The sequence below is a fragment of the Pipistrellus kuhlii genome, unplaced genomic scaffold (assembly GCF_014108245.1).
Source record: "Pipistrellus kuhlii isolate mPipKuh1 unplaced genomic scaffold, mPipKuh1.p scaffold_m20_p_25, whole genome shotgun sequence".
Taxonomy (NCBI): domain Eukaryota; kingdom Metazoa; phylum Chordata; class Mammalia; order Chiroptera; family Vespertilionidae; genus Pipistrellus; species Pipistrellus kuhlii.
The window spans coordinates 9,315,615-9,459,793 of record NW_023425524.1 but is presented as its reverse complement, the minus strand read 5'-3'; the positions used below and the strand labels follow the sequence as shown (position 1 = coordinate 9,459,793).

General features: G+C 43.5%; 1 protein-coding gene and 1 non-coding gene across 9 annotated transcripts; both read left to right on the top strand.

The window, feature by feature from the left end:
• The first annotated feature begins 69,425 nt into the window (after window positions 1-69,425).
• AHCTF1 (AT-hook containing transcription factor 1) lies at window positions 69,426-140,524 on the top strand. 8 transcript variants are annotated; one of them, XM_045587144.1, is made up of 37 exons: window positions 69,472-69,512; window positions 69,556-69,690; window positions 80,114-80,241; window positions 83,168-83,421; window positions 87,142-87,322; window positions 89,383-89,590; window positions 90,893-91,009; window positions 93,032-93,116; window positions 94,609-94,762; window positions 95,291-95,423; window positions 95,508-95,689; window positions 96,093-96,154; window positions 96,913-97,041; window positions 98,037-98,127; window positions 99,316-99,405; window positions 103,502-103,642; window positions 104,248-104,352; window positions 105,387-105,480; window positions 106,042-106,165; window positions 106,476-106,532; window positions 107,333-107,479; window positions 111,447-111,634; window positions 115,231-115,375; window positions 115,453-115,584; window positions 116,272-116,422; window positions 116,863-117,013; window positions 118,338-118,445; window positions 120,193-120,385; window positions 122,091-122,294; window positions 122,913-123,309; window positions 127,738-127,861; window positions 130,970-131,049; window positions 132,682-132,890; window positions 134,354-136,151; window positions 137,385-137,518; window positions 138,675-138,742; window positions 139,599-140,524. In XM_045587144.1, the coding sequence occupies exons 3-37, from the start codon at window positions 80,121-80,123 to the stop codon at window positions 139,789-139,791; spliced, it is 6,750 nt and encodes a 2,249-aa protein (XP_045443100.1). In that variant the 5' UTR covers window positions 69,472-69,512; window positions 69,556-69,690; window positions 80,114-80,120; the 3' UTR covers window positions 139,792-140,524. The 8 variants fall into 8 exon arrangements, with proteins under 8 accessions (XP_036309280.2, XP_045443099.1, XP_045443096.1 ...); XM_036453389.2 differs by having other exon boundaries at window positions 69,428-69,690; XM_036453387.2 differs by lacking the exons at window positions 138,675-138,742; window positions 139,599-140,524 and adding an exon at window positions 136,934-136,965 and having other exon boundaries at window positions 69,426-69,690; window positions 137,385-137,416.
• LOC118727748 lies at window positions 113,146-113,254 on the top strand. The gene has a single exon (XR_004990656.1). It is a non-coding gene; the product is annotated as a U6 spliceosomal RNA (small nuclear RNA).
• Window positions 140,525-144,179: the final 3,655 nt, after the last annotated feature.

Genomic DNA, 144,179 nt, shown 5'->3' with positions numbered 1-144,179 from the left:
AATTGAACTTGGGACCTTTCAGTCTGCAGGCTGACACTCTATCCGCTGAGCCAAACCGGTTTTGGCTATTTTAATTTTTTAAAATTGATTTCAGAGAGGAAGGGAGAGGGAAAAGTAGAAACGTCATTGATGAGAGAGAATCATTGATCAGCTGCTTCCTGCATGCCCCGCTCTGGGGACCGAGCCCACAAGTGCGCTTGACCAGAATCCAACCTGGGACCCTTCAGTCCGCAGGCTGACACTCTATCCAGTGATGGAAACCAGCTAGGGCAACGACTCAATTTTTCATTTCCAAGATTTCTATTTATTCTTTTCAATATCCATACCTTCTGATTTTGTTTATGCTATGCTGACATTTTTTCCTCATAATGTCATGCTCTTTTTTTTTAATTTTTTTATTTTTTATGAAGCTATTCCTTCCTTTATCTTTTTAAGCATTCTAAACATAGTAGAGCTTTTCTTGTCCTGTTTTATTGTTTACACTATTACAAATGTCCCCCATTTCCCCATCCCCATCCGCACCCTCCCCGACCACCACCATCCCCACCCCCCACCTCCGCCATCTCCCCTCCCCTCACCCCCATCACCACACTGCTTGTAGCCTGTATCCATGGGGTCTGCATATACTAGCATGTTCTCTGACTAACCTCTTCCATCTAGTGCCCTGCCCTCCCTCCCCTCTGCCCTCTGCCAATCTGTTCCATAAGCTAGTAGACCTTCTTTCCAAGATGGTGCCATAAAATTAATTTCAAGTCGACAGGAATAATGTATGTTCTTGTGTTTGTGTTTTGTTGGCTGTCTTTCCAGCGGTGGATTGGGTTGACGGGCTCATTTTGAGAGTAGGCTTTCCTTCCCTCACTCTGTCTCTCTCTTCCCGCCCCGCCCAGCATGCTCTCCCTCCCAGTTCAGTGGTTTTGTGATGGCTTTCATCCTGCACTCGGCTGCCTGGGGCCCAGACAGCATCAGAGATCCAGCACAGCGATAACGAGGACAACACAGACCCAGACACCCACCGGGCCTCCGGCTGCTCTCTCCCAGGCCCAGGGTCATCCCCTCCACCTCCCTGAGTCCCGTTTGCTGAAGGCTGTGGCCCTGGGCAGGAATCGCGGGGATTTCAGCCTCCTTTCAAGGGTAGGAGGAGCCTGCCCCTGCCTCTGGCTGCAAGCTGGGAGCCTGGCTCCAGCCTCCCCTCTCGGCATGGAACGCTTTTATTTTCATTTTCCCTGGAAGAGCCAAGCTCTAGTCTAGAGAATATCGCCTGGTTCCAGACCCAGAGCCCAGCAAGCCTGTGGCTTCCGCTGAGCTCATAGCTTTGTGTTTCTGTCCCAATTTCTGGGCCACAAAGTGTTTTCTTCGTTCTGAAGCTTGATCAACTCCACTTGCTATTGCTGTGTAGAGTGGAGATGTGTCAGAGGACCAGCTCTCAGAGCTGTCCGAACCAGGTTTGTATGCTGATTTCTTTAGTAAACTGAAGACTGGGATGCATTCAGTTAAATCTTTAGTTCACTTTTAGACAAGAGCAGGAATTAGTCTGTGAATATTTGTCTCAACTAAAATAACATCAAAAGCATAGTTCTTTATTTAAAAAAAAAAAAAAAATATATATATATATATATATATATATATATATATATATATATATATATATATATATATTATTGATTTTTTTAAAGAGGAAGGGAGAGAGATAGAGAGCTAGAAACGTCGATGAGAGAGAAACATCAACCAGCTGCCTCTTGCACACCCCATACTGGGGATGTGCCCGCAACCAACGTACATGCCCCTGACCAGAATCGAACCCGGGACCTTTCAGTCCGCAGACCGACGCTCTACCACTGAGCCAAACCAGTTTCGGCAAAAGCATAGTTCTTTAAATTGTTTTATACTAGGGGCCCGGTGCACAAAATTCGTGCACAGGGGAGGGGTCCCTCAGCCCAGCCCGCCCCCTCTCACATACTGGGAGCCCTGGGGGGATGTCCTACTGATGCCTTAGGCCTGCTCCCTGTTGGGAATGGACCTAAACCACAGTCTGGCCTCCCTTTGCGGAGGCCACCAGGCTGATCAGGGGAAGGCACCAGCCCCATCCCCCGCTGCTGCAGCCACTGCCAGTCACTGCAGCCGCCAAGGTATTTTCATCAACACGGACTCCAGTCCCTTCACCATGAAAAAATGACAACTTTCTTTAAGCATTTTCAAGATGTGTCTTTCATAGGATATGACATTTCTTTATTTTTCTTTTTATCCTCACCTAAGGATGTGTTTCCATTGATTTTTTTCCCCTTCCCTCCAATCCCAGGCTGGCCCTGCCCAAACCTAAATCCTCCGCCCACCCCCTCCCACTTCCACCTCTCTGATGGCTGACTGGGAGTGACCTGGGTGCCGTGGAGGTTTCTGGGACCAGGGTATGTATGCAAATGAACCACCACCTTTGTTGGGTTAATTTGCATATTCATTCTGATTAGCTGTGGGCGTAATGGAGGTACAGTCAATTTACATGTTTCCCTATTATTAGGTAAAATTAATACCTGATTATCTAATTATTAGCTTGATTACCAAATAATCTCATTCAGTTATCATGAGGTTGAAAATTTCAATCATGGCTACTTTCCAGTTAATTTTGTAGTCTACATTTTCATTAAAATAGCCAGCATTTGTTTTTTAAATAAAAAGTCAAAATGAGCCAAAACCGGTTTGGCTCAGTGGATAGAGCGTCAGCCTGCAGACTGAAAGGTCCCAGGTTTGATTCCGGTCAAGGGCATGTACCTTGATGGCAGGCACATCCCCAGTGGGGAGTGTGCAGGAGTCAGCTGATCGATGATTCTCTCTCATCGATGTTTCTAACTCTCTATTCCTCTCTCTTCCTCTCTGAAAAAATCAATAAAATATATTATTTTTTTTTTAAAGTCAAAATGAGGAAATGTCATTTCTTATTCCCTGAATTCTGGAATCTTCTAGTGATTTTTTCCCCCACGTAAATAAACCCAGAAGTAAATGAAATGTGGTTTACTGCTTATGCTTCCTGGAATTTCTTGCCGCCAACTCAGAATTATAGCATCTCAGAGTTGGAAGGAATTATTCATGTGACCACACTGAATATTTTTCCTGTTGGTCTGCATTAAACTGGAGAAGGTTAGTGACTAAAAGGCTAAGACTGCAGAGAGTCCGGTGGCAAAGGTAGAAGCCCACTTCAGAGGAAAGTCAGATGCTCAGTTAGTTTCTCTGAAGAGAATTCATTTTCATGAAAAATGTTCTGGAGACTTTCTGATGGAACCAGAGAGAGTGAAGGATTCCATTTCCCCCTTCCTTTTATTACAAATGGAGTCGCGTTGCCAATGGCATGCGTGTTTAACAGCCAGCGCTCCAAGAAAAAAGAAAAACCAATTTGTAGTGTTTGCCAACTTCCATGGTGTAAATACTCCCGCTGTGGCTGATTCCAGACTATTAATGTGTCAATCACTAAACATAGAATTGGGAGGAGATGCCCATAATAGGTTTTCTGGGTGGATAAGAACAAGCTTCAGCACACTGTTAGGATCATGCCAAATCCAATAGATAGTTTCCAGACTCAGCTTGGACTCTCAGCAGCGTTCAGCACAGTTGCTCGCACCATTATTGACATTTTCTCTCTCTCTCCCTCCCTCCCCCCCCCTCTCTCTCTCCTCCCCCCCTCTCTCTCCCTCCCCCTCCCTCCCTCTCTCTCTCTCTCTCTCTCTCTCTCTCTTCCTCTCTCTCTCTCTCTCCCTCCCTCCCTCCTTTCCTCTTTCTCTCTCTCTGCTTTCCTATCAGCCATGCCGTCCTCGCTCCCTCCTCTGCTCAGGCTCATGTAAGCCTCCCCACCAGCTCCCCTCCTCTCTGCTTCTGTGACAAGACAGTTTCCGCTCTCCTGGAGCCGTTGCTCCTTCTCTCTACATCCCCCCTGGGTGACCTCACCCAGGCCCTTAGCTTTCAATATCACAAACCACTGTCAACTCCCATATTTTATCTCCAGCACAGACCGTCATGCTGGGCTGCAGGCTTGTATACACAATTGCCTACTCAGATATCTCAAAGGCAACTCAGCGTAACTTGTCTAACTCCATCCTCCTCCTCCATCTTCCTTATCTGAATAAAGGAGCTGCCATCTGTTCATTTGCTAAAGCCACAGACCCAGGAGTCATCTTGCAAACCCTCGTCCCTTGGCCCATGAGAGGCAACCCATTACCAAGTACCATCCTGTTGATGCCACTTTCAAAACATTCCTCAGATCTGTCTTTCTCTCTGCATCTCCAAGACCCCATCATCTCCCGAACGGACCCCGAACTTGAACCCTAAGCACATCCCATCCTCTTCTCTGGCCCATTCCGCCTGTGCTCCCCACAGTGGCCCCTAGAGTCTTTCAAACACACTTGAAACCCTCCACTGGTTTCCCGTTACATTTCAGAGAAAACAAAACATCCTGACACGGCCTGTACGATCAGATTTCGGTTTAATTCTCCAATCTCATTTGTAACCACTTTCCTCCTCGTTTACCATACTCTGGCCACACACGTTGTTTTAGGTTCTTCACCACACTCATTCTTTTTCATTTCAGATCCTTGTAATCTTATGTATTGATCTGCTTGTTTCATGTCCATCTTCCCCTGCGTGCCAGGAGTGCTATCACCAAAAGAAAGATGAACATTTCCATTCAGACACAGCATTCTAAAAGCTTTAATGTCAACAGCCACTTCTGTTTTCCCTTTATACACATCCAAAATGTATAACCTACAAAGGTTTATCTGAAAAATCCGATGCTTCATTCATTCATTCATTCATTCATTTATTTATTACTTCTTCCAACAAACATTCACTGAGCACTTAGTTGGGGCTTGGCCTTGGTTATTCAGTGAGCATGCACATAGTCATGGCCCTGGCACGCAGGGGAAGATGGACATGAAACATGCAGATCGATACATAAGATAAAAAAGTAATATATAAACTGACCATTCCTCCACTACACCACAAGCCATGACCATCAACCAATCAGAGTGAGTATGCAAATAAACCCAACCAAGATGGCTATAGCCACAGAGAGCAGGAGGGAGGCTCGGTTTTCCCAAGCAATGGAGGAAGACAAGCTTTCCACCTACTCTTGCCAGCCTAGGCCTCCACTCAAGGATACAACGTTTCAATGATAGAAGGTAAACAAATCCAAACAGAAAAGGCAGCAGCCACAGAGCTGGGAAGAGCGGTAGGCTAGGGTGACCCCTGGCACACTGCCTTGCAGGGTGGCTGTACCACTTCGCATTCCCAGCAGCTGTGAAGGGGAGCTGTCAGTGTTCCGGACTTGGCAGTTTTCATAGGTGTGCAGCGGTGCGGCGCTGTGCTTAATTTGCATTTCCCTGAGGAATCACGAGGCAAAGCACCTACTCCTGTGCTTGTCTCCCACCAGCATCACTTCTTGGGCGAGGTGTCTGCTAAAACAACTGGCCCGTTTTTTAATCTGGTTGTTGTGCCCCAGGTTCTTTGTCATCTACTGATCCCTTCCTGTGTCCCACTCTGTCCCACATCCCATGTCCTCCTCTATCGATAAGCCTTCCTGGTATCAGGAAGCATTTTGCACTAACTTCAGGGAACCCTCGGCCTCTCGACTCCATTGCTCCTGCAAGTCAAGTGACTTGCAGGAGCAATGGAGCAATATGCTCTGGGTCTAGCAGTGCACATTCCTGATTCCTCCTGAGCGGTTCTGTGTGTCACTGACACATAGGAGACCTGCTTACCTCCAGAGTGCAGTGAGAGCGACCTCTGCACAAGCCCTTTTTAGGGGGTCAGCCTTCTCATTTGCAGCAGCTACTGTGTAATATTTGGTTACACTACCTATGTCTCTACTATGAGACCACTACCATGTGTCATTTATATATCACTAGAGACCCAGTGCATGACATTGGTGGGGGGGGGAGGTCCCTCACAGTCCAGGACTGTGTCTGACTGTGTCCTCTCACAGTCCAGAACTCCTTGGGGGATGTCTGACTGCCAGCTTAGGCCCCCTGCCCTAAGCCGACAGGCAGACATTCATAGCACTGCTATAGAGGTGGGAGAGGCTCCTGCTACTCCCACTGTGCTTGTCAGCCATATGCCCAGCTTCTGGCTGAGTGGCGCACCCCCATGGGAATGCCCTAACCACCAGGGGGCAGAGCCTGCATTGAGCATCTGCCCCCTGGTGGTCAGTGCATGTCATAGTGACCAGTCATTCCACCATTTGGTCGATTTGCATATTAGCCTTTTATTATATAAGGTATGTCACATACTTAAGAACAAGGCCCAGGAAATAACAGAGACCATGATTTCTGTATAGTAGTGTTCCCATGATACAAAAATTATGGACCCTGTTTTCCCCTGGGCCTTGTTCTTAAGTATGTGACATATGACATATGACATGAAACAGAGTTCCTTTAAAATATTTTCTATTTGTTGCTTGTGTAGCAAAACTTTTCATAGGTGGGACTAGGTTGACAATTACCCTTGTTCTACCTGAATTACATGTTATACATTAGAATAGGCGAAACAGATTTGGCTCAGTGGATAGAGCATCGGCTTGTAGACTGAAAGGTCCCAGGTTCGATTCCAGTCAAGGGCATGTATCTTGGTTGCGGGCACATCCCCAGTACGGGGTGGGTGTGCAAGAGGCAGCTGATCAATGTTTCTCTCTCATTGATGTTTCTAACTCTCTATCCCTCTCTCTTCCTCTCTGTAAAAAAATCAACAAAATATTAAAAAAAAAAAAAATAGGCGCTGGTAAAACTATTTCACATAGTAACTGCCCAGCAGGGGGTCAATATTCCAGCTCTGGTCACTGCACACTGCGGCCTCCCAGGCTGAAGTCTGGCCTTGCAGTCAGCATCACCGTGGGCATCGGTGTCTTAGAAAAACTTAGCCTCGTGGGCCAGGTTTACAGAGAGGGAGGACATGGACATTCCAAGCTCCAACCCAGGATCCAACTTGCTGTGTGGCCTTCACACGTCATTTCACACTCACTCAGCCATTTCCTCGCTTCAACAGGAAGCAGTGCCTATGGGCTTCTCCAGGGCCTGGTGAGAGAGGGGAGTGTGAACTGATAACATCAAGGTCCACTCAATAGCAAGAAAAGAAACAAGGCCTGGGCTGGCAGGTGTGGCTCAGTGGTTGAGCGTCAACCTATGAACCGGGAGGTCACGGTTTGATTCCCAGTCAGGGCGCATGCCCAGTTGTGGGTTCCATCCTGAGTGTAGAACGTGCAGGAGGCAGCCAATCAATGATTCGCTCTTATCATCGATGTTTCTATCTCCTTCTCCCCTTCCTTTTCCTCTGAAACCAATAAAAATATATTTTTTTTAAAAAGAGAGAGGGAAGGCAGGACTGGCACATCCCTAGTACGGGGTGGGTGTGCAAGAGGCAGCTGATCAATGTTTCTCTCTCATTGATGTTTCTAACTCTCTATCCCTCTCTCTTCCTCTCTGTAAAAAAATCAACAAAATATTTAAAAAAAAAAAATAGGAGCTGGTAAAACTATTTCATATAGTAACTCTGGTGTCTAGCCGAAACCAAAGCCTTGTTGTTGTTGTAAAGAAAAGGGAACAATGTCTGATTTTAACATTCACACATTCCAACCACAGGCCTCCAAGCCTTTCTCCTCCAGCCAGCCCTGCTGGTGGGAGCCAGGGCTGGGAGAAGTTTCCAGAAAGCAGACTTTGGCCAAGTGTGCCTTTAAACCTGCAGAGAATAAAGTTCAGGGTGTTGGGTTGTGTGTGTGTGTTTTTTTTTTTTTTAAAGAACATTTTCATTCCTTTTTGCCACAGAATTTCAAGAATTATGTTTATTTTTCCTTTTCAGGTTATAGTGTGTGGGTTTTTCATATAGTCAGATATGAGGAGCGGACACATTTCTTTCCTTTTTTGCTTTCTTTCATTACAAAATTCTTTCAACTTGTCGGTAGGGCCAAAGTCTAAGATTATATTTTAGGAAATTGATTTCCATACATGATCACTAAATTATTTCTGAGAAAGAATGGAGTGCTAACGTCCATTTTCCGACTGCTTTGAGAAGAGGCTAATGGGTGCCGAGGAAAAAGAATGATGAGTGCCCAGCTGGTGTGGCTCAGTGGTTGGCCATCGACTTATAAACCAGGAAGTCACGGTTTGATTCCCAGTCAAGGGTACAAGCCTGAGTTGGGGGCTCAATACCCAGTAGAGGCGTGCAGGAGGCAGCCGATCAATGAGTCTCTCACATCATTGATGTTTCTATCTCTCCCTTCCTCTCTGAAATCAATTAAATATATATATATTTATTTATTTATTTATTTTTAAGAATGATTGCCCTAAACCAGTGGTCGGCAAACTCATTAGTCAACAGAGCCAAACATCAACAGTACAATGATTGAAATTTCTTTGGAAAGCCACATTTTTTACACTTAAACTTCTTCTAACACCGCTTCTTCAAAATAGACTCGCCCAGGCCATGGTATTTTGTGGAAGAGCCACACTCAAGGGGCCAAAGAGCCCCAGGTGGCTCGAGAGCCGCAGTTTGCCAACCACGTCCCTAACTGGTGTGGCTCAGTGGATAGAGCATTGGCCTGCGGACTGAAGGGTCCCAGGTTCGATTCCAGTCAAGGGCATGTATTTTGGGTTGGGCATATCCCTGGTAGGGGGTGTGCAGGAGGCAGCTGATTGGTGTTCCCTCTCCCTTCCTCTCTGTAAAAAAAAATTCAATAAAATATATTTTTAAAAAATAAATAAATGAAAAGAATGATTATTGATTTTAATTCTAGTCCTTGGATAAATGACTTATGTGGCCCCGCGTCCTGGCACACAAAGAGGGCAGTGGGCCTGGGTCTGTCTCGGATGACTTTGTAAACCAAAACCAACCACGGCCAGCACACTGGTGTTTGAGGGATGGCCAAGGCGCTGCCCTCCCTCCCGGCGAGCCGTTACAGAGACATCGAAGCCCGTACATTCCGATCTGATTCCCATCGACCTCTGGAGCCCGCAAACTTTGCATGAGGCAAGGGGCTGCTTCAGAGCCCTGGAATGCCCTCGGGACCGCAGACGCTATTTTAAATGGGTATTCCTTTGGGGTTCTCGGTGTTATTTTTCTGGGGGCGTGGAGTAAACGGGGCTCTGCCTCAGGAACAGGAACTGGGGACCCGGGGGCCAAAGAGCTGGCTGTGTTTTGAAGGCTAAGAGTTCAGATCCTGTGGGTTTGCGCTCGGGTACAGTACGCACGCATCTCGGTTGGAGAAGCAGTAACGTTGCCAGATGGAATCTGGCCTCCCCGCAGCTACGTTCTGACCACAATTGATTTTTAAAAAATACTTCCGACGGAATTCTTTACCTCGTGGCCCTGCACAAAGGGCCCACATTCCAGAAGGGGCCAGGAGGCTTTGTTTTCCAAGCTTCCTGCCGGCCCCCCCTCCCTGCAGTGTGTGCGCACTTGACCTCCACCACGTAGACCAGCGTTTGTACTGGACACATTCTTCACATGTTGATGTACCTGTAGCCCCGGGCCTTCTTTCCTCTCTCCATTTTCTTTTCTCTCGATTTTTCAGGGAGATTATATTTTACAGATTTAGAGCATGCTCTCACACAGATGACCCACTGCAAGTAGATCCCATTGGGAGAAAACATAACCTGTATTAGGGCCTGTGACTTTAGTGGTTTGACCTTTTTTTTAAATTGATTTTTTACAGAGAGGAAGAGAGAAGAATAGAGAGAAACATCGATGAGAGAGAATCATCGATCAGCTGCCTCTTGCACACCCCCTACTGGAGATGTGCCCGCAACCAAGGCACATGCCCTTGACCGGAATCGAACCCGGGACCTTTCAGTCCGAAGGCCAAAGCTCTATCCACTGAGCCAAACTGGTTTTGGCAGTTGTTTGACCTTTATAATAGCTTGTTTTTCTATAGCGTTTTACTGGGCATAAAGCATTTCACATGTATTGTATGATCTCCTTTTAGCCATGTAGCTATAGGTCAACATAAATATTGTGCCAAATTTTCAGAGAAAAAGAGAGAATGAGAGAGAGAGAGAGAGAGAGAGAGAGAGAGAGAGAGAGAGAGAGAGAGAGAGAGAGGAAGAAAGAGAGACAGAGAGAGAGAGAGAAACCCAGAGGTGTTAAGAGACTTGCTCAAAAAGCACTCGGCAGCCAGTCCTCCAGCTCAGACCTTTACAGCTCTAACTACCTTCATCTCTATAACATAATTCTCTCACACAGCAACAACAACAACAAAAAAAGTGCTACAGAGTCACATTTGTGCTCCAGATTTTGTTTCTGGCCCTACTTCACGGAGTTGTGTGTGGTGAAGCCACTGCCATTATGGGAAGAACATACACATGAAGCTCCGTGTAGATGCTGAACACGTAAAAGCACCAGCCGTTGAAGTGTTTTTACTTGAAGTATCTGCGACCCTCCTCCCTCCTCTATACCCGGGACAAAGGGAACTAACCCCGCGTGCCCCGTGCTCCCAGCACGTCTGAGATCAGAAATATCCCTGCACTGTGGCCTGACGTTGCCTCCGCAGGAAGTTCTGTTTTTTAAATTATGGCTCCGGTCACTTTCTTTCCAGTGACTCTGATTGCCAACGGGGCTTTGGGGGAATAACTCCCAGGGAAGCTGTCCACGTACTCGCTGGGTGGAAGGAGCCCTGTACCTGACACAGCGCTGGGGAAAACAGCCAAACGCTGCCTGTCACGTGCTTTGAAGGCCTAGAAAGGAAAGAGAAGATGTGCACGGAGGGTGTAATTATAGCGAGGCAGCAGTGATAGCATCGTCTATGTTTTGCGTGTGGCTGTTGCCTAAGACACGGCCGGTTATAGTCTGGCTCTCACGTCCGATGCTTTAAGGACATGATGATGTCACCGCAAGTGAGCAGACGCATCTACGTTGGGAAGGTGAGGGGTTCTCCTCTTTTAAAAATTCCCGTGTGCCCGAAATTCATCTTAAACTCTCTGCTCCAGCTGGTCCTGCAACTCAGGTGCCCGCGGGGTTCACAGAGCACCCCGATTTCTGTGTCAGGCCAGAGAGTCCTTCTCTGGAATGGGACTGGTTACAGACATCATCTGTTTTTATTTTTAAATATATCTTACTGATTTTTTTACAGAGAGGAAGGGAGAGGGATAGAGAGCTAGAAACATCGACGAGAGAGAAACATCGATCAGCTGCCTCCTGCACACTCCCTACTGGGGAAGAGCCGGCAACCAAGGTACATGCCCTTGACCGGAATCGAACCTGGGACCCTTTAGTCCACAGGCCGATGCTCTATCCACTGAGCCAAATCAGTTAGGGCTCTTCCTTGAGATCTTATGCTCACTGTTCATTGCCAAGTCACCCAAGGACATATCCAAAGGTGAAATAACACCCCCCTCTACATTGGATCCTAGAAATTCCAATCTACTGTACCTACCATCTCTTCCCTCCGCCTCTGCAGTGAAAAGCAGAACCTCCCCTCCACTCTGATCCCTCAGTCTACCCTTGGTGACCTTTTTCCTTCAAAGATTCCCCTGGGAAAATCAGGGGTGACAGAATGGACAGCATGAGGCTTATCTCAACATTCCCAAAAATTCCAAGGATGGACTCCCAATGTCAGTTCTTATTCGTGTCTCCAGTTTTCATGACCATTAGACGTTCATGCATGCTGATGAGTGAATCTTACATGTATCAGTGAAACTCAGTTCTAGGTGGGGATTCAGTCCAGGTGACTGACACGCTGTCTGAGGTGTAGCACGCCCTCACATTCCTAGAGATCTGCTCTCCCAGGATGCATTCCTAGGAATATTAAAATAGTTAAATGTGCTGAAACCGGTTTGGTTCAGTGGATAGAGCGTCAGCCTGCAGACTGAAAGGTCCCAGTTTCGATTCTGGTCAAGGGCACGTACCCCCTATTAGGGATGTGCAAGAGGCAGCTGATTGATGATTCTCTCTCACTGATGTTTCTAACTCTCTATCCTTCTCTTCCTCTCTGTAAAAAAATCAATAAAATATATTTTTAAAAATAGTTAAATGTGCAAGAATACATTCTACCCAAAGAAATGAATGGGCTTGTGCCCAGCTGGTGTTGCTCAGTGGTTGAGCATCAACCCATGAACCAAGAGGCCACCGGTATGATCACATGCCCTGGTTATGGGCTCAATCCCCAGTAGGCGGCGTGCAGAAGGCAGATGTTCCTATTTCTCTATCCCTCTCTCTAAAATCGATAAAAACATATATTTTTTAAGTACATGAACTTGTTTGTTTTCTTGTTTGCACTTCTGAGGTGTATTCCTGGTTCCTGTCAGAATGACGGGTCTGAGTATCTGAGCTTGGAACTCGTTCCCTATGGGAATATTGACAAATTCCCCCAAAGAATCCAGTTAACAATGGAAGCTGTTCAAGTGTCCTGACAATTTAGAAGCAAAAGAGAAGCAACTCACTCTAAAAATTATAATACTATATTATAGATATTACATAAAGTCAACTTCTTGAGGTTCTCAAATTATACCCCACTTACTTTGAGGTCAGCATATCCATATTAGTTCCAAAACAGAGGGGCTTTCCTCATTTAAAAAAATATATATATTTTATTGATTTTTTTTTTACAGAGAGGAAGAGAGAGGGATAGAGAGTTAGAGACATCGATGAGGGAGAAACATCGATAAGCTGCCTCTTGCACACCCCCTACTGGGGATGTGCCCGCAACCAAGGTACAGGCCCTTGACCGAGATTGAACCTGGGACCTTTCAGTCCGCAGGCCGACGCTCAATCCACTGAGCCAACCGGTTTTGGCTTTCCTCATTTTTAATCACTGATTGCTAGTGTCACTCCTAAGACTCCCCGTTCTGACGGCCCACCCCACCGGGTTCTCCCGCCCAGGCCAGCTGTGGGCCTGTGTCTGGCGTCGAAGAACCTGCCAGCAGCCACGGCAGCCCTGCCTCTCCTCGGACCTCGTCTTTTGGTCTCTGCACTCATCCCCTGACACCTGGACACTGGCGAGCAGAAAGCTCTGCTCCCGAATCAGGAAGTCAGTAAAAGATCCGAGTTTAGCCGAAACCAGTTTGGCTCAGTGGATAGAGCGTCGGCCTGCGGACTGAAGGGTCCCGGGTTCAATTTTGGTCAAGGGCATGTACCTTGGTTGCGGGCACATCCCCAGTAGCGGGTGTGCAAGGGGCAGCTGATCGATGATTCTCTCTCATCGATGTTTCTAACTCTCTATTTCTCTCCCTTCCTCTCTGTAAAAAAATCAATTATATATATATATATATATATATATATATATATATATATATATATATATATATTTAAATTAAAAAAAAAAAGACCCGAGCTTATACTCCCCACTCCTGCCCATTCCCTGCACTCACAGGGCCTTCCTCTGAGGTGATACCAATCTGTTCAATAGGTTTCCCCCAACTGTAAGTTCTTGAGGGGAAAAAAAAAAATCTTTCTAACGCTTTGTTATGCCTTCATTTTCTGGGCCAGTGCCGTACAGACAAGCCATGGGGCTGGCAGACACAGGAAGCCACAAGCTAGCTGGGCGGTCAAATAGTATGATCATCCTAGTCTACTGCGCATTACAATTCTACGATTGCCTCCTCATTCCTCTGGAAAATGGCAATCCTTGTTTTATCATGAGGGTGGCTCCGTGAGGAGAGGTCAGTTGTTCTGCAGAGCAGATATTCTGGACCAGCCGGTCCAGGAGCCTGGGGGCAGCTCTCATCTCAGGACACAGGTGGAGAGAACACACTCCACGCAGCCCCCGAGGGCCAGCTCACGTCGCACAGGGCTGGCCCTCCCCCTCCCAACCACCCCCGTTAGCCCCTGCCTCTCTGAGACCCTCGCACCCGCTAACAGAACACTGAAATGTTGTGCATCTTCCTTCTCGCTTCTTTTTATTTTATTTTATGTATTTTATTGATTTTTTACAGAGAAGAAGGGAGAGGGATAGAGAGCTAGAAACATCGATGATGAGAGAAGCATCTATCAGCTGCCTCCTGCACACCCCCTACTGGGATGTGCCCACAACCAATGTATATGCCCTTGACTGGAATCGAACCCAAGACCTTTCAGTCTGCAGGCCGACACTCTATCCACTGAGCCAAACCGGTTTCGGCCTTCTTCTCGCTTCTTACGCAGCCTTTGAACATCCTCTCCATTTGGGTGGAACCCCAGAGCAGAGGGAAGGCAGGACTCTGCATCCTACTTAGAAGCCAAAGAGGCCAGAGGGTCCCTACCGTTGCCCCGGCAACTAGGAAACTAGCACATCCCCTTGGCCAGCCTCTCAGAGGTCCCCTCTGGGACACGGGGTCTGGGATGAGGCAGGGGTCGTCGGCAGCGGTGGTGGTGGATCTAATTGGCCAGCAGTGTGGGGGTCAGGGGTGGCAGAGCCAGCAGCCCATGACCAGTGTCCAGCGGCAATAGCACCGGTGGCCGCATCCTCAGAAGACCATCCCTGTGGCAAGACATTTGCTGTGCCTTCCTCCCTTGATTTGTATTCATTCCCAACACCGGGTTCTCTAGTCTTCCCCCGGGAGCTTCCAATACGTTCCTCTCCACTCGAGCCGACTAGAAGAGGTATTTGTTGCTCACAACCAAGAATTCCGACTGGTACGCCAGCCTCCCCTGTGTGGACACGTGGTCCGGGAACAGCCAGGCAGGCTTGGTGGGGCCATTTAACTCCCAGCACGTGTGAACTGCTTTCCTTCCTCTCGAACCTGAGGGAGCTGGGCACACTCCAAGGACAGAATGGAGGACCGAAGAAGGCAAGTGCCATCGGAGCCCCGGCCAACAGGAGACATGCCTGAAGTGGGAGGAGCATCGGCCGTTTCTGCGGGGAGTCGGATATGTTCGCTAAAGAACATATGAAAAGAATCTTGCCGATTGACTCCCTTTTAAAATAAAGCTTGTGTTTGCTTTTCCCCCCACCCCAAATGTGGAACTAATTCCTGTTCATTGTGGAAGATATGAGGGGAAACAAAAACAAAAAAAAATAAGAAAAAATACCTCGCATTCTACCAGCCACCGATAGCCACAACTGAAATTTTGGTGTGCCGAATAGTTTTCCATGAAAATGTTTTCATAGTAAGGATCATCCTAGTCTAATGCTCATTAAAATTCTGAAAAGAGCAGAAACATTTCTGTTACACTAGATCAAAATAGATAGATACAGAAATATATAAGATAGATAGAACTATGTTCCTAGATGCTAAACATAGGAATGTGAATTCTTTTTTTTTTCCCTCTGAAAGGAGTATTTTCTAAAATGCTTTTCACTTTTCTTTTTATTATTATTACTAGAGGCCCAGTGCATGAAAATGCATGCACTCTGAGGGGTCCCTCAGCCTGGCCTGTGTCCTCTCACAGTCTGGGACTCCTCGAGGGAAGTCCTCCTGCTGGCTTAGGCCTGCTCCCCAGGGGACAGGGCCTAAGCTGGCAGTCAGACATCCCTCTGGCAGCCAGGGAACCCTCAGGGAATGTCCGGCTGACGGCTTAGGCCCAGTCCCCACAGTTGGACATCCTTAGCGCTGAGTAGGAGGAGGCAGGAGAGGCTTCCGCCACTGCTGCTGTGCTCCCAGCCATCAGCCCAGCTTGTGCTGAGGGGAGCTCCCCCGAGGGAGCACACTGACCACTAGGGGGCAGCTCCTGCATCGAACGTTTGCCCCAGGGTAGTCAGTGCGCATCATAGTGACTTATCTTTCCTGGCCATTTTGCTGGAAGGGTCAATTTGCATATTACCCTTTTATTATATAGGATTTTGTAGTTAATCCTCACCTGAGGATATTTTTCCTTGTTTTTTTTTTTTTTTTTTGTGTGTGTGTGTGTGTGTGTTTTGTTTTGTTTTGTTTAGCAAAAGAATGGAAGGGAGAGACAGAGAGAGAAACATCAGTTTAGGAGAAACACATTAACTGGTTGCCTCCTGCAAGCACCCTGACTGGGGCTGGACATCAAGCCTGCAACTGAGATACATGCCCTTGACCGGAATCGAATCCAGGACCCGTCAGTCTGCAGGCCGACACTTGAACCATTGAGCCAAACCTGTTAGGGCATCCCTTCATTTATTTTTTAAAATATATTTAATTGATTTTTTTACAGAGAGGAAGGGAGAGGGGTAGAGAGTTAGAAACATTGATGAGAGAGAAACATCCATCAGCTGCCTCTTGCACATCCCCCACTGGGGATGTGCCCACAACCAAAGTACATGCCCTTGACTGGAATCAAACCTGGGACCTCTCAGTCCGCAGGCCAACGCTCTATCCACTGAGCCAAACCCGTCAGGGCAACCCCTTCATTTATTAGGTCTAGTAATAATTAATGTTGTTTTCTAATACTTTTTTTAAATCGAATTTATTTAAACAATACAACAAAATTTAATGAACAATATAGTTGCCGTTGTTTTCTACTACTTGTGCCCAACGCTCAGGAAGCATTTTCATCCCTCTGTTGTAAAATTCTTGTGATTTTGATGCAAAAAATTCGGTCAATGCATTTTTGAGGCATTCTTCATTATTAAATTTTTTTCCAAGAAGAAAGTTTTGCAAAGAACGAAACAAATGGTAATCGGAAGGGGCAATATCAGGAGAATATGCAGGTTGAGGGAGAACTTCCCATTCCAACTGGCGCAGTTTTTCAGCAGTGATTCTTGCAGTATGCGGTCGTGCGTTATCGTGGTGAAGAATTACGCCCTTCCGATTAATCAGCGCGGGTTCGTTTTCTCTTAAAGCTTGGGCTAACCTTTCCAATTGGGCACTATACACTGCACTTGTAATGGTTTGGTTAGATGGTAAAAGTTCATAATGAAGAATTCCTTTAAAATTCCACCAAACACACAACATCACTTTTTTCGCATGCAAGTCAGGTTTTGGCGTGGGCTGCGGAGCCTCATTTTTGTCCAACCATTGAGGCCGCCTTTTCAAATTAACATACAGCACCCATTCTTCATCTCCGGTAACAATTTGCTCTAAAAACGGCAAACGGTTTTGACGAGAGAGGAGCGAACTGCAAATTGTGACTCTTTGATTACGGTTGTTGTCGGTCAACTCATGAGGAACCCATTTTCCAAACTTTTGGACTTTGCCAAGTGCACGCAATTGATTGGAAATTGTTTTTTGTGAACAATTTAAAGTTGTCGCAAGTTCTTGTTGGGTAATTTGAGGATTTTGCACCAAAAGAGCTTGAAGAGCTTCTTGATCAAAATTGGACACACGGCCTCGACCACTCTTGTCATCTAACGAAAAATTTCCCTCGCGAAATTTCTCAAACCAACGCTGGCATTTTCTGGCGCTAACTGCATCTTGACCAAGAGCACTACAGATGTTTTTTGCAGCCTCACTTGCTTTTCTTCCTAATTGGAACTCGTAAAGCATGCAGTGCCGAATATGCTCTTCATCCGCCATCTTCTTAGCCCTAGTTTTGCAACAAAAACCAAACCGAACACAAACTTTTTCAAGCAAAACTTGTTAATTGCACTTCACACGTTCTGTAGATACCACGTGTTTGAAGGTTATGTCAATACAAGTCAACGCCAAGCAAGATTTTAAACGAATGTTAAAAACGACATTAATTATTACTAGACCCGATATTAACAGCTGCTAGAGATAGAATATAAAAAGAGATTTTTCTTGATCATTTTGGCTGGGAAATGCTGAGTTAAAGTTGAACGCGTTTGGGGATTTTTTTTAAAAATATATTTTTATTGATTTTGTACAGAGAGAAAGGGAGAGAGATAATTAGAAACATCGATGAGAGAGAGTCATCGATCAGCTGCCTCTTGCATACCCCCCACTTGGGGATATGCCCGCAACCAAGGTACATGCCCTTGACCAGAATCGAACCCGGGACCCTTCAGTCCCCAAGCCGATGCTCTATCCACTGAGCCAAACTGGTCTCAGCGGAATTTTTTTTTTTTTTCATATCATTTTCAGAGCTCTTAACAGATTAGAGTGCAATGTGACTTTCAGAGAACAGCCTTTTTCACACGCATCTGCCCGCAGAGCTCCCTGTGTGTGCTCTCCCAGGACTGCGCTCTGAGAGCACTGAGCCGAGGGCTTAGAACATCATGGCTTCCCGGTCACACTTCGTTCTTTGTTTTTTTCTTTTTTAAATATATTTTATTGATTTTTTTTATAAAGAGAAAGAGAGAAGGATAGAAACATTGATGAGAGAGAATCATCGATCAGCTGCCTCCTGCACATCCCCCACTGGAATCGAACCCGGGACCTTTCAGTCCGCAGGCCGACGCTCTATCCACTGAGCCAAACCGGTTTCGGCTACACTTTGTTCTTGATGAATCCACCCAGGGTCAGTGGAGGAAAGAGGAGCGTGCATTTCAGATCCACAAAAGCAAGATTCGGAGAAGAATGGGACCCTGAGAGCAAGCTTTCCCTTGCTGGCTCATGTGTGGGCAAGAGCGTGTCCGAGGGAGTGAAATGCAGGCACACGCGTTGCCATGCGCACCCGGGAGACCTGAGAATGGAGCAGAGCTGGCCTCGAAGGGAGCAGTCCGGTTGGGAAACGCTGCTGGGTGATCGGCCCTCCCACATCCACGTGGAAAATCCCGGTCACTGACCAGGATCCTGGTCAGACGAGCGAGATTACCCTCCTGTCACTCAGCATCGCTGCAGCACTTCCCCTACAAAGGGTAGTCCCCGATGACAGCAACCACAGAAAAGTCCTGGCTGGTGTGGCTCACAGCATAGCGCATCCGCCTGCAGACCCAAGGGTCCTGGGTCCGATTCCACTCACGGGCACATACCCAGAATGTGGGCTCGGTCCCCAGTAAATGATCCTGGTCATTCTGTTGTTAGGGTCAATTTGTAAAAATAGAAATAAAAGTAAAACATTCACAGAATATTTCTCTGTTACAGATAGAGGGGTGTGCAGGAGGCAGCCGACCAATGATTCTCTCTCATCATGGATGTCTCTATCTGCCTCTCCCTCTCCCTTCCTCTCCGAAATCTATTAAAAAATATATATTTAAAAAAAAAAGAAAGAAAGAAAAGCAGCCGAAACCGGTTTGGCTCAGTGGATAGAGTGTCGGCCTGCGGACTGAAAGGTCCCAGGTTCGATTCCGGTCAAGGGCATGTACATTGGTTGTGGGCACATCCCCGGTAGGGGGTGTGCAAGAGGCAGCTGATCGATGATTCTCTCTCATCGACATTTCTAGCTCTCTGTCCCTCTCTGTGAAAAATCAATAAAATACATTAAGAAAAGAAAAAAGAAAAGCAAACATAAAGACCCTGTGGCTCTTAATAAAAATTAATAAAGCCATCAAGGAGGACAGAGGAGAAAACAGAAGAGCACAGGAAGTGCAGTTTCAGACAATGGGCATGTTCTCCGTGGAACAAAGCTTGTCTGACACAAGAAATCCTGTCTGTCCTTCCTCCTCCGTGTCCCCAGCTAACCTGACGTCCGCTCCACTCCCAGCGGGACCAGCCACCGAAGAAGCATGAGAACATGGCTCCTTACATTCGGCCACCACGTCTGAATGTCCATCGGACACCCCAGAAAGGGAGAGGGACAGGAAGTGGGAAAGGACCCTGACGTGGGGGACCTCGCCTGGCACACCCCTGACCCCCCACCCCGGGGCTGGCGCTGCGAGCCTGCTCTGTGCCAGGGGCTCCCGCACCCTCCCGAGCCCGGGTCTGTCCTTCCTGGGATAAACCAAATATTTAGGAAAGTCTGGGAATTACCAGATTTGAAAAGGGCCCTCTTTCTGTGAAGGAGCCTGAAAGATTTTCTAGGGCAGCTTCCTGTTTTTGCCTGAGACAGTCTGCCGGGCTTCGGGCTGAGCCCTTTGCTGAGCTGACAGCTCAGGCCGGGGCTCGGAGGGGAGCGGACTCCGGGGAAAGTCAGAGCCGAGGGCTGGGTGCTGGTCTCCTCTCACCCAGCCCCCTCTGTTTACAGACCCAGAACCTGCCGCCCACACCCACCCGGAGTCCGGAGAGGGAATGCGCCCTCCTCCCACTTCTATTTCTGGTCGTTTTCCCAGGGCACCCAGCCAGCGCATCCCCATCGGCACCGGAGGATTTACGAGGCCGGAGAACAGACCCAAACAGGAAACCCACACGCGGAAATGCCCTTTCTGGGTGCAGGCCGGATTCCCAGGATGCCTGCAGCAGAGGCCCCGGCTGGAGCAAAACCAAGGCCTGGCACGGCCGGTGCCCTCCAACCGGAGGCAGAGGTAATCTCCCGCCCCTCACCACCCACTCCCCGGGCCTGCGCCCATTTACTAAGACTGCTTTTCGCTGAAACCCGTGTGGCTCAGTGGGTAGAGCGTCGGCCTGCGGACTGAAAGGTCCCGGGTTCGATTCCGGTCCAAGGCATGTACCTTGGTTGCGGGCACATCCCCAGTGGGGGGTGTGCAGGAGGCAGCTGATCGATGTTTCTAGCTCTCTATCCCTCTCCCTTCTTCTCTGTAAAAAATCAATAAAATATATATTTTTTAAAAAAGGACTGCTTCTCCCAGGCCGAGTCCACTTCGCCCCATGGGTCCAGAGGCTGACTGGGGGTTGGCCCAGAGACACGGCTTCTCGAACATCAGGTTGAGTTCAAGACTTTGCTTCTTCCCACTCGTGTGACATCAATTATCCTGGGAAAGCTAGACACCCCCCCACCCCGACCCCCATCCCCATCCCTTCCTGTCCTTTCTGTATTTTGCTTCCTTAGGGCTGAGGGGGAAAAAGTAAAAATCCATGCATCTCCCGGCCCAGGAGCAGCCGGATGCCCCCGCCCCCGGGAGCCAGCCGTGCCCGCGGCCCGGGGTGCAAGCCGCTGAGCTGACAGCTCTCCTCGCCTCTGCGCCTCATCAACACCCCAGCTCTGCCAAGTCCCTCTCCCGGCACCAGCCCATCTGCCCCGCGTCTGCCCCGCGGCCACGTGGGCATTTCAGTCCCCCCCGGCGCCCGTGGGAGGTCTGACCCTCAGACAGAGCCTGTGCTGGGGGCCGGCAGGCAGGAAGCCCGTTCTCGGCTCCGAACAGAACAGCTTGCGGGTGACCCTGCTCCCCTCCGCGGGGCGTCCCCCGGGGCCCACACCAGAAATAGACTCTGTCCTCCTCCGTCCGCCCCTCCCCCGGGAAAGAAGGAAGCTTCTGGAAGCCACCGGCAGCACCAGGCCCGGCTCCCGGGAGCTGCCAGATGCTGGGAGGAGGATAATGTGTCATTTCCTCCAGCAAGGAGCTGGGCTTCTCTGGAGCCAGCCCCCGGGGGAAGGGGACCGGTGACAGCGGAGGACAATGGCTGTGGCTGCCTCGCTCAGGAGGCCCGGGCCTCGGCCAGCTCGGGGATCCAGCCCTCCAGCAGGAAAGCATGCATGTCCTCCGAGGCCACGCCACACGGTGAGCGCCCTGAGGGACAGCACACGGAGCCACGGCTGTGGGAGAGCGTGGGGGTCACACGTTGCTCACCCACCCCTCAGGCCAGGGGTCTCCCAGTGACTCCGCCCAGGGCACCTGCCCCCGACCCGCTCACCCCACTGAGTCTGAACCCCTGGGTGGGGATGGAGCCCAGCACCCTCTTTTTTTTTTTTTTTTTTTTTTTTTAATTTTAAAATTTATTTCAGCCAAAACCGGTGTGGCTCAGTGGATAGAGCATGGTCAGCCTGCGGACTGAAAGGTCCCGGGTTCGATTCCGGTCAAGGGCAGGTACTTTGGTTGCGGGCACATTCCCAGTAGGGGGTGTGCAGGAGGCAGCTGATTGATGATTCTCTCTCATCGATGTTTCTAACTCTATCCCTCTCTCTTTCTCTCTGTAAGAAATCAATAATATATATATATTTTTTAAAAAGAGTAAGGCAAAGTAACCTTCTTTTAATAAATTTATTTATTTCAGAGGGAGAGGGAGAGAGAGACAGAAACATCAATGGTGAGAGAGAATCATTGATCAGCTGTTTCCTGTAAGCTCCCACGCGGGACTGAGCCCGCCACCTGACTTGAGTCAAACCTGAGACCCTTCAGTCTACAGGCCAACGCTCTATCCACTGAGCCAAACCAGCCAGGGCCCCAGCACCCTCTCCTGAGCCTTGCAGGTGGTTCCGATGGGCCTGCAAGTTTAAGAACCTCTGACCCAGATGAAGGCTGCTGATCGATGTTTGCCAGCTACGGCTGTGGTTGGCAAACTGCGGCTCTCGAGCCACATGGGGCTCTTTGGCCCCTTGAGTGTGGCTCTTCCACAAAATACCACGGCTTGGGCGAGTCTGTTTTGAAGAAGTGGCGTTAGAAGAAGTTTAAGCGTAAACAATGTGACTCTCCAAAGAAATGTCAATCGTTGTGTGGCTGGTGTTTGGCTCTGTGGGCTGATGAGTTTGCTGACCACGGACCTAGCAGAACTGCAAAGCAGAGCCTGAACTGCTGGCTCTAGTATCATGTGTTATAAAAATGCTTGTACTAAGCTACATTGTTAAAAGATATTATGCATCTTTATTTATTCATTATGATTATTATTTTTGTTAATCCTCACTGGATGATATTTTTTTAAATATATTTATGATTTTACACAGAGAGGAATTGAGAGGGACAGAGTTAGAAACGTCGATGAGAGAGAAACATCGACCAGATGCCTCTTGCACACCCCCCATTGGGGATGTGCCCGCAACCAAGGTACATGCCCTTGACCGGAATCGAACCCGGGACCCTTCAGTCCGCAGGCCGACGCTCTATCCACTGAGCCAAACCAGTCCTGGCCACTGGATAATATTCCCATTGATTTTAGAGAGAGTGGAACAGAGGGTGGAGAAGGGGTAAGGGAAAAGGAAAGGAGAGAGAGAGAGAGAGAGAGAGAGAGAGAGAGAGAGAGAGAGAGAGAGAGAAACATCGATGGGAGAGCACTACATCAATCACCCCCTAACGATGGGAAGCTGCAATCTGGGTACGTGCCTTTGACTGGAATCGAACCCTTTGGTTCTCAGGCTAATGCTCTAACCACTGAGCTAGGGACTCTCAGAGACAGAAGGAAGAAGAGGATGCTCACCAGGAAACGCTGTAAGGACCTGGCAGAAGGGGCAGAGGGGCGGGGCCTGTGCATGACGCCACCTTGGCGAGAGAAATGTCCCAGAAATAGAAATGAAGTGACAGCCACTAAAGTACAGATTTAGTTAGCCTTAGCTCTTCACTCATACCACATGAATGGCAGCAAAGTCTGGAACATGACTTAGTGACATCAGAGCACACATTCACAGAATATTCACAGAATATTTCTCTGTGAAGTAGAATGTACAACGTGGGTTCAATTATGTAAAATGTACGTGCCTGCCAGCTGATATGTAAGAACATGTTGGAAAATCATGCATCACAATGGTAATAGTGCTCATTCCTGGATGATGGATCATTCTTATTTTTTCCTTTATGTTTTTCTGCCCCCCCTTCCGCCCCCATTCTTCCATGATCAATACAGATATATTTATAACCAAGACAACATTTTCCCAATAAAGGGATAAGCTTTGTGAGTCAGAATAGTCATTGAAACACATTTGTGTCAAAACTGGTTTGGCTCAGTGGATAGAGCGTCTGCCTGCCTGAAAGGTCCCAGGTTCGATTCCGGTCAAGGGCATGTACCTTGGTTGCGGGCACATCCCCAGTGGGGGGTGTGCAGGAGGCAGCTGATCGATGTTTCTCTCTCATTGGTGTTTCTGACTCTCTGTCTCTCTCCCTTCCTCTCTGTAAAAAAATCAATAAAAATATATTAAAAAAAAAAAAAAAAAAAACCACATCTGTAAGGCACGCCAAGAACTGATGTCACGCAGTGATGACCACCACCTGCTATGCTGGCTCCCAGGGGCTTATGGACTCAGAGGGTTATAAAGAGATTGTCACACTCGTCAGCTCCAGCTCAAACCAGCCCCGCAGGGAGAGCTGCGGGAGAGGGAGCCGAGCCGCCCTGCCCCGAGGCACCCGCCTCCTCCTCCTCAGGAGTGTGGGTGCCCGTGCTCTCAGCGGCCAGCGGGTGGACGCTGTCCCTCTGGAGGGCTCTGTCCGAAGCCCCAGCACCTCCTGGCTTTTACACGCCCCCACCCCGGCTTCCTTCAGGGAGAGGCCCGCGTGCAAAACAACAACACAGCAAACACAATGGACGGCCCCTCCAGCCCCCGAAGGAAGAGAGGACAATGGAGGGTGATGTAAGGGGCCACTGCACAGCCATGACTCAGCGCTTCTGCGCCGTCAACACCAGCTGCAGCCGGTGGCAGCGGTGGCAGCACACAGACAGCCATACACGCACACGCACACACACGCACGCACACATGCATGCACATGTGCTGTGCAAACATCCCCCCGCCTGGAGCGTGGCCAGAATTCTGGCTCCTGGACTAACTGTGCTGCAGACCTGACCTTGAAGCAAAGCTCTCAGCTGCTGTGAGCCTGCAGGATGGGTAAGGCTGCTGCTTCCGGTCACAGGTTCCATGCTGACGCTCCCCCCGAAGGTGCCGGGCCCGGGTGTCTGGGGTCCAATTCCCCAGACGGAACCAGAGCCCGCGGCAAGCACAGCTCTGCCTCCTCCGGACTCTCTGGGAGATCACACCATGCGATCTGGCCGGTGGCACGTTTCAGTGCCGGCTCCTCGGGAGGCTGGGCTGGGAGGACGGGGAGCCATGGGAAGGTTCTGCACAGACTACACGTGGGATGGAATCTGCCCCCTGGAACTGCGATCAGGCAATCACTCCGTCCGAAAATGCCCCCCCCCCCCCGTCTTGTGACATTCCGTCTCCGCCACAATCTGAGTCCTTGAAGCAGCCCTGCCCCTGAGAGCCTGCGGGTCAGGCTGTTCCCACAGGCCCACCGTCAGCCGCCGAATCCACACCTCTCACCAGCGCCAGCCTGAGAGATTACCCAAACGCCACTTAATTTAAAAAAATATATTTTTCTTATTGATTTCAGAGAGGAAGGGACAAGGAGAGAGATATCAGGGATGAGAGAGAATCATGGATCGGCTGCCTCCTGCACGCCCCCTACTGCGGATGGAGCCTGCAATCCCCCACATGTGTCCTGACCAAGAATCGAACCGTGACCTCCTGGTTCATAGGTCGGTGCTCAGCCCCTGAGCCACGGGGCCTGGGCGGAGTCTGATATTTCTGTCTCAGTCTCATTAGGCACCGGAGGCCGCCTCCCTGGCTGCTCCCCAGCAGATTCTCCCTCTGTGATCCCTTCACCCCCGCACCTGCTCAGGGCGACCTCGGGCGGGGGTTAGAGGGCCTCCTGGCCCGCTCGCTGTCCCAGGCCCTCCCCGGTGGGTCCCTGCTCCCCGTAGGAGGGCGATTCTTTCCTAAAAGGAGGCCCACTTCCTCTTGCTCCTCCTATTCCCACCGCCAAGGCCGCTGCGGCTCTTTCAGGGGGTCCCCCAATGAGACTTCTTCTCTTGGAAGGCTTGATGCAAGAGGACCGCCCTCCCCGACAGCTCTCTTCCCTCGCCAACTCCCCTCCATCTGTTCTCCTGATCCTTCCCTGCCCCTGCCCCTGCCCCTGCCCCGGGGAGAGCTTTTCAGGGCTGTGAAAAACAACGTTCAGATCTTTCCTTTGTGTTTTTTTGTTTGTTTTTTTCACTTTTTTAAAAAAATATTTTATTGATTTTTTACAGAGAGGAAGGGAGAGAGATAGAGAGCTAGAAACTTCGATGAGAGAGAAACATCGACCAGCTGCTTCTTGCACACTCCCTACTGGGGATGTGCCCGCAACCAAGGTACATGTCCTTGACCAGAATCGAACCTGGGACCCTTGAGTCTGCAGGCCGATGCTCTATTCACTGAGCCAAACCGGTTTTGGCTTCACTTTTTTTAAAAAAAATAAATCTTTATTGTTCAGATTATTACAATTGTTTCTCCTTTTGTTACATGGCCCGTGTAACAACACATGTGCCTCAAGTAAATACACAGTGAGCCCTCACGTAAAGCTTGTAGGTTCTGTGACTGTAAGCTAAACAACATACTGTACAAGGAAAACCATTTTTGTTTGTAAGGCATCGCATCAACGTTATAGTGAAAGGAATTGGACCCAACCAACAGCTGAGACAAAGACCACAATTCCGGGGCCCTGACTGTGCCGTCCTGTCAAACCCAGCACCCGTGGGGGCACATGGCGTGGTCACCCACAAATGAGAACCACAACGTCTGCCCCTCTCACCGCGGAAGCAGTGGTGGGATTGGGACAAGACCGGCTGGTGTCTGCGTGGAAAGCTGGGCTTGTCCAGACCGGTGTGGCTCAGCGGATAGAGCCTTGGCCTGCGGACTGAAAGGTCCCGGGTTCGATTCCAGTCAAGGGTATGTACCTTGGTTGCGGGCACATCCCCAGTAGGAGGTGTGCAGGAGGCAGCTGATTCATGTTTCTCTCTCATCGATGTCTCTAACTCTCTGTCCCTCTCCCTTCCTCTCTGTAAAAAATTAATAAAATATATATATATTTTTTTAAATCTGGGCTCACCTTTTCCAACGCCTATGTCCTGTGACCTCACAATAGGAGCCTGAAGCCAGCCCCGGTGAGAGTGTTCACGCCACAGGAATGAGCAGCTGCCACGTGCTGGAGCCTTCTCCCCCTTCCCCGCCCGAGCTCGTTACCACACACCCACCAGCACCCAGTGGCCCAGGCAGGTGCGAATGCCATAAACCTGGCCGCTGTGTGTGCTCCATCTGGAGCTCTCGGGTCACAAAGGAATATTCCAGGGAGCGGCCGGCCACGCTGTGTCGAGGGCAGGACAATGGAGCTGGTTCTCAGGCCGGAGGAAGCACCTGTTCTCTGGAGAAAGTGCTTCACCAAAACCGGGGGGAGGGGCGTGGCCTGGATCCTCCGAGCGGGACACGGAGGGAGGGCTGGAGGGGTCCCCATGGGCGGGCGGCTTCCCGTCTGCAGGCCCAGGCGGGTCTCAGCTCTCGCTGGTGCCAGAAGCAAGGAGCATGCGCTCCAGCCCCACAAGCAGGTGGCCTCCGTGGTCCCAGGTGGCCTCCTGGTCCCATGGCTGTGCTCAGCCCTCTGGCCCTGACGGCAGCAGAACCTAGGGCAGGGAAGGCCACAAGGAGGCGGGGGAGGGAGGGGGTACAGTAGCCTTTGGGGATGAGGGACACCCTCCCAGGAGCTGGCCAGACCGGAAGGACCTTAGTCGCCTGTCCCCCGTAGGCATGCAGTCTGGGTTATGGCTCATCTGGCTTAAGATCTCAATGCAGCCGAAACCAGTTTGGCTCAGTGGATAGAGCATTGGCCTGCAGACTGAAGGGTCCCAGGTTCGATTCCAGTCAAGGGCATGTACCTTGGTTGCGGGCACATCCCCTCTCTCATCAATGTTTCTCTCTATCCCTCTCTCTTCCTCTCTGTAAAAAAGCAATAAAATATATTTTTTTAAAAAGATCTCAATGCAAGGATGGATCCGACTCGGAGGACCAGGCTCAGGGGGTGAGGGGCTCCTGGAGGAGCATTGAGGAGCTGGGGGTGGGGGGACCAGAGCCCGGCCCTCCCCGCACAGGTGACCTGGCCAGCACATCTCCTGCCCCTGGGCCCTCCTTAGGGACACATCCCCTGACTCCTGAGGTGGGACAGCTCCTACCAGTCCCCTCCACGCCGTTCTCCGTGTCTCCACGTGTGTTTCCCGTGGACTCATTTCCTTCCCCGGAATGAGGTCTAATTGGATTTGTTCTTTTCCTGCCGGCCTGTACGGCCCCATTAACTTTCTGACACTGCTACGGAGGCGTTCAATCACGTTAGAAATGAAGTCAGATTCGCAATTCTTAAAAAAATGTTTATTTCAATTCCCAGGCAAGTCCCCTTGACCTGGTTTCCCTCTGTCCTCGTGGGGCGCAGAATCCCCGAGGGCACCCCGGCCTCGCTGCAGGACGGAGGGACACCCGTGTCCAAGGGCGGGGGGCTCTGGGACCGCGGAGGGACAGAACCCCAGAAGAGCCGGCTCTTCTCTCCCGGCTCGCAAGTGACGTGGGGGAGAAGCTGCTGAGCACGAGCCTTGCTGATGGTTTAAATGCCAACGTAGGAGAGTGGAGGCGTGAGGAAGGGGGATTAAATCCTCATGTGAAGAAATGCATTTGATTTGAATGTTGGGTAGACAGCCGCTCTGTTAAAGAGTAGTGATAACTTCATGGCTGACATGTACACATAAGGAACTATTTGACATAGAAATTGAGACTCAAAAGAACTGTTGGCCCAGAAAGGAACTCACTACAGACTGATTCATTTGCCTCTCAGCATAACCATTATTGCTTGTCTCAGTTCCGGTTCTCTCAAGGGTATTTCTTGGATCACATGATCTCACACATCTAGAGGAAATAATGAACAACATAAACGGATGAACAAAAACAGACCCAGAGAAAGAGAAGCAGCAATCAGACTCTCAAACCTCAGAAGGAAAGTGGGGGAGGGTGGGAGTAAGGGGAAGAGATCAACCAAAGGACTTGTGTACATGCATATGGGCCTGGCCAGTGGCCATGGACAACGGAGGAGGATGGGGGGGGGGGGGCATATGTGGGGAGGGGTTTGAGATGGGAATGGGGGGATGAGGACAATTATGTGATACACATAATCAATAAAAAAAAATTTAAAAAGAGTGGTGATAACATATATTTCAACATCCAAATTTAGAAAAGTGAAACTTAGGCGAAGCCAAAAGCTTATAGGAAGGAAGCTCAGAACAACACCTCCGCTCCCCCACCCCCACCCAATCCCCAAGCATTCTTAGGCCTAAATTAGGGGTGTCGAACTCAATCAGAGAAGGGGCCAAAATCTAAAATCCAGCCTAAATCGCGGGCCGAATGGTTTACTGAACAGTCATAAACTGTCATTGTGATGGAAACGCAGCGGAGTGCAGTGATGACAGCGCGGTGCGGGCCACATTGCAAGGCCTGGCGGGACGGATTTGGCCCGCAGGCCTTGTGTTTGACACATGTGGCTTAAATGGTAACTTTCCTGGTAAGGAATATGCCTGTCAAGAAAGACTCCTGGTGGTTAACGGGGCCCCGCTTCATAACCAGAGTCTAGGAGCTGCCGTCTACACGGAACTTCGCCTGCACATTCAATTTCAGGAAAAGGCCACACACTGCACTGCCCAGCTTCCTGCACTGAGCTCCTGGGATGGAAATCCGAGAAACAGGACTGACACTCTCCCCATCCAATCAGGGCTGCACAGCTGTAGCCTCACTTACATTGGACTGACCAATCACAGGGCTCCTTTCCGACTAATCAGGACAGTGCTCTTTGGACCAATCCGTGAGGACTTGGAGTTCTCATTTGCATAGAAATGGACCAATCAGGAACGGGGGGGGTGGGGGCAGGTATTCTCCATAAGCCAGCTTCACCCCTGCCTCAAAGGTGCATACTTTTGGGTTTTCTCCACAGGCTGTGTCTCCTGGACTTGCAAACTGTTGCCCTGAATAAAGTCCCTCCTTTTACTGCACCCCAGATTGGCGTAGGAACGGCGGCAGCAGCCTTTTGTGGGCAATAATGGTTCCAGGTCTGGTGGTAACAGGGCTTCCTACAAACAGAAGCATTTGGTTGACAGCCTTGGCCCCCAGGCTGACTCACCGTGACCTCTCCCAGCAGAGACCCCAGGCTGACAAGGACCTGATGGCTCTTCTAGATCACGTTCGGCCTTCCTGGGCTTCGTGGGTAAAAAAAGGCTGTGCCTCTGCCCCCAAGGTGTTATGTGTGTTACTACACCACCACCTAATGGCAAGGGGCATTACAACGTAAATGTAAGCTGCTCAGGGACCTCTGACTACCCTTAACTTCTTTCCATAGCCAGTAGTTGTAATGTCTCTCTCTATCCCTCCAGACAAGTCACCACGTGGTTCAAAACAATAGCCCCAGTCCTGACCGGTTTGGCTCAGTGGATAGAGCGTCAGCCTGTGGACTCAAAGGTCCCGGGTTTGATTCCAGTCAAGGGCATGTACCTTGGCTGAGAGCACATCCCCTCCTGGATGCAGGAGGCAGATGATTGATGTTTCTCTCTCATTGATGTTTCTAACTCTCATGCTCTCCCTTCCTCTCAATAAAAAAATCAATAAAATATTAAATAAATAGTAAATAAAACAATAGCCCCAGCTCTGCGTTCCTGGTAGAGAGAAATTCAAGAAGTCTAATTGGATGATCTGAAGAAAGAGAGTATCGGCATCAGGAAGGACAGAAAGATTTCTGAAACACTTCAGATGTGTGAAAGCTAAGAGAAGCCATTATGGAAGGTAGATGTTGAAACGTTCCTGCAGATGAGAATTGAGTAACAACAGCAGGATTTGTAGAATACAGAGAAGAGACTAAAACATTTAAACCATAGTCCTACGCAGAGACTATCCACTGTTCTAAAAGTAAAGCCTCATAGAGAAAATGAAGGTTTTTGCTATGTAAGAAAACGATAGCATATTACCCACCCTGTGACCTCTGTTCCTGCTAGTCAAGATTTTAGATTATTAAAATGTACTTGGGGATTTTCTTCCTCGGGTTAAATGTCGGAAGTGAAGGTTGTTTAAGGAAATTTACTGAGCAGGGAAAATAGGTTGCCCTCCCTAATTCCCCCCTCCCTCCCCCCACACACGCTCCCCTTTGTCCAAACACACAGGACACACATATCAGGGATTTTTCCACTGCCTGAGCAGGTCCGCGTCACCAATAACTCAGCTCTAATCACCTCAGAAGGCAGCCAGAACCCCAGGAATTCTGGGGGCACTGCTAGAAGGTCCACAGTGCATCGAGGTTTGCTGCAGAAGCCCCAGGGAGGGGTCCTCCGTGGGGCTGGGTGGGTGGCACCGACAGATGACAACCAGACATCCAACCAGCGTGTGTGGGCCGAAATGCCGCAGCACCACACGCAGGATGGACCCTTAGAATCAGGATCCCCTGAAGCATGGCCTCCAAGACCGGGCACCTTGTGGAAGTTTGAGAAACACCATTCGCAGACTTACAACCTAGAAACGCTCGTTTGCAGTTGATCCCGATGGGGGAAGAGGCAGGAGTCCCCATGAGACCAGAGGAGACGCTTTCTGGGTGAGACCCATGTGGATGCGCCCCCTGCCAATTAGCGCCCCTTCCCAGTGTGTGGAGCCCGGAGGAGCCCAGAGGGTGTGCTGCTCAGTCAGAGCCACACCTCCACGCACAGAACGAGCCCCGCTCCTCTCCTGGCCTTCCTGTCGCCCAGCGCACAGAGGAGGAAGCCACGGCCACACCTTCCACCTCAGTCCTTCTCCAAGTGCTCTGCGGGGAAAGAACTTTATTATTATTTTTTTTACACTTTCTTCTCTCTCTCTCTCCTCTCTCTCTCTCTCTCTCTCTCTTTTAAATATATTTTATTGATTTTTTACAGAGAGAAAGAGAGAGATATGGAGAGATAGAAACGTTGATCAGAGAGAAACATCAACCAGCTGCCTCTTGCACACCCCCTACTGGGGATGTGCCCGCAACTCAGGTACATGCCCTTGACTGGAATCGAACCAGGAACCCCCCAGTCTGCAGACTGACGCTCTACTGCTGAGCCAAACCGGTTTCGGCTCCTCTCTCTTTTTAATATTATTATTATTATTATTATTATTATTATTATACATATGTGTTCTTATCCTCCCCATATCCACAACCCTCCGCTCATGCTCCACCCCCCTGTTATCTGTGGCCATTGGTGAGGCTCCTATGCATGCACACAAGTCCCTTGATTGATTTCTCCCCCTTATCCCAGCGAGCCCCTCCTTTCCTGGGGTTTGAGGTTCTGATCTACTTTTCTCAGTCTCGAGGCCTGTGCTTGTTCGTCAGTCTATGCCGTTCATTATATTCCACAAATGAGTGAGATCATGTGATGTTTATCTTTCTCTGCCCGGCTTATTTCACTCAGCACAATGCTCTCCATCTCCATCCATGTTGCTGCAAATGGTAGGAACTCCTTTTTTACAGCAGCTTAGTATTCCATTGAGTAGTTGTACCACTTTTTTTTAAATCCATTCATCTGCTGATGAGCACGTAGGCTGTCTCCAAATCTTAGCTCTGGTCAGTTGTGCTGCTATGAACCTAGGGGTGCATATGTCCTTCCTGATGGGTGTTTCTGGCTTCTTGGGATATATTCCTAGGAGTGGGATCACTGGGTCAAACGGGAGCTCTGTTTTTAGTTTTTTTAAGGAAACTCCATCCATACTGTTCCCCACAGAGGCTGCACCAGTCTGCATTCCCAAGGGAAAAGAACTCTAAAGAACGCAGTCGCACCAGCATCCCCGAAGGACCTGTGAGAAATGCTCATTCCTGGGTCCCATCCCAATCCCACTGAATGGGACACTCCGGGCGGGGACAGAAGTCTGTGCTTCCACAGCGTCCCGGTGACACAGACCACACGTGAGCCCGAGGACCACGGCTGGAAGGGACACACCCGGGAACCACGAGGGACGCGGCTGGATGGCTAACGGACAGCACAGGGGGTGACCACGTCCAGCTAAAACCAGAGGCTCCATCCGGGGCCATCGCTTTGTGGACCTCCCGACACTCAAGCTCCCTCCAGGCTCCAGCGATGTCATCCTGGGCCGGGCCCGGGGCAGTGCCAGCCGCTCTGCCTGCCTCCTCGCCGGGCGGCCCTCCCCGGGAACGAACAGATGGGAGCTCCGCTGCTGAGCCACACAGAGCCGCCCCTGGGGACTCCGCAGCTCCTGTTTTGTGTTTTAATCTCGAGGATCAGCAGTTCCCTTCCGGTCTGGCATGAATGTCTGGCAGCCCTAACCGGCCTGGCTCAGTGAATAGAGTGTCGACCTGCGGACTGAAGGGTCCCAGGTTCGATTCCGGTCAAGGGCATGTACCTTGATTGAGGGCACATCCCCGGTAGGAGGTGTGCAGGAGGCAGCTGATGGATGTTTCTCTCTCATCGATGTTTCTAACTCTCTATCCCTCTCCCTTCCTCTCTGAAAAAAAATCAATAAAAAAAATATTTAAAAAAAGAATGGCTGGCACAGCGCGGTTAGGCGGGCACTGAGGGCTGGGACATGGAGATTGGGCTCAGAGGAAGCGGCTGGGCTTGCTGGCAGGCTGCGGGCTGAGAGAGTGGCAGAGCCACGGCAGAGCCGCAGGAACGAGCTCACAAAGCATGTATTTCAGGGGCTTTCTTTTTCCTGACCAATGGAAAAGTGGCAGAAAAGTCTAAGTAACACTTGAACGAAAACCCATATTCCCACGACCTGGGATTAGTGACTAGCACTAATGTGTCAAAATCAAAAGGCAGGTGTTTTCAATGCTGTGAAAGAATTGCATTAGCAATGAGCTGGGAGGGGGGAGAACAGAGGGAGCAGTTAGAACGGTGAGGGACAAGCCGAGTATTCCTGAAAGTGTTTGTTTTTTTTTGTTTTTTAACAAAAAATATCCTCACTCTGATGGGAAAACAGTGTGACTCTGAGGCTTCCACGTAGCTTCGTTGGCCTCGCCAGAGGCTGCCAAGTTGGAACTGACAAACACTGAGAGGCAGAAAGCTAACTGAGGAGCAAGACAGGTGGGGCCCAGCTTCAGCTGCCGTCTACACGTATTGTCTGAAGTTGCCCACATCGAGGGAAGGTAGGGGAGGGTGGGGGTAAGGGAGAGAGATCAACCAAAGGACTTGTGTGCATCCATGAGCCTAGCCAGTGGTTACGGACAACAGGGGGTGGGGGCGTCCATGGGGAGGGGTTTGGGATGGAAATGGGGGGATGAGAACAAATATGTGATACTATAATCAATAAAGTAATTAAAAAAAAATAAAGATGCCCACGTCACATTCTGTGGCTCAAATGGCTTATTTATTTATTTATTAAATAGATTTTATTGATTTTGTACAGAGAGGAAGGGAGAGAGTTAGAAACACTGATGAGAGAGAGTCATCGATCAGCTGCCTCTTGCACACCCCCCTACTGGGGATATGCCCGCAACCAAGGTACATGCCCTTGACCGGAATCGAACCCGGGACCCTTCAGTCCCCAAGCCGACGCTCTATCCATTGAGCCAAACTGGTCTCGGCTCAAATGGCTTTTTAAAAAAATTGTGATGAAATACTCAAAATGTAAGTGTACTATCATAACCACTCTTGGGTTCTCTCTCTCTCTCTCTCTCTCTCTCTCTCCCCCCCCCCAACAATGTCTTTTAAAAGAGACTTTTATTTTCTCTTCTTTTTCATTTACAGTTTACATTCAATATTATTTTGTATTCGTGTCAGATGTACAGCATAATGGTTAGACAATCAGGTACATTACAAAGTATCACAACCATTTTCACTTTATTTTAAATACTATATATTTTATTGATTTTTAGAAAGAGAGGAAGGGAGAGGGAGAGAGAGGTAGAAACATCAATGAGGAAAGGATATCACAGATCGGCTGCCTCCTGCACGGGGATTGAGCCTGCAACCCGGGCATGTGCCCTGACTGGGAATTGAACCAGTGACCCTTTGGTTCCTAGGTCGATATTCAACTGCTGAGCCACGCCGGACGGGTTCACAGCCATTATTAGTATACAGTTTAGTGACACTAAACACATTCACATTGTTATGTAACCAGCACCCCCGCCATCTCCAGAACTCTCCACCTTTAACACTGACACGCCTACTAGGCAGTAACTGTCCTGCCCCAGCCCCCGGCCGCCACCATCCTCCTTCCTGTCTATGAGTCTAGGTATCATCTATAAGTGGATCCATATAGTAATTGTCTTTTTAAAAAAAATTTAATATATTTTATTGATTTTTTACAGAGAGGAAGGGAGAGAGATAGAGAGCTAGAAACGTCGATGAGAGAGAATCATCGATCAGCTGCCTCCTGCACACCCCCCACCGGGGATGCACCCGCAACCAATGTACATGCCCCTGACCGGAATCGAACCTGGGACCCCTCAGTCCGCAGACCGATGCTCTATCCACTGAGCCAAACCGGATTCGGCGTAATTGTCTTTTTGTTACTGACTTATCGCTTAGCATCATGTCCTCAAGGTTCATCCATGATGTAGCATGAGCCAGAACTTCCTGCCTTCTGAAGGCTGAATTATTTTCCACTGCAGACACACAGCTCCTTCTGTCTATCCACTCCCCCAGCAGTGGGTGTGGTGTTGCTTCCACCGTTGGCTGTGTGAATAATGCTGCTATGAACATGGGTCGGCAACATGAGCCCGCTTCCAGTTCTTTGGACCCAGAAGTGGGATTGCTGGGTTGCATTTCAGTTCCATTTTTAAAATTTATTTTTGTTGTTATTGCTCCTGACCTGAGGCTATTTTTCCATTGATTTTTAGAGAGGGGAAGGGAAGGGGAGAAACTGAGAGAAACATCGATGTGAGAGAGACACATCCATTGGTTGCCTTCCACATGCGCCCAACAGGGGTCAGGGGTCAAGCCTGCAACCGAGGTACATGCCCTGGACCAGAATCAAACCCAAGACCCTTGGTCTGCAGGGCGAGGCTCCATCCATTGAGCTGAACCACGTAGGACAACTGTTCTATTTTTAATATTTGGAAGAACGGTCATAGTGTTTGCCACAGTAGCTACATAATTTTATATTCCCTCTAGCAGTACATAAGGGTCCCAATTTCCCCACATCTTCACCAACACTTCTTGTTTTCCATTTTGTTTTGTTTTAATTCACAGTCTTAATGGGTGTTAGATTCAGGTGGCTTTTATTTGTTTTTTTAAAATATATTTTATTGATTTTTTTTACAGAGAGGAAGAGAGAGGGATAGAGAGCTAGAAACATCGATGAGAGAGAAACATCAACTAGCTGCCTCCTGCACATCCCCCACTGGGGATGTGCCTGCAACCAAGGTACATGCCCCTGACCAGAATCGAACCTGGGACCCTTCAGTCCGCAGGCCGACGCTCTATCCACTGAGCCAAACAGTTTAGGGCTCAGGTGGCTTTTATAAACTCTGGTCTTGCACAGCCAATTGCCTACATGTCTTCTTCATCTGAATGTCCGGGGGAACCTTGAATTCAACTTGCCCAAAAGGAATATTTCCCCCCAAACCCGATGCCCCTGAGGTTCCCGATCTTGGCAAACACCGCCGCCCTCCCCCAGGGACCAAAGCCGGAGACCTGGCTGTTCTCCTCAGTTCCAGTTCAATGATTCCCGCTCCTTCCCCCTTTTACACCCTTCAGGGCCTCCCCAGTGTTCTCAGAACAAAGCCCAAAGTCCTGAGAGGGCGAGTCCTCTGGCCTGGCCCTTTAAGACCTGGTTATACCAGTAAAGTCTTCTGGTTCTGCCTTACGACTTATACTTCCTGGCTTTGTCATTCACACTCACACGGAATGACTCATTATGCTTCATTGTGCTCAACTGAGTTATAAGGACAACTCCTCTCACCGGGAATTCTAGATCTGGTGCCCCCTCCCCCTCTCCCGTGTCCTCTCCTGCCCAGCCCTGCCCAAGGGCCACCTTCTCTGGGTCCCTTCCCTCCCTGAACGGGGCGGGTGCTCCTCCCATTGCTCCCAGCTCCAATAGCTCCTGGGGCTGACTCCGCTGTCACACTCACCACACTGCCCTCTCCCCAGGCTATGGGCACCATGAGGCTCTGGGTTGTAACCTGTGCAGGGTCCCTTGGGAATGCACATGGATGACCTTTAAATTAATGTCAGCTGAGTCCGAGGTGACTGGCATGGCCGTCCCCCAGAAACAGCCTCCCAAAATGTGGGAGACTGCGATCAGAACTGATTTCTTATCTTCATCCACAGGCTGGGAATGAGGAACGAATAGGACCTTGACTTACCCAGGTCTCCCCATGCTAAATCCCAGGAATGAGGGAATGAATAGGACCTGGGCACACCCAAAATGTCTTTGATCTGCCGAAACCGGTTTGGCTCAGTGGATAGAGCGCCGGCCTGTGGACTGAAGGGTCCCAGGTTCGATTCCGGTCAAGAGCATGTACCTTGGTTGTGGGCACATCCCCAGTGGAGGGTGTGCAGGAGGCAGCTGATTGATGTTTCTCTCTCATCGATGTTTCTGACTTTCTATCCTTTTCCTTTCCTCTCTGTAAAAAAATCAATAAAATATATATTTTTTTAAAAAGTCTTTGACCTTAAACCCCCCTCTGGAAATCAATAAACACACTGTTTTGGCCGAAACCGGTTTGGCTCAGTGGTAGAGCGTTGGTCTGCGGACTGAAGGGTCCCAGGTTCGATTCCGGTCAGGGGGGCATGTACCTGGGTTGCGGGCACATCCCCAGTGGGGGGTGTGCAAGAGGCAGCTGGTCGATGTTTCTCTCTCATCAAAGTTTCTAGCTCTCTATATCTCTCCCTTCCTCTCTGTGAAAAATCAATAAAATATATATTTAAAAATAAATAAATAAAAATAAACGCACCGTGTTGTCTGTGGTGGGTGCTGACTGTCCCTCCATCAGAGTGACAGCCTCCACCTGGCACACAGCTTTTGGATCTCTGTCTGCCTCTTGTCTCTTTCTTTCTTTTATCTCTTAATCCCCAGCTCCTCCACTCAGGATCCTGTCTTTCTCCCTTTCCGTGTGGGGCGCGGAAAAAGGAGAAGCACCCACCGCAGTAACCTATTTATCTTTGGATCCCCAGGGTCTAGCACCGAGTTTGGCACATAGTCAGTGCCTGTCTGGGTGGTCAAGGGAGGCCCCGTGGAGGAGGTGACCACCCGAGCCTACTTCGTGGCCGACAATTGACCGGATGGAAACAAGAGAAATGCCTTAAGCGAGGGAGGCAGCTCACAGCGCCGCGGAGTGTGGTTCAGAGCGATGGTGCACCGGAGAAGCTGCTCACGGTTATTGAAGGTGGCCAGCGCACACGGCACCCGGTGAGCAGAGGCAAGCCTGGCACATCTGCCAACAGACTCAGAGGAGAGGCTGTCCGGCAGCCTCGTCCGAGGCACCAAAGTCTAGAACTGTTCTCTGAGACCAGCGATGGGGGGCCGTGAGCACCAGCACTCAGAGTTAAAGACAGGGAGCCAATGATCGATGATCGATAAATGTGTTATCCCATCAGAGTGTATCTGTTTGAATCAAGTGACGGATTGGCCATTCGCGTGGAAATCCTCATCACATATTGTTGAATGGAACTGATGAGAGCATTAAGATAAAATAATACTAATAATAATCAGATACATAACACACATTAACCCATAATAAAATGATATCCATAAAGCTCTGAAATCAATCTGTGGCCCTGCAGGGAATGGGTCAGAGGTTGAGGAGACGTGATGAGCTCAGGAGAGACTGAGTCCTGAGAAGGGGAACCACCAGTTCTGACCACGCTCTGAGGGTCAGAGGTGGGGGGGGGGGGAGGGGGGAGCAGGAACAGGAGGGTGGGGGACAAGAGAGAAGAGCTCAGAGCAGGCAGAGGAGAGCACTAATGGGGTTCATCCCACAGAGGAAAGCCTCTTACGGTGGTCTGTCAGTGACCAAAACTCTGAACAGTGGGAGGGGAAGCTTGGAAGCTGTCACCTGTGGCCACAGGGCTTACACCAGGCCACAGAACCAGACTCCAGCCTTGGGCCTCACACTGGACACAGGCCTCACACTGGCCACAAGCCTCACACCAGCCGAGGGCCTCACACCAGCCACAGGGCTTACACCGGGCCACGAAACCAGACCCCAGCCTTGGGCCTCACACTGGCCACGGGACTCACACTGGCCATGAGGCTTACACCGGCCATAGGACTTACACCGGCCATAGGACTTACACCGGCCACTGGACTCACACCGGCCACGGGACTCACACTGGCCACGGGACTCACACTGGCCACGGGACTCACACTGGCCACGGGCCTCACACTGGCCATGAGGCTTACACCGGCCATAGGACTTACACCAGCCATAGGACTTACACCGGCCATAGGACTTACACCAGCCATAGGACTTACACCAGCCACAGGGCTTACACCGGGCCACGAAACCAGACCCCAGCCTTGGGCCTCACACTGGCCACAAGCCTCACACCAGGCCATGGGCCTCACACCGGCCACGGGCCTTACACTGGGCCACAAAACCAGACCCTAGCCATGGGCCTTATACTGGCATGGGCCTCACACTGGGCCGTGGGCCTCACACTGGCTGTGAGGCTTACACCAGCTGGCCACGGCCCTTACACCGATCATGGGCCTCACACCAGCCATGAGGCTTATACCGGCCATAGGACTTACACCAGCCATAGGACTTACACCGGCCACTGGACTCACACCAGGCCACGGGACTCACACTGGCCACGGGCCTCACACTGGCCACGGGCCTCACACCGGCCACGGGACTCACACTGGCCATGGGCCTCACACTGGCCATGAGGCTTACACCAGCCATAGGACTTACACCGGCCATGGGCCTCACACCGGCCTTACAGCAGCCACGGAGCCAGACCCCAGCATGGGGTGAGAGGCTCCCGGATTCCAGCTTGCGTTCCTCCTGGCCATGTCTCCCCTACACCGACCTTGAGCGCACTATGTCCCTCGCAGGGTCTTTGTTCTCGTCATCGGCCTCCGTCCCCCTTTCACTCTGCCACTCCGCCTCCATCTTTCCCTTCTCTCACCCAGGGAGTTATAAAGGGGTTCCCCCCAAAATGTACACACACCTTAACAGCGGAGCACTCCATTCTGAAAGTGAACGTATTTTAGTAAACACGCCTCTATAATTATTCAGAGCATGGGCAGACATGTTGGGGGGATGGCCTGTACTGAGGTGATAACTCCGTCCTTTTACTTACACCATCGGGGCGTTGTGACCTGTTCCCACCGGCTTCTGGAACCGTCTGCCCCTCTGGTTCCGCTCATTCCACCCCGCCTCCCTGGACCCACACCCGCCCTCTGACTCTGGGGGAGACGGTCCCTGGGCTTCCCTCGTCTCCCCAACATAGCGGAGAAGCCTCTGCTGACCTGAGTCTTTGCTGCCCCGACTGGAGCAAGAGGAAGGGAAGAGCCGAGACCGGTTTGGCTCAGTGGATAGAGCGTCGGCTTGGGGACTGAAGGGTCCCGGGTTCGATTCCGGTCAAGGGCATGTACCTTGGTTGCGGGCATATCCCCAGTAGGGTGTGTGCAAGAGGCAGCTGGTCGATGACTCTCTCTCATCGATGTTTCTAACTCTCTATCTCTCTCCCTTCCTCTCTGTACAAAATCAATAAAATATATTTTAAAAAAAAAAAAAGAGGAAGAGTGGAGACGTGTCCTGCTTGGCCCTGTCCGCAGGAGCTGTCAGTGTCACCGCCACAGCTGGAAAGACAGGCCCAGCATGACCGCGAGTCCAGGCGCTGGCCCCTCAGGAAGAGCTCCCTGGCGAAGCCACACCCTCCACGGAGCAGCTCAGAAAGGCTGGGCATGGACTTTTCTGGGAATTTGGAAGAAAAGCCACAGGGAGGCAAAACCCCAGGCTGCAGGGGAAATCAAGCTCAGCTGCCAGACACAGCGAGCCGCTGGCTTTCCCACGCCGCCACCTGCTGGGGGCTTCGGGAACTGCAGGCCTTCCCCTCGTGGAGAGTTCATCCATGGGAAGCCGGAGACAACATCCGTCCTGGATGAGGTTATGGTTTAGGATGGAAGACCTAATGGGTGATTTCCTGTGAATGCAGGAGAGAGAGAGGGAGAGGGAGAGGGAGAGGGAGAGGGAGAGGGAGAGAGGTGTGCCAGCCGGAATCCGGAAGTACTCTCACCTCCCATGCACCACCAAGCTCTCCCATTTCCAACCCCAAACACGCCTTAATCTACCTGCTTCTCTTTGTTTCTTTTCTTTTCTTTAATATATATTTTATTGATTTTTTTACAGAAAGGAAGAGAGAGGGATAGAGAGCTAGAAACATCAATGAGAGAGAAACATCGACCAGGGATGTGCCCACAACCAAGGTACATGCCCTTGACCAGAATCGAACCTGGGACCCTTCAGTCAGCAGGCCGACGCTCTATCCACTGAGCCACACCGGTTTCGGCCTCTCTTTGTTTCCACATCCCTGTCGCCTGTTCCAAACCGCCCTCTCGCCTGGCCCCTCCGTACATATGTGTTTTTCCCCCCTTAACTCAAAGTAGCTGCTTGGAATCAGGTGGGGCTCAGGCCAAGCTCCCCCGCCCTACCTGTGCCTCTCCCCCCTCACTCTCACACCCGCTCACCAATCTTCTTTTTTTTTCTTTGTTAATCCTCTCCCGAGGATATATTTTTTTGTTGCTGTTGAAAGTATTACATATGTCTCCCCTTTCCCCCCTCCCCCCCCCCGCATTGACCCTCTCCAGCCTGCCCCGTCCTCCCCCCTTCCCACCCCCCCCAGGCCTCACCACCCTATTGTCTGTGCCCATGGGTTATACATTCAAGGTCTTTGATTGATCACCTGCCACCCACCCACCCTCCCTCCCCCGCCTTCCCTCTGAGATTCCGCACTCTGCTCCCTGTTTCTATGTCTCTGGGTCCGCTCCGTTCATCAGTGTATTGTGTTTGTTAGATTCCACATACGAGTGAGATCGTGGGATACTTGTCTTTCTCTGACTGGCTTATGTCCCGTAGCAGGATGCCCTCCAGGACCCTCCATGCTGTCCCAAAGGGCGAGAGATTCTTCTTTGTTACAGCTGCATAGAATTCCATGGTATACATTAGGGGTGTCGAACTCAATCAGAGAAGGGGCCAAAATCTAAAATCCAGCCTAAATCGCGGGCCGAATGGTTTACTGAACAGTCATAAACTGTCATTGTGATGGAAACGCAGCGGAGTGCAGTGATGACGGCGCGGTGCGGGCCACATTGCAAGGCCTGGCGGGACGGATTTGGCCCGCGGGCCTTGTGTTTGACACATGTGGTATACATGGACCGCAGCTTTTTCATCCACTCCTCTGCTGATGGGCTTGTGGGCTGTTCCCAGATCTTAGCTATTTGTCAATGGTGCTGCTGTGAGCACTCTTTCCGATTGGCGCTTCAGGTTTTGTTGTGGGCGACCCGCGGATGACGACCACCAGTCGGCCAAACTGGAATCAGGAAGCCTTTATTACGAACTCGAGTCCGGGCTCCCGTCTCAACTGACACAGCAGCGAGCAACGAGAGCCCTGACTCACTCTAAGCACTCCACTTTTATCCCCGTCTCAGGGATGCCCGGCAGATTATGATTGGCTAAAAGTTTTAACAAAGAAAGGACAGTTATAAGCTATAGAAAAGTTCCACTAGTACAGTAACATTTAAAGTTCATACAACACCTGGGGTGGGGGGTTTATTTTCAGCGTAAGCAGTCTCTGTTTGACCTGGTTTGGTCTGTTTGTCCTGCCTTGCGGCTACTGGAAACAGGACCTGCCTGCCTGGGGCTTGAGCCTTGCAACAGAACTATTTTATGACTAACAGTTATGCTAAAGTGTATCATGCTACATTCTCTGTTGTGGGTCTGGTTACTCGTTCCTTCCCTGGCCTGGAGCCCTGCCTCGACAGGGTCTTGCTGGCCATCTGGAGCCCTGCCTTGTCCGGGTCTTGCCGGCCACAACAGTTTCTTAGGATATAATCTTAGAAGTGGGGTCACTGGGTTAAATGGCAGACCCATATTTAATTTTTAAAAAAATATATTTTATTTTTAAAAATATATTTTATTGATTTTGTACCGAGAGGAAGGGAGAGAGATAATTAGAAACATCGATGAGAGAGAGTCATCAATCAGCTGCCTCTTGCACACACCCCCTACTGAGGATGTGCCCGCAACCAAGGTACATGCCCTTGCCCGGAATCGAACCCGGGACCCTTCAGTCCCCAAGCCGATGCTCTATCCATTGAGCCAAACCGGTTTCGGCCCATATTTAATTTTTTTGAGGCAACTCCATACTGTTCTCCACAGTGGCTGCACCACACAAATCTTGTTTCACCCCTCACAGTGGACAAGCTCTTCCTTGGCTTCAGAACTTTGCTTCTCTGCCCTGCTGTGGGGCACGGACTCCCTGATCAGTGCCCTCCATCTAGCGAACCCCAGGCCCCTGTGGACGGCCACTCAGACGCCACCTCTTCAGGGAAGCCTGCCCGGACTGCAGGTCACAGGTCCTTCTGCTCTATCAAGAAAATGGCTCATGCTTTTCTCTCAGGGCAACCGTCACGGTGTAACTGCATGTGTGTGCCTCAGCTCATGAGTGCCTCCTGCCCCTGAGCCATAAACTCAGCACGGCATCACCCGTGCCTGGCAGGGTGATCGCAGAGTGAAGGCTGAATAAATGAACGTCTGTGGGCTGAATTTGTTGTTGTTGTTGAAAGTATTACATATGTTCCCCCTTTTTCTCCACATTGACCCTCTCCAGCCCGCCCCTGGAGACATGAGGGGGAAGGAATCTCAGAGGAAAGGCGGGGGAGGGAGGGTAGGTGGGTGACAGGTGATCAACCAAAGACCTTGAATGTATAACCCGTGGACACAGACCACACGGTGGCGAAGGCCTGGGTTGGGGGAGGGGGGGAGATGGGGCAGGCTGGGGACCCCCCCCCCCTGCGTAAGAAGGGGACATGCTGGTTGGCAGTAAAACAGGGCCAGGGTGCCAAAACCGGTTTGGCTCCGTGGATAGAACATTGGCCTGTGGACTCAAGGGTTCCAGGTTCGATTCCGGTCAAGGGCACGGACCTTGGTTGTGGCCACATATCCAGTGGGAGGTGTGCAAGAGGCAGCTGATCGATGTTTCTCTCTCAACGGTGTTTCTAGCTCTCTATTTCTCTCTCTTCCTCTCTGTAAAAAAATCAATAAAATATATATTTTTTTAAAAAAACAAAACAAACAAACAGGGCCAGGGTCCCTGCCACTTGGTGAGATGCTTTGACCCCAGTGGCATCTCCGCCTCAGTGGCCTTGTTCCCTCCTGGTGCTCAGTCCCCAAGAGGCTCACTGGGACCGGAGAGGAGGCTAATGGCCTGGTGAGGGTGGGGGGCGAATGGAGCAGAGAGCAGGGAAAGGGGGTAGAGAGACACCAGGAAAGTTAAGCCCCTGGCCCGATGGCCTCTAAAACCCTGAGGTACTTGCTCCAGGACGGAGAGTGAATGATGGGGTGCATGCTCTGCAGGGAGAGGGGGATGACAGTCAGCCACTTCCACTGCCTGGGCTCTGGCTGGAGGTCATACCTGTCCTTGACCTCCAGAGGGCGCTCAGGGTCAGTGGAACCCAATGGGAAAGTGGCGGAGGTCGAAGCCAGGGCTTCTGGAGGGGACTGGCCCCAGTGCCCGGTGTTGCTGGGCCACGTGGTTGGTAGAATACACAGCCACATGGGTGCGAGTAGGAGCCAATTGCTTTTTTAATTGCCCAGCAATGGGGGTCGGGGGGGTGGGGGGTGGGGAGATGGTGGCCATAATGGGGGTAGGAATTTAAAGGGATTCAAGATAGGAAGGTAGAATATTACTCACTCGTTTAAAGAGCTTTTCTTGGGCGCCTCCGTGCACATAAAACAGCCGGCAGCAGGGCCAGCTTGCCATGTGAATAGGACAGATTACAGGCTGCGCAGCCTGCGGTGGCTTCTAGCACATAAAGCTGCTAATGAGGTGTTACGCCTCATTAGCAGAATGACACGGGTGTAATTTCCTCTTTAAGGACGATGTCAACGAGGGCAGTTTTACGTTAAGTATATGCTCTGACAAGTTTATCCTCCGGTTGCGAAGTAGATCTGTTCTTTTTTTCTTTTTCTTTCTTTCTTTTTTTTTTTAAAAAAAATATATTTTATTGATTTTGTACAGAGAAGAAGGGAGAGAGATAGTTAGAAACATCGATGAGAGAGAGTCATCGATCAGCTGCCTCTTGCACACCCCCTACTGGGGATATGCCCGCAACCAAGGTACATGCCCTTGCCCTGAATCAAACCCGGGACCTTTCAGTCCCCAAGCCGATGCTCTATCCATTGAGTCAAACCGGTTTCGGCTAGATCCTGTTCTTGACCACTGTGTTTTTGGCCACTACCTGACTCGGCGATGAGATCCAATCAGGGAGCCAGGTCAGCGCCCCCGCCTTCGAGATGAGCTTATAGGAAATGGTCAATGGAATAAAGACGTTTGAGCTCAAAAGATCTTCGTGGATCTCCTTTCTTTTGCAATTACGTGCACTGTTCTTGGGAAGCCAGAGCGCCTTCCTGAGCTGTGAGAGAACGGGCCTGGATTGGTGGACAGGCATGCAGGGAAGAGCTGGTTTCGCATGATCTTGTAGAGCCTTGTCACGCTGAGTGGAAGGCATTGTTCTCTGGGCCTGAATCTGTGCATATGAAACATGGGGCATGTTCTATGCTACTGGGCAGTACAAGCCCACCTTTTCATACATGCAAAGCATTGGAGAAAGCAGCAGGCCACTGCAAAAAACTCTAGATAGATAACAGATAGATAGACAGATAGACAGATAGATAGATGATAGATAGATAGATAGATAGATAGACAGCTAGCTACCCTGTTTCCCCTAAAATAAGACAGTGTCTTATATTAATTTTTACTCCCTAAGATGCGCTAGGTCTTATTTTCAGGGGATGTCTTATTTTTCCATGAAGAAGAATACGTTACACATTTATTGTTAAATAAAAATAAAGGAAATGTATTACCTGTATACGGTACGGTAGTACGGTTGTTGTCAACACAAACCAGACAAACTGTGAATCCTACAGTATCAAGAATTTACTCATTTATTCAGTGACAATCATGTCATCATCTTCTGGAACATCATCATAACAATCCAATTCCTGAATTTCCTGGTGAATTTCTTGTGACTCCATTTCTTTCAGAATCAGTGGACCAAATCTCTCATGTTTAGCCTGGGGGGGGGGCTTATTTTCGGGGGATGCCTTATATTTCACTCAGAAGGAAACCTGCAAGTAGGTCTTATTTTCGGAGGATGTCTTATTTTCGGGGAAACAGGGTAGATAGAGAGATAGATAGATGTTAGATAGACAGCTAGCTAGCTAGCTAGCTAGATAATAGATAGATAGATAAATAGATCATCTTTTACAAATCAGCAATAGATAATAGATAGATAGATAGATAATAGATAGATAGATAGGTGATAGGTAGATAGATAGATAGGTAGATAGATAGGTAGATAGACAGATAGACCATCTTTTACAAATCGGCGATCAGAGCACCCTCCATGGATATAGCAAAATGTGGCTGGATCATTGAAAAATGTTAGGTGTCAACGCTGTTCATTCTCTAATTATGTTAGTGTTTCAGATAAAACTGTGGTTCCCCTTTTACTGATATGTTTACAATATTTTTGTCTGAAGAGAGAAGAGGAAGTACTACCTATGACTACGCTTCCTTCCATGATGACTCGGCGAGATGGGAAAGAAAACAATGACACGCTTTTCACGCAGCTTCTTGTAGAAAGACGGAAGGGAGGCGACGGCTTCCAGAGCTGGGCTCCGGGTGCGACCTGGTCGGATTCACAGAGCACGGTTGTGAGCTACATGAACGGCTGTGTCAACAGGGACCGACCTGAGCTGAAACTGTTTATTTTTGGAGGACAACAACGCCCCACGCTATCTGAGCATTGCTGGGGAAACTAATATTTGTTAGAGATAATGAATCAGAGACGCAGGTCCTTGGAGGGAGAACGCCACTGTACCTCCACCTGCCTTGGTTGTTGGCACAGAAACGTGTCCCTTTGCAGGCACGAAGGGCAACCTCGTATTCCAAGTTCTAGAAGCCTTTCCCGGCTTCTCTGCAGTGGCCGGGCATTCCTGTGAATATGTAAATGCTCTTTCTGGAGAGGGGTTGTCTGATTAGCTGGTGACCCGGGAGACTGACGATCCTGTTCAAGGCATTTCCGTTCTTCTCCCCGTGATTGACACCCAGTCTTCTGATCAATAACAAACAGGCCTGCCGAAACCAGTTTGGCTCAGTGGATAGAGCATCGGCCTGCGGACTGAAAGGTCCCAGGTTCGATTCCGGTCAAGGGCATGTACCTTGGTTGCGGGCACGTCCCCAGAGGGGGGCGTGCAGGAGGCAGCTGATCGGTATTTCTCTCTCATCAATGTTTCTGATTCTCTATCCCTCTCCCTTCCTCTCTGTAAAATATCAATAAAATATATATATTTTTAAAAATAACAAACAGGCCTCCCACTTCGGAGGGCTTCACCGCCCCGTCTGTTAATTGCATAACAAATTACCCTTCAAACGCGTTGGCTCCAAGCACCACAGTCCTACCTGACATCATGTGCCTGCGGTTTAAGAACAGGCCCCCAACGCCCAGGGCATCAGCTGCGAGGCTCAGGCTGGGGACAGGGCCTCCAGGCACCACCTCCTCGCTCGCTGCCATCATCCTTGGGCTCGCGCCCGGCTGCGGCCAGAGCCACCCAGGTGGGCTGGGTTTCCTAACCAGGTGGCAGCCACAGGCCAAGGCCAAGTGTCCCGAGAGAGGGGGAGAAGGAGAGGCAGCTTGGATCCTTTCGGTGACTTCGCCTCCAAAGTCACACGTGTTTGTGGCTCACCCCCGAACTTCAGTGCCCAGGGCAGGCATGCGCCTCTCCCTGCCTGCCTGTGGGAGAAGGGTCCCTCTCATTGTCAGAAAAGCAGGAGCACGGGGTGAACATGTGGGTGCTGTCATCTTGGGGAAACACCACCCGCTCCACCAGAGTCACCTCGTGGTGTAGATTTTAATATATTTTACTGGAAACCTCACCTCTGCTCATGGGGAAGATGTACGAAAATATGAAAATAGTGCAACATGGCCCTACCACCCACACTGACCGCGGTTAAAGAGGACTAACATTTTCACGTCATGTATATCACTAGTATATATATATCCCCCTGGGGTTTCTTCCGTTGCCTTTTCTCTCCAACTTTTCATGAAAAATCTGAAAGAGTAGTTCAGAGAACACCCAGTCACTCTCCATGTAGATTCGGTTAATTGAGAGCTTCACATTCATTCATTTCTTTCATATCTATCTATATCTATATCTATATCTATATCTATATCTATATCTATATCTATATATATATTATTGATTTCAGAGAGGAAGGGAGAGGGAGGGAGAGAGAGAGAAACATCAATGATGAGAGAGAATCATGGGTCAGCTGCCTCCTGCACAGCCCACACTGGGGATTCAGCCTGAAACCCAGCCATGTGCCCTGATCAGGAATCAAACCGTGACTTCCTGGTTCATAGGTGGACCCTCAACCACTGAGCCACACCGGCTGAGTACTTTCATTCATTTCAACTGATATTTATATTGGATACCTACTGCGGGCTGGAGCCTGTTCAGGAGACACAGTCATGTTCTAGACAGGTGATGGAGAAGAGCAGGCTTTGGAGTGGACAGTGCTGTGTAAATACAGGGAATTTTCATGTCGGGAGCAAGGACTGAAGCAAGTCTTGAAAAAATACGCCTCTATACAACACAAAGTGGGTTTGGGTTAAAATGAAACGACTTCTGCTCTGCAGAAGTGGCAAACTCGAAGGAAGGAGTTAGCAGTGCTGAGCGGAACGACAGTTTGGGAGTGTAGCGTATATGAAAACTGCACAAAGAGGACCTTCTCCCTCCAATTAAATAAAGTTATGTGTGTGCATTCTGTCACTTAATACGGGTTCAGGTCCAGACCACCACAAGAGAGCAAGTTACCATCATTTTGAGGGGCTTGCCTTCAATTTGTACAAAATGCAAGGTCTGTGAAGCTCCGTAAGAACAAGGTCTGCTGCCCTAGCCAGCTTGGCTCAGTGGAAAGAGCGTCGGCCTGTGGACTGAAGGGTCCCAGGTTCGATTCCGGTCAAGGGCACATGCCCAGGTTGCAGGCTCCATCCCCAATGTGGGGGTGTGTGGAAAGCAGTCAATCAATGATTCTCTCTCATTGGTGTTTCTATTTTTCTCTCTTGCTCCCTTCCTCTCTGAAATCAACAAAAATATATTTTAAACAAACAGAAAACAAGGTCTGCTTGTATTTTCTCGGTGTGACTCTCGGTTATTATTTTTTTACCCACCCAACTAAGCAAGAAGCCCCTGGTGGAATACGGAGGCGGTGAGACTCACAGAGCCTTGCACCAGAAGGGACCTTAGGCCACCCCATCCAATTCGTGTCAGATGATCATCTCATCAGTGATCATCTCAGAGGCATGCTCATGAAACCTGAGGCTCTGGACACACATGGCTCCACACGTAGAAGCCTGACTCTGAAACCCTGCACTTTAGCTAAGAGGCTGGAACCGCTGAAACTGGTGTGAGTCAGTGGATAGAGCATCGGCCTGTGGACTGAAGGGTCCCAGGTTCGATTCCGGTCAAGGGCATGTACCTTGGTTGCGGGCACATCTCCAGTAGCAGTGTGCAGGAGGCAGCTGATCGATGATGACTCTCTCTCATCGATGTTTCTAACTCTCTATCTCTCTCCCTTCCTCTCTGCAAAAAATCAATAAAATATGTATTTTTTTTTTTTTTTTTAAAGGCTGGAACTGCGTGTGATCCTGATCTCTATCCCTCACTGTGACATTCTCGGCCTGACTGCCCGGCGGGCCTGCGAGGGCTGAGGCAGGAAGAAGGTCTGTGTGTCCGGAGACTGTCAGCCTGGAGGCCACGGTCAGGCGGGGAAGGGGTGAGTCTCCTCCGCCGAGGGAGGCGGAGGCTTTCCCTGGGCCACCTGGCAGGCAGCGCCGCTTCCGGCCTTGGGTGGCCAACCCTCAGGGGTTTTATCCTCCCAGCTGAACCGTTCCGAGCGCCATTGGCTCTCAGGGAATGAGGACAAGCTCCTTCTGTGTCTGTAGGGCCAGCCTGGCTGCAAGGCGTCTGGCCAGCTGCGGCTCAACTGCGGTCATTTGCTCACTCACAGGCGAGCGTCTGTGTGCTCAGGGTCAGCTGTTGTAAGGATGGCAAAGCGGAGGGGGGGCTTCGGGGTTTATGCGGGCACTGACTGGCCAGCCTCTCGGGACTTCGTAGGGTCTTAGCAGAGTCCCATGTGCTACCCTTGCCGTGAGCTTTAGGGTCTCTTTGTTTTCACTCCTGAGGATGTTCAGTAGGTTTTCTTAAAATAAACAATCAGCATCGCCTGGCCAGTGTGGTTCAGTGGTTGAGCGGTGACCTGTGAACCAGGAGGTCAGGGTTCGATTCCTGATCAGGGCACAGGCCCGGGGTTGCAGGCTTGACCCCAGTAGGTGGCATGCATAAGGCAGCTGATCAATGGTTCTCTCTCATCATTGATGTTTCTATCTTTCTCTCCTTCTCCCTTCCTCTCTGAAATCAATTAAAAAAAAAATACATTAAAAAAACAACAATAATAATCAGCATCTATGCACAAACTTACAATTTTGATGACCTAGAACATATCAATATATATATATATATATATATATATATATATATGGCTAATATGCTAAGCGTCTGTCAGGATAATGATGTCACATAGCAACCTGGCTTCCTCTCCCTGATGACTTGCAGTTTCTTCAGCCCAGGACCACGACTTGCTTTATAACTGGGTGGAAACATCTCACACTGTAACCAAACGTCTGTGAAGCAGTTTCCTCATGCCTCATCTCATTTGATCCTCACAGAAATCCTGGAGTAGGTAGATAGGAGTCTCGGTGGAATCCTATTTTCTTTTCATTAGAAAACAGAGATTTAGAAAGCTTAGAAACTTGACCCTACTGAAAAGAAGTAAGAAATGGTGGGCCTTGCCGAAACCGCTTTGGCTCAGTGGATAGAGCATCGGCCTGTGGACTGAGGGCCCCAGGTTGGATTCCGGTCAAGGGCATGTACATTGGTTACGGGTACATACCCAGTAGGAGGTGTGCAGGAGGCAGCTGATCAATGTTTCTCTCATCAATATTTCTAACTCTCTATCCCTCTCCCATCCTCTTTGTAAAAAATCAATAAAATATATTTAAAAAAAGAAAAAGAAATGGTAGACCTTGAAAATGACTTCAGTTTTTCTCACTGCACAGAATATAGTCAAACACTGCTGCAGTTAAATATTTTACCCTTTGTATTCCTGCATGATCTACAATAATAACCTGCTTTGTGTTGATATTTACTGCTGTGTTGCTGACAATTACCTGAAAGAGAAGTTGGGGTGCTTCACTGGGCTGGAAAAAGTTTAGCTAAATCAGAAAGCAGGTCTAATTAAGCAAGTTTATTCTCTATCTATAAAAGACTGAGTTGACTCGCTCATGCATATACATATAAAGGTCTTGAAGCACCAATCGCATGCATGTGTTTTAATCTGTCATTATCAATCGTGAATTTGATTGACACTTCTATTATAGAGAAAGGGTGAATCATGATATTAAAATATTTATTCTAATTAATTTCCTTTCAATGTGTATGAATTTGTGTACCAGGCCACTAGTCAATCAATAAAACTACAACTAGCAATGTCACATTAATCCATTAAAAAAATACCAGAATCTGCCAGGCCCGGAGAAGCCGGGTCGGGAGTAACCAGGCCTGGAGCATCCAGGCCGGGAGCAGCCGGGCCCAGAGCAGCCAGGCCAGGAGCGGCCAGGCCCAGAGCAGCAGCAGCCAGCCCTGGAGTGGCAGCAGCCGGGCCCGGAGCAGCAGCATCCAGGCCCGGAACAGCTGGGCGCAGAGTGGCAGCAGCTAGGCCCGGAGCGGCAAAGCAGCAGGGCCCTGAACAGCCGGGTCAGGAGCAGCCGGGCCTGGAGCAACAGAGGCCAGGCCCAGAGCAATAGCAGCCGGTCCCGGCTGTCTGAACAGCTCGCTCCTCGCCTGCCCATGCCCCAGGGCTGCCTCTCAGACATGGCTGGAAACTTTTGGGGAACTTGAGAGTCTGCTGAATCAAGTGATGAAGGCTTAGATCTGAATGTGTTGAGTTGTTGTAGCGCTGGGGTGTTGCTCTGTGAGTGCCTTGTGTGGGGTCTGGATAAGGTTGGTTGATCTATTTGGATGTGTCTTTTGTGTGAAATGTATCCTTGGGCATGTGGAGGTATTATTGATTTGAGAAAATGCTAAGTAATTGATTTGCTACCTGAAAAATTTAAAGTTCTGAAAGTTTAAGGTCTCTTGCCAAAAAGAGGTTTTAAAGCTAACACCTTAATTTTAATGGAGAAAGGGGAGGACAAGCCCTTCCCATCCAGAACAGGTAATCCAATTCCAGCCAGCAGCTATCTTTAAACAATGTGTTCATTTACATTTGAATGGCTACGCCTTTTGATAGCCTAAGGGCAAGTTTACATGTAAACAAGTTTGCTTCTCAGTTCCCAGGGCAGAAAAAACAAGGTTTAAAATTATTATATTTTAAAATTTATTCTTAAAAATATAAAAGTTTATTAATTTTTTTAAAAAAACAAGGAAATTAAAAAACCTGATGAACAGTAAAAAAAAAAATAATAAATAAATAAATAAGTAAAAAATAAAAAATAAAAAATACCGGAATCTGCCATTGTCCTCGTATGCTGGGGTCCGAGCGCATGATAAGGAAATATTTAGGGCAGCTGAGTAAACCCAGTGTTGAACCCCGGAGACTCCAGGAATGTGCTAGAACCCAGCTTCTGAGAGCCGTGGACAATGGTGGTCGGGGGGGGTCCCCCCTTCAGAAGCGTGGCCCAGACCTGGCCACACCCTTCACCGGACTTCCTCCAGCACGGCTGAGAGGCAATGGTTTCCAAGAAGAAGTCACTGAACACTGGAAAGAAAAAGATGAACGAGACATAGAGAGGTGAAGAAACATAATACCACTCAGCCATTCCTTCAGCAAATAATCGTTGAATATCTAGACTATATGCCAGGGACTCACACAGCAAACAAAACTTTAGAGAAAACGTGTTGCTTTTAATACCTTCTGCCTGATTAAAAAGGCAAAACCGACTTGTGATATACAGGGTGACACAAAAGAAGATTTTTTTTAAAATATATTCTTATTGATTTTTTACAGAGAGGAAGGGAGAGGGATAGAGTCAGAAACATCGATGGGAGAGAAACATCGATCAGCTGCCTCCTGCACAGCTCCCACCGGGAATGTGCCCGCAACCAAGACACATGTCCCTGACTGGAATCGAACCCGGGACCCTTCAGTCTGCAGGTCGACACTATCCACTGAGCCACACCAGTCAGGGCAAAAGAATCACCCGTGTGATGTGCAGAAGCCCCAAGGGAAATTGTGTATAATTTTGCCCGTGGGCCTGGTTCTCACAGAGCTTCCATTCTCAAGGTGAAGGTGGTACTTGGGAAGCCAGACGTAAACAAACAGATGAACTAGGCTAGCCGGTGCCAGGAAGAAAATCGGTGTGTGTGTGTGTGTGTGTGTGTGTGTGTGTGTGTGTTTGAAAGGGCAGAGCGAGGGGGTGCACTCTAAGTGGGGTTGCCAGGGAAACCCCTCTGAGGAGGCCTGGTGACCTCCTTCCATCCCTTTTGAGTCCCCAGGGGCGAGCTCACCTTTGCAAGCACCGGGCTCACCAGCGCCCAGCAGCCCCCACAGGAAGGACCCTCTGTGGGGAGCCAGTTTCCTGACACGCGATCCTGTCGGTAAGGAGCGGTGCTTCTCGGTGGCTGGCCTCAGAGCCGCCTCTCGGTTCAGTTTCTGGCCTAGGAGGCTGCTGAGGTCCCAGGGCAGCCATGAACGGGTGCCTTAATGAGCCAGAAACATTCCCCCTTGTGCTGCAGGCTGGAAGTGTGACATCAAGGTCCTGGCAGGACGTGCTTCCTCCAAGGCCTCTAAGACCAGCATGGCAACGCGCATACGGCCCACCATGAAGATTTTTTAAAAAATGTATTTTATTGATTTTTTACATAGAGGAAGAGAGAGGGATAGAGAGTTAAAAATATCGATGAGAGAGAATCATTGATGAGCTGCCTCCTGCACACCCCCTACTGGGGATGTGCCAGCAGCCAAGGTACATGCCCTTGATCGGAATCGAACCCTGGACCTTTCAGTCTGCAGGCCTTTGCTCTATCCACTGAGCCAAACTGGTTTCGGCCACCATGAAGATTTTTGTGGGCCAGGCAATATAACGGTATGTAAGAAACGTTTTAATAAACATTTCGTAACTTAATTTTTACAATATCCTGTTATACATGACTAGAGGCTCAGTGCATGACATCCGTGCACTGCGGTGGAGGGTCCCTCAGCCCAGCCTGTGCCCTATGGCAGTCGGGACCCCCTGTTAGCGCTGCCACGGAGGCAGGGGAGCCTCCCACCACTGCTGCTGAGCTCGCTAGCCGTGAGCCTGGCTTCCCCTGTGGGAGTGCACTGACCACCAGGGGGCAGCTCCTGCACTGAGCGTCTGCTGCCTGGTGGTGGGTGCGCATCATAGAGCTCAGTCATTCTGCATCAATTTGCATGTTAGCTTTTTGTTAGATAGGATTATTAATAACGAACTACAACGTTCATTAATGATTGTTTACTAGAGTCGTGTAGCATTCATTTCCCTTACACACCTTATGCACAGGCGCACCATTTCTCTCCACTAATACCAGTAGCGAATATTTTAGCAGCCGATGGCCACATCTTTAGTTTTGTACTGACTTGTTTGGTGTGCTCAACCGGAAATATTTTGCTTTCAGAAAACAAGAAAAACTGGCTGAAACCGGTTTGGCTCGGTGGCTAGAGCGTCGGCCTGCGGACTGAAAGGTCCCAGATTCGATTCTGGTCAAGGGCATGTACCTTGGTTGCGGGCACATCCCCAGTAGGGGGTGTGCAAGAGGCAGCTGATGGATGTTTCTCTATCATCAATGTTTCTAACTATCTATCCCTCTCTCTTCCTCTGTATAAAAAATCAATAAGATATATTTTTAAAAATTGGTTTATTTGTGTTACGCTATATATTGGTTTATGACTAACTATATATTGGCTTAGGACTAATTATATATGGTTTGGTAGTAAACAGGGAGATGTGGAAAACCTTTGTTTTCCCAAATCCACATCCCCCCTGTTTACTACCAAACCATATATAGTTAAATGTGAAGCAGTCACAAGAACAGCTAGCGCTTGCTGGGCACTTGCGAGGTGCCACGTACTGGGCTAGGGCATTTTACACACATTAAGTCATTTAATCTTCACAAAACCCTGTAGCCTAACACCATCCTCTTTTTGTGTTTTGAGGGTGCAAACAAGGACGTGGAGCCATTAAGTGACGTGACCAGAGCCACTCGACTAGGGAGAGACAGAGCAATATGCTGTGACAGCCTCTGCACGCCCTTGTGACTTCCATCTGTTTCTGCACGGGAAGCATCATTTTATTTATTTTATTTATTTGTTTTTTAATATATTTTATTGATTTTTTTTTTTTTCAGAGAGGAAGAGAGAGGGATAGAGAGTTAAAAACATCGATGAGAGAGAATCATCAATCAGCTGCCTCTTGCACACCCCACTCTGGGGATGTGCCCGCAACCAAGGTACATGCCCTTGACCGGAATCGAACCCGGGACCTTTCAGTCCGCAGGCCGACCCTCTATCCACTGAGCCAAACCGGTCCTGGCTTATTTATTTGTTTTTTTAATATAGTTTATTCATTTTTTACAGAGAGGAAGAGAGAGGGATAGAGAGTTAAAAACATCGATGAGAGAAAATCATCAATCAGCTGTCTCTTGCACACCCCCTACTGGGGATGTGCCCACAACCAAGGTACATGCTCTTGACCAGAATCGGACCTGGGACCTTTCAGTCCGCAGGCCGACCCTCTATCCACTGAGCCACACCGGTTAGGGCTAGCATCACTTTTAAAGGACCGTGTGTGATCACAGAGGACAGCAGGTCGGGGTCTCTTGAGTAATTATTAACCCACTCAAGAATCCATCTTAGTTACAGATTCAAACAGTGTCCTTGATGACAAGCAAGCGCCAATGTTGGTTTTCTCCTAAAAGGTCACAAATAAGAAAATAGTGCAAAAGCAGGAAGTGGCTGGGAGCCTGGTGAGTCACACTGTTCTCCGAATGCAGTCTTTCCTGCAGAATTAGTCACAGTTCCTCCAGGCATCCGGCTTCCGGTGGCTGAAATGTGGCCTAGGACTTGAGCTCAAAAAGAGGTTTATTTTTCTGTAAAGTGGGGGATACAGGCACTTAATCAATAAAACCCGCCCTAACCGGCGTTGCTCAGTGGTTAGAGCATCAGCCTTCCGACCGAAGGGTCCCAGGTTCGATCCCGGTCAAGGGCATGTACCTTGGTTATGGGCACATGCCCAGTAGGAGGTGTGCAGGAGGCAGCTGGTCGATGTTTCTCTCTCATCGATGTTTCTAACTCTCTATCCTCCCTCTCTGTAAAAAATCAATAAAATATATTTAAAACACACACACACAATAATAATAATAATAATAATAATAATAATAATAAATAAATAACACCCCAAAGGCCATTTCTCCTCATGACATGAGTTAAAGAATTACCGTATTTTTCGGACTATAAGACGCACTTTTTTTTCCCCCAGAAGTGGGGGGGAAAAGTCCCTGCGTCTTATGGTCCAAATATAGCCTACACATATACTTCAAAAAAAAAGTTTTTTTACTTGCCCGGCTCTGTGTGGTCTCTGTGTGCTTGCCCGGCTCTAAAATGGTTCTAAATGCTGCTGTTTACTTTACAGGGTTGATTACATGTGTTTATGACTGTGATGTTGGGTTTTAATGCACATAAAATATTTTAGGACACTATTTGTTTCAGAATCTTTTTTTCTTCATTTCCCTTCTCTAAAAACTGGTGCATCTTATGGTCCGGAGCGTCTTATGGTCCGAAAAATACGGTATTACTTGAGCAATCATTCCGAAGCTGAATTGTTTAGATTGCCTATCCATGTAACTATCATGAAATGTACCTTTCTTGCATTTACATTAACAGACATATACACGATTGGTAGCATGTAACTGATGGTTGTCTTATATAATCAAGTCGTGATTAGTCTCTCTCACTTGTTTGTAATGTGGAAACCATCTTAACGGTCACTCTGACTACAAACTCAATGGCAAGAAGGCAGGGGGAGGGGAGGGACCTTGGAGGAAGTGGGAAGGGCCAGTCATTTGGGAACCATTCAGAATAAGAGCAAGCAGATGAGGAAGGAAGGAAAGAACATGGCTCAAGAGAGAGAACTCTTTAACATGTGTTATGTGCTTTTTATTGTTTATTCATTTTTTATTTCAGAGAGTAAGGGAGGGAGAGAGAGGAACATCAATGATGAGAGAGAATCATGGATCAGCTGCCTCCTGCGCGCCCCACACTGAGGATCCAGCCTGAGACTTGGGCATGTGTTCTGACTGGGAATCAAACCTTAACCTTCTGGTCCACGGATGGAAGCTCAGCCTCTGAGCCACACCTGCCAGGTGAGAGAGAGAGCTCTCTAAGAGACACTACTTCCTACAGAATGGATGGAGCCAGAGCTCAAATTTACTCGCTTCTCACAGAATTAATTAAGAAAAAAATACCGCCGAAACCGGTTTGGCTCAGTGGTAGAGCATTGATTCCGGTCAGGGGCTGTACGTTGGTTGCGGACACATCCCCGATAGGGGGTGTGCAAGAGGCAGCTGGTTGATGTTTCTCTCTCATTGACGTTTCTAGCTCTCTATCCCTCTCCCTTCCTCTCTGTAAAAAATCAATAAAATATATATTTTTAAAAATGACTGTCAAAAAAGACAAAAATACCATCAGATGGTATTCCTATTTTAATTGTTACCAGCAGGGATTCTTCTCTTCACTTCTCTCATCTTATTTCCTGGAGCTCTGGAGTTGCCTTTACCTTTAGAAACTTTTGCATTTGGTTCCTGATTCCCTGGATATTATGCTAATACTGCCCTGTCTCCCCGAAAATAAGACAGTGTCTTATATTAATTTTTGTTCCCAAAGATGCGCTAGGTCTTATTTTCAGGGGATGTCTTATTTTTCCATGAAGAATACGTTACACATTTATTGTTAAATAAAAATAAAGGAAATTTATTACGTGTGTACATTACGGTGGTACGGTAGTTGTCAACACAAACCAGACAAACTGTGAATCCTACAGTATCAAGAAGTTACTCATTTATTCAATGACAATCATGTCATCATCTTCTGGAACGTCATCATAACAATCCAATTCCTGAATTTCCTGGTGAATTTCTTGTGACTCCATTTCTTTCAGAATCAGTGGACCAAATCTCTCATGTTTAGCCTGGGGGGAAGGAGGGAGCTTATTTTCGGGGAGATGCCTTATATTTCACTCAGAAGGAAACCTGTAAGTAGGTCTTATTTTCGGGGAAACACGGTACGTTTGGTACTGCTGTGTTTTGTGTAGGGTATGCATTGTAGTTCTCATAACTCTATGACACATGTGTCAAACACAAGGCCCGCGGGCCAAATCCGTCCCGCCAGGCCTTGCAATGTGGCCCGCACCGCGCTGTCATCACTGCACTCCGCTGCGTTTCTATCACAATGACAGTTTATGACTGTTCAGTAAACCATTCGGCCCGCGATTTAGGCTGGATTTTAGATTTTGGCCCCTTCTCTGTTTGAGTTCGACACCCCTACTCCATGAGGTCGGCACTGTTATCCCAGCACTGTTAATGCTGCCAGCACTGCGGATGATAGCAGTGGTTGTGGTGTAAAAATTTGTTTTCCTGGTTCATTAATCTGCAAGTGTTCTGTTTCTCTTTCACAGCTCAGCTCTGTTTTGCTTCCTAATTACCCATGTTGCTGTTTTAAAGTGAGAATAGGTTTTATTTACTAGTACTTTGTTTATAAATGTGTCAAAACGGGTAATTTACTTTCTCCTAGTGGAAGAAAATGAAAGCAGGGACTTAAGAACCCTGGGTGCTATTTACCTAGGTTTGCCAAAAACAAAATATGACTTTGAACAAAAATCTTATTGAAGCAAATTGGGTTAGGTAATTTCTAAGGGATCTCTAATGGGATGACCATCTATGATTTAGACATGAAATGATATATTCGGTGGGTTAACATTAAAAATCAATGACCAGCTTAAACCGGTTTGGCTCAGTGGTAGAGGGTTGGTCTGCAGACTGAAGGGTCCCAAGTTCGATTCCGGTCAAGGGCATGTACATTGGTTGCAGGCACATCCCCGGTGGGGGGTGTGCAGGAGGCAGCTGGTCGATGTTTCTCTCTCATCGATGTTTCTAGCTCTCTATCACTCTCCCTTCCTCTCTGTAAAAATCAATAAAATGTATTTTAAAAAATCAATGACCAGCAATTTCAAAGAAAAAAATCTTAAAACAGTGATGAAAGATAGTCTGATATTTAAAAATATATTTTTACTGATTTCAGAGAGGGAAGGAGAGGTAGAGAGATAAGGACATCAGTGATGAGAGAGAATCATTGTTCAGTAGTCTGATATTTGTGAAGAACAATCCATCCAAAATACTAGTAGAGAAATATGTCTTCTACTCACACATATTGTCCTTAATTACACAGTGCAAACAGCCATCTGATGTTCAACAGCATATTTGGCAAGGGCACATACTTGGTAGAAGTTTAAAGTTTCCTCCATGCGCTCAGACATATTTGTCACAACAGACGAGGAACCTGAGGCTGGCAGAGTTGTGGGTCCTTGTCCATGGGTGCAGGGACAGCCAGGGGTAGCTGCTGAGGTCAGGACTCACCGTCAAAACTTCTTCCAGTGAATTCAGTGTTACGCTTCAAAGTATGCTGCCCAAAGTGAGGAATCTGCTTCGAACCACATGCTGAGGTGTGTGTGTGAGTGTGTGTGCATGTTCGTTCATGCATGTGTGTGTGTGTGTGTGTGTGTGTATGAATGTGTGTGAGAATGTGTGTGTGTGTGTGTGTGTGTGTGTGTGTGTGGGAGTGGGAGTGCGTTCATGCATGTGTGAGTGTGTGTGTGTGTGTATGTGTGTGCGCGCATGTGTGTGTGTGTGTGCGCGTGCGTGGGAGTGTGTTCGTGCATGTGTGTGTGTGTGTGTGTGTGTGTGTGTGTGTGTGTGACTCTATGGCAGATGTTGATGCTGGTTTAGGATGGCTGTGGCTTGCTCAGGCTGATCCTGACTGTGGCGAGAGTCAGGGGGTTGCAGGCCTACTGGAGCTGGGAGCTACTGTTTCTGCTCTCCTCCAGGAGTTTGACCGTAGGCAGCGTGACGTGCGCCAGCAAAAACAGCAAAGGGAAGAAATTATTCTAATTACAAAACATTAACAAAAGCATGCGGTCCTTAGGGACTCTGCCTGCAACTGTCACCGGCTTATTGCGACTGTGTCCCTGTAACAAATGGTTTTCTAATCAGCTGGAACAATACCCTCATCTGCCAAACTGTTTCTAAACATCACTCTGTTCTTCAATGTTTCTGCACCACCACTCCATCACAGTGTCAGAGGGGTTGCATTTCACTCTTTGAAGTCTGCATGATCCTTCAACGGAAAGAGTCTGGACTTCTTTTCTAATCGTTGAACGCTGTAACCCAAAAGACAATCACCCTTACTCTGCCTGTCCCTTCCCATCCTCCTTCTGGACATTGTGGTTTCCACTGCCCGCCTGCAGAGGAGATATCCGCCTTACTCAGCACGGCCAGGGGTGAACCTGAGGGGGGCGGGGGCAGTGAAGGATTAAAGAAAACACACAAGACAATACAGCTGGGGCTAGGTGGGACACTGTTCTCAGATGGAGAGACAATGCCACAGCCTGCAAGCCGAGTCTTATTATATAGTCAGATCCCAGGAGGCAAAGCAAGGGTGTGGTCAATGTTCTCAAGAGTTTTGAATCTGCAGAAACCGGTTTGGCTCAGTGGATAGAGTGTTGGCCTGCGGACTGAAAGGTCCCAGGTTCTATTCCGGTCAAGGGCATGTATCTTGGTTGTGGGCACATCCCCAGTAGTGGGTGAGCAGGAGGCAGCTGATTGATGTTTCTCTCTCATTGATGTTTCTAGCTCTCTATCTCTCTTCCTTCCTCTCTTTAAAAATCAATTATTTATATATATATATATATATATATATATATATATATATATATATATATGAGTTTTGAATCTACTTACTTACATGCACCTGAACTCTATCAAGCTTTGTTTAGGCAGCACTTGCCGCACCTCTAGCAGCCCACATCACTCAGCCACCTGCGACCACAGGTTCGGACCATAAGGTCAAGCTTACGTCAGAGCCTTTGGCTGTAATTGTGCTGAGAGGACTTTGCCCTTCAAACTGGGACCTGCAGGTGGCTTTGCCACAAGAGGTCTGTCCTCTCATTGGTCCCAGACTTGACCCTGCCCAAACGCTGTAGGCCCCTCTCCGCACTTCCTTACTGAAGAGCTATCAGGTGTCTGTTTTCCGAAAGCTGCTTCAGCAATGAGGAATGTATGTTTGTCTGATGTAAGATTAAAAGATTGCATAATTGATTAGTGTGTTCAAAGACACACACAAAAAGTGTTGTGGGGACACATGTAGCAAGGTTATGTTTTGTTATTCACTCTTTTTTTTTTTTTTTTAAATATATCAATACTTTATTGATTTTGTACAGAGAGGAAGGGAGAGAGATAGAGAGTTAGAAACATCGATGAGAGAGAGTCATTGATCAGCTGCCTCTTGCACACCCCCTACTGGGGATATGCCCGCAACCAAGGTACATGCCCTTGACTGGAATCGAACCCGGGACCCTTCAGTCCCCAAGCCGACGCTCTATCCATTGAGCCAAACCGGTCTCGGCTGTTATTCATTCATTTGTTTTGTTTTATTTATTCTCGTCAGAGGCTATTTTTCAATCGACTTTTAGAAAGAGTAGAAGGGGGCGGGGGTGGGGGAGAGAGAAAGAGAAACACAGAGAGAAACATCGCTGTGACTGGGAATCAAACCGGAGACCCTTCAGCGTGCAGGCCGGCGCCTACCATTGAGCCACACCGGCCAGAGCTAATAATCCAGCCAAACTTCAACCAAAGCTCTGAATCACATTTAATATCTTAAATTCGCAGAGTGTATTAGATGTTCATGTCTATAATCTGTGACAGAGGTAGTTACCTAACTTTAGAATTAGACCCTTTCAAATAAGAGCATGTATCAATAGAATCCTAAGAGCAAAATCTGAGAGATTACAGAACTTTCATTCAAAATCACTCGAAACACAAAAGTGACAGGCCTCCTTTAGAAGTGCCTTTTGTCCAACTGGTGGGAATTGACTCTCTGACCCAACCAACTGTGGTAAATAAATGTCTCGATTCAAACCAGAATGTGAAACTAGAATATTCTATGACTGGCTAGGATACCGAGAGTTATTGTAATTACCAGAAGCTTTCTTTGATTTTAAAGAAGCTTTTATTTAAAAAGTCTCAAACAAAAAAGTAATTTTAATGTAACTATGATTTAAAAAATATATATATGTTGAATTTAGAGAGGAAGAGGGAGGGGGAGAGAAACATCAATGATGAGAGAGAATCACTGATCGGCTGTCTACCACAAGATACCACTGGGACCAAGCCCACAACCTAGGCATCTGCCCTGACTGGAATCGAACCCGGGACCCTTCAGACCACAGGCTGATGCTCTATCCACTGAGCCAAACCAGCCAGGGCTGTAACTATGGTGTTTTGATTGCATTGCTGAGGGACACAGATATTGGTCTTATCAAGCTTTGTATCCTCAAGGCCTTGAATAATGAATAGCTAATTAAAACCATCTAATGAATATGTAATGAATGAACAAATAAATTAATAGGGAAGGAAAACAAAGTAAACTACACTGAAAAGTACTCTCTACCTGAGCATTATTAGAATCTCAAGGATGTAATTTTGATTTCATTCAAGCTCTGTATTGTTTTCTTCCCTAAGCCGAAACTATGTGGCCTGCTAACAAGTAATTCACGTCTAAACCTAAACACCGACGTTTGAACTTGTTTCCAGAAGAATGCTCTCGGGTCTGCTGGATTTCATTCTGGACATTCCGCCGAGGACATCCTACTCAACAGCTTGCTTCCGTTTCCAGACATTTCTTGGTAAAAACTAATGCCACCTCACCTTCATTTTATTTCCTAGTCAAATCCGATGAATCTACCTGAAGTTTATTAAAACCCATTCCAGAGACCAAAGAAAAAGTTAAGTTCAGAAACAGGCAAAAATCCCGTTTATAATTTTAACCACACAGGATATGGTTTTGACGAATCATTTGAAATGCTTTGAAAACTTAAAGCACTTGCCGAAACCATTTTGGCTCAGTGGATAGAGTGTCGGTCTGGGGACTGAAAGGTCCCAGGTTCGATTCCGGTCAAGGGCATGTACATTGGTTGCGGGCACATCCTCAGTAGGGGGTGTGCAGGAGGCAGCTGATCAATGTCTCTCTCATCGATGTTTCTAACTTTCTGTCCCTCTCCCTTCCTCTCTGTAAAGGATCAATAAAATATATTACTAAAAAAAAAGAAGAAAGAAAGAAAGAAAGGGAGGAGGGAGGGAGGAGGGAGGGAGGGAGGGAGGAAGGAAGGAAGGAAGGAAGGAAGGAAGGAAGGAAGGAAGGAAGGAAGGGAAGGAAGGAAGGAAGGAAGGAAGGAAGGAAGGAAGGAAGGAAGGAAGGAAGGAAGAAAGAAAGAAACTTAAAGCACCATGCAAACGTCACAGTCCATACAGGTCATGCAGGCTCCATGCGATTAAAATACATTCACAATAAAAGAGAAGGCTGAGAACCACCTAATCAACGAGCACAAACCATTGTCATTGTGAGCGGCCTGTTCCCTCCCTGGAATACCAGGTTTTTTAAAATATATATATTTTATTTATTTTTTACAGAGAGGAAGAGAGAGAGATAGAGAGCCAGAAACTTCGATGAGAGAGAAACATCAACCAGCTGCCTCTTGCACATTCCCTACCAGAGATGTGCCCGCAACCAATGTACATGCCCCTGACTGGAATCGAACCTGGGACCTTTCAGTCCGCAGACCGATGCTCTACCGCTGAGCCAAACCGGTTTCGGCTGGAATATCAGGTTTAACGTTTCCATCTCTCTCCACCTCTGAGGGCTAGCTTTGCTCCCCTGGTTTCCTTGGAGGCAGAGAGGGCCTGGCAAGGGAGAGAGCAATAGCCTTGCAGCTCCAATTGGAAAAGGAAACATGTAGTTACCATCCAGTTTAACAAAGCTCTAAGGCAAGCATGCCTCCTGAGTAACTAAAGTGTCAAAATTTGAAGAATGCAGAATTTCGTCCTGACCAGTTTGGCTCAGGGATAGAGAGTCGGCCTTCGGACTGAAGGGTGCCAAGTTCGATTCAGGTCAAGGGCATGTACCTTGGTTGTGGGCACATCCCCAGTAGGAGGTGTGCAAGAGGCAGCTGGTCGATATTTCTAACTCTCTATCCCTCTCCCTTCCTCTCTGTAAAAATAAATAAACAAACAAACAAACAAATAAATAAATAAAATAATATGTTTTTTTTTTAAATGCAGAATTTCAAGATCCATCACATTAATGGTGTTCTTTGGGGTTAAGCAATAGCGAAATCATAACCAGGATAGTTTTAGTTAAAATACACAGATTTTTAAGTAACCCTGGCTGGGTGGCTCAGCTGGTTGGAGCATCATCCTGATGTACCAAGGTTGCTGGTTCGATCTTTGGCCAGAGCACACACAAAAAGCAACCGATGAGCATGAATAGATGGGACAACAAATCCATGTTTCTTTCTCTCTCTCTCTCTCTCTCTCTCTCTCTCTCTCTCTCTCAAAATCAATCAATAATTTTTTTTTTAATTTAAAAAGTAACTTTGGAAGAGGAAGATGTAAAAGAAAGGGACAGGTAGTAAGGAAAGTAATTTTTAAGAAGAGATCAACTGTGGTACCATGATTATGACAAATATTACCTTCAGAGAAAGGAAGAAAAATCTGTGGCTTTTGGGGGTACTGTTCACAGAAAAACAATTTTCAATGAATAAAAACTATAATTTAATGACAGAAAAATAATTCTATAACTTAAAAAAAAACTATAGGTTTGATTTAATGTTTATTTATTTATTGATTGATTAATCCTTACCTGAGGATATTTTACCCATTGATTTTTAGAGAGAGAAAGGAGAGAGAGAATTATCAATGATGAGAGAGAACCATTGATCAACAGCCTCCTGCACACCCCATACTAGGGATTGAGCCTGCAACCTGGACATGTGCCATGAATGGGAATGGAACCATGACTTCCTGGTTCATAGGTTGACACTCAACCAGTGAGCCACACAGGCTAGGCTGTTTATCTTTTTAAATCAAAACAAATAGCCGGGACCGGTTTAGCTCAATGGATAGAGCGTCGGCTTGGGGACTGAAGGGACCCGGGTTCGATTCCGGTCAAGGGCATGTACCTTGGTTGCGGGCATATCCCCAGTAGGGGGTGTGCAAGAGGCAACTGATCGATGACTCTCTCTCATCGATGTTTCTAACTCTCTATCTCTCTCCCTTCCTCTCTGTACAAAATCAATAAAATATATTTAATAAATAAATAAATAAATCAAAACAAATAAAATCTGGGGGTGGGGGTGGGGGTACAATGGGAGATAACCACATATTTGTAATACCTTAATCAGAAAGAAAGAAAGAAAGAAAGAAAGAAAGAAAGAAAGAAAGAAAGAAAGAAAGAAAGAAAGGAAGGAAGACAAAATCCATCCTAAGATATTTTTGGCAAATCATTTGACAAGCTGTCTATCTATAAAGTGAGGTGTTTGGCCTAAACTATCTCCAGAGTCCCTTTTAACCTGATATTGTACATTTTGATTTGAGTGATAAAATCAATGAACATACATTCATTCACTAAACAATGATTTTAGCCCTTATTCACATCCTGGCCACTGTGCCATCGTTGGAAATGTAGTGGGAACAAGAAAGATATGACTTCACTCAGCACTCTACTGCCAACTGGAGAAATCAAGGTTGGGGCGCCATAACCAGTCACCTACACAACAATGACGAAAACACAGCCATTAGCAGAGGCATTGCTTCCCTCAGAGACAGATAAACAATCTAGAATAAACAATCCCGATAGAAACCTGAGGGTCCACACTAGTCATCATTTTGTGGGCCTTTTTCCAAAACCTAACCATCGCACAGGCAGACCGGGAATGAAGGCCTGAGCTTGGCACATCGCTTTATTTATTTATTTAAATATACTTTATTGATTTTTTTACAGAGAGAGGAAGGGAGAGGGATAGAGAGCTAGAAACATTGATGAGAGAGGAACATCAATCAGCTGCCTCCTACACACCTTCTACTGGGGATGTGCCTGCAACCAAGGTACATGCCCTTGACCGGAATCGAACCTGGGATCCTTCAGTCCGCAGGCTGACGCTCTATCCACTGAGCCAAACCGGTTTTGGCTGGGCACATCGCTTTAATCTGTGCGACAGCTCTGCAAGGGAAGTAAGGAGCAGCATCCTTTCGTTCTCAGTGAGAAAACAGGCACCGAGAGGGAAGTAATTTGATAAAAGTCACGTTGCTAGAACATAATGAAAACCCAAGTTTATGTGGCCCCAGAAGATGGTATTCTTTGTACGACACAGTCTCCCTCCAGAAAAGGAAAGCTCTGAAGCCGTGTCACCAAAGGTTGTCTTGTGAAACAGCCTCGAAGCGAGAGGCTCTGTGGACTCACCCCACAGCCACGTCACTGGGAAAGGCCACGCCCTGAAGCAGGACACAAAGGAGATGCTTAACTTCATTTAACCAGCTCATCCCCACACCCATCTGACCTCAAGCCCAGGTGTCTTTTCCACTTAGCATTATTAGCATCTCTTGAAATTAACGAAATGCTTAAATGACTGAAAAGGGGGGAGAGGGTGGAAATTCGGTTGGCATAGCAATGAAAGTGAAAAATGAGCAGTGATGAGGAAAGCATTCTAAAAAGCATAAGATGCAGCCTGTGCTCTCAGTGTGGCTGCAAGGTGGGGGGTGGGGGTGGATGGAGGCAGTCGGAGGCAGAAAAGGAAGCGGACATAAACAACAGCATGTTATCAGTGTGAGTTCTCAGTGATGGGTGTGGGCTGGAGTCACAGGGAAGATGCAGGAGACAGAGGTTTGGGCTGGGTCCTGACGCATCTAAGAGTTAGATCCGAGGAGAGGACGCTGGAAGACACAGAAAGGCAAAAACATATTTGGAGGAGAATGAAGAAACGATTTTCATGCCAAAACCAGTTTAGCTCAGTGGATAGAGCGTCGGCCTGTGGACTGAAAGGTCCCAGGTTCGATTCCAGTCAAGGGCATGTACCTTGGTTGTGGGCACATCCCCAGTAGGGGGTGTGCAAGAGGCAGCTGGTTGATGATTCTCTCTCATCAAAGTTTCTAGCTCTCTATCCCTCTCTCTTCCTCTCTGTAAAAAATCAATTAAAAAAGAAAAAGAAACGATTTTCAGGAACTCTTTAGGGAAATTAAATGGAAACGGTAGGGTTCATCCAGATTATAGACAATCATACAGAAACTAATCCATTGGAAATGTTGAAAGGAATGATTAAAATCTGGAAGATCATTTAGAAAGTCGGTGAATCTGGATATTAAATATGAGGAGACAGATCTTTGCATTTTACAATTGGCAGGGCCCTTAGAGCAAAGTTAAACAAAACCTGTCTAATGAAGCAGTAGATCCTCTAATCCAGTTACTTACGCTCTACAGCATCTGATAACTTTAGCCCAGAGAGGTCACTTAATTTTTCTAATGTCACACAGCTCACTAGCAGCATACTTGAGTTGAGAGTCTTTGGACTAACAAGGACAGTGCTCATGAATGGAGCACACACAGTGCCAGAGAAAGAGTGCGGATCAGGGAGCAAGGCAAGGACATCAGTGAGCACATTTGATGGAGGGGTGGTCTCTGTTGGAGTTCCACTTAGCATCAAGGCAAACACCCCAAAACTCTTTCACCACCTTCTCTGCTACTACCTAGTCCAGTACTTTTTACAAATATGGTATGTGTAGAGATTGCTGCCAATAAACCAAAATATAGAAAAAAAGAAATTACATGTCTAAAAGGAAGCTTTATTATTATTATTTTTTAAATTTCAGAGAGAAAGGGAGAGGGAGAGATAGAAACATCAATAATGAGAGAGAATGATTGATTGGCTGCCTCTTGCATGCCCCCTACCAGAATGTGCCCTTGACCTGGGACCCTTTAGTCCGACATCCAGTGAGCCAAACCTGCTAGAGCTGGATAAACTTTTTTTTCTTTATTGAATTTATTGGGTGACATTGGTTAATAAAATATCTAGGTTCCATGAGTACAATCTATAATACATCATGCTGTACTGACTGTGTGTTCACCACCCCAAGTCCAATCTCCCTCCATCACTATTTATTGTATCTCCCTTTATCCTCCTCTCTCTCCCTCCAACCCCTAAGGATAAACCTTTTTGATTAAAAAGAACAACATTGGCCTGCTTGAATCCTCACATTGTAATCCTTTTACTTGGCACTTACTATTAGGGATAGATTCCACATCTATTTTTTGAAATGTGTTTGGTGCTGGAACTACTAGTTTCAAAGATACTAACAACAAATAATAATTAAAACAACAACTCCATAATGAAACTCAAGGGTGACCCAAAAGATAACACTAATTTAGGGTAAAAAAATTAAAAAAAATATATTTCTATTGATTTGAGAGAGGGAGAGAAACATCAATGATGAGAATCATTGATCCGCTGCCTCCTGCACGCCCCCTACTGGGGATGGAGCCCACACCCAGGCATGTGCCCTTGACCTGAATTGAACCTGCGACCCTTCAGTCCGCAGGCCAACTATCCACTGAGCCAAATTGGCTAGGGCCCAGGGTTAATTTTAAAAAATATATTTTTAATTGATTTTTTTTTTTAAACAGAGTGAAAGGGAGAGGGATAGTTAGAAACATCAATCAGCTACCTCCTGCCCCCTCCCCCCCCAATGTCCTTGACTGGAATTGAACCTATGACCCTTCAGTCCGCAGGCCACCGCCCTGTTCACTGAGCCAAACTGGATCTAGGGTAACATTTTTTTTAAATATACATTTTTTATTGATTTTTCAGAGAGGAAGGGAGAGGGATAGGCAGTCAGAAACATCGATGAGGGAGAGACATCGATCAGCCGCCTCCTGCACACCTCCCATCGGGGATGTGCCTGCAACCAAGGTACATGCCCTTGACCGGAATCGAACCCGGAACTCCTCAGTCCGCAGGCTGACGCTCCATCAACTGAGCCAAACCGGCCTTGGCTAGGGTAACATTTTGACGAAAAAAATTAGGCTTCGTGAGCACCTGTGCCCAAGAAAGTGCAATCGGATGTTAAGATATAAATATAGGAGAGAGGAATAAGCGTCCCCCATTAGTCTGGTGCTCACTTTTAGCACCAAAAATAGGAGCAGAAAGAACGAAAAACACCGAGGGCAAACGGGGTGGCCGGGAGGGCAAAGATTATCTCTTGTCCGCCAGCAAGCGTGGCCAGACGATAATGCACGGACCCTCCCGCCTCAGACGGCGCCTCGCGGGGGACCTCAGCTGAAGACTACCATTCCCGACTCTGCGCCGGGCCCGCGAGTCCAGCCGCCCCGGCAAGGTGGCGCGCAAGGCATTGTGGGGATCGTAGTCTTTCTCCCCCCTCAGCGCCTCGAAGGCGAGGCGATCCTAATTTTATGCAAACGACGGCCTTTTCCCGACCCTGCGGCTTCCTTCCCTTCCCTTCCCTTCCCTTCCTTTTCTCACCCCACCTTCTCTCTCACGCGGCGTTTAAAAATTCCCGCGGCGCCGGCGGCGCGCGAGGCCGGAACGCTCGCGAGAACTCGGGTCCCCGCGCCGCGATCTCCTCCCCCCCTCCCTCCGCCCTCCCTCGCGGCTCTCCCCTTCCCTCCCCTCCCGTCCCCTCCCCTCCCGGGCGTGTGGGACCGGCGTGCCTGCCCCGGGTAATGCGCAGAGCGGGGCCGGCGCTGCCGGAGCGGAGGCGGCGGCAGCGGCGGCAGAGTCGCGCGGCGGAGGACTCGGAGTCGCGTCGTCGGCGTTCCGGTCGCTGAGCCCGAGGTGTGCGCCTCGCGCCGTGGCGACCGTGTCTCCCGGGAGATGCTGTGACGGGCCGCGCGGGAGGAGTCGCGCCTCGCCTCGCCTCGCGCCTCGTCGGACCCGCGGCCGCGGCGGCGGCGGGGCCCCCGCCTTCAGGTAGGAAGCGGCGGGCGGGCGGCGGCTCCGCGGCGGCTCCCGCGGGCGGCGGCGGGCGGGTCTGCGCGGCCTGGGCCCCGCGGCCGCCGGCTTCTCCCGCCGCGCGGGCCCCGCGTGCCCACGGCCTAGGCCCGGCGTCCAGCCGCCCAATGAGCGGCGGCGGCCGGGCTCGCGGGCCGCGCGGCGGGCCGGCGGCGGTTGCGGCGCGCTCCGGGCGCGTTACATAACCGCGGCGTGGAGTGGTGCGGTGTGGCGGCGCGGCGGCGCGGCACATGGCGGCGGAGAAGCCCTTGGGCGGCATGTATTCGGCGCTGGCGTGGCTCACGGTCTCCGGGCTGTTCGGCTCCTCCAGGGCGCTGGCGAGCATGGCGGGCCTGCGCCGGGGGCCGCCGCGGGGCGGGGCGGGCGGCGGCGGCTACCTGGACGCGGGCTGCGCGGCGTGGCTCCGGTGAGTCCGGCGGGAGGGAGGGACTCGGGTTTAAAAGGCGGCGCGGCGGGCCGGACCGGGACCGGGACCAAAGGGCCCGCTGGGTGCGGGTCCCACCCGGAGGGGAGGACCACGCCTTGGGGGTCCCAGCTGGAAAGTCAATTACTCTGTTACTGGTGTCTGTGCTTTTTTTTGTGTTTTGTGTTTTTTTTTGTTTGGTGTGGGTTTTTTTTTGGGGGGGTGGGGTAGGGATGGCGGGTAGGGGGGAAAGCAAGTTAATTTGTGATCAAAGCCAACGAGTTTTATTCATTCTAGGTAGCTGTTCTTTTCGCCCCTCTTAATAGTCACCTGGAGCCCTGTTTGGAAGAGCCTGGGTCCCTTAGGATAAAGTGTGTCTCGGTGTCATTCACAAACGAGCCTAAAGGAGCCGGGAGATGTTAAGAACCGTCTTGGACGGGCTTTGATTGGCTGGATCTGCGAGGAGGGAAGAGGGAGAGGGTGGGTTCTGACTTATTTCGGAGGATTTAAACCGGGATGACAAGCCCAGCCCGGGTCAACGCTTGGGAGCCGCTCGGAGTGAGATGTGTTAGAGTTTTTAATGTTAATTTCTTTCCGGACGCTCCTTTTTAACGCCCTTTTTTTTTTCAATAGCCTAGTACCAAAGTGTCACCAGTTCGCAAAAACAGTTATGATTGTTTTTTTAAAAACTGTTTTTTAAAGGTCTTTATACAGCAATGTTACAACAGTCACATGGGGGCTTAAAAGGAACGCGGGGGGCTCCGCGTTCGGAGCGAAGTCTAACCGCCGTCTGGGTCGATCAGTGGTCTCCGCGACAAGACTGCTCTGTGCAGCCTCCGTGTTCCCGGATCTTAGGCTTCAGCTGCTCCGGAATCATCGCCAGCCCCGGCCCGTTTCCTTAAAGATGCACTTTGATGCTCCTTTGCTCAGGTCTTTCAGCCTGGAGTGCGGCTCTGCCCTTTTCAAGCTCTCAAACTTCAAATCCTTGTTAGTGTAAATGCCACCTTTTCTGTGCCCTCTTTCACTTCCCTTCATCCCCTTCTCCCTGGGACCCCCCAGCATATATGCCTCCATTGTAGCCTCTACGTGGCCTGGCATTTTAATGGGTTTCTATCTGCTCTTTTAGCATGTAACTTCTTGAGGTCAGGAAGTAGGTGATCTTTTCGCCCCGCATTCCTTTTCCAATACAGTGTGTTAAAAGTAGCTGGTGATTGCCGAAACGGGTTTGGCTCTGGATAGAGCGTTGGTCTACGGACTGAAGGGTCCCGGGTTCAATTCCGGTCAAGGGCACGTTCCTTGGTTGCCTTGGTTGCGGGCACATCCCCAGTGTGTGTGTGTGTGTGTGTGTGTGTGTGTGTGTGTGTGTTTGTGTGTTTGTTTGTTGGGGGAGGGGGGGTTGGTGTGTGCAAGAGGCAGCTGATCGATGATTCTGTCTCATCGATGTTTCTAATTCTCTATCCCTCTCTCTTCCTCTCTGTAAAAAATCAATAAAATGTATATATTTTTTAAAAAAGTAGTTGATGATTAATAGTAAATGTTTGAGTTGTTTGAAAGATCAAATGCTGAAAGGTTTTTGGGGTTTACATTTAAGTCATAATTGTCTTTTTGAGTCAAAAAGAAAAATCTGTACAAAACACTTATAGACAACTAGTTTTATTTTTTGCAGTGGAATTGGGCTCCTTTTAATGGTGTGTATTTCATTCAGAGATGACATGGTACTCTGTATTACTATTTTCCCTAGTAATTTTTGCAAATTTTGTTTTGCTTAATACTGAAACAATGTAGTGTACTTCAAAATAAGTTAGACCCAATATTGGACTTCTTGATTTTCTTCCCTTCCTTCCTTCCTTCCTTCCTTCCTTCCTTCCTTCCTTCCTTCTTCCTTTTTTCCTTCCTTTTTTCCTTCCTTTTTTCCTTCCTTTTTTCCTTCCTTTCTTCCTTCCTTTCTTCCTTCCTTCCTCCTTCTTCCTCCCTCCCTCCCTCCCTCCCTCCTCCCTTCTTTTCTTTCTTCCATTTTTATTTACTTCAGAGAGGAAGGAAGAGGGAAAGAGGGTGAGAGAAACATCAGTTATGGGAGAGAATCATCAATTGGCTGCCTCCTGCATGCCCCCCACTAGGGGTGGAGTCTTCAACCCCAGCCCGGGCCCTGACTTAGAATTGAACCATGACCTCCTGATTCATAGGTTGATGCTCAACCACTGAGTCATGCCAGTCAGGCCCAGTATTGAGTTTTTTAGAGCAGTTTTGGGTTCACTGCAAAATGGAGCGGAAGGTACAGAGCTTTCCACTCATGCATATCTTCCCCCACCATCCGCATCCCCCACGTCAGAACAGCTGGTGAGCCACATTGGTGCATCATCATCATCCAGAGGCTGTGTCTGCGTTGGGGCTGTCCTCCTGCTGGTGTAGTTCTGTGGGCTTGGACAGTGTATGATGTCACGTATCCACCTGTACTGTACCAAGTAGTTCCACTGCCCTACAAATCCTGTGTCTGCCTGTTCATCCTCCCTCCTGCCAACCCCTGGCAACTACTGGTCACTTTACTGCTTGCACAGTTTTGCCTTTTTCATAATATCATATAGTTGGAATCATGCAGTATGTAGCCTTTTCAGATGGACTTCTTTCACTTAGTAATATGCATTTAAACAGCCTCCATGTCTTTTCATGGTTTGACAGGTTTTTGTTTTAAGCACTGACCAGATATTGTATGGATTACACTACTGTTATCCATTCACTTACTGAAGGACATGTGGGTTGTTTCCAGGTTTTAATAATTAAGAGTAAAACTGTTCAATATATCCGTGTTCAGGTTATTGTGTAGGCATGTTTTCAAGTCCTTTGGATAAGGACCAATGAGTGTGATTGTTGGATTATGTGGTAAGAATATATTTAATTTTTTAAGAAACTGCCAAACTGTCTTCCAAAGTGGAGGTACCATTTTGTATTCCCACTAGCAACGAATGAACATTCCTGTGGCTCCACATCATCACAGCCTTTGCTGTTGTCAGTTTTTGGTATTTTGGCCAAAATAATAGGTGAAATCAGGTATGTAGTGTTTTTTTACATTGACTTAAGAATTCCACTCAAATATGTTTTCTAGTCTGAGCACCTGTTTTATACAAAAGAATGTGCGTGTGTGTGTGTGTGTGTGTGTATATATATATATATATATATATAGGCTAATTTCCTTCCATTTATAATCACTAAATCTAACCAGTACAGGAATAATACTCAGATCAACTAAGCTGTGGTGTTCTGAATATTCTTAGTTATACCCTAATTTCACTAACTGCCCAAGATTTTCTGGGATAGCCGAGATCGGTTTGGCTCAGCGGATAAAGCATTGGCCTGCGGACTGAAAGGTCCTGGGTTCGATTCTGGTCAAGGGCATGTACCTTGGTTGCAGGCACATCCCCATTGGGGTGTGTGTAGGAGGCAGCTAATCGATGTCTCTCTCATCGATGTTTCTAGCTCTCTATCCCTCTCTCTTCCTCTCTGTAAGAAATCAATAAAATATATATTTTTTAAAAAGTAAAAAAAAAAAAAAAAGATTTTCTGGGATAAACTCACTGCCACTTGAATAAATTGGCTACTTTCAAAGATAAAGTTCAAGGAACTCTGAATGAGGCTCCTTTGGGGGCGGGGGATTACTACATAGACATTAGTTGGCAGTTAGCAACAGAGGCCATGCTGATCCTCCTGGCACCACCCGGAGAGCACAAACTGCAGGAGTGGAATCCTCTCCCTTCTTGAGGCAAAGCAGCTCTGTGTCTCCCGCGCAGACAGTGGGCAATGCCTTCTCCTGAGGGTCCCTCTTGGCCTCAGAGGCCAGGCTTTGACTTCCCGCTTACAGAGATTTTATCATGAAGATCACACTCAACATCTTAAGGTGATGGTTTTTGTGTGAGTATTTTCAAAGTCCACTGCCAGCCCCTTTAATTTATTCCAGGGCTTTAGTCTTTTAAGCTTCAACCTGCAGGTGCTTCTGTTTCTGCATATGATAGAGGCTGCTCGCCAGAGGTGGGCCTGGACAGTAGCATCTGTGACTTCTCAATGTTTTAATTTGTGTTTCCCTCATGACATGTGATGTGCAGCATCTTTTCATGTGCTTATTTGCTGCCTATATGTCTTCTTTATTGAAGTATCTGTTTAAGGTCTTGGGCCATTTTTAAATTGGTTGTTGATGGGTTTTAAGAATATTGAGTGTGTGTGTGTTTTAAATAAATTGGAATTTATTGTTTTAACATGTTTATTCCTGTCCCTGCTAGTGTCTTGCTATTCTAATTTACTACATATGTAGTACCTATTAGTTGCAAGTCATTGTGACCCTCTGGAATTCACAGGAATAAGATACGATTTTTGCCTTTTAAAAAGATTTGTATTGATTTCAGAAAGAAAGGGAGAGGGAGGGAGAGAGAAACATCAGTGATGAAAGAGAATCACGGATTGGCCATCTCCTGCACTGGGGAGCGAGCCTGCAACCCAGGCGCATGCCCTTGATTAGAATCGAATCTGGGACCCTTCAGTTCACAGGCCAGTCCTCTATCCACTGAGCCAAACCAGCTAGAGCTGATTTTTGCCTTTTAGAAAATCAGTACAGTGGAGAAGACAGGCAAGCACAAGTAATGAATTCTTTAAAACTGTTTAGCATTTCTAACACAAAGGTGAAAGGGGGGATCTTAGAGATGAAAGTGTGGATCTACCTAGACCTCATTGGGGAATCTAGTCTGTGAATGATGGGCTTTGATAGTGGAGGTGAAAGGAGAGACAGCAGGAATAAAAGCATGGAAGTGCTAGGCAGCGGCAAACTCCTGAAGGAAGTTAGGTGGTTTGAGGGGACAGTGCTGCAAAATAGTCTGGGACTTGCAGGTTGCGGAGAGCTGGAGTGTTAACTGTAATATGCAGTAGGGGGTCATTGAAGGGTTTGAAAAGGGGAGTGCTGTGATCCCTGTGCTTTGTCAAGAAAACAAAGTGTTTACATGTGACAGCCAGCACAGTGTTCTGCCTGGGCCTCCTGGGTCTTGAGGAGGAGTGGAAACTGTAAGTTACCTTTTAGAGGTTGCCAATGCTGGCATGTCATAAAAGCTTTTTCTTTTGGAAGGTAATGTTGTTTCACTGTCTTGCTTACATTGTTTTCAGTAAGTCTGTCATTGTTATCTTTGTTTCTTTGTGTGACGTGTTACTTTTAAGAGAAAATCTTAAAGAGTTTTTTCATGTTTCTTGTGCTCATGAGTTTACTGACCTTTTTGGATTTGTGGGAATCTAGTTGTCATCAAATTAGGGGAAAATTTGGCCATTTGTTTTCCAGATATGTCTGTCCTCTCCTTTTGGAGATCCCCATTACAAATATCAGGGCACTCCAGGTTGTGCCATAGCTCTGTTCTTTCCCTCCTGGCCCCAGCCTTCTTTCTCTCTGTTTCATTTTAGACAGTATTTACTGTGGGTGTTAACATTACCACTACTTCCTATGTCTAATCTATTAATACCATTCTTTTTTTGTTGTTGTGGGTTTTTATTAATACCATTCAATGTATTTGTCATCTCTAGATATTTGATTAAGTTTTACATCTCCTAAATCTCTCCTTAATATGCTCATCCTTTTTCTATCATCTTGGACTAAAGGCTAGAATAACTGATTTAATTTCTTCATCTACTCATTCTAACTTCTGTCGTATTTATGTCTGTTTCTGTTAGCTGTTTTTCCCTACTTACTATGAGTCCTTTTCCTGCAGCTTTGCTTGCCTGGCGAGATATATATATCTTTATTGATTTCAGAGAGGAGGGGTGGGATAGAAACATTAATGATGAGAGTGATCGGCTACCTCCTACACCCCCTACTGGGGACCGAGCCCACAACCCGGGCATGTGTTCTTGACTGGAATCGAACCCTGGACCCTTCAGTCCACAGGCTGATTCTCTATCCACTGAGCCAATTCAGCTAGGGCAGCTGATGATATTATATATATATATATATATATATATATATATATATATATACACACACACACACACACACACACACACACACACATACACACACACACACACACACACACATTATAACTTTCTTGTTGTTTAGTTTATTTTAGAGAGAGGGAGAGAGGAAGAAACATCAATTTATACTTCCTTCACTTATTCATGCCTTCATTGGTTGATTCTTGTATGTGCCCTGACTGAGAATGGAACCCAAAACCTTGGAATATCAGGACAATGCTCTAATCAACTAAGCTACCAGGCCAGGTGTCTGATGATTTTAGATTGGATTGCAAACATTGTAAAATTTGCTTTCTTAAGTACTGAATATTTTTACATTCCTTTATAAAGTCTTGAGCTTAGTTCCAAGTAAGTTAGTTGGAAAGATTTTGATTCTTTTTAAAAAATATATTTTTTATTGATTTTTTTTACAGAGAGGAAGGGAGAGAGAGAGAAACATCGATGAGAGTCATCAATCAGCTGCCTCTTGCACACCCCCTACTGGGGACGTGCCGCAACCAAGGTACATGCCCTTGACTGGAATCAAACCCAGGAGCCTTCAGTCTGCGGCTGATGCCCTATCCACTCAGCCACACCGGTTTTGGCGACTTTGATTCTCTTGAGGCTTCTTTATTGAGCCTTTGTAGACAGGGCCAGTTTTTCTCTTCCTGCTGAAGAAACCAGTGCCTCCTGGGTACTCTGCTGCGTGCCCCACGTATCATGGGGTTTTTCCACTATGAAGCTATTTCTGGCCCTGTAAGCTCTAGGGGTTGTTTCTCCTTTAGTTTTACAGTGATTCACTCCTTGGCCTCTGGTAGTTTCCTTACCTGCTTACGTTGATCACATGAAGGTTCTGGGGAGACCACTGCGGAATTCTGGAGCTCTTTGTATGCCAATGGCACTGCAGAGCTCTGCCTGTGGATTCCAGCTGCCCGTGGCGTCCTGGCATTCTCAGCCCCCTTAGAGACCCTTGGGCTCTCTTTGGGCTCCCCACTGAGCTATGTTTCCTGGGCATCAGTCACAGCCCGGAGGTCATCTTGTGGGTCTTGCTTCCCTGAGGGCCCACTATCTTGTGCTACCTTTTGTCCATTGGCTGAACTTGTTTCCTTATATTCTGTCCTGGCTTTTAAAGTGGGAGGGTGTATCTGGAGTGGAAATTACAATTTAAAAATATACTGTGATTCAGCCAGTACTTCCACATCATAATCTTTGTTTTATATTAAAAACAACATAACAGTAACAGACAACACATCCAGCCTCAGAAAGAAAACATTTTATTTTTAAATAATTGATCATTGTGCATTATTCATTCAGATGAACTTTGGAATTACCTTGTGAAAGTCTTAAAAATGATGTTGGGATGATCTGATTGAATTGCAGTGATTATAAAACTTTTGCTGAATGCCCATCCACTGCAGGCGTCTTCAAACTACGGCCCGCGGGCCACATGCGGCCCGCAGAGGAGTCTGATCCGGCCCACCAGGTTTTTTGGGCAGTGAGCGCAGCCGAGGTGTTACAGTAGGAATTAGTAGTTCATATAGTCCGGCCCTCCAGCTCTCTGAGGGACCGTGATCTGGCCCCCACTTTAAAAAGTTTGAGGACGCCTGCTCCACTGAATACATTTTGAGAGCTATCACATGGAATTCTGAAGGTTTTAGCTCTGGATAAATGACTGGTTTTAAGTTTATTTTCTTTTATTTCATTTTATTTGTTAATCCTCAAGAATATTTTCCCATTGATTTTTAGAGAGTGGAAGGGAGGGGAGAGAGAGAGAGAGAGAGAGAAACATCCATGTGAGAGAGACACATTGATTGGTTGCCTTTAGCATGCGCCCCCACCAGGGCTGGGGATCCAGCCTGCAACCGAGGTACATGCCCTTCACCAGAATCAAACCGTGGATCCTTCAGTCCGCAGGCCCATGCTCTATCCACTGAGACAAACAGGCTAGGGCTGGTTTTAAGTTTAATAGGAAAATATATTAACTAACTTCAGTTTGCCATTACATTGGTTTTATCAAGGCTATAGAAGGCCGCCAGAGGAGGAAATGTGGTAATATCAATTATGGTGGCCTTTCCTAAAGTTTTCCTCCGTACTAAGAGAGAGGCATGTGATCAATTTGTGTAAATATAATGCTTTCAGCAGTTAAGGCTTGAGTCTAGGATCCTCCTATAAATAGGAGATGTACTTGAGGCTAATGGCCACTATTTTCCATTTACTGTATTATGGTAATTATAACCTAATTAATATTTATTAAATTATACTTTAGGATCTGTTTTGGATAATAAAAGGCTTCCACTTTTTGTTAATCCTCACCTAAGGATATTTTTCTATGGGTTTCCAGAGGGAGGAAGGGGGAGAGAGAGGGAAGTGAGAAACATTGATTGTTTAACTCCTCCTGCAGAGGCCCCAATCAGGGATCAAACCGAAATCTAAGTACAGTATATGCCCTGAGGGAACCGGATAAACGGTTCCCTGGCCAGGGCTGTTTTTAATTTTTAAAGTTTCTTCTTTGCTAGCCAGCTAAATCTGGTTTCTTTAAGCATATTAAGCGTACTTGTTTTCTGGTTATTCCACTATCTAAAGTCTTTGCAGACTTACTTTGCCAGCTGTTGATTATGATATCATTATTCTGTTTTGTTATTTTGACTGTGAGCCCCTTTTTGTTAGAATTTTGAGAACTCTGAAGATTCTGGAGAAAATTTGGTGGTTTCTGAAGGTTGCTTGAATGTTACCAACCTGAGAATACTTTATAAAAAATTCTTACAGCTGAAACCTGTTTGAGCGTCAGCCTGCGGACTGAAAGGTCCCGGGTTCGATTCGGGACAAGGGCATGGATCTTGGTTGCGGGCACATCCCCGGTAGGGGGTGTGCAGGAAGCAGCTGGTTGATGATTCTCTCTCATCGATGTTTCTAGCTCTCTATCCCTCTCCCTTCCTCTCTGTAAAAAAAAAAGGAAAGAAAATATATTTTTTTAAAAATTCTTATAACATAGCTTAAATTCTGGCCGCTGATTTGTGTAAAGGGAAATTTTTTGAGTAGAGAATTGTTGGCAAGGTCAAAACAGGCAACTTTATTGCTCTTTGTCCTGCACAATGGATGCTTCTCTCACTAATCTTTCTGCCGATGATCCAATGCTGTGGAGTGTGATGTAGAGTGATGGGGTGGGGAGGCTCTTCTTAGCTTCCTGGCTTTGGCTCTGTAGGCCCAAAGCTTTATCTTCTCCCTCTCTGGACTTCAGAGTGCTGAAAACGACAGGATCACCAGCACGGGTCACCCTCAAAGTCCAAGCCAGCTTACTTGCCGTGCAAAATGCCTACAGTCTCTTCCCTTTTGGCTTTGCCAACGCAGTAACCATTGAAAAAGATACTTTTATATTTTAACTATTATTTTTTACAGAGAGGAAGGGAGAGGGATAGAGAGCTAGAAACATAGATGAGAGAGAAACATCGACCAGCTGCCTCCTGCACATCCCCCACTGTGGATGTGCCCGCAACCAAGGTACATGCCCCTTGACCGGAATCGAACCCGGGACCTTTCAGTCCGCAGCTCTATCCACTGAGCCAAACCGGTTTCGGTCAAACTCTGTTTCTTAAGTTACTGTGGATTTGGCCATTTTTTTTCTTGGACTTTTCCCCCTTTTACCGTAGCAGTAATTTTTCTAAGATGTATATTACTATATTTGTGTGTGTGAAGTATTCTTTAAGAGTCAGGCAGTATGACTGATTGCATTGAACCAGTTTTCAAAGAATCTAGGGGCTCACATATGTCGTTGGGACATATGGCTTACTGAATCTTTACATGTTGTATTAAGTCTGTTGGGAAATATTTTCTTAGGAGAGAATGCCTCAGATCCAGAAGCACATTAATATGTATTTTATAACCATACTTTGGTTTTAGGTTTTTGTTTTTTTTTTATGGTTTTTCTTTTCTTTTTCTCCTGGTTAGAGATAAACAAGTGTATGATGATAGAAATATCATGAAGATATCTTTTTTGAACATTTACAGTGAAAGTATGCAAGAATTAACGGCACAAGTGACAAGTGGTCTCCTGCCATTCCCAGAAGTGACGATTGAAGCTCTGGGAGAGGATGAAATCACATTGGAATCTGTACTTCGTGGGAAGTTTGCTGCAGGTAAAGGAATATTACTGTAAATTGACTAATTTCATGGATTTGTAAGATAAGTAATAAGTATCTATTGTAATTTCTTAAATGTGGATGAGAAAAAAAAGCACATCCTGGTTAGAATGGTCTTAAGTAAATATATAACATCTATGAATACATATATAGTAGTATCTACATACTCTGGAACACATTTTCAGTGACTCTCGGGAGGGCGTGGAGCTTATTTTTCTTCATTAAAAATACCGGATATTTAATATCTTTTAGGATTGAGTGTCTACATTTGGAAAGTAGAAATGATTCACAGCTGGTTTTTCTTTATTATTAGTAGTTTTTTTTGTGAACTTGGATTAGAACCTAAACAGTCTTATGAATAATTCTGAATTTTAGGGCTGTTTGTGAAATAAATTTTTTGTTTTGTAATTCCACTAATCTGAGCAAATCGCAATATATATGGTTTGGATTATATAATACAGAAAAACACAACAAAGAAGTTATTATATGATGAATTTCAGCTTAGTGAAAGACACTGCAGAATACTTTTTTAAAAAGATGTTTATATTGATTAAATTTAGAGACGGGAAGGGAGAGAGAGAAACATCTATTGGCTGCCTCCTGCCGGGAATCAAGCCCACAACCTGAGTGTGTGCCCTGACCGGTATGGAACTGGTGACTTTCAGTGCATGGGACAACACTCAACCAGCTGAGCCACACTGACCAGGGCTGCAGAAGACTGTTTTGAAAGTGAATGTCACAGCCCTCCTTTCTACAAGGAAGGAGGGAGACATTGTATGGTCATTTAGCTATGTATAGTGCTATTCTCTTGAACAGTATTTACTGTAACAACTTTTCATTGAGGTAAATATTAGATTTTTCTAACTAATCACTGCTCTGTGTAGCTGAGAATCAAATAGGTGAAGTAATCTGACCTAAGTTACTTAGATAGCAGGTGGCAAATATGAGCTTTGAACCCATGCCTTCTATGTCCCCACTGTGCCATACTACTTCCTTAAACTATTTAGTCTCCCCTCAGCTATAATCTAGTATATCCAACTATCTATCTACTTAGATCACATGTGTCAAACACAAGGCCCGCGGGCCAAATCCGTCCCGCCAGGCCTTGCAATGTGGCCCGCACCGCGCTGTCATCACTGCACTCCGCTGCGTTTCCATCACAATGACAGTTTATGACTGTTCAGTAAACCATTCGGCCCGCAATTTAGGCTGGATTTTAGATTTTGGCCCCTTCTCTGATTGAGTTCGACACCCCTAACTTAGATGCATGAGAGACATCAAAAATTTAGTAATGCCTTCCCATGGTCGGCAAACTGCGGCTCGCGAGCCACATGCTGTTCTTTGACCCCTTGAATGTGGCTCTTCTACAAAATACCACAGCCTGAGCTAGTCTATTTTGAAGTGGCTTTAGAAGAAGTATAAGTTTAAAAAATTTCGGCTCTCAAAAGAAATTCCAATTGTTGTACTGTTGATATTTGGCTCTGTTGATTAATGAGTTTGCCGACCACTGCCCTCCCACAGTTTGGCTCAGTGGATAGAGCGTCGGCCTGTGTACTCAAGGGTCCCAGGTTTGATTCTGGTCAAGGGCATGTTGCAGCCACATCCCCAGTAGAGGGTGTGCAAGGAAGCAGCTGATTGATGTTTCTCTCTCATCGATGTTTCTACCTCTCTATCCCTCTCTCTTCCTCTCGGTAAAGAATCAATAAAATATATATATTTTTAAAAAAAATAAGTTTTATAAAAATAAGATTTAGTAATAAAAGTTACTACTGTCAATCTAGCAGCTCAAGGGAAAATTCAGGATCTGTTTTTTATTCTTCTGTTTTACTTACCTCCCATATATTATTAATTAGCAAGCAATTCCTTTTAGTTCTGCTTCTAAGATGAATCTTCAGTCAATCAACGTTTCCCTATTGATCATCAACCTAGCATAGGTATCATTTCCCCACTACTTTTTACTCCCTCCTTGTTGTCCATTCTCTGCTTAACAGCTAGAGTAACATTTTTTAAATATATCTTTATTGATTTCAGAGAGGTACGGGGAGGAGGAGAGAGAGAAACATCAATGATGAGAGAGAATCATTGATCAGCTGCCTCCTGCACAAGGTTCAATTCCCAGTCAGGACATGTGCCTGGGTTATGGGCTTGATCCAGCATGTGTCCTGACTGGGAATTGAACCTTGACCTCTTGGTTCATTTCAATGCTCAACCACTGTGCATGCCAGCCGGGCTGGAGTAACATTTAAAAACATAAATCAGATCGTCACTATCCTGCTTAATACCCTCTAGTTACTTTAAATTGCATGAAGAGTAAAATAGTAAGGGGACAAGAAGGGCTTCTGATAGAAGCTTCCTTTTTTTATGCTATTTAGGTCTTGTCTTCTCAGATTTAGTCTTGTCTTCCGGGATAGAGGCACATGTTGTATTCTAGAACACCTAGTTTAACTCTTAAGGTATAATGTAGTTAAAATATGGGCTTTGGACTTTATTGGGATCTACTTCTGTTCTGGTATTTAGCTGTTCGTCTTTGGGCAAGTTATTTAACTTTGAAAGTTTAGTTGCTTTTTCTCTGTATTGAGGTTCAACAAGGAGTCAATGAAATAATGCATTTAATCACATAGCATGGTGCCTTTACTGGTTACTTTATTATTATTATTATACTAGAGGCCCAGTGCACGGAATTCGTGCATGAGTAGGGTTCCTAGGCGTGGCTGGCGATCAGGGCCAATCAGGCCCCTCCTTTGTTCCACACCACCCCCTGGTTGTCAGCGCACATCATGGTGAGCGATTGGTTCCTGGTTGAACTCCCATTGGTAATTTGCGTATTAGGCTTAAATATATAGATTATGTATAAAATTTTTTAGTTTCGTTGTGCACATACAATATTAAAATAAGCAACATTTTTGTTTGTTTTTTCTTCTAGGGAAAAATGGACTTGCTTACTTGACTTGTGGCCCACAGCTTGAGGTAGTGCACTCCATAACAGGAGAGCGGTTGTCTGCGTATAGATTCAGCGGACTGATTGAGGAGTCACCTATAATCCTCGCTGTGAAAGAGTTCTCTTGGCAGAAGAGAACTGGATTGTTGATTGGACTGGAAGATGCAGAAGGGAGTATCCTCTGTCTCTACGACCTGGGCATATCCCGAGTGGTTAAAGCGGTGGTTCTTCCTGGAAGGGTAGGTTCTGTGTAAGACCTGTGGACATGTTGGTTCAGAACTGAGCCTCTGCTGATGACAGTGACAACATTGCATTTACTCAGTATACTTCCAGTTGGCTCACTTTTATGGAAATGTGCTATTTTTCATTTAAAAGTTCATAAAAATATTTGTTACTTTGGCTTTCCCCCCCTGTTTTGTATGAGGCTACAGTTGACTCTTGAACAATGCAGTAGTTAGGGGCACTAATTCCTGCCCCCCTTGGCATTGGTGAAAATCTGTGTATAACTTTGGACTCCCCAAAACTTAATAGCCTACTGATACAATTTGACTAGAAGCCTTACTGATACAATTAACACATATTTTGTATATTATGTTCTATATACTATATTCTTACAATAGTGTAAGCTAGAGAAAAAAATATCATAAGGAAGAGAAAATACGTTTATAGTACTGTATATACTATTAAAAAAAATCCACCTGTAAGTGGATCTGTATAGTTCAAACCTGTGTTTTTCAAGAGTCAACTACATAGTTTTGGAGCAATATGGAAAACATGTCTTTGTTATTATTTAAGATTTGAGGAATGTATTTAAATAGTGGACTCATTTCTAGTCACCATTTCTTAACTGTAGTATCTGTATGCCTTCCATATGCCAGACATTTTACCCAGAAGTAATTATAGAAGTACTTTGAATTTGGTTTGTTCAAGTTTCATACATGATAAAAACCTGTGTACACTTAACAAATACACACACACATCCACAAATACAAAGTTATGGAAGAATAAAATTATTCCTATACCTGGTGTGAAAAAAGTATACACTGAGATATACATAAAAATGTGTGTATGTATATATAATGTATATATTCGTAGAATAGAGTTTTTAAAGTTAGAAGGGAATTTAATGACAAAATAGTTTAGGAATCTGACCTTGTAGGCCAATGTGTGCAGGATCTGCAGTAACTGATAGTGTTATATATGTACTTGTCAGTGGTGATAATTCTTAAGGTAGAAATTCATTGAGTGCTTACTATAAATCAAGCTTTGCTAGATTTTGAGGACAAATATATTAATTGAACTTAGTTCATGTTATCTAAAAATCTTATAGTCTAATAGAAGGCTGATGAAAAGATTACAGCATAAATATAAGTATTTTCATAAATTCAACCATTTAGAGCACATGTGTCAAACACAAGGCCCGCGGGCCAAATCCGTCCTGCCAGGCCTTGCAATGTGGCCCGCACCGCGCTGTCATCACTGCACTCTGCTGTGTTTCCATCACAATGACAGTTTATGACTGTTCAGTAAACCATTCGGCCCGCAATTTAGGCTGGATTTTAGATTTTGGCCCCTTCTCTGATTGAGTTCGACACTCCTAATTTAGAGCATGGAGAACACCTGAATAATTTCTACTCAGAAAAGTTGGACATTTCAGGCAAAGGGACCAAAATGTAAAAAGTCACAGTATATGGAACATTTGGGAAAAAGGCTTATTTAGAACTAGAGTCCTGGTGCACGAAATTTGTGCAAGGATAGGGTCCCTAGGCTTGGCTGGCAATCAGGGCTGATTGGGGCCTTCCGGCTGCTGGCAAGGCCTGCCTTCATTCCCAACCACTCCCAGTGGTCAGCGTACATCATAGAGAGCGATTGAATTCCTGGTTGAACTTCCGAGGGGCACTTTGCATAATGGCCTTTTATGGATGGATGGATGGATGGATGGATGGATGGATGGATAGATAGCTAGCTAGCTAGCTGCAGGGAGGGGGGTAGTAGGAAGTGGGAGCTAGGAATGGTGAAGATGGAGATGTGAATGACCTTGTTTGCAATTAGGGCTTCCTCCTGAAGTCTTTGGTGGAGTTATCAATATTTTAAGTATAAAGCAGAACTCCAGTGTAAAAAGCTCTTTGGACTGGGATAGTTCAGGTAAATAATGGATGATGAACTGAAGCACGGAAATGGCAGGAGAAACAGAGAGGGTGGGGCAGCTTTAGTATATACTCAGGAAGGAACGTGGACAGGACTTGTTGATTATTTGGATACGAGTAATTGAGAAGGAACTTTCCCAAGTTCCTGATACTCAGTGGACTATAGGCGAAGGAAAAGATTGGGAGAGTAGTGATAGATAACTTCCAAAGGTCAGTCAAATAGCTTTTTTTGAGGTGTGGGGGGGAGGTAGGGCACAGTAACCCCTCTTAAGTTTCTTTGATTTTCATTGCCTTATTTTAAAATTAAGCCCAGGCTGTGTAGCTCTGTTGATTAGAACATTGTCCTGAAATACCAAGGTTGAGGGTTCAATTCCAGTTGAGGGCACAAATGCATAAATAAATGGAACAACAAATCAATGTTTTTCTGTCTCTTTCTCTCTGTCTCTTTCCCTTCCTCCCTCTCTTTAAAATCAATATATAAAAACACACCCAAAAGTTTAAAATTAAATAAGGTAGCATTACTGATTACTTATATATGAGGAAAATAAACTGTGACAGATTCCTCACCCCTTGCTGAGGAAATGGAAGAAAATATGCTTCCCAGTGCTGAAAAGGAAGGTAGTCCATGAAATTACAGCTTTTAGAATTAGAAACACTACGGAATGTTTTGTGTGCTAATGAAATATAGATAGAGCCGGGCTTTTGTCTCTGGTAAAAAATTATAGACTTAATTTTGGTTTTATATTAATGCAGTATATCATTAACAAATTTTCTCTCCTTTTTTCTAGTTAATTTTAGTCAGTATTATAGTAGAAATCACCAAATACTTAACACTATGTCATATGTCATGTCTAATTAAAATTTAATTAGGAGGAAACAGAAGGAAAGCTAAGTAGAAAATAAAATATGGGCTATTAGGTATAGATATTTGAGATTTAACTTATGAATGAAGGGGGTATAATCCCATAATGTAGCTACAGTATGATTTTCTTTAAGTAATTTCAGTCCTTATTAAATGTCACCAATTCAGTCATTGCTAAAACTTTGTGTGAAGTCCATTATAATATAGCCCTTTTATTTTTTTAAAATATATTTTTATTGACTTCAGAGAGGAAGGGAGAGGGAAAGAAACACCAATGATGACTCATTGATCACCTGGCTCTTGAATGTTCCCTACTGGGGATCGTGCCTGTAACCTGGGCATGTGTCCTGACCAGGAACCTAACCAGGACCTTGGTTCATAGGTTGATGCTCTACCAGCCGGGCATAATGGTTTTTTTAAAGACCATTACACATCTTACTGTGTAAAGGCTTAAATAGGACTAAAATTTTCTGGAATGATTTAATTTTACTCAAGAAAAGAAGCTATATAATCATAGAGTAGCTGGTTAACAGCTTTAAAGTGACAAAAATCTAGATTTGAATATTCTGTTTAATGAATGCGTGACTAGAATAATTCAACTAACCTTTCCAAGCATCTTTAAACAGGTATAATTATATCCAATGTCAAAGGGTTATTGTGACTATAAAATGAACCAATTAGCACAATGTCTGGCTTATATTGAATTCTCAATAAACACCAGTTATTTCAACTGCTTGATTTTTTTTAATATTAAAATAATGGTATAATTACTATTATATTGAAAGATTTAATTACGTATTCAGATTCACAAGTATTAGATGCAGATTTATGATTATATGTTTGAAAATGTCTATTATACCTAATAGCCTGCCTTAACCTCAAAACTTACTGTTTTAATTGCATTTTCTCACCTTGTATAATAAAGGCAAGTCATATATTCTCCTTTCTAGGTAATAGCTATTGAACCTATAATTAACCATGGAGGAGCCAGTGCAAGCACTCAGCATTTGCACCCAAGTTTGCGATGGCTTTTTGGGGTGGCAGCTGTGGCAACTAATGTTGGACAGATCCTTCTTATTGACCTGTGTCTTGATGACTTATCATGCAGTCAGAATGAAGTGGAGGCATCAGGTAATTTCTTTGCTTAAAACCAACAATTGAGCACCAGAATATTCTGATATAAGGGATTGAGTGTTACAAAGTTAAAAAAATATATATAGAGAGACTTCTTTATGTATCTTTGTTTCATTGTTTGGACCTATTTTAATGTTTTGGGCACTGTTGATACCTTTTGCATGTTTGTCTATTTTGTTGATGAATTGTCCATATACTAAAGTAGGTATTGAAAGAGAAGGCCTTGCCCGTGTGGTTCAGTGATTGAGTGTCAATCTGTGAACCAGGACGTCATGGTTCAATTCCAAGAGCACATGCCCAGGTGTGGGCCTCTCCCCAGTGAGGGGTGTGGAGGAGGCAGCCGATCATTGAGTCTCTCACATCGATGTTTCCATCTTTCCCTCTCCCTTCCTTTCTGAAATCAATATCAATATGTGTTGTTGTTTTTTAAGTGAAAGAGATAGGATATTAATTTATTTATTTTCATATATATACTTGAATAATATCAAGTAAATGCCAGACAAGGACTAAAAGTATAAAATGTATTATAGAACTTTATCAAGATTTTATGTTTACCCATGTAGGATCTAACAGTGTTTTGGCATGCTGTTTATGTTCCTGTGGTAAGACAAGACACAAATAACTCACTAAATAATAACAGAGTTATTAGGACACATACATAGATTAGGGTTCCATCCCTTGTCAGGAATGCATACTGGAGGCAACCTATCGATGTTTCTCACAGAAGGACCATTTGACCTTTGAGGACTTTGAATTTTATTTTTTATTGATTTCAGAGAGAGAGAAACATTAGTGATCCAAGAGAATCATGATTGGCTGCCTCCTGCATTAGCCTTCAACATACACATTTGTCCTGACTAGGAATCAGTCATGCATGACTTCCTGGTTCATGGGTCCACACTCAACCACTGAGCCACAACAGCTGAGGACCATCTTGATTTTTAAAGCATACTGTAATATTGCAGATCTGTTCTTTTTTCAAAATACTTATTTGTATTGATTTCAGAGAGGGAGAGAGAGAGAAACATCAATGATGAGAGAGAATCATTGATTGGCTGCCCCTTGCACGCCCGCTACTGGGGATCGAGCCCACAACCTGGGCATATGCCCTAATCTGGAATTGAACCTGGACACTTCAGTCCTCAAGCCGATGCTCTGTCCACTAAGCCAAACTGGCTAGGGCCAGATCTGTTCTTTTATGGACCAGCTAAGAAATAGAAATAGAATAACAAACTATTTTATCCCAGTTTATGAGCATAACTAATAAAAATTGTCAGTATACATATAAAACTGTAAGCGGCAAAATTTGACCAGAAATTGTCTGAGGAACTTAACCATTTGAACTAAATTTAAATCTGTAAAATAAGTTTAAGTGAAAAGAATTGAATAGCAAGAAGAACAGTAAGTCAAAATGAGTTTATAGAATTAACTGTTCTTCATAGAAAATTAATAAAGGAATTAAATAGTCTTGAAGTTTTGTTCTGGAGTGTGTTTTGTATATGATATAGCTGTAAAGCTAATTACAATGCATGTATCATAATTAAAACTTCAGATCAAAATAGAATTAAAACATCTTTTTAAAAAAAATAACATTAGTAGTTGAATTTAGCACAAGAATAATTCTATAATTGAACTGCATTGTGATCAAGAGGTCAGAACCATATCTCAATTATGAGAATTATTAAGCCATTGAATTTTATAGCACATAAAAAATTAGTGTTGCCGTTCAATGCAAGATGGATTTTTTTGTTTAAAAATGTAATTTATGGTTACAACTATTTAGACTTTATTGAAAAACATACAAAGAAAATGGAAGTTCCTAACATTTTATCAAACCATAAATTCTGTTCTGCAATTCTCCCAAACCTAATAGTATTTCTTACATATTCTGTTTCACGTTTAGTGATCAGGGGGTCAGATGATGACTGCATGACCCTTCCTCTTCCTATTTACCCCAGTAGTCTTCCATTTCTGCTTGAGTAAAATGGGTGACTCATTTGTTTTTACGCTGTTCATAGTTTGTTTATGTCACTTATTTTCTTTTTTTTTTTTTTTAGACCTTGAAGTTATAGCTGGTATTCCAGCCGAAGTACCACACGTCAGAGAGCGTGCAATTGGAGGAGGACGCCATCTGTGTTTCCAGTTAGTAAGCCCATCAGGAACAGCGGTTTCAGCTCTGAGTTACATAAGCAGGACCAATCAGCTTGCTGTAGGTTTTTCTGATGGCTACCTAGCACTCTGGAATATGAAAAGCATGAAAAGAGAGTAAGGATAACTTCTCTCATTTGACTTTTGGCAGTTTCTTTCTTAATATGACTTGTAATATGAGGAAAATGGTAGGACAAATTAATGATTGAGTGAATAATTTTTCATTGTATTAAATCATGACAGTATAATAAAGGAATGGCTTAGCACAGTGTATATTTTAAAAGGCATTTTAGTTATTGTGTTAAATTTGCTAATAAAGCATGACTCTAAAGATATTTATATCGTATGAATTCTTTCAGAAGTACTTTTCTTTATAACCATATGTATAAATATATGTAAAGTAGTTGTTCCCAGTAGACAGAAAAGTGAAGGCTTTTTAAAAATTTAAAATCTGTTCTAAAATGCAGTGTTTTAAAATTGTTATGCTATGAAAAACTTTGTCCAAATATAATTATGTTGATGCTTCTTTGATGTTAAAATTGCTGAGGAATTAACCCTATATTGAGGGAGGTACCCTTTTATTGAGGGCGGTAGCAAACGTAGTGGATCTGATGCTTAAATCCATGCAGCTGAAGAGATGGAGTGTTATGGCAGTATTTCATCTCCCTCGAGGGTACCTCTTAGTGGACCAGTACATAGTGGCATATGTTTCTATGTACTGGAAGGCCTGGTTCACACATACATGTATTCCATGCTTTATTAATTTTAACCCTTCCCAGTTCTACTTGGGGGGTAGATGCCATGCTCATTGTTTTTGTTTTTTTGTTTTCTTTAATGCTCATTGTCTCTATGTCTTGTACCCTGAGTATTTTTTGTTGTTAATCCTCACCTGAGGATATTTTTCCATTGATTTTTTTTTTTTTTTTGAGGGAGTAGAAAGGAGAGGAGCAGAGATAGACACACTGATTGATTGCCTCCCACACCTGACCCAATGGTCTGGGGATCAAACCTGCAACCCTTTAGTGCACAGATGGATGCTGTAACCCCTGAGCACAACACTGTGCTTTTTTTTTTTTTTTTTTTTTAAATATACTTTTATTGATTTCAGAGAGAGACAGAGAGAGATACAGAAACATCAATGATGAGAGAGAATCATTGATCAGCTGCCTCCTGCATGCCCACCACTGGGGATCGCCCACAACCCGGGCATGTGCCCCAACTGGAATCAAACCTGGGACCCTTTCGTCTGCAGGCCAACACTCTCTCCACTGGGCCAAACCAGTCAGGGCTCCTGTGTATTTTTGAAGATGGTTGTATGAACAGTAGATGCTCTAACTCAAATTCTTACATTGAAGCACCTTCTTTAACATAGTTATAATTTAAAAGTATTAAGTATACTAATTTTTGTACCTCTTACAGATACTACACACAGTTGGAAGGTGGAAGGGTTCCCATATATGCTGTTACTTTTCAAGAACCTGAGAACGATCCTCGTAATTGCTGTTACTTGTGGGCTGTTCAGTCAACACAAGAAAGGTCAGTGTGATACATGTGTTTTTAAAAAATATTTTTCAAAAATGGAGCAGCAGTTAATTTCTTTGGAAAGCTTTTACTTTGTACTATGTTGTCTCTTTTTAGTGAAAGCAACATAATTCAGTGAATTAGTGATAGTTGAAATGATTTAAAAAGTTAAATGATTATTTCTACAAGTTTAAGGAATTCCCATATCAGTGAGAAGAAGTTGTGCTTGCTTGATTATTTCAATGTTATTTCAAAGTGTAAGCCAATTCAGATGAGCAGGCAATGTATTATTACTAATGGCAATTTTTATATGGCTTTCTGTGTTCTCTTGTAAGATATCTTTTCTCTTTATAATCTCATTCCTTTTTCCTCTGTTTTGTACGCCTCTTTCATTTTTATTTATCCCTACTCTGTTTTCTAGTCCTTCTTGCCTTTTGCAGTATATTTTTAGGATTGACTTTTTCCCTATCATAAGTTCTAATGTCCTAAGTACAACTATGCATAGATCTTTCTTCTCAATTTAATTTCTAACTGGTTCATTTCCAGTGCTAGAACAGATTCACTACTGATTTTTAAATTTTTTTCTTAGGTATTTAGTTCTTTCTTTGATAATCATTGAAATTAAAGTTTGTGGTATAAATGCCATGATCTTGATAACTCGCTGATTCCAGTACTTTCTCTTTCCAAGTCCTATTCTACCTTAGATTTTATGTATCTGAATTGTGGACAATTTGGTTTTTGTTTTCAATGTCCCTAAGTTTGAGGTTTTGTCTTAATCTTACATTGTAGTAATAAGGCAATGAATGAAAAAATGACTTGCTATTTTTAAAATTTGTCAATCCTGGAGAAAATACAGAGATATCTATTGAGATATGTGCTGTGTGGTAAGGAATGAGAGGGCATTATGTTCATTTTTATCATTGACAATATTACAGATGTCTCCCATTGCTCCTCCTTTGCCCCTCTCTGCTCAGCCTCTGCCCACAACAGTCCTTCCCACACTATAGTCTGTGTCCATGGGCTACGCATATGTGCATGGGTGTTCTTTGGTTAATCTGTTCCTGTCCCCTCCATATTCTTCCCCTCTGGACCTATTTTGTTCATCAGTTTATTTTGTTCATTATATTCCACATGTAACTGAGAGCATGTACTTGTCTTTCCCTGACTGGCTTATTTCACTCAGCATGATACTCTCCAGGTCCATCCATGCTGTTACAGAGGGTAAGAGTTCTTTTGTATAGCCACATAACATTCCATTGTGTAAAAGTATCACAGCTTTTTTGTTCCACTCATCTACTGTTTTCAGATCTTAGCTATTGTAAATAATGCTGCTATGAACAAGAGGTGCATATATTCTTTCTGATTGGTGTTTCAGAATTCTTAGGATATATTCCTATAAGTAGGATCATTGCGTCAAATGGCAGTTCCTTTCTTTTTTAAAAATATATATATTTTCGCCGAAAACGGTTTGGCTCAGCGGTAGAGCGTCAGTCTGCGGACTGAAAGGTCCCAGGTTCGATTCCGGTCAGGGGCATGTACATTGGTACATTGCACACCCAGTAGGGGGTGTGCAAGAGGCAGCTGGTCAGTGTTTCTCTCTCATCGACGTTTCTAGCTATCTATCTCTCTCCCTTCCTCTCTAAAAAATCAATAAAATATATTTAAATGAAAAAAACGAAAAAGAAAAAAAAAACGAAAATAAAAATATATATTTTCATTGATTTAGAGAGGAAGGGAGGTAGAAATAGAAACATCCATGATAAGAGCGAATCGTTGATCAGCTGCCTTCTGTATGCCCTCTCTTGGGGATTGAGCCCGCAACCCGGGCATGTACCCTGACCAGAACTCAACCTGTGGCCTCCTGGTTCATAGATTGACGTTCAGACACTAAGCCTCAGTGACCTTAGTTTTACCATATGCACTCAATATTGTATTCAAACTAAACTGATGTGGGCATAAGAGATGCTTAGTGTAATTAACATGGTTGTTAGTATTTCTTAGGAGAAACACTTAAGAAAAACAATTTCTCTCTTTCAGTGAAGGGGATGTTCTGAGTTTGCATCTACTTCAGCTGGCCTTTGGGGATAGAAAGTGTTTGGCATCAGGACAAGTCTTGTATGAGGTAAATGTAATGGTAATAGGCTTCTTATTACCATTTTGTTCACTGATCACGTATTTCTTTTTTAAGACATTAAGATATTTAAAAAGTTACTCTTATATTTAAAATAGTACTGGATTGACAATACAGTGGAAGAAGTATTACATTAGGGATTAAGACACAAGCTGTTTTACCAGGATAGCTCTATTGGCATTCCAGGCAGCACTTTCCTCTAAAATGAGGGAATTGGACAGAAGTAAAGCTTGTAGCCTAAATGGTACCCAGGAGAAATAACCCCACATTGATACTCTTAACACAGGGGTGGGAAACCTTTTTCCAGCCAAGGGCCATTTATGACATCATTCAAGGGCCATACAAAATTATCAGCTTAAAATCTGGCCTGCTATATTTGGTCAAACATTTGATTAGCTCATTCCTAATGCCTTGGCAGAGCCAGATCAAATGATTTTGGGGACCTTATATGACCCACAGGCCAGACATTTCCCATCCTTGCTCTAACCTATCAAGCAATAAACCATGGGGAGATTTTATAAACAATCCTGTCACTGACACTTATATGAGAGCAGAGATGTGAGCAGAAGGCTTGGCTCTGCTCCAGGCTGCAAAGTTTCTTGTAGAAGATAAGTCCCAGATACCAGGGCCTCTGCTTGGGTCGCTGGAGGGCATGGCTACCCCACCCCCCAAGAGAACCCTAACCTGATCCAGAGCACCACCCTTCAGGGCAAACCAGCTGGCCCCCACCCATGCACCAGGCCATTATCCTATCTAATCCTATTTAATAAAAAAGTAATATGCAAATTGACTGTCACTCCAACGCAAGATGGCTGCCCCCATGTGGACACAAGATAGCCAGCAGAGGAGGGCAATTGGGGGCAACCAGGCCTGCAGGGGAGGGCAATTAGGGGTGATCAGGCTAGCATAGGAGGGAAGTTGGGGGTGACTGGGCCAGCAGGGGAGGGCAGTTATGGGCAAACAGGCTGGTAGGCAAGCAGTTAGGCATCAATCGGGCTGGCAGGCAGAAACAGTTAGGGGGCAATCAGGAAGGCAGGCAGGTGAGCAGTTGGGAGCCAGTAGTCCTGGATTGTGAAAGGGATCCCAGATTGGAGAGGGTGCAGGCTGGGCTGAGGGACACCTCTCCCCTCGTGCAAGAATTTCGTGCACCGGGCCACTGGTGTGTATATAGAATTTCAGTGGTTAGTCCATTTTACACTCCAACCAGAAGTACATACAGGTTCCCATGTTTGATAACGACTTCAAAAAATGTATTGGTAATTACTTTTGAGAGACTAAAACTAGCCTTTTATTTGATAAATATTTTTATGCTTATAAAATTTTAGAGCTCCTTTTTGTAATACTTTCTCTTCAGGGTTTAATTTTTTTTAATTTGTTTGTTTTCTTGAGAAATATCTTTACATTTAGAAAACATTTAATTTTAGAATGTCTTTTTGCTTAGAATCCTATTAAAATAAAGGTTTTTGTGCCCTCTGTTTTTCAGGGGTTGGAGTACTGTGAAGAAAGATATACACTGGACCTCACATGTGGCACGCTTCCTTTGAGGGGACAGACTAGTAATACCAAACTGTTGGGATGCCAGAGTATCGAGAAATTTCGACCTCATGGTGACAGAGAGGAAGGCATGAGTAGTGAAGGTTAGTTAAAAGTTCTCTTATATAACATGTGGATACTTGGCTTTTTTTTTTTTTTTTTTTTATCACTTTTAGAGGGAAAATAATATCAATTTGTTATTCGACTATGAATTTACTTGTAGATCAATCCTTCTCAACCAAAATTCCTGTAAAGAATTAAGCTCTTAAGACCTAAAGGCACCCATTTTGGGTATTGATATTCTCTAGTTTTAGCTATGCACCATTCTTAGGAAATATTCATTCAGATAATTTTCTATTTACTACCTCCAATACCTCGAAGTTGCCAAGGTGATAACTGAAAATAAGCCAGAATATAACTTTTCTGATGAGTTTTTAATAAGGTGTTCTTGAAATATAAAAACAATTAAGATAAAGGTGAGTAAATCTCTACTTATAAAATGCATAATAGACGTGTGTTTTGGCAAATTAAATAAAATACGGAATTATGAGAAAAATCTCGTTATAGTATTATTTGTGGGGATTTTACTTTGAAATTATTCTATTTAAAAAAAATTTTTTTTTTCCTTTTAGCTCTGTCTCCTGATACTAGTGTTTCAGTCTTCACTTGGCAAGTGAATATATATGGACAAGGAAAGCCTTCTATATATTTGGGGATTTTTGACATAAATCGTTGGTATCATGCTCAGATGCCAGATTCATTAAGGTATATTTTTCTCTCTCTCTCTCTCTTGGTATTTGCATCTGTAGCAATTCAGTGACTTAATAATTTTGTAAAATTTTCTTTTAGATCGGGAGAATCTCTACATAATTGCACTTATTTTGCATTGTGGTCACTGGATTCTGTTATAAATATGGCTTCTCCACATTATATCTTGGATATATTGGTCCACGAGAGAAGTTTAAGTCGAGGACTTGCTCCTTCATATTCGCCTCCTGAGCAGTTTTTTAACCCGAGTTCCTATAACTTTGGTATGTATTTCCTTAACATTACCTTTTGAGAAAAATAACATGCAAGAGTGTGTGTGTTTATGTTTTAACATATGTGCATAGTATTCTCTATTCATATCTCATTGTCAGCTAATATATGGATAACTTAGAAAATAAATATATATGTACATGAGAAATTTAATACTTACATAGTTTATAAAGAAATTATCCCAGTTTTGAATTTGCTAGAAAAGATTAAATATTTCACACTTATTGCATTTGTGGTAGTTTGGTATCATTTTTGATAAAGTTTGGAAATATTTTAAAATTTATTGTGTATAATAATTTGATAACCTTGGCTAGCAGTCTGTTAAGAGAAATTCTGTTGTATCAATGCCATCTTGAATATAATACTTAAGTGGATTTTTAAAATCTTTTTTTTTAGATGCCACTTGTTTGTTAAACTCAGGAGTTGTTCATGTAACTTGTACTGGCTTTCAGAAGGAGGTAGGTAACAGCTGACAATGTGGACAGTGTTTCATATTGAACTCAAGTCAGATCATGGATTTAAACTTGATGGTAGCTTCTGCTAGGTTAATGAGACGTATTGGAATGTTTTTAGCAGCTTTCTATGGATTTTAGCTACTTGAACCCCACAGAAAAGATCAAAGTAGGTCATTGTCTTACCGCGTGTCCCTTTTAATCCTTTCTCTGAATTCTCCTTTCTCCAGAAAGCTTTTAGATAACTAAAGTAATGCAAAGAGGTACCTAGCACAGTGATAACAGTGCCTAGCACAGAGCGGATGATGACTATCTGTTGAAAAATACTTTTCTAGGAAAACAACAAATGACAAACCTTTTAACTCATAATCACCTAGATGTAGATGAATGCCATATTTATACTTTATATCAGGTCTTTTGTATATTAGACCAAGAGGAATAAATACCGGGTGTTTTGTGTGTCTGTGTGTTTGTGTTCGTAAAGAGCTGTCATTTAGTCTATCAGGTAATGGGTACCTTTCATAAAAACATAAAAGCTACAATATTATTTATAGTTATGAAGCATTGATTTAGCTCAAGAACCTACAAACCCTTTTTCTTGAAAAAAGTACAAAAATGTAGTCTTCCACAATTTTCATTTCAGTGTTTTTAGTTTTATTCAAAATGTTAAGTCTAAAAGTGAGGTAATGAGTTTATTGTGTATTCTTAAATCTGGTTATTTGATTGAAGTATTAATTGATATCTTATTAATCAATCTATTTCAGACTTTGACCTTTTTAAAGAAATCAGGACCATTTATCAATGAAGTTATTTCTGATGGTTATAATCGATGTCTTGTGGCTGGCCTTCTCTCACCAAGACTTATTGATGTGCAGCCTTCCAGTTTAAGTCAGGTGAGGTGGTTATTTTTAATCTTCACCCGAGAATTTGTTTTTATTGATTTTTGAAACATTAATCATTACCTCCTATATGTGCCCTACTGGGCCTCAAGCCTGCAACCCGGTCATGTACTCTGACCAGGAATTGAATCATGACCTGGTTTGTAGTTGACACTCAACCACCGAGCCAAAGTGACTGGGCTATAAATTTAATCTTAATAACACGGCATTTTGTGACTGGCTTCTTTAACTTAGCACAGTGTTTTCAAGGTTCATCTGTGTCCTGTAGCATGTATCAGTATTTCATTCCATTTTATGGCTGGCTAATATTTCACTGTACCGAGTACACCTCATTTTTGAAATTCATTCTTCAGTTGACAGTTTTTGGCTATAGGAATAATGCTATTTCATATAGAGTTCTTGTGTAGTCATGTGTTTTTATTTCTCTTGCCAGTGTACATAGGTGTGGAATTGCTGGGTCATATGGTATTTTGATTGTGAGGAACTCCCAGATTGTTTTTCCAAAGTGGGCTTTATCATTTTATATTCCTACCAGCATTGTCTGAGGATTCCAATTTTTCCACATCACTGATGCTCATTGTCTTTTTTATATAGCCATCCTAGTGAGTAATAATGATTTTTAAGCCTTTAAAATTTTATATTCTGAGCTAGAACTTCCTACCTGTGATTCTGTGATCACATATCCTTTTGTTGTGGTTTTTTTCTTTTAAATATATTTTATTGATTTTTTTTTTTTTTTTTTTTTTTTAACAGAGAGGAAGGGAGAGAGGTAGAGAGCTAGAAACGTTGATGAGAGAGAAACATCGACCACCTGCCTCTTACACACCCCCTACCAGGGATGTGCCTGCAACCAGTGTACATGCCCTTGACCAGAATCGAACCTGGGACCTTTCAGTCTGCAAACTGACACTCTACTGCTGAGCCAAACCGGTTTTGGCCACATATCCTTTCTTATCAATAAATTTCTTCTTACTTTTTTTATGGTGTAGGAAGAACAATTAAAAGCTGTATTGTCAGCTGCAATCCACACAAGTTCCCTGGGACTTTTGACTGGATATATCAGGAGGTGGATACTAGATGGTAAGATGATTATTTTTAATGGAAAATTAACTTTTGTATTTTTAAAATTATCAACTCACTCTTTGTGGGGGTGGTTAGTTAAACTTCATTTGGAGCTATTTGTAGATCCAAATATAGTTACACGATTATAACACATAATATAGAGAGAGCCTGTGTACTCGTCCCCTACCCTCCACCCCCACTGCCACCCCAATGATAAAATCTGGCAAACCTCTAATACAACATCAAGTCAGGAACCCCATGTTGCCCTTTTATAGCCACGTCCCTAACCCCCGACAATCACTAATCCATTCTTTATAATTTTGTCATTTACAAAATGCTCATAAGTGGAATCACACAGTATGCAGCCTTTTGGGATTGACTCTCACTCAGGAAATTCTTTAGAGACTTATCCTAGTTGTGTGTATCACTATCACTCTTACAAACATTTGAGAATAAGTTTAAGACATCATGCTTCTTTACCCACAAATAGTTCAATATTATTTCCTTCTAAGAACAAGGACACTCACTTTAAAAAAACACTTTGCAACTATAAAAAATCATGGAAATTAACGTTGATAATATGCCATTTTGTAATCCACAAATATTGGAATCTCACTAATTGTCTCAGTATGGTCCTTTGTAGCATTTTTGGGCAGGGGGAATCCAGAATTTGTATATATTTATTTAATTTTCATGTGTTTTTATTTTTTAATTTAAGAAATGCAGGTTTTATGTGTATGTTTTAATCCTCACCTGAAGGCAGGCTTTTTTAATTGACTTTTTTTTTTTTAAGAGAGATGAGGGGAGTGAGAGAAACATGGATGTGAAAGAGAACATCAATCAGTTGCCTCCTGTACATGCCTGACTAGCAACCGAACCCCAACCTTTTGATGTACAGGTGGCTAGGACAATTTTCATGTTTTTTTAATCTCTAAAGTCATTATAAGCCTTTCTCTTTCCAAAAATTGATATTTTTAAAGAATATAACCCTGTTATTTTGTAGATTGTTTTAGATTCAGAGTTTACGGTTTTCACATAAAGTGATGTACTGCACTCAGAAGGACACATGATACTAGTTTCTCTTTATTGTAGATATATATCTTGCTCCCTTGGTAAGGGCAATTTCTGTCAGGTTTCTCCGCTAAAACGTTATTCCTTTTTTGTTTCTAATTAATAAACATACTTTATTTTTTATTTACAAATTAGAACAACCAAATTCTGCTCCTAATTTGCGCTTTGTTCTTGAATGGACATGGAATAAAATGATTCTTACAAAAGAGGAATTTGACAGACTGTGTAAGTACTATATTAAAAAATTAATCATTTATTTTTTAAGTACTTAACAATTTAATCATTGTAAAGTTATAGGTTCTTAAAGAAGGCCCAGAAGAAAACTTTCTTTTTAGTTTAGAGTGATAAAATTATATTTTGACGAAGATTTTGTAACAGATTTTTAAACTCGCAGCATGTTATGTCCATATTGGCAAATTTAAAGAATTGTATCTTGTGCATCTTTTGATCTTCAGAGTTTAGTTTACAAATTGCTTATGATTAAAGAGAGCTAATTTCAGAAGCTCCTGTACTTACTCCTCTCCTATTTAAAGTATTTATCAGCATAAAGAAACTAGGGTAAAAGCTTTTATTTATTTAAATAAGTCTTTATTGTTCAGATTATTGCAGATGTTCCCCTTTTTTCCCTCCATAGCTCTCCTCAACCCAGGTCCCACCCACCCTATGCCCTTACACACACACACACACACACACACTATTCTCATCTATAGGTGTATGATTTTTGTCCAATCTCTTGCCGCACTCCCCACATCCCCTTCTCCCAGAGAATTGTCAGTCCACTCCTTTTCTATGCCTCTGATTCTATTATGTTCACCAGTTTATTCTGTTCCTCAGATTTTTAATTCACTTGAATTTTAGATTCACTTGTCACTTTGTTGTTCATAATTTTTATCTTTACCTTTTTCTTCTTCTTTTATATAATACTGGTTTGGTGATGGTGAACTCCTTTACCTTTTTCTTGTCTGTGAAGCTCTTTATCTGCCCTTCAATTCTGAATGATAGCTTTGCTGGGTAGCATAATCTTGGTTGTAAACTCTTGCTATTCATCACTTTGAATATTTCTTGCCACTCCCGTCTGGCCTGCATAGTTTCTGTTGAGAAATCAGCTGACAGTCGTATGGGTACTCCCTTATAGGTAACTAACAGTTTTTCTCCTGCTTTTTAGATTCTCTCTTTGTCTTTTGCTCTTGGCATTTAAATTATGATATGTCTTGGTGTGGTCCTCTTTGGATTCCTTTTGTTTGGTGTTCTCTGTGCTTCTTGGACTTGTAAGTCTATTTTCTTTCTCCAGGTGGTGGAAGTTTTCTGTTATCTTTTCTTCAAATAGGTTTTCAGTATCTTGCACTCTCTTCTTCTGGCACCCCCATAATTCTGATGTTGTTACTCTTAATGTTGTCCCAAAGGCTCCTTACACTATATTCATATTTTTGGATTCTTTTTTCTTTTTTGCTCTTCTAGTTAGATGTTTTTTGCTTTCCCATATTTCAAATCATTGACTTGATTCTTGGGATCCTCTAGTCTGCTGTTGAATTTCAGTATATTTTTCTTTATTTTAGTCAGTGTATGCTTAATTTCTGACTGAGTCTTTTCCATTTTTTTGACATTCTTACTAAGATCCTTGAAAATATCACTAATTTCCTCGGAGGTTTCTTGTAAATTCTTGAGTAACCTTTTAACTGTGGTTTTGAACTCTATATCCAGTAGTTTGCTTTCCTCCATTTCTTTCATTTGTGACATGTTTCTTTGTCTCGGAATTTTGGCTGCTTCCCTGTGTTGGTAGAGTGGCCTTGTATGCTAGGTATCCTATAGGGCCCAATGGCTCAGCCTCCCAGTTACCTGAGGTGGACACTCTTGGTGCTCCCCTTTGTGGGCTGTATGCACAGTCTTGTTGTAGTTAAGTCTTGATTGTTGTTGGTATCACTGGAAAGAATTGACCTCCACACCAATTGGCTGTGAGGACCAACTGTGTCTACAAAGGAAAAAATTCTGTTCTGTAAACACCCTTATGGGGCAGAACTTGCTTCAGTGGGGCTTTGGTGATCATTGAGTCTGCCCCTTAAGTGTGTTTCTTATGGATGTGAAGAATTGTAATCTGATATGATCTCCACTGACCACTGTGTACACTGGCTTTTGGATTTCCAAGGAGGTGTAAAGTCAGCCACTCAGCATGAGCTACAGAGAGATCTGCTGATTCCTCCTCTTGGTTTGGGGTTTCGAAGTGCCCAGATGAGGTCCAGCTGTGAAGCAAGGCAGGCTACTGCTGCCAAGAGCCTTGACTCTTCTTTTGGCAGCTTTTGAGCTCTCTGACCCGGCTGCAGTTTGTTAGGTTAGGCTGCAAAAGGCCAGGCCATTTGTATGCAAAAGCCTCTGTGCACAGCTTGGGTGGGGCTGTTAATTGGGTGGGGTGGGGTCTTGGGGAATCACCTGAGCAGAGCAAACAGCAATGGCTGCTAAATCAGCCATGTCCGCATCCCTTGCCCCTATGCAGAAACAGTGATCGATGCGAGCACCTTAGGGAAAGCCACTCTCACATTCCAGCCCGGTGCCACACAGTCCAGTTTCTCCCGGTATAAGTCTCGCCTAGAACTGGAGTTCAGAGCAATTGGGAGCTTGTATCTCCCTCCTGGCGTACCCAGTTGCCAGCCCATTTTGCACATGCCTCAGTACCTCCGCACCTGCACACATCCTACCAGTTTCAATGTGCTTTTTTCTCCTCCTAGATGAAGAACTTGCACTCGGCCAGTTTTCCTGTGGTTCTGGATGGTAGCTGTTCTCTCCTTTAGTTATAGTTTTGATGTGGTTGTGAAAGGCAGCCAGTACAGTGTTTCCCTATGCCACCATCTTGGTTCTCCTCATCATTTGTTTTCTAACAGATGTCATTATCAGGCATGCCAGGGCATTTTCCTTCTTGATGATTGTACACTTTGAGTTTTGAGGTTTCTGTGAATATTAAAAACTCATTATGCCCAATTAGTGCAGAAACGATTGCTCTGTATGTGAAAGTAAAATTAAAGTTATTTAAAAGCATATGCTTTTATTTCTATTATGAAGAGTGAACAAATGGATTTTTAAAAATTTATCCTTAATAGAATTTTAAAATCAAACTTTTACAGGAAGACATGAGGTTCTATTGTATTTTAGCGCATACTCACAAAACTATAAACATGGAGTAAAATATTTTAAATATTTCAGTAATACTCTGATAATTCAGAATAAGGGTCAAAATATATTTAATTTTTTTCAGGAGAAAATGTTTTTAGGATTAATAATGTAAGTTATTTAAAAAAGAAAAAATTCAGTTCAGCTTATAAAAATCTATGTATTTTATTATTTTTTTTAGCATCATGTGTTTCAGGGTTGAACTTGGTAATAACTCAGCCATTGTTACTGCCTTAAGCGTAATTAATGGTTAATGAAGATTTGTGTGTTTTTTTAAGGTAAAATAATAATTAAAAAATAAGTATACTAAATGTATTAAAAGTAAAGCAAATATTTTTTTCCAAGTTTTTAAAATTGACTTTATAGCTGGGAGGGAGAGAGATTGATTTGTTGTTCCACTTATTTATGCATTCATTGGTTGATTTTTCTATATGCCTGGACTGGGGGTCAAAATACAATATTTGGCATATTGCAACGATGCTCTACCCAACAACAATTGAGCTATCTGGCCAGGGCATAAAGCAAATAATTTGATTTGAGGAAGAAAGGTTTTAGAATTCAAGATATTTGTTTTAAATGATATATCAAATATTACACATTATATAGTAAAATGCGATTATATATAAATGTCAGTGCAATTAAATCTTATCAAAAGATGCAACCAATAGCAACTAAAACACCCTCCCAAAGGATTTGTAAATTCAATCTTTAATTCAAAATGAAAGGACAACTGAGTCTACAATGAATTATAACATGCCTGTAATTTTATTGTAATAAGTCTTTATCTGAGCCTTCATTTTAATGTCTAACTTTTGAAGACTGGAGGTGGAAGGAAGTTCTTAATAATTGCAAAACAATATATGCATAACATTTCTGACATGAAAGATTTATTTGAAGGAGTATAATGAATATACTGATTTTTATTGAATCTGTATCACCTTTTCTACCTTCTGCTTACCAAATTCTACATTCAAAAAAAGTTATTGTGTCTATCCCTTCTAGGTTCCTTGAGGGTGTTTGCCATTTCAAGCTTGTCTTTGTAAAGCTCATAATGTATAGAATAATTCTGTGGTCAGTAGGAATTTGAGAAAGTTTTCAGTTGTGAATTTAATTATTTCAGATTTATTGTTTCAAAACTGATTGTATATTTTATCCTTGAAAGGTACACCATTATTTGATGGTTCGTGTCGTTTCATTGATCCACAGACTATACAGTCTATTCAACAATGCCATTTGCTTCTTAGCAATCTTAATACAGTCTTAAGCTGTTTTGCAACAGAGGCACAAGAGATCACGGAAAGAGGTGTGCAAAATCTTATATAAATTTTGTTAAATTTTACTTACTGACTTCTTAAAAGAAAAAAATTTCCTGTCGTAGATGGATCATTGTTTAAAAAGGCCATTATTTCTCAAATGCTGTGCTTTTGTTTTATGAAAAGCTACATAACGCTATTAGGTATATCATGATCCCATGCTTAACTTAAATAAATGTGGGAACTTTTGGATTTAAACCTAATGACTGTTAAGGTAGTACATTTATAGTAGAATTGCAAAGTTTTTAATTATACATAAGTTTTTATTCACAAGAGGTCATTATAATGTTTTCTGCTGTTTTGCCATTTAAACAAAACAGTTTCATTTAAAGGCCTGATGTGAACAGCCTGTATTAATGATACTGTATAGTTTATATCAGTGTATAAACTTGACTTTGGAAATTAGGTGAATGGAAGTGTAGCTGAGATAGAAGCATACCTAAAACATCTACTGTAGTGAGTTATTTGTTCAAGCTAATTTTTAATTCACTGTTAAAAATTACCAAAGAATTCATTAGTTTTTAAATCTTGCGAGTGTCTTGATTTTTCATTTGTGGTTGAATTTAAACAACTGATATTTAACTCTTCTTTACAGGTCGTATGAACTTAACCAATAAGTGTATGGTTTCACAGCTCATCTGTCAGTATGCACAAATGGTTCTTTGGTTCTCTCATTCTGGGCTTTTACCGGAGGGCTTAGGTAAAATATTTACTTAATCTATAAATATAATTGAAACCTTCTTAAATCTTAATAATTTTGTGGTTGTGTTCTAATGTTTTGGATTTCTTTCTTCTGCCACCTCACTTATGTTTCTTTTTTTCTTATCTTCTTTTCTTACATTCTTTCTTTTTATCTTCAGCACCTCACCCCATGCTTGATACTCAGGTTTTCCATACATGTTTATTGGGTTAAAGAACATTTTGAAGGAAAGAATATTATGGCTTCTGAAATTTCATTCAATATCACCAGCTATAATTTAGGTCCATATTTCATTCAATATCACCAGCTGTAATTTAGGTCCATAGAACTTAGGCATCTTGTAATCTAATTTGTCAATCTTTTTATTTTAAGGGATTTTTTAAATATGGTTATTGACGAATATTTACCATCATTTAAAATACCTTTTATCTCAGGGGTGGGGAACCTTTTTTCTTCCAAGGGCCATGTGGATATTTATAATATCATTCAGGGGCCATACAAAATTATCAACCTAAAAATTAACCTGCTATATTTGGTTAAACATTTAATCATCACCACTAATGCCCTGGCAGGGCCAGACCAAGTGATTTCGAAGGTCTTACACAGCCTGCAGGCCGGATGTCCCCCACTCCTGTTTTATCTAATGATTGATGCCAATATCAAGAATTAGAGAATTTGACTTTTGCTATATTTGTTTAAATACACTTCTAAAACTTACTAACTTTTTGCATTTCCAGGATTCGCATTAGATTTTATTTTAGCTTGCTTCTCTCTCTGTCCATGATTGCTGTTGATCTGTTCTTTCATAATTCTCTTAGCATCCTTGTTGTTACAGGTGTTTCTGGGAGACTTGCTTTTCTCATTTATGCATCTATTAATAAAGGGATGGGTAGTATTACTGAAATTTAGGAAGCCTACAAATTAAACAACAATATAAAATTATAGAAAAATATCAATGTGAGTAATCTAAGTATTGTTGGGATATTTTGGAAATATTACTAGCTTTTTCTCCAACTCTTAAAAAAACAATCTAGATGATGCTGTGCAGTTGTCAAGGTTATGCTACAACTACCCTGTAATTCAGAACTACTACACCAGTCGTCGGCAGAAGTGTGAGCTTTTATCAAGGTATAGTACATCCAGAATCTTCAAACAACATTTTAGAAATTTCTTCTGTAAGAAGTCAAAAAGCCTTCTGAAGTAGAACAGAATTCACCATGTTATAAAATGATTAAATGGGTGGAATTCTCAGAATTTGTTATCAACATTACTATTTTATTTGTAATGTTTGCCTTGACCTGATGGTCACACTTTTACTTTAGAACTTGAGTATAGCTATTTATTATTTCCTAAAGAAAGCTATTTACCACCATTCATTATTAGAGGAGAGTCTATAATTTTAAACGTGTTTTTTCTGAGAATTCTTATTCAGAAAAAAAACGAAGCTGCTATTCATCAGAAGAGCATAAAGTAGGTCACCAGTTGTTTTACATTCTTTCCATTAACAGTTGCATCTCAGCAGTTGGACGACTTTGTTTTTCCCCCCTTATTTCCTCTCCCCCCCTCCAGCGTCCCAACTCTTCTCCCTTTAATAATTGGGATCATTACTTTTAAGAATTTAATGCTATTGTTTTGATAATAATAATTACCACTAATATTAAATAATCTTTAATGTTGCCCTTATTGCAGTGGGAAATGGAACTCTGATTATTTGATGATCGATGGAATGGTTTCTCAGTTAGGAGAACGAGTTGAGAAGTTATGGAAACGAGATGAAGGAGGCACAGGAAAATATCCTCCTCCTACTCTACATGTAGGTTTGCAATGGTATCACTGAAGAGTCCTCAAAGTTGTGGGGAGGGATGTATGCTTAACTGAGTTTTCACACCTGGCACAGTCTTGGGAAAACAAGGAGTGTGAATAAATCTATAATAATAAAAGTGTAATATGCTAATTAGACAGATGTCCTTCCATGCGAGGGAAGCCCAGGTCTCAGGTGCCAGAGGGAAGCCGGTGATGGCAGCCGGGGGAAGGAAGGCCTACTCCTGCATGAATTTCGTGCATCTGGTCTCTAGTGGGTATATAAAATACACTGAATTTTTTTTTTTTTATCTCTTTTACAGGCACTACTTGACATATACCTACTAGACAACGTTACTGAAACAAGCAAACATTTTATTGTATCCTAAAATTTTTATTAAATCCTGTATTACCTAAATTACAAAATTTCAGAAAAGTAGGAACCAATTCACAACCTAATTCAATCTCAACTTCACATTTGAATTTTTTTAAAAGAGGTTTCTTAACCCAGGATCTGCGGGTTGTTGGATTCATATGGTCTGTGGTTAACCTGAAATTAAGCAAACTTTTGTTTTATGTTTATTTTTGTGGGGATAGGATCCAGTGCTTTTATCAGATTCTCAAATGTGTCTGAGACACTACCAAAGTTAAAAGCAGCAGTTCTAAAACATTACTGGCAAGTAGTCATTCTCAAATAGGTTAACTTATGTACTGAATATGAGTGCATTTAAAATAGCTTAATTATCACGTTAGACATTGTGTTGAGACCTGTGGTCATTGCAGTAAGGTTTTTGTCCTAATGTCAGTTATTAATCTGAAAACGTGCAATTCTGTTCATATTTTATAAGACACTTGATGCATTTGCTTAAGCTGCCAAGTTTTGCTGGCTAATGGAATTTGTCTATAGCTTTCTTTCTTAAATTTGCTAAGCTACCGACTTCATGAAGCGAATACGCTTTAGTTCTTCCCTTCTGTGGTGGTACTTCCTGTTGAGAATGAAGGAAGTTGGTGTGGGATTACCTATACCCACATATAATAAAACTACTTCCCCCCAGCTGGCTGGGTATTCATAGTGGTTTTCTAAAACGAAAGTCTTTCAAGAATCATTCCTGCTATATTCTATTGCTATCTATTATAAATAGAAGTTTTTGTTTATTGTCCTTAACCCTCTTTTTAAAAGACCATTTATTTGCTACTTGATATTATGCATTCATATCCAAACAAAACAGATACTTCAATTGAATCATTTCCAACTGCCTTTGCCATTACTTGGGACCAAGTTAAACTTATTCAAGGATTTTGGCTGATAGATCATAATGACTATGAGGTGAGTCTGTTAGTTCACCTAGAATTAAAGCTTTTGTAAACTATTAAAATAATAGTTAAAATTTATATTAAGGATATGATTGAATCTATTTCTAGAGGTAATTTAAGGAGTTAGTTCAAATGCCTTCACTTCCTTAGGCAGTAAGAATCCTATCTAATAAAAAGGAATATGCTAATTGACCATTTCACCCTCACAAAATGGTGGTGCCCATGGCCAATAAGGAGGGGATATGCTAATTGACTGTCACACCCTCAAAGATGCCAATGCCTACAGCTATAAGATAGCAGCACCCAGTCTCAGCCCCTCGGGGGTACCTGCCCCTGGAGTTCCCCGGTCCTCTTAGCCTCCCAGCAGCCCAGGGCCAGCCCAAGGTGCAGGCAACCCTCGGATAGAGGCTGCCCAGCCACCAAGGGCCACCAAAGGCTCAGGTAACCACAGCAGGCCAAAGCTTGCACTGCCAGCAGTGGCAGCAGCAGAGGTGTGATAGGGGCATTGCCTCCCGCCCTTGAGGTCCCCTGAACTGTAAGGGGAATGGCCAGGCTGAGGGACACTGCCCTCTAGTGCATAAATTTTCATGCATCGGGCCTCTAGTACAAAGATAAAACTCCAGCCGAAGCTGGTTTGGCTCAGTGGTAGAGCGTCGGTCTGGGGACTGAAAGGTCCCAGTTTCAATTCCGGTCAAGGGCATGTATTGCAATACATTGGTTGCGGGCACATCCCCGGTGGGGGGTGTGCAGGAGGCAGCTGGTCGATGTTTCTCTCTCATCGACTTTTCTGGCTCTCTATCTCTCTCCCTTCCTCTCTGTAAAAAATAAATAAAATATATTAAAAAAAAAAAAAAAAAAAAAGATGAAACTCCAGGTTTCTCACTCCTTAGAGAAGGAAACAAGTAGATAACAATTACTAATAGTGCAGGTAGGTTGCGGCAGGGACTTCCTTAGTGTGTTGATGTCAGTGAAGCCCCCAGGCCTGGCAGGCAGACAGCAGAGAGCAAGGGCATGTGGGCTTCATCTTCATGGCTGCAGCAAAACCTCCAGGCCCACAGGGAACCACAGGGAACCACGGGGAGTGGGCCTAAGCCATCAGTAGGACATCCCCCAAGAGCTCCTGACTTGTAAAGGGTGCAGGTTGAGCTGAGGGACCCCCATGCATGCATTTTGTGCACCAGGCCTCTAGTGTTAGAAATATGTTTATTGGAGGGGGGGGGGGACCACAGAAGGTAGGATTTAGCATTAATATATGAAGTTGGTTATGGAAAGAATTTGTATAATTGGTATTATGAGTTCTCAAAAGCATGAGGGTTTTTTTTTTTTTTTAATCTTTATTGTTCAGATTATTACAAATGTGATCCTGTTCCCCCCCTCAATTGCTCCCCTTCACCAGGTTCCCACCCCACCCTCTGTCCTTTCCCCATCCCCCATTGTCCTCATCCATAGGTGCACAGTTTTTGTTCAGTCTCTTCCCGCACCCCCACTCCCCTTTTCCCTGAGAATCGTCAGTCCACTCCCCTTTCATACCTCTGATTCTATTATATTCACCAGTTAATATTGTTCATCAGATTTTTTAGTTCCCTTAGTTTTTAGATTCACTTGTTGATAGCTACGTATTTGTTGAACATAATTTTTATCTTTATCTTCTTCCTCTTCCTAAATAACCCCCTTCAGCAATTCATATAATTCTGGTTTGGTGGTGATGAACTCTTTTAGCTTTTTTTTATTTGTGAAGCTATTTATCTGTCCTTTGATTCTGAGTGATAGCTTTGCTGGGTAAATTATTTTTGGCTGTAGGTTCTTGTTATTCATCACCTTGAATATTTCTTGCCATTCCCGTCTGGCCTGCATGGTTTCTGTTGAGAAATCAGCTGACAATCTTATGGGTGCTCCTTTATAGGTCACTACCTGCTTTTCTCTTGCTGCTTTTAATATTCTCTCTTTGTCTTTTGCTCTTGGAATTTTAATTATGATATGTCTTGGTGTGGTCCTCCTTGGATTCCTTTTGTTTGGGGTTCTGCGGGCTTCCTGGACTTCTAAGTCTATTTCTTTCCCCAGGTGGGGGAAGTTTTCTGTCACTATTTCTTCTAGTACTCTTTCGATATCTTGCTTTCTCTCTTCTGGAATTCCCATAATTGTGATGTTGGTTCGCTTGAAATTGTCCCAGAGGTTTCTTACACTATCTTCAACTTTCTGGATTCTCTTATCTTCTCCCTTCTGCAGAGGAGTGTCCTCTGGCTCTTTGTGTTCTAAATCTTTGTCTTGATTCTTGCGATCTTCGTCTGTTTTTAGGACTTTGTATAATATTTTTTATTTCAGACAATGTTTTCTTCATTTCTTGTTGATCCCTTATTATTTCTAGTTGCTCCCTTTTCATATCCTCATAGGTCTCATTTATTTTATCGGCCTTTTTTAGGATATTGTTGAATAACCTTATAATTGTAGTTTTGAACTCAATGTCCAATCTTTTCTTTTCCTCCATCTCCTTCCTTTGTGTCCTTCTTCTTGTCTGCATTTTAGTTGTTTCCCTGATTTGATGGAATAGCTTTGTGTGCTAGGTGTTCTGGTAGAGCCCAGTAGCACAGCCTTCCCAGTTACCTGCGGTGGACAGTCTTGGTGTAGCTCTTTGTGGGCTGTGTGTGCAGTCTTGTTGTTAAGCCTTGCTTATTGTTGGTATCACTGGGAAGCGTTGATCTCCAAGCCAATTGGCTGTGAGGATCAGCAGTGTCTCAGCTAGGAGGGCTTCTGCACTCCGCTTGAATAGGGCGGGGTCTCGGGGTGGCGCAGACAATCTTTGGTTCCCTGTCAGTCTCACCTTAGAAAAGTCCTGTTCTTGGAGAGTTTTGGAAGATTGGTTGCAGGCGCGTGCGCGCACCTCTTTGGTAAAGGCGCAGACAAGCTTTGGATTCCTGCAAGTCCCTCCTTAGAGAAAGCCAGCCTCTGGGAGAGCTTCTGTGCTCAGCCACAGGTAGGGCGGAGTCTCGGGTTGGTGCAGACAAACTTTGTTTTCCCTTCGGCTCCTCCCCAAGTCCCGCAGTAATGGCCTCTGGCTTCACACACCTCCAAGAGATCTCTGCCCACTGCCTGACAGTCTGGCCTCTCCCTGTCTGGGGCCGTTTATCAGAGCAATAGGGTGATTCTGTTTTCCTCTCGGACAAGAAAGCCAGCCGCGTTAGCTGTTCGCCCTCTCCGCGCCAGGAGTAAGCCAGTAGCGAACTCAGCCCGGCCCGCCCTCTCTGCGTGCAGGGAGTAAGCCAGCAGCAATCTCGGTCGGCCCTTCCTCTCCGCACCGGGATTAAGCCAGCGCCTTTTCGCACACACAGTTCTCCGTACCTTCACAGTTCCTGAGGTTCAGCGTGCCTTCTCTCTCCTTCCCAGATGGCAGAGCCTCCTCTCAGCCAGCCGTCTGGCGCTTCAGGGCAATGCCTCCCCTGTTTTTCAGTTCTAAATTCAAATTTGTTGTGGTAGGCTGCATTCAGGTGTCTACCCTATGCCGCCATCTTGGTTTCTCCCAAAGAGATCTTTTTCAGCATGATGTTTTTTATAAAGCTTTTGTTTAAAATAAAGTATACCATAAGTTGACATTTTTAAAAAAATATATTTTAATTTTTTACAGAGAGGAGAGAGAGGGATAGAGCTAGAAAAGTCGATGAGAGAGAAACATCGACCAGCTACCTCTTGCACACCCCCTACCGGGGATGTGCCCGCATAAAGATTCGGCCGCTCTCTGCCAACCAGGCGTGCGTGCCTGCAACCAATGTACATGCCCTTGACTGGAATCGAACCTGGGACCTTTCAGTCCGCAGACCGACACTCTACCACTGAGCCAAACCGGTTTCGGCCAAAAGTTGACATTTACACTGGTTTTATCTTGGGTTTTGTGGCTTTGGTATTGCCTGTCTTTTTAAAGATGTGCTTTATAAATGCAAAGCATATTTGTATTTACCAGTTTTCCTATCATTTTTTTTTTTTTGCAGAATGGTTTGGATCTTCTGTTTCATCCAGCTACTGCAAAACCTTTCTCATGGCAGCATTCTAAGATTATTCAAGCCTTTATGAGTCAGGGTGAGCACAGACAAGCCCTCAGATATATTCAGACAATGAAGCCAACAGTGTCCAGTGATAGTGATATTATCCTTCACATCACTGTTTTGCTTTTTAATAGGTAAGTACATACGTTGAAAGTATAATCAAACTTTTGATCAAATCTGTTAATAAATGGTATTGATGGTATAGTAGCAGTTTATATTTTGCTTTTATTGTATTACATAATATTCTTACAATTCTTCATTTTTCAACCTTAAGAAAAATGTAAAACATTTTTTATCTAGAATAAAATAAATAAGAAGTACCTTGAATAAAAGAGGAAACCAAACTGAGGTTTAAAATTTTATCTGTTGCTAATTGATAATATTGGTAGTCTCCTGCATGGATAGTTAATGTCTGAGTATACTGAAAAGGAGCCAGAAGTACTGAGGGAGAATAAAATCATCTTGAGTTGGTGTGTGTGTGTGTTTATTTTTTGGTTTGAGAGAGAGGAACAGGGAGAGAGAAGAATTGCTTTGTTGTTCCATTTATGTATTCATTGGGATGTGCCCTGACGGGATGGCACCACAACCTTGGCTTATGGGGACGATGCTCTAGCTAACTGCCCAGCTGGGGAAATAATAATTCTGTTCTTTGAGGTATAACCCAGTGAAGGTACTCCAGTATTTGGGTAATACTAGTTTTCAGGTATTGCAGTTCTTTGCATTTGATAGTTGCCATTGCACTATTATAGAAAGGAAGTCTTGAAGCATCTATTTAAATAATTTAAGAAAGTTCAGGTTTCACATCTTAACACTTTAACAGTATTTGAGCAGATATCTTTATATTCTTATTTTGGCAGTGTTTTAATGTTCTCTTGTGTTTAATATATCAGCATGGTACATTTACCATATATATTAATGGTGACAAGTTAAATGGTATGGTTGAAAATATCATGGTATGGTTATTGAGTTTTCTTATTAACTAAATTAGTTGGGGAAATTGCTTGGAACTGAAATTTCTTACCAAATTGTAACTTTATACAACTCGTAATGTGTGTTTTGTTTCTATCTTTTTGGTTGGTCTGTGCTTTTTGTTTTGTTTTCTTTTTCCCCCAAGGACAAGAGAGAGAGAAACATTGATGTGAGAGAGAAACATCAACTGGTTGCCTTTCATTGTGCTCCAACTGCAGGCCAGGTATGTGCCCTGACGGAATCAAACCATCAACTGTTCGGTGCACAGGATGAGCCTCAACCACTGAGTCACTCTAGCTAGGTGTTTGGTCATGTTGATGTTTTTATGAATTGGTCATTTATTCACCCCCAAGCATCACTTGTGAACCAAATAGCATGTTAGTGTCACCACTCAGAAAGTTAAGTTTTCTTTGTTCCATTTGGTTAAACAGAATGTATTTCTGAAGGGTGAGGGTTGAATCAGAAGAAAACTTTTGTAGTTTACTAATAGGTTAGCTAGACATGTAGAAATTTAGTGTCCTCAAAATAATGAATTAGGAAGTATTTGTGGAAATAATTTAGGTGAGCAAAAATATTTGACTAGGCTCTGGTTGGGTTGTTCAGTTGTTGCCATACCTATACGCCAAGGTTGTAGGTTCAATCCCCAGTCAGGGTACATACAAGAAACAATCAATGAGTGCTCACTTTGGCAGCAAATATACTAAAATTGGAACAGTACAGAGAAGATTAGCATGGCTCCTGCACAAAGAAAAAAAAAGAAACAGGGAATGAACAAATAGATGTTTCTCTAAAAATCATTTTTTTAAAAGTTGTTTGGCTAGCTAACAAATTGTCTAGAGCAAGTATAAGAAGCTAAAAGTGACAGATATTCAATAATGGGTAGCCTAGCTGGTACTACTCAATCATTGAGCCTCAAGCCATGAACCAAGAGGTCACTGGTTCAATTCCTGGTCAAGGCACATACCAGGGCACATACCAGAGCTGCAGGCTTGATTCTCAGGAGGGGACGTGTAGACGGCACTTGATAGATGATGTCTCTCATCGATGTTCCTATCTCTCCCTTCCCTTTCTCTAAAAATCAATAATATACACTGGGTGGCCAGATTATTATGATCTCTGAATGCATAGTAATCTGGCCACTCGGTGTATATCCTGTATAATAAAAAGCTAATATGCAAATTGTCCCCTCCATCAGGAGTTCAACTAGCAGGCAGGCTGGCCAACCGCCCATATCCCCTCCCCCTGGCCAGACCCTACCCATGCACGAATTCATGCACTGGGCCTCTAATACACACACACACACACACACACACACACACACACTAAGTGGCCAGATGATTATGCGTTCAGAGATCATAATCTGGCCACTCATTGTATATACATACATATGTGTGTGTATTTAAAAATAAATGGATAAAGAATTCTAACACTGGGTTGGCAATCAGCATGTTAATTTTTCTCACTAGCATGTGAGCTTCTTACACTTTAGTGTCTTTAAAGAGGTGGTAATTGATCACTAATCACATCAAAGTGCGGATGTTGGAAAGTTAGAAAAAACACCTTTGAAAGGCTGCTGGTTTTTCTTTTTTATTCCATCGTCCTTTGATTCAGTCATAGCATGTTTCTCTGATTAGCTAAAGATCTTCATTTTCTTTTCTTTAGCCATAGCAAACATGTAATTTTAAAACTTATTTCTCTTAAGTATAGAAAAGCTTCCATTATCCAGTATCCAGAAATCTAGCGACATTGTGTAAAGTTCAGAAATAAAAACAAAGGATCACTCAAAATTTCCTCAGATTTATTTCATTATGAACATTAATTGTCTTAACTTGGTTCACATATTCTATATTTCTTATTTATGTCATTTTTTTACTAGTCTTTATTAAGATGCCCACTGCAGTAAAAATTGCCTATTGACTTAGAATTCGAAATGATGTTGTGTGGTTTTTAAGATAATCAATTTCTTGATATTCCTATTTACCACTTTTTATTCTATCCCTCGAAAGAATAGTTATCAGTTCCTCAAAAATTCTATCGATACATGTCAGATTGATCATTCTCAGTTTTGGTATATATCTTTCAAGACATGTTATTATCTAATCTAATAAACATAAATATTTGTTGGCTTTGTTTATTGGTTAATTAAACATTGTAATCACTGCACTATTTTAAGCTTTTTTTTTTTTCTTAATAGAGTACAATGAGAAACACTACTTCATTTAATGACTCTTTGCCCTCAGCTCAGTGTCCCTCGTGCTGTCCAAAATGTCTGATTTAGGCCAAGTCCTCTAGTCAGATCTTGCTACACACGAGTCCAAATCTTCTGTTACTATATTTGCTAAACCTTCTGCTCCCCATCAACACAATCTTCTTGTTTCCATCTTTGCTTATTTTCTTTTCTACTCTTCTTTCTCACGCAAACAGTCACTTCCTTAAGAGCCTGGCTTTTCTCTATATCACATCATGCTAATTTTTCAGTTCTGTTTAGATCACATTGGTTTTTTTATCCTCTTGACCTGTGTACTTATTTTGCTTTCCTATTATTTTACACTTATATAATGATACAGAATAGCATAAAATTGAGACTTTAAAGATGCCCGTTGACATAAGCCAACTTTTTAATGCAGTGATTAGTATTCAGTAAAATTAAGTTACCTTCAATTACATGTTTTGAGTATCATTAAGAATCTTTAGGTAGATAACTTGTTTTGAACACTAAATAGCTTTTCTAAAACGAAACTTTGATAAATACCGATTTCAGGTGCATGATGGAGGCCTGGAGTTTACTGCGACACCATTCTAGTAGATCGAATGTGAAGGAGTTACTAGAGCACACGTACAAAGGCTGTCAGGAAATGGGCCTAATGGAGGATTTACTGAAGCTACCGTTTACAGACACTGAGCAGGTAATGACTTACCAGTAAAAGCGTGTCAGAAATTCAGTGTATGTTAGTAGCTTACACATGTATTATATTTTTCCTAGGAGTGTTTGGTGAGCTTTTTGCAGTCCAGCACCAGTGTTCAGAATCATGAATTACTTTTAGTTCACCATTTACAGCGTGCCAATTATATCCCTGCCTTGAAGCTGAACCAAATTCTGAAGATTAATCTTACGGTATAGTTAAACTTGTTTTGTTGTGGGGAGATAAGGAAAGAAGAAAAACTAGTGACTTTGTTGTCTAAGAGTTTGTAGTTTTGTAACCAACCACTGAGCTTTATATAAATTTGAGTTTGGAGATTCCTCCTCTTACTTTCTACAGCAGAATTAGGAATAAAGTATTATTATTTACCCAGTTCCCTTTTATCTTCCATTTCTGTTTAATATCTGTGATCTTGCCAGACTAATATTTCACTTAGGGAAAAGGAGAGGATAAGGTAGAGGTCAGTAATAGAAATTATATGGTGCACAGAGCCTGGACTTCAGGAGTTAGACCAATTCTTCCATTGTGTGCTGGACACATACTCTCTGTAAAAGAGTTCCTCATATGTAAAATGATAGTATCTCTGTGAGGGTGTACAAAGGTGTGTGTGAAGTAACAAGTACATGTGACTGATACAGGTAGAAACTTAATAATTGACAACTGGTGTTCTTTAGTTGTGAAGAAATCAAGACTGGATAGGTGAGACTTTAATGGGTAAGGTTTGATACAGTAATGAGGTGTGCATATGAGGTCCCCTGGTTTGGAAGAAGGGAGGAGGAAGATATTCCTGAATATTGTTATATTTTAGAAGGTAAATGTATAAACATAGCACCTGACATGTTTGAAGATTAAATTTTTATTAGTTATGATATGTTCAATAGAATGATCGTGATCCTCACTTGCGGGAGAGATATGTGGCTCGCAATTCTATATTGGATCAATATGGAAAAGTTCTTCCGAGAGTCCATCGAAAATTAGCCATGGAACGAGCTAAACCTTACCGTGTGTCAACATTATCAGTTGTTCGAAAAGGTAAGATTTCATTGGAAAATGTTCTAAAGCATTGAGTTAGAGAAGATACTGAGTGATTGCCTTCTGCAACCATCTCTAGCTTATACTTTGCTGTGTCTCATCACATTGGTGCCTTTTTTTACTGGCCATTCTGTCCCAATAAGTTTAAAGCTTTTTGGACATGTTTATAACTTAGTAATGTAGTAATGAACGAAAGAACTTTTTTTATTTCCTTTGAAAGCTCTTGTCCAACTTTTAGAATACATGTAACTTTTTACCATCTTCTAAAAGCCCAATAAATAAATATCTACCTAGATGTTATTAAACCAAATGCTATTAAACCAAATGCAGTTTTAACCAAACTCTTATGATCTGTTTTCCAGTCGCACTTTTATATTAGTCTTCTATTAAAAGTCCTGGTTTTAGAGATTAAATTGAATTCTGCAATATTCATTTTACAGTTTGTCGGCCCAAACCATTATCAGCAGTTCCAAAGCGAGCTGTAATAGGGACTGTGGTAACACGATCTACTTTCATTCATAACGTGTTGTCTAAAGTTGGAGAGGTTTGGAAAAGTGACGAACCTAAAAATAGCACCTTAGCCTACAATAGGTATGTTTTACTTTTTATAGTCATGTTACTTGTTCATCTTTCCTGGATATCAACAGCATTTATAAACAGTTAACCTTAGAGTTTATTATTGTATGTAAAAAGGAAAAGCTCTTTCTATTGGTTATTTTGTTACAAGAAAAATGTATGTTCATTAATATCTATAACTATCTATCTATATATGTATATATGTATATTTGTTTATATATATAAAAGCCTAACTGTCCTTCTGACCAGTAGCTATGATGCACACTGACCAACAGGGGGCAGATGTTCAATGCAGGAGCTGCCATGACACGCACTGGCCATTTAAAAATAAACAGCACTGCGGCCCTGGTGCTGACAAAATAGCACTTGGTTTCCCCCAAGTGGAACACAGCCCACCAAATCACAGCCGTTGCTACCAAGACCCCATAGTGCAAAATGTGGCCCGTGGACCACAGCCCAGCCTGGAAATGGTCACTGTGGGCACCCGGTAATGATGTCACATTGCAACGCCCACTTCCTCTCCCTAGTGACTCCTTGGAGTTTCTTCAGCCCAGGACTTGATTTATAGTAGTCAGGTGCAAACATTTTACACTTTAACCAAATGTTTGTGAAGGTTTTCCTGTGCCTCGTCTCATTTGATCCTCACAGAAGTCCTGGAATAAGTAGATAGGAGACTTGGTGGAATCCTATTTTTTTTTTTTTTTCCATTAGCCATAAAACGGAGATTTAGAAAGCTTAGAAATTTGACCTGACTGAAAAGAAGTAAAAAATTGTGGACCTTGAAAATAACTTCAGGTTTTCTCACTGCACAGAATATAGTCAAACATTGCTACAATTAAATATTTTATCCTTTGTTCTGCCTGAATGATCTACAATGATAATCTGCTTTGTGTTGATACCGCTGTATTGCTGACAATAACCTAAAAGAGAAGTTGGGGTGCTTCATTGGGCTGGAAAAAGTTTAGCTAAAGCAGAGAGCAGGTCTAATTAAGAAGTTTATTCTACATTTATAAAAGGCTCAGTAGACTTGCACATGCACAATTTATATAAAGCTCTCGCTGGCACCCATCACACACGTGTATTTCCATCTGTCATTGTCAATCATGAATTTGGTTGACACTTCTATTATAGAAAAAGGGCAAACAGCGATATTAAATTATTTCTTCTAATTTCCTTTCAGTGTGCACAAATCCGTGCACTAAGACACTAGCTGGTAAATAAGTGTACAGAGTAAAAAACAAAGCCATCCTCCCCATCTAATCCTACCTTCTTACCGCATTTTTAATTTAATGTTCCTTACGGTGCATAATCAAAAGCTACAGTTTTATATTCTCTGTAGTCCTAGACTAGAAGGACCACCTCCTGCAGTGTGCTCTCTCCCAGATTCAGAGCTGCCTGGGGCATTTGTTGGAACACCAGTTTTAAAGACATCACAAAAAGTTTCTAGGTAAGAATTTATTAAATCTTTTTTTTGCCTTTGGTTAATCCTCACCAAAGATACTTTTCCATTAACTTTTAGAGTTGGGAGGTGGGGGAGAAGAGGCGAGAGACAGAAATTGCTTGCTAAGTGTTATTTTATTAATATGTAATTTATATTTTGTGTATAACCTAAAATGCATTACTTATTTGGATCATGGTCAAAAAGTTGTTGAGGAAATCCTAAGATCTAATGCAATAATTAGCATTTTCATTAGAAATTTTAATTTAAAAATTTATAGTGTTTTAGTATAATTCTAGCACATTTTTTTTAGTATAGTTCTTGGTAGTATAAGAATTTGGCTTTTACTTAGGTAGGCGCTGGTGCCGTTTGTTGCATGGGCCCTGCTTTTGAGAAGCAATGATTCCTAAATAGACACCTAAAACATAAATGTGAGCACAGTGCAAAGCATTTTACAAAATACCTATTTGGGCCCTGTCCATTGTGCCAGTGGTTAGAGCATCAGCCTACACACCATAGGGTCGTTGGTTCAATTCCCGGTCAAGGGCACATACCTTCATTGCAGGTTCTTTCTTCATCCGGTTTGGGGGTGTGTGGGATGCAACCAGTCAATGTTTCTCCCTCTCCCTCAATTCCTCCCTTTCACTCTCCAAAAAACAATGGAAAAAAATATCCTCGGGTGAGAATACACAAAAAAATCTATTTGGGGTGGCTCAATGTAAAAGTGGGTAATCAGTGTACAGATACAGAATTTGAATACAAATGAACTGAAAAAGGAAATAATTAGAACAGATAATGGAGAGAAAAATGCCAAGCAACCTGATTTGGATATTCTTGTTTAATGGAAATCTCAAAGCTGTGTGAGTATAAAATAACAAGTAGGGAGACCATGTATTAAGAAAAATGCTTTTCCCTGGCTGGTTTGGCTCAGTGGATAGAGCGTCGGCCTGCAGACCAAAGGGTCCCAGGTTCGATTCTGGTCAAGGACACATGCCTGGGTTATAGCTCTATCCCCAGGAGGAGGCATGCAGGAGGCAGCCAGTCAGTGATTCTCTCATCGGGATGTTTCTCTCCCCCCTTCCCCCCACACACACCTCCAAATGCAATAAACATATTAAAATTAAAATGCTGCTTACAAGTGCGCCCGCAGTGGGTGATAGGACCTGAGCACTCGCTAGCTCTGCCGGTCTGTCCCTCTGGTGAAGAGCATGTCTGAGATGAGACAGGAGAGGCGGAGCAGCTGATCCTGCTCATTTCTGGCCACCAAAACATGCTGCCCTTTCCCGTGGTCCTCTTGGAGCAGGGGCGTTTGGGAGAGTAAAAGGGTATAGTTTTTATTGCTAGGAAATCTGACCGAGAAATAAAGGTTACATATTAGCCCTGGAAGGAGGAGTGACCTGTACGGCCCAACAGAATCATTAGCAGGTCGTCTTCATTTGAAAAAATAAATGCCTGACAAATAATGGGGGCTCAGTAAACATTGGTAGAAAAGGAGGGAGGAGGACTAGAATTCCATTTTTAGATTAGTTACCTAGAATTCTTAATTCTCTATTTTGCTACTGAATTAGTATTCTGACATTTTAAGCATGTCATTAATGCACTTGCCTGAATTTATATTTAATGCAGTTTGTCATATTTACCAGTGAATGTAAAAGCCTGAGTATTAAACGGGTTAGTAAATTCTATAGTTTCTTTAGTATAACTCAGTAAACAATTTACCAGGGTCTTTCTACTCACACATGTACTCTGATTACAGACTGCTGGATTTGGTGGTGCATCCTGTTCCCCAGCTTTCTCAGGGTTTGGGGTTTATTCAGCAAACCCCCACCAGATATCCTTTCTACCTGTCACCTAGTTCATTGCCAGTAAGTTCACCAATACAAGGATCACGTCAGAATACCTCCAGGGCTTCAGATCTACATTTACTTGAAACTCCTGTTGTAGTTAAGGTAAGTATCATATACCTAGCATTCATAGGCTTGAAAGTTATTATTTTTTAAGTAGCAGGGAGAAATAGCTATTTATAACTGATATCTCTGAATGATGGATGACTTAAGCCTTTCCTCTTTTTCTTTTTGTGGGTATCTTTCCAAAATGTTTTCTGTATTTTTACATCTTCTTAATAGAACTTGCTGAACTTACCCTTTGTGTTTAAATGGCAGTATAGGCAAGATTAACAGTTACTGTCCTGAAAGGCTCTTGGTGATCGTTATATATTGGCCTTAATTTTTTTGAAAAGTTCCTTCACATTCTTGGGTTTACTTTTTTAGTTTTTAAATTCTATTTCTCATTCCCTTTTGCTGTTATTCTATTGAATGCTTTTTAGTTTCTAGATTTATTAAATTTAATTCTCTAGCTCCTTCAATTCAACTATAAATATTACTTTTCTCTACTAATAGATATCTGTCTTTAAATTGCCTCCACCCTCTCTGATAAATTACCAGCTGATGACTGATAACAGTGATCTTTTACCTTCATATTGTCAAAATGTTTTTATATATATTATCCCCTAGCTCCGTGTCCAGTGCTCTAGATCTAGTCTTAGGATTTTTATTCTTTTCTTTTTTTATTGTTTCTTGATATCTAGCATTTGTGAACCAGGGAATTTATTGTTCAAATTGAGTAAAAGATACTTCAGTAAATGCTTATCTGAAAATAAGTTGAAAAAGATTACTAAGACTGTTAAATTCCTGACATTTAATAGCCAGTACAGTATTTCTAACATTTTTCTTCAAAAAAAATAAAAAATCAAACTTTATATTGCCTGCAAGTAGGTTTAAATTAAATAAAATCAAGGTAATTTTGTCCCTGCTGCCAAAAACAGTCTAGGAGGGGAAAAATCATTATCTTGTAATAGATTTAATTATCTATGGAATAATTTGTTCACTAGTTCTTTAGAGAAGTTAAGCGAAGGGGTTGTTTCTATTATTTTTGTGCTAATTATTTTTATTCATTATCTTCAGAATTTTTATAAATAATTAAGATGCTGTTGGATTATTAAAGTCAATCGCATTAATTTAGATTAGATTGCTGTAGTTAAGCTAGGTTCTGTTCACTGACACTATCTCTTTTATCTGAAGTTTTCTAAACAGCCTAGCCAGTTTGGCTCAGTGAATAGAGCATCAGCCTGCCGACTAAAGGGTCCCAGGTTTGATTTCCTATCAAGGGCACCTACCAGGTTGCGGGCTCGATCCTCACTGGCGGGTGTACAGGAGGCAGCCAATCAATGATTAGCTTTCATTGATGTTTCTATCTCCCTCTCCATCTCTGAAATAAATGAAAATGTTTTAAAATATAAAGTTTTCATGATATATGTACACAGATAATAATTTAATAAAAAAATTAAAGTTTTCTAAAGAATAGTAAAATAATTTTATCTTATCTGTGCACTTTATTTTAAGTTGACTTTATTCTTAGAACAGCCAACGCCTTTAGAATGATTATGGACGCACTTTTACGTTTTGTAGTCTTACATGTAGAATGCTCTGAATAGAATTTCACATTTTTTTCGCAGTGGTCTATTATAAAACTTCTTCTTATGTGTTTTTTTGAAATGAGAATTTGGCCACCATTGTGATTCAATTGACCTGTCTGTCCTTATGTATTGCCTATTATAGATACTAATGGTGGATTTCTCTTTACTCTTTGTCATAGAAAGCTAAAACTTTGGCCATGTCAATTACTTCCTCTGGATTTGCCGAGTTCACTCCTCAATCCATCCTACGGTCTGGTCTTCGGTCAACACCTTTAGGGACTCCCTCTCAGTCACCCGGAAGGTCTCTTACTCCTCCTTTGCGACTTAAAGAAACTAGAATTTCATTCATGGAAGAAGGCATGACCAAAAAGTGGACTTCCGGAGTAAGTTTGATAATATTTGGAATGAAAAGACAGTTCCCATGGGTAAAAAGTTAGATATATCATTTTAATAATACCACTATAGATTTTTGTATACAGTGGTGCAGATAGTTATGAAATCAGAAATATTAGCTCAGGAAGAAACTGGGATATTATCTAAGCCAAACCCATCATTTATAGGCAGAAAAAATAGGGCTTAAGAAGCATCAAGTAAATTGCCCACAAATAGCTATTTGGTGTCAGAAATGGGACTAGAACCCAGACCTTATTTTTAGCCCATGTTCATTTGTTTTTTAACCTAAATTGTTTTGCTTCTCTTATTAAGTTCCTTGTTGATTGTCTATTTAGGAGGGTATATCTTCAGAGTTCCACTGTGGGTTGTTAATGAAACCCAATTGATGATTATTGTCATCTTACCTATTAAAGTCTTGGAAATAGCAGATTTTTAATTAGAAAAACATTAACAATCATTAAATTTTGATCATGTATTTGAAGAGAATGGATTTAGAATACATGAACTTTGATTAAGATGGAAAGGGTGGGCAATGATTGGCATTAATAGCTTTGACTTGACTGATTTTTACTAGTAAAAATTATTTTTTGAAACCTTTTACTTTACAGGCTGCAGATGATAACAAAACAAAAGTATCTGTTACCATACCTTTCAATAAATGTGGAATTCCAGGAGAAACTGAGTGGCTGAAGAACAAAGATAAGATACCTTTTTTCCTGAATAGCCCTGAAATGGGCCATCAAGAAATGGATGTGAGATCAGAAAATACACCTTCCCAGAATTTGGAGAAACTGGATGTGAGCAAAGAAAACAGCAATGTTTCCACCGAGTCACTGGAGTATCAAGATGCCCCATCACCAGGAGAGTTTGAACATGTTGTCATGGCTACAAAGCCAGCTAGTGCTTCCACTGGACTAATGACTAATCCAGCTGAAAAGACTGAGAAGGACAACGATAAAGATGTGTTTGGATCAGTAACTCCTCTAGACCTGGAGAAACCAACAGGTAAGAACTCATTTCCAAATATTCAAAATGGCTATTGATGTCCCTCATTTGTAATAGAATTTTTTCCATGATAAAAAAAGCTTTGGGATAAATAATCACATGACACAATACGACACATCTTATTCTTTCCACTTACAAGTAGGTGTGAAGTGTTAGGGCAGAAATACTTGTGTTCATTTTGCAGAGAGGAGGGGAGAACAGTAATGTTTAAGAAAGAAATGTTAATTTTCAGTCTGACTTAGGCCTTACAGTTACGAGAAATAATACTAATTTTATTTTTTCCCTTTTATTTATTTTTAAATTTAATAAATATTTATGGTTTAGATTATTACAATAGTTTCTTCCTTTTCCTCCCCATAGCTCCCCTCAACCCCGTTCCCACCCCACCCTCTGCCCTTACCACCCCACTCCCCCACTGTCCTCAGCCGTAAGTGTACGATTTTTTTCCAGTCTTCCTACACCCCCCCCCCATTCCCCTTTCCCCCTGAGAATTATCAGTCCACTCCCTTTCTATGCCCCTGATTCTATTATATTCACCAGTTTATTCTGTTCCTCAGATTTTTACTTTTTTCTTTTTCCTCTTCTTTCATATAATACTGGATTGGTTATGATGAACTCCTTTAGCTTTTTCTTATCTGTGAAGCTTTATCTGACTTTCCAATCTGAATGATAACTTTGCTGAGTAATCTTGGTTGAAGGTTCTTATTATTCATCACTTTGAATATTTCTTGCTACTCCTGTCTGGCCTGCATAGTTTCTGTTGAGAAATCAGCTTTGCAGGCAATTAACTGCTTTTCTTTTGCTGCTTATAAGATTCTCTCTTTGTCCGATTGCTCTTGGCATTTTAATTATGATTAAATCTTGGTGTGGTCCTCTTTGGATTCCTTTTGTTTGAAGTTCTCAGCGATTCCTGGACTTGTAAGTCCATTTCTTTCACCAGGTGGAGGACGTTTTCAGTCATCATTTCTTCAAGTAGGTTTTTAGTATCTTGCTCTCTCTCTTCTTTGGAACCCCCATAATCCTGATGTTGGTATGCTTGAAATTGTCCCAGAGGCTTCTTACACTATCTTCAACTTTTTGGATTCTTTTTTCTTTTTGCTTTTCTGGTTGAGTGTTTTTTGCTTTGCATTTCAAATATTTGACTTGATTCTTGCATTCCTCTAGTATGCTGTTGGGTCTCTGTATAATATTTTTCATTCAGTTAGTGTATGTTTAATTTCTAGTTGGTCCTTTTTCTTTTTTTTAATATATTTTATTGATTTTTTACAGAGAGGAAGAGAGAGGGTTAGAGAGTTAGAAACATCATTGAGAGAGAATCATTGATCAGCTGCCCCTTGCACACCCCCTACTGGGGATGTGCCCGAAACCAAGGTACATGCCCTTGACCGGAATCGAACCCAGGACCCTTCAGTCCACAGGCCGACGCTCTATCCACTGAGCCAAACCGGTTTCGGCAAGTTGGTCCTTTTTCATATCCTCAAGGGTCTTGCTAAATTTATTGGCCTTTTCTAGGAAATTCTTGAAAAACCTTTTAACCGTGGTTTTGAATTCTATATCCAGCCATTTTTTCCTCCCTCCATTTCCTTTGTTTGTGATCTGTTTCCTTGTCTCCTCATTTTCGCTGCTTCCCTGAGTTGGTAGGGTGGCTTTGTGTGCTAGGTTTCCTACATGGCCAGTGGGTCAGCCTCCCAGTCACCTGAGGCAGACACTATTGGTGCCCCCCTTTGTGGTCTGTGTGTACAGCCTTGTTGTAGTTAAGCCTTGATTGTTGTTCGTGTCACTGGGAGGAACTGACCTCCAGGCCAATTGGCTATGTGTATCAGCTGTGTTTACGCCAGGAGACCTGTGCTGGAGACAGCCTTACAGGACCAGACTTGCAAAATTGCAAAAGCTTCTGTGCTCAGCTTGGATGGGGCAGTCTCAGGGCTGAGCAGACAGTCTTAGCTTCCTGTCAACCCTGCCCTTGCGCATGCGCCTCCAGACCTCTGCCTTCTGCAGTTTCCCTGAGTTTCTGTCTAACAATCCAGATTCCCCCCAGGTTCACCCGGGACGGGGGTTCTGTGCAGTCAGGAGCTTCTGACTCCCTTCCTCAGCAGTCAGTCTTCTCTGAACACACTCTTAGGAGCATGCGAGCCTCAAGACCCCTGCCTACCACAGCTTCCCCGGGTCTCCTCCATGCGCTCTCTAACTGACAGTCTAGACTCCCCCATAGGAGCTGGGTCCACGGGGTTTTGCCCGGAACTGGGGTTCAGTGTAATCAGGGGCTTCATTCCCTCTCCTGCCAGAGAAAGCCAGCCAGGCTCTCAGCCCCTCTTCCTCTCTGTGCACGTGTGTCTGTATCTCAGTCCTTTGCTGCTCTTCTGATTTTCCATGAGCTTTTTTCTTTCCTTCTAGTTGTAGAATTTCCACTGAGCCAGCTTTCCTGTGGTTTTGGATTATGTAATCTTAGTTGTAGTTTTGAAATCGTTGTGCGAGGCAGCAGTTTAGGTGTTTACCTATACCGCCATCTTGGTTTCTCTCCAAGAAATAATACTAACTTTAGATAAGATTGCTATTCACAGTTTTTAACTAATCCAACTTATCCAGAAAGCTGCTCTAGAACCAGGAACCTCATTCTACTTTACCTCCATCCATTCCTTCAAAATAAATACACAACAGCCCATGAACTTACTTTCTTTACTAGAGGCCTAATGCATGAAATTCATGCAAGAGTAGGCCTTTCTCCCCCTGATGCCAGCACCAGCTTCCCTCTGGTACCTGGGACACCCGGGCTTCCATCGCACTGGCTTCATCTGAAAGGATGTCCAGACTAACTAGCAAATTACACTTTTTTTATTATAGATACTCATTTACAAAAAAAAGTTTTAAGCCCCTAATATATGTGCAACAAGTGTGTGTGTGCTAAGTGTTCTTGAGGTGACAGAGTGGATATGGGCATCTCCTCACATGTAAGTTAGAGCCTAGTGGGCTGTGAAAACCAACAAGCACTTGCAGTTTGACAGTGATATGCTAGGGCACATGTGTCAAACACAAGGCCCGCGGGTCAAATCCGTCCCGCCAGGCCTTGCAATGTAGCCCGCACCGCGCTGTCATCTCTGCACTCCGCTGCGTTTCCATCACAATGACAGTTTATGACTGTTCAGTAAACCATTCGGCCCGCGATTTAGGCTGGATTTTAGATTTTGGCCCCTTCTCTGATTGAGTTCGACACCCCTATGCTAGGGGCCCACCAGCAAAGGGGAAGAGAAGATTTAGTGGACAAGAAAATTTGTTTTCTTTTTGTTTCTGAACACTGCACAGTTTTAACAAGCTTCTTTAAAGGCAACTCCTAATTTTAAATATGTAAAACCAGGTACTTTTATGAAAATCTAGTACTTTTATGAAATATTTCTTTTGGGAAATATTTCCTGTCTGAGCTTAACTAAGGTTTCTGAGTCCAGTGAAGCCCAGGCTGTGGTGGTGTTTTTTTCCAGTATGAATTTATTGATTTCTTTTTTCTTTCTTTCTTTTTTAAAAAAAATATATTTTTTATTGATTTTTTACAGAGAGAAAGAGAGAGGGATAGAGAGTTAGAAACATCGATGAGAGAAAATCATTGATCAGCTGCCTCCTGCACACTCCCTACTGGGGATGATGCCCTCAACCAAGGTACATGCCCTTGACCGGAATCAAACCCGGGACCTTCCATTCCACTGGCTGACACTCTTATCCACTGAGGTTTTGGCTATTTATTGATTTCAGAGAGAGGGAGGAAGAGAAATAGAAACATCAGTGATCAGAGGGAATCATCGATAGACTGCCTCCTGCATGCCACCTATTAGGGATTGAGTCCACAAGCCTGGCATGTGCCCTGATTGGGAATTGAACCCATGGGTTGATGACCAACCACTGTGCAGCACTGGCCAGACTGTGACATCTTTACTTAATAAACCTTTATTAGTTACTCTCAGGAGTTAGTACTTTTTTTTCATAAACAGCTTATGTCTAGAAGTTTACTCTTCATATACTGTATCCAACTAAAACAAATTGAAAGGTAAATATTAAATTAGTATTTTAGTTCAATTACTTAACTAGGTTTGTGATCTGGGATAAGCAGTATAACTATATGTTTGTTTTTTTCATCTTTAAAATGGGGATGATAATACCGACACTTTGAATACTGAGAATTTAATGAATTGTAACTAAAACACTTGTAGCAGTGGCTCAGACAAAAGTGGGAAGTGGTAGATTAAAGGGAGTGAGGGAACTCTTGGGCTAGACACAGAATTATATAGAAGGGACTGTTGGCAGTCTAATGTCAAAGGAGTAAGCTATACATGCAGAGAGCAGACCTGACAACTCGATAGAAGTCTTCAGTCCCAGACCATGAGTAATTGCTGAACACTTAACAAAGATAATTGTCAATATTGTCAACTGTATGGTTTGCAGGCACTTTAGAAGATGGAGAAACAAAGGATCTCTTAGTTGCAGAAGAAGCAGTGTCAGTATTAAATCACTCAAGCCCTATTCAAGGGGTTGAAACTTCTCTTTGTGTACCATTAACCCATGAAAGGTAAGTGTTTAGCAGAAAATTTCATATATTACTGTTAAATGAAACTGAACCAGTAAAACATTCTTATGCATAGGTCAGCTCTTATTTACATTTTTGATATTTCCATATTTGGTAATGTTTTCTGTTATGAAAGAAGTCCATTTGTACAATTGTTCTATTTAATTTTATGAAATCTTATAATGAAACTAAACATTTCCTGAATATGAGAGTCATACTTGATGGGTTGAGGTAGAACTCATACTCTTCGGTGGTCTATTTTTGTTGAAGACCAAGAGTTTCATGCCTTCATTCTTCCATGCCCTTCTGTTTTCATTGGTTTCCAGATGCTCAGGGCTAAGTATCCCATAGCACCAGGGTGAGCACAGGGAGATGGCACAGAGGCAGTTTTGTTTCCTGCCATTGGATGGATACGGAACTCGAGCCAAGTTTTGTTTCTTAATGACATGAAGGGCTACGTTCCCATTTAGTTTCGGTTAGCACTTACACATTTAGGAGGTGTGCTAGATGATGTAGGACAGTGCTATTGAAGTGGGTCTAATTGATGCCAATTTCCACACAATTCCCACAACAAGATAAGCAGTCAGTACAGTCTTCACCAGTAGCTTAGTTGGTTGGAGCGTCGACCGACACACCAAAACGTTGCAGGTTTGAGTCTCTATTGGTGCATGTATGGGAGGCAACCGATTGATGTTTCTCTTTATCTCTAAAATCAATATACATACCATTTAGGTGAATATTAACGTGTGTGTGTGTGTGTGTGTGTGTACACATCTATACTAATAAAAGAGAAACATGCAAATTGATGATCACTCTGCTATAATCACCAGCCAATCAGAGTGAGCATGCAAATTAACCCAATAAAGATGGCGGTTAATTTGCATATGCAGGCACAGTGAGGACTGAAGACAGCAGAGAAGGAAGAGGGAGAGGAAGGGGAAAGCAGGGCTTTGCTCCCTTCTCTGCTTCACTCAGGCAGCAGGAAGCCCTATTGCAGAATCTTCCTGTAGCAGGCCTCGAATATGTACACACATATGCACACACATACATTAGAGGCCCGGTGCATGAAAATTCATGCACTGGAGAGGGGTCCCTCAGCCCAGCCTGTCCCCTCTCACAATCTGGGAGCCTTCAGGGGCTGATGTGCAATGTGTCCAGTCTTGCAATGAAATATCGAGCTATGTCATAAGCTGAACCAATTCACTGATTAGTTCAGCTAACTTTAAAGAAAGTGGTGTACTGATATATCCTAACTAATAAAGAAGAAATATGCTAATTGACTCTCATGCCATGGCAAAGATATCAGTTGTCCACAGCCAATAAGGAGGTATTATATGCTAATTGACTGCCCCGCCCTCAAAGATGGCGGCATCTATAAGCACAAGATGGTTTCGTCTAGTCCCCTAAGCCTTGCTACATGCCTGCCTCTGGAGTCCCCCAGGTTCCTAGCTGACCAGGGCTGGGCCAAGGCACAGGCAAGCCTCATATGTTGGTTGCCCAGCCACCCAGGGCTGGCCGAGGCTTGTGCTGCCGGCAATGGCAGCAGCAGAGGTGTGATGGTGTGTCGCCTTCCTGATTGCTGGGTCAATTAGCATATTTCCTCTTTATTAGATAGGATATATCAGTACACCACTTTCTTTAAAGTTAGCTGAACTAATCAGTGAATTGGTCAGCTTATGACATAGCTCGTTATTTCATTGCAAGACTGGGCACATTGCACATCAGCACTAATAACAGTGACACCACTGTACAGGATTCCAAAAATGTTGCAGTTTCAATACTAAGAAGTAATATGAAGCCCTGGCCTAGAAGTTCAGTTGGTAAGAGTTCATACCGATACGCAAAGTTGCATGTTTGAGCCCTGGTCAGGGCATATACAAGAATCAACCAATGAATGCATAAATAAGTAGAATTACAAATAGTTGTTTTTTCTCTCAAAATCTGTGTGTGTTTTTTAAGGAAATGAGGGGGAAAGGATAGTAAAATTTACTAAGCTTAACCACATAAGATATAATGTACAACATTGTAAATGGCTTTTTAAGTCCTGAGAGTGACTTCATAAAGTACTCACAGAGACCAGCATCACAACAGTGACCTCTCACACATTCAGCTCGGTCATGTGCTGCTTTTGTGAAAGGAGAAGCCCTGATCAGCTGGGATCTTTGCCATGCCTTCATGCAAAAAGTGGGAGAAACCAATGTGAAAGTATTATCCAGGTTGTTTTGTTAATTAACTCAAGTATTTTTTAATGTAATGAAAACTAATATTTCTTGCAAATGGGTTTGATGGACAATAGTCACAAAGCAAAGAGCATTCACATGATAAGAAACTTTAGTCTTAGCAAGGGGATGAGGGCATGAGTGGGTGGGATGGGGGGAGGAGGACATATATGTAATACCTTAATAAAGGAAAAAAAGTGAAAAATAAAATTTAGTCTTCAGTGAGCTAGGTGAATATCTATCTTGGCAAGCTAGTTCCTTTTTAAACAAACTAGTTGTTCTTATCTTATTATAAACATTGTGATTGAGGTAAGTTTACAAATGTAACTATAAATAAATGTGTGATTTACTTTAATAATTACATTCCCCTTTTTAAAAATCAGCATGGTTTAATTGGGTTTGCAAGGGGAGGCCAGCTTGGAATAGGAAGGATCACTGTCAGCATATTTCCAAAACTTCATTTCATGAAGTGGATTAAGTAATGCAGATACCATTAGTTTTCCATTCTGAGTTATTCTTTAATCTTAGCATTAAGTTACTGAACCTCCCTCTGCTGAGTGTAGAGGAAATATCCCATAATATTTGACAGGAATTAAAAATTGGTATAAGTGCAATTTGTTCCGAGCAACATTTTAAAATCATTTTACTTATAATTTAAGGCTATGTCATTATTGCCAATAAAATGTAATATTGGAAAATGAGGGAAACAAATACAGCATTATTTGTTTCTAAATTCACTGGTAAGTTTTATAGAAGTTCAGAGTGAACTTATTAATTACTCTGAACTTTGGTTTTTATCAACAATAAGACAAGTAGGAGAGGGAGTAGGATTTAAAGCATTTAGAGCAGATGGAATCTTCTCACACTGTCAATATTATTTCTATTTCTAAAGGAAAATCCTTACCCCGAAGTCCAAGGTACCACTTTCAAACGAAGTATCAGTTGAACCCTGCACCTCTACAATTAGAACAGGTAATGATAAATGGTGTATTATTTTGACTTAGAATTATTTATCTCTTGTGTGTATGGTGTCTGAAGGTGTGTCAGCTATGAAAACAGTGGGTTGCTTGTAATGCACTCTATGATTACCACAGTGGAAATCTTAGAATGCTTTTTGTGGACTATTTTCCTTCAATCCACACCCAGCCAGATTGCATACCTGCTTCTTAATCTTCTGGGACTCATATCTTCATAGGGCAACCTCCTTTTTCCTGACATGTTTTCCCATATGCATATTTCTCCCCGTGTTGAAAAAGGAAGGGGAAATAAATATGATAGCTGAAGAGTACAGAGGCTTGAACCAGAGTGCTTGGGTTCATAGCTCAGTTCTGCACTTACAATGTTTAAGACTGGGCTGTACATTGTGTGTGTGTGTCTGTAAAACATCAATAGCTTTAAATGTTAATAAAAGCTCAATACATAGTAGTTGTTATAATTACCAATGATTTTTTAAAAGCAAATTTTTTCCACTTAATGTGCAATATACTTAAGACAATTTTCTTCGTCATTAGTTTAGATGAATCCTGTCTTTTTTAATGGTTATAATAGTATGTGGTAGTATGGATGTTCTCTGGTATGCTTAACTAATTATTATTGAACATTTGAGCTGCTCACCATTTTTGTTTTGTTTTGTTTCAATTCTGCAATGAATATTCTGTGTATATAAATGTATTTGCACATTATATATCAGGGTTTCTGTTGGGAGATTCGTAAACATGGATTTGCCATGTCAAGGAGTAGGCACAGATCTTTTTTCCCCCCACAGATTTTTTAATATTTGGTTGTTTATGCTTTCAGACACTGATGATTCGAAGGTAACATGCAACATATTTTCCCATTCCTCTTTGCCAAACTAGTGAAAAACTTTTTTTTTCCTTTTTTTATAACCAGTCTTTGTATAGTAGCACATTATCTGTGAAATGTGTAAAAATGCCCTTTCCTGGTTGGTTGTGTTGTTGTTGTTTTTTGTTTGTTTTTTTATGTTGTTTATCATCACCCAAGGATATTTTTTCCATTGCTTTTCGGGGAGAGTAGGCAGAAGGGAGAGAGAGAAAAATCGATGTGAGAGAGTTACATCAAATGTTTGTCTCCCACACCTGACCAAGGTGGGGAATGAACCTGCAACCCAGGTACATGCCCTTGACTGAGAATCGAACTTGAGACCCTTCAGTGCAAGGCTGCACAGATACCACTGAGCCACACAGGGCAGGGTCCTCATTGGTCTTTTTATCTTTAAATACATTTTTACTGGCCTCAGAGAGAGAAAGGGAGAGGAGAGACAGACACGTCAGTGATGAGAGAAAATCATCAATTGACTGCCTCTTGCACACCCTCTTTTGGAGTTGAATGGTGACTTTCTGGTTCATAGGTAAACGCTCAACCACTGACCCATACCAGCCAGGCAGCACAAGCATTGTTTAAATTGTATATTAAAGAAACAGGATTAACGTGTAAGTCCTTGTATATCAGTTTTGGCAATATAAAGGTTTTTAAGGAAATATTCTCAAGTACAGGGGTAGCCTTTTCCTGTTTCCTTCCCAAATAGTGTATATATTATTTTTTCAACTTAAAACATGAAAGGTGAACTCTCTTTTTTTTTTCCAGCTGTGGCCGATGTCCTTGGTGATAGTGGAAGCCCTGGGCTCGATACCTCTGAAAGTCCTGTTAGCTCTGAACATGGGCTTGACCAGGAAAAAGCAGTGAATTTAGAAGAAGATCATGAAATCGAAGTCGATGCACTAAAAGAAAGTGTTGACTTACCAGAAGAAAAGCCTCCAATTTCTGACGATTCTCCCGATACTCAAGAAATTCATGTAAAAAAATTTAACTTTTTTATTCTCTGTTGGTCTTTCTGTTTTGAGTTAGGATTTAAACCATAGTTCAAACCTAATGTACTCATTTATTTGGTTATTATATAAAATCGTCTTTATAAAGATAAGTGTTTCAAAATACTTTGTGGCCTATGAAAGAATACATTCTTTAAGAAATTATTTTTCTTAACCAAAACCAAAAGGCTGTGTTAAAGAAGTCACAATTTTAACAGTTTAATTTTTGCTTAGTTTCTGATTCAAATGAAAGTTTTTTTAGTCATAAGAAAGCACATACTGGCTACTCCAAAGACAAGTATGACATTGAAACTATTCAGAGCATATATTTTAAAATAATTAAATGTAGTTAAATATAATTTTTACCCCATGCATACTTATGGGAGGATTGATATATAGACTCCAGGAAGGATATTTTTTCTTGGTACTTAATATGACCTTTGGTTTCTAAAAATCATACCAATTCTCTCCTATTATTGACAAGCAACTTTTATATGATAATTGAATTTAAGAAGGGAGAAAAGCAACTATTTTAATTAATTATATAAATTTGGTTGTATAGTATTTGGAAAGTTTCTTAACTCATAAAGTGTCGTGGTTATCCATGTTCACTGTGAAATAGATGGATAAAGTCCCTATTCCTTTAGCTGGGAGATTTAAAAACTGTGGGCGTGGTGTAGTGGGAATCCTCATTTCTGCGTATTTCCAGTCTGTCATCTCATTGAATGTGTGGGAGCGGGGAAATGGCGTTGTCTAGGCGGGTGGTAATGTTCTACCTTCTTGGTCAGGAGATCTCTCTGTTACTCTCTACCTCCTCCTTTTTCTCCCCTTCCCTTACCAAAAGGTAAATGCAAGGACCATTCCTTCTTCCACCAAACCCTTGCAGGAGAGGTACTGAACTTGAAAGCCTTAGGAATTTCATGGTTTATGCAGCCCCAGCAAAGGGAAGAGGATTGAGTCTAGCCCAAGGGAGCTTATGTAGGTGAATTCTTCTTCAACCTTATGGGGATCGTGCTGTTTAGAAAAGTGTGCATAGTTAGGTAATTTGGGGATTATCATTAAAACACCGTTTGGGGGTTATTTCTTTTTCTCCAATTAATTTTTTCTTGGATGAGAATAGAGTAAGTCCTTAATTGTCACAATTGTTAGCATCATAATAATTTCAAGGTTTTGTTAATTAAAACTGTCTTTTTAGCCAGGGAAATGTGGGTGTCTACTTTAATTCCTTTCAGAACCTCAAAATCTTACTGTCTAGTTATTTTGACTAAGTAAGTCTGATTGTTTAAGTGGGTATTTTATAAAGTAAACCCATAAGTAGATGCCATGTCAAAGGTAGCTTATATTTAAAATTCATACATCAAGGGTGAGATGGTCATTTAAAAACATTGTTTTAAGTTAAAATAAATATATATATAAATTCTTTAACCAGTCTCATCTTTCATTCATTTTAGGTAATTGAAAATGAAAAGCTTGAAGTTCAAGACTCAAGACAAGAGGCTAAGAATCTTTCATTTAATGATTATCCCTCAGGAACTCTTAAGCTTCAATATAATTTTGAGACCATAGAGCAACAGTTCTCTGACTTGCCTGACAATAAAGACTCTGCTGAGTGTGGTGACGTTGCTGAAGTAGATGGGGAACTTTTTGTGGCTCAGAGCAACTTCACCTTGATATTAGAAGGTGAAGAAGAAATTGAGACAGTTGATTCTACAGCGCCTAATGTGCTAGCTAAAGCAGCTAACACAGTAACTGATTCAAAACACGTATACACTGGGGAAAACGATAATCGTGGACATGTTGCAAATTTGCCATCTGTCTTAACTAATGAACAGGAGTCCCAAAAGACAGAGGCGTTACCGCATGTGCCTGAACCAGTTAAAGCAGCAGTAGCAGAAAATGTAATAGATGTAATTAAAGACAACACAAGAAGTAAAGAAATTACTTCAGATACGATGGAACAGTCCATTCATGAAAACATACCTTTAATGAGCCAAAAGGTAATGAGTTCCACCAGGTTGGTCAGATCTACACGTAAGACTGTTCAGGAAACTAGTACAGCGACGATGAATGTTAACCAAGATAATGACGTGATTCCATCCGGAACGCGAACAAGAAGACAACGGACCCAAAGCCTGGATGTTACATCAGTGCAGCAGGAAGAGCCAGCAGATGTTGCTACCCCTGAGGTGCTAGGACTTTCTGTGAGAAAGAAAACTCGGAGAACAAAAGAAACGTCCGAGGCTTCTGAAAGTGCCTTTCTTGATGTCAAAGAAATATCTCAAACCCAGCAAATGCCTCCAAATTCTGTTACTCCCAAGAGAGGAAGGAGAAAGAAAGACACGGAGAGTCTCAGTTCTGTGGAACAAGAATTACATGTCACTCCAGGCAGGGTATTAAGAAGTTCAAGATCATCTCAGTTGGAACCAGCAACCACAGAAACTTCTCTTAAAAAAGAAGCTAAGCTTTCATCTGTGACAAAAAAGACTCCTAAGAGAATGAAAAAATCTGTAGAAAATCAGGAAAGTGTTGAAATTTTAAATGATCTAAAAACCAGTCAAGTAGCAAGTCCTAACGTAAGAAGCAAAAGATTGAGATCTACTAATTTAGAAACTTCTGAAAATACAGGACATGAACAAGATGGGAAATTCAGTGAACAGCAGCTGCCTGCTCAAGGTAGTAAAAGGATTAAAAAGAGAGACAGTAAGGTATCAGATGTGAAGGAAGACTCTAAACTTGCTTCATCTCCTTTAGCTCCTCCAGCAGAAGGTGACATACCCGCTACACCTAGGAAGCGTGGTAGACCACGAAAAGTCAATATAGGATCCGAGGCTGATAAGGAAGAGAAAAGTCCTAAGAAGAGCAAAGTTCAAAAGAGGTCTGCAAGAAACACCCCAGCTAAAAGGGAAAATACCGATGTTGGAAAAGCAACTCCAGAAAAATCAGTTTTAGTGCCAAATGAGGAACTTGTTTCAGTGATGAGTTCTAAAAAAAAGGTTACAAAAAGGTTTGAAAATCAAAGCCAAAAACGATCATTACCCTCAATACCAGAAAAATACGTAGATGAAGACATGGCGCAGAAAGAACCGAAGGACCAGGAAGAAAAATTACTTGCCAAAACTCCTCTGACTCCGTTTTCCCGTAGCACAAGGACTAGGTCTAGCAAGGCCATTTTACTGCCAGACTTTTCTGCACTGGAAAATGAGTCTTTATTTTCTCCTCCTGTGTCAAAGGTTTCAAGGAAAGACAAAGGTATGTTTATTTCTACTCAAAGCATAATTTTCATTTTATTCAGTCTTCAGCTCCAAATTGTTTTAAGCATGGTTTGGGCTCAATCCCCAAGAGTTGGGCATTCAGGAAGCAGCTGGTCAGTGATTCTCTCTCATCGTTGATGTTTCTATCTCTGTCTCCCTCTCCTCTCTCAACACAACTTTTTTTAAAAAAAATAAAAGTATATTTTACTTTTTTTTTTTTTTTTTTTAAGTTCTGGAATTATCTGAGCCAGCCTTGGTAGGAACACTTACATTACAGAAAGCAGAATTTGATATCTTATAGAACTTTTGATTATCCCAGTAAGAAGTAACATTGAAGTATAATTTGATAATTTTACAATATTTTCAAAGATTTGTTAATTATATTCTTAAATTATAACAAAAGCAAACATCTATAAAGCATTTACCATATGCCACACATTGTTTTTTAATCTTCACAAGTAACTTTTTAGAAACGAGGCACCGCAAAGTCTCAGTAACTTAACTTTGGCCCCACAGCTAGTTAGTCCGAAAGCTGGGCTGTCATCGGTAGCAGGCTGGTTAGGCGACACCATGCCACTCACACAGTTACATCGCTAACTGCCATTACTATGGAAACCCTATTGTTAAACCAATCTGAGATTAATTACATATCCTAACCAATTCTTAGTTAAATCATTTTTATTTATCTGTGGAATAGCTTCCTGTCAGCTTTTTAAAATGTCTTCTCTTCTTGCCTTTTCCTTTTATGATGTGGGCTTTTCTGCTGTTCCCCTTGACTAGAACAACTAACTGAGAATGAGCTGAAAGGAAAGATTTGCTTTGTAAATATTACAATTACTTTTGTCAATAAAAACCTTGTGTCTGGAGCAGCAGGAATTAATGACGAAAACGAGGCCAGGTGATACATGAGAATGATGCTTCCCTCTCGGAATGGGGAGGAGTAGAAAAGGTTGAAGCTAGCATACTATTGTTTTGTATCTGCTTCCCGGCCTGTTTTCATGTTATGGCATTAGTTTGTAGCTTTAACTGTTCCTGAACACTTAATTACCCAAATGATGTTGGAATCTTTACTGTCATTTCTCTCATGGGTACTAAGTTATGTATGATACTAGTGTTTTCTGTTTGTCGATCTTTATATCTTTCTAATACCATACTTCAAGTTTTTACCAAGACAGTGTATGTTTATATAAAGTGACATAGTTACATTGTTGTCTTTTTTACCTTTGTTTAGCTATAAAAGTAGAAGCTCCTGAACAGCTGAAAGAATTAATCTCAGACTTATCTTCTCCATTCGTCCTCTCCCCTCCTGCTCTGAGGACCCGGCGGAAGAACCTGTCCAAGACACCCCAACTTGTGCGGGAACTGGTGAGAAATGATTTCATTGTGTGCTGCCTTTTTTTTTTTAAGCAATGTTCCTAAACTTTTAAAAAAAGAGCATACAGCCAAGACCGGTTTGGCTCAATGGATAGAGCGTTGGCTTGGGGACTGAAGGGTCCCGGGTTCGATTCTGGTCAAGGGCATGTACCTTGGTTGTGGGCATATCCCCAGTAGGGGGTGTGCAAGAGGCAGCTGATCGATGACTCTCTCATCGATGTTTCTAACTCTCTTATCTCTCTCCCTTCCTCTCTGTACAAAATCAATAAAAATATATTTAAAAAAAAAACAACATACATTTTTATTAACATCCTGAAATTGCCTTGTGTACACTTCGAGACCATACATTTAAGAAAGATTTGTGGTATATCACCGGCAGCTGCAGTTTGAATTACCAGCTAGGGAAAGGTTTTAAGTGTCTCATCAGAATGATCTGGATGTGTTTATTTAAAAAGTGTGAGTCCCCGAACCCCTGGAATGTCATACACAGACCACTCTTGGAGATAGTGTTTCTTAAGGTGAAGGAGAGAGCCTTCTGGGCAGAGATGGCAGCAGGGGGCAAAGGCGCAAAGCGTGACGGCATAACCAGTAGCTATGTGCATTGGTTAAAAATATATTTTTATTGACTGCAGAGAGGAAGGGAGAGAGAGAGACACATCATTGATGAGAGAGAATCATCCAGGGGCTGCCTCTTGCACGCCCCACTCTGGGGATCGAGCCCTCACCTCAGGCCTGTGCCCTGCCTGGGAATCAGACCGTGGCCTCCGGGTCCACGGGTCCACACTCGGCTGCTGAGCCACGCCGGCCGCGCTCGCCCTGTGCTGGTTTAAGTTGTTTTAGGAAAATGAGTTCTGGGGAGGAAAAAATGTCTCCAGTTCTTATGAGAGGATGCGAGCCTGGTTTTGGGAACAAGGGCAGTGAGCAATGGAACACTCAAAACATGAAATTGGGAAGGCGGATAATTGAGTATGTGAGAATGAGGGAGAAGAAGCATTCTTAGATTAAAAAATGAGTTCATATGAGACTGGCTGAGTTTGAATTCATTAGCACTGTTTGACTTTATTCCTTGATTTAGTAAAAAACTTTTAAATTTAGATTCCAAATGTCTAACTACTAAAGATTTATCTTTTTAAAATTTCACTCTTAGGAAGATGATGGTGTGGAACAGCAAAGAGTGAAGAGAGTGAGGACTGAAAAGCCAAAACCAGCCAGCAGGTACGCCTTTCTGCGCTCCGGTGTTGTTTTGTTTCTTAACGTTGGATGTGAGAAGAGCCGGTTTAAAATAGGAAACGAGGCTCATCAGATAGAAAAGGGTCATTCTTAGGGTCATGCACAAGCACTGGCTCCTTCAGCGTTAGGCTTCGCGGTGGCTCTCTTTATGGTGGGAGAGCCACTCGTCCCTCTGAAGAAGCGGAGTAATACCCGTGAATCTGTAGTAAAAATAGATGGCTTTTAGTAAAAAGTAAATAAGCTTAAAAATCCTGTGGTTATTTCACTGATAGCTATATAACTTTATCCATGGGGCAATTACTCCATTTCAGATATACTTGTTACCTGGTATTTTATTTATCTGTGCTTTGACATCACTGAATTCTAGAAAAGTAAAATAACTCATTTTACCTTACTTTAAAAACGAATTTAATGAGCCTTTTGACTATAACTAGTAACACTACCTATATGTAAATTGGCTTTGTGTGTATGTGGAAAACTACCTGATACTAAGAAAACGTATACATACTGCTGATGGCTGCTGTGTTACAACTGCTCTCTTCTCCTGCCATGGCCTGCTGGGCCCGGACCCGGTCCGACTCTGTGACCCGCAGCATTTACTAGGACACATGCAGCATCAAACACATTCCGTAGTGATGTTTTTGAATATTCACATTAAAAGGGAAATTTCTGTCACGTGACACTTTGATTCTGCCTCTCATTAGCTTAGATGACTTAAAGTTGCACTCCTCTTGTGAAATGAAAGCACTAGGAAAAGGTGATCCTAATGTTTCTTTTCATGTGTTGGGAAGCCAGTTATAGTTGTGTGTTTATTCTTACTTGAATTACATCTTCTTTTCAGAACCCCAGAAAAGGAAAGCTGTTGGTCGCCTCCTCCGGTGGAGATTAAGCTGATTTCTCCCTTGGCAACCCCAGCTGATCGAGGGAAGAGCAAGCCGAGGAGAACGAGAGAGGAAACAGGACAAGTTCTCAGAAGGAGCAGGAAGAAGCCATCTTCCTTCCCGAAGCAGATTGTCCGCAGAAAAATGCTGTAACTCTCTCCAGTTTCACTGCACGCCTCTTTGTAAAGTCACCAGAACTATGAGGGTTATTAAAAATCATATAATTTGGAAGACAGTAATTTATATAAATTGTAAATTTTTGTAAACAGAATGTCTTCCATAAGTAAAATCACTCCATATGGAGTATGATTCTTTTACTGGAGGCATTTTTTCCCCTATTTTATATTAAGACTTCAGACATTTATATAATATGTAAATATGGCTTATATTAGAATATTAAATAAAGTATACACTTCATTAGTAGTTTGTGTCGGTTAGATTTTTGAAAGGAATTTCTGTTTTAGTGATGATTTTATATGCTAGCAGGCATTGGCCCGTTGTCTCTCTACAGTTAAAAGTATTAGATCTATCTTAAAATGAGGACGACTGAACTGCTACGTTTCTTAAGTTGCTGTTTTATAATTTATGCACTTTTGCTTCTGTGATTAAGATTTCTAATAAAGTGTTTCGGGGGGGTGTTTTGTGGTTGCTATGTTCAAGTTGAATTATGGGCATGAAATGTTGCCCCTTTTTTGTAGTTTTAACAAATTTTATGTATTCTACCTCAGATGAGTAACTTTCTAAGTAATGCATTTGGTTAAATGTAATGTTGGCATTTCTTGTTCAGCAGGCTTAAAGGCTTTTATCTTTAAAGTTTCTGAATTATTCAGAGACTAATTATCCAGGTTAGATTGACCGGTTCACTGCTCACTAGCAACTTCTTAAAGTTTGAGAAGCAAGGGGAATGTAAAAAAATTCCTCTGTCATGGATATTCACTGTACCTCGTGTGCACCTGATATTGATAGAATGAGAAGTCTGACGAAATTTTATTATTGCTTTGAAGGAGCTTGCTACTGAATCACAGAAATCCCTTAATATCCAGGCTTTTAAACTGGCAAGTTCTCACCGGGCCTCAGGCAAGGCCCACTGATGATGGGGAAAGTGTGTGAGTAGATGTGGAAAAGGGAAAAGAAAAAACAACACTGTCCTCTGTAGGGTGATTGTGCAATTATGTGGCGGTACTTGGTGTAGACTATAAAATTCATCAATAAGTAAGTGTTGTAAAATAATTTATAAGAGGTAATGGATAGTGTGTAATGAATGGACCATTAGTAATTGATTGACTAGAAGCAAGCTGCTTTTGTTGGCTGGACTTTTAATGTGAAGTGTAAGGTGTGCTTTCTATATTATTTTTCTACTCCATGGCATGCGAATAAGAGAGGATGGTGCAGTGCCTACACCGAGTCCCGACAGACAGCGAGTCCCGACAGACAGCGTGGAAGGCCCGTGCGAGTGCGACCTTTTTGTCACGTCAGTGATCCATGTTCCCTGGCCTTGTCCAAAATTTGACTATGACATTTTATTTTTTAAATTTTTAGTTATCAAATTTGTATTTAAGCTGCTTGTCATTTATGCAATATTAAACTTATTTAAATGATGAACTTGTTGAGTAATTTAAAGATCTAAATAATTCAGTAAACACTTAATTTCATCCTTTGCGCAAGTAGCACAATAAAAAATTTGACAAGAAATGTCCTGTCAAGTTGATAATGTTTAAAGGCAGGGCAGTTTGGTGATTGTAGACATGTGCTGTCTGTTGGTAGTAAATGTACTTTTTCCCCTCAACAGTAGACCATAAGCAAACAAATTGCCAAATCAGAGTGAACTGTTTTATAAGTGCATTTATGGATATATTTTCATGACTTTTTGCAAAAAAAACAAACTGGTCATAAAACTGTGTTGCTACATTTTAGGATAAAATATGGGTTAGACTCACTCTAAGATCTTGTGGCAGTAGTTTGCCTTTGATTACCAGTGCATTCGTTATTTAAAGTAACTCTGAACAGTCAGCCCATTAGCAAGCGTGGCCGTCTGCTGTTGCTGAGCCCTGTCCTCGGATGGGACTGGGGGACCCTTTGCTCCCGCCAGCCCCCAGCTTTGTCCGTGGTGTGTGCGCAGCACCGAGGCCGCTGGTCGTGGCACCGGAGGAAGGTCGGGTGGAGTTGTGCCTCGGCAGACCTTGATTTCCGGAGTGTGTGAGGCGAGCAGGGGAATAAGGTGGGTGAGGGTTTGACAGGAACGGGTCCTGAACGGGATACCATGTGCTTCCTCACAGGGGTCTTTCCACTTGTAAACCTCTGCTTCCCCTCGCCCAGCAGGACCATTTTGTGCCACATCTCCCCGTCCTGCTGTCGATGTCACAGAAAGTACTGGAGCCATCAGGCAGGTGTGTGATTAGGAACTAAAAATGGCCAAGAACTGACATGTGGTCATCGAATTAAATGCCACACACACCAGAAAAATAATATGGTTTTATATCCTAACCCCGTGGTCGGCAAACTGCAGCTCGCGAGCCACAGACGGCTCTTTGGCCCCTTGAGTGTGGCTCTTCCACAAAATACCACAGCCTGGCAAGACTATTTTGAAGAAGTGGCATTAAAAGTTTAAAAAATCAGGCTCTCAAATTTCAATCATACTGTTGATATTTGGCTCTGCTGACTAATGAGTTTGCCATCCTTACCAATCAACACACTGAAAGTAGCAATTTTGGGGAGTATTTCTCCTGGCTTTTAGTATTACTAGACAGTAACGGCAAGTTGTTTTTTGTGGGTTTTTGTGTGTGTGTGTGTGTGTGTGTGTGTGTGTGTGTGTGTGTGTTTAATATATTTTATTAATTTTTAACAGAGAGAAAGGGAGAGAGATAGAGAAACAATGACCAGCTGCCTCTTGCACACCCCCTACTGGGGTTGTGCCCGCAACCAACGTTCATGCCCTTGACCGGAATCGAACCTGGGACCTTTCACTCCGCAGACCGACGCTCTATCCACTGAGCCACACCGGTTTCGGCACGGCAAGTTTTAAACCAAAGAATGTAGAGTCAGTCACATATTTACAGCCCTTAAGACCCTCCTCAAGACCACACCTCGTTCCAGTCCACTGCCCACCTGGGTTAGCGCACGCTGGAACAGTGGGGGGGCTCCAGGAGGAGGAACTGGAGAGATGTGAGGGGCAGGTTTGAGTACAATTCCCGGGCGACTTGGACTCAGCCTGCTTCCCAGCTTCATACACAGTCTATCTTCATTGTGGGGTCAGAAAACCAACTTTTTTAGACTTTGCTATAAGAGGCAATACATTTCCGTTTTTTTGTTTTTTTAATCTTTATTGTTCAAATCATTACAGGTGTTCCTCTTCCCCCATAGCTCCCCTCCACCTAATTCCCAACTCTACCCCATGGCCTTACCCCCATCCCTGTCTTCATCCATAGGTGTAAGATTATTGTCCAATCTCTTCCCTCACCCCTCAGACTCCCTTCCCCCTGAGAATTGTTAGTCCACTCCCTTTCTATGTCCCTGATTCTATTATATTCACCAGTTCATTTTGTTCTTCAGATTTTTTATTCACTTGATTTTTAGATTCACTTGTTGGTAGGTTTGTATTTTATGTGTTTTGTTGTTGTTGTTGTTCGTAATTTTTACCTTTACTTTTTTCTTCTTCCTCTCCTTAAAGAATACCCTTCAGCATTTCATGTAATCCTGGTTTGGTGTTGATGAACTCCTTTAACTTTTTCTTGTCTGTGAAGCTCTTTATCTGACCTTCAATTCTGAGTGATAGCTTTGCTGGGTAGAGTAATCTTGGTTGTAGGTTCTTGTTGTTCATCATTTTGAATATTTCTTGCCACTCCCTCTGGCCTGCATAGTTTCTGTTGAGAAATCAGCTGACACTATGGGTACTTCCTTGTAGGTAACTAGCTGTTTTTCTCTTGCTGCTTGTAAGATTCTCTGTCTTTTGCCCTTGCCATTTTAATTATGATGTGTCTTGGTATGTTCCTCTTTGGATTCCTCTTGTTTGGGGTTCTGTATGCTTCCTGATCTTGTAAGTCTATTTTACCAGGTAGGGAAAGTTTTCTGACGTTATTTCTTTCATAGGCCTTCAGTATCCTGCTCACTCTTATCTGGCACCCCAAAAATCCCAATGTTGGTACGCTTTAAGCAGTCCTGGAGGCTCCTTACACTATCCTCACACTTTTGGATTCTTCTTTCTTTCTGCCTCTGGTTGGGTGATTTTTTCTTCCTTATATTCCAGATCTTTAGTTTGATTCTTGGGGTACATTAATCTGTAGTTGAGTTTCTATATATACTTTATTTCAGACATTGTATGTTTAATTTCTGACTGGTCCTTTTTCATTTTTTTTGGTTTTTCTTTGTTTGTTTGTTTGTTTTTGGTATTCTCTTTAAGGTCCTTGAAGGTCTCACCAAGCTTCTTGGAGGTCTCATCAAGTTTCTCAAAGGTTTTTAGAAGATTCTTGAATAATCTTATAAATGTGATTCTGAACTGTCATCCAGTAGTTTACTTTCCTCCCTCTCTCCCATTTGTGACATGT

What these genes read in the sequence shown, in the direction of transcription:
- AHCTF1 (XM_036453389.2), top strand. Translation starts at nt 80,121, where the DNA reads ATGCAAGAATTAACGGCACAAGTGACAAGTGGTCTCCTGCCATTCCCA. An exon ending in ATCCTCCTCCTACTCTACAT is followed by an intron (nt 106,166 to 106,475) that starts GTAGGTTTGCAA and finishes TCTCTTTTACAG; the next exon opens with GCACTACTTGACATATACCT. An exon ending in CACCTCTACAATTAGAACAG is followed by an intron (nt 131,050 to 132,681) that starts GTAATGATAAAT and finishes TTTTTTTTCCAG; the next exon opens with CTGTGGCCGATGTCCTTGGT.